The sequence below is a fragment of the Muntiacus reevesi genome, chromosome 18 (assembly GCF_963930625.1).
Source record: "Muntiacus reevesi chromosome 18, mMunRee1.1, whole genome shotgun sequence".
NCBI classification, from domain to species: domain Eukaryota; kingdom Metazoa; phylum Chordata; class Mammalia; order Artiodactyla; family Cervidae; genus Muntiacus; species Muntiacus reevesi.
The window spans coordinates 52,133,969-52,254,166 of NC_089266.1; the positions used below are offsets into that span (position 1 = coordinate 52,133,969).

Below are 120,198 nucleotides of genomic sequence, written 5' to 3' on the forward strand. Positions count from 1 at the left end.
CTAGAACACCAATTACAAACCACAGGCTTCCTCCTCTAGGGAGTTGATCCAGAATTGTCTTTCTGGAAGGGAAGCACTCGAATCCCTCCGAACTTTCCAAGTCTATCCATGATTCAGAGACCTTGCCTTCTCCCTTTGGGATTGTCCGTGTTCCTGGTAGTGAATTGTTGCTGGTGTATTTGCTTCTTTGCTCTTTCAAGATCTCATCATTTTTATATGCGGTTTGGGGAGAAAAAGGACTTTTGTTAGAAAGGAGATTTCAGAAATGGTTTTGGATCCTAAGTGTTTTTAGAGTTCTTGGGGACAGTAGCTCTAACCTTGGAGTAAGTTTCTGCCTTTGACCTGCATGGATTATTTTTTCAGGCTGCGGAATTTCTCGGCTCCTACCTGCAGTGTGGGGCACTTGGTTTGGTTGCAGAGTAAGAAGGTGGAAGAATGAACTATACTTGGTTAAGCAGTTGAAACCTTTTCTTGAGCAGGATCTATAAAAGCATAATTGAATTTGTTTCACCCCCGTGGATTCCAGTGGGCCCGACAGCACAACAGGTTTGCAGATTTCTTTTGAAATTCTTTTTTTTTTCCTCCCTTTGCCTCAGCGAAAGAAAAGAATCTATATAACAGGTTCATATTCAATTGTTTGGCTTTTCAGCACTTATTCTGAAGACTTAATAAGATTTTTTAACTTGACCTCTGAACACAGTGGGCTTTGTGATTGAAGTGCTTTTATATTTACTTAAGGGTGCACATTTTGAAATCTTAGAATAAGATTTTGTTTGTACAAAGACCCAAATTCTCAAGTGTGCCTAGAAATAGCACAAACCTACTCTACTCAGGATTATTTTTACTTTTTCAGGGCATTCTACTTAGAGTCTGTAGGCTAATCATCTCCTTACTCCCCCTATCTTTTATTCCCCACCCCCTCAAGGAATTTGAAAACGTGTTAGGAATAGTCCTTTGTTTTACTATGAACCCAGAAAATTACAGATTATAAGATCTGGATAATAAAGTAGTTTCTAAAAGCATCTCATGGGAAATCACAGTGCTTGGCATTCTCAAGTAGGGGAATAAAAGGTGGAATCCCTAAGAAAGAAAGGAAAATAAAGATAGAAATATGAATTTCTACTGGAAAAGATAATTGGAAAGCCAGCCTTTTCAAATATTCTTCTAATTATGAAAGTTAGAAAAGATTGTGATGCTCAGATTTATCCTGTGAATATGTGAAGACATAAATTAGCACCTAACTTAACGGCAAATCTAGGTAGAAAATTTTAAACTCATAGTATATTTAAGTTCATGAAAAGTGTTATAGGTTCACTGGGCCTGGAACTTTGACTACACTGAAATACGGTTTAATGCTGAAACTTTTATGAATACGTGTAGCATCTTTGGCCATCTCTCAAGGTGTGGTCTGAAATATTGTTCCCTCTCCTTCCCCTTAAAAAAAAAACTCTGTGATTTTTAGTCTTTTTCCATTGACAAGTTTTGTAACTTCCAAGGGCCACCTCTTCATTTTCCGAGCTGGAGTTTTCCACTCTCACCTTTGATGCATGGCCTTAGTCGTTTACTTTGCCTTGTTTTGTTCATTAACATTGGGTTTAGTGGCTCGAGAACTTGTTGCATATGCAAGACCAGCACCAGGTGATCTGACATAATAAAAATTCAGGATGTGACATTCAACCTCAAGCAACATTGAAAATTCCAAAGAGAAGTGCGATATCTTTACTAATCATAGTGAAGATGGGAGAAAATGACATACTTGAAGCAGAAGTAGGCTGACAATAACCTTCTTCCCTGCTTGAGCAGGAATACCACCTGTCCTTGGGAATATACTTTAGAGAAAGGAAGGGCCAAAACTACGACTCGGCTTTCTGAAACTGAAGCAGAAATTTCTTTTCCTCCGTTTGTCTGGATTTGAGAACCTGCGCTTGGTCTTAGCTAGTGGAAGCAGTATGCATGGCCGAAGCGCATCGCTGCAGCTGGTAGCATGAGTGGCGGCCACCAGCCACAGCTGGCTGCCCTCTGGCCCTGGCTCCTGATGGCTACCCTGCAGGCAGGCTTTGGACGCGCGGGACTGGTACTGGCAGCAGCGGTGGAGTCCGAAAGATCAGCTGAGCAGAAGGCTATTATCAGAGTGATCCCCTTGAAAATGGACCCCACAGGAAAACTGAATCTCACTTTGGAAGGCGTGTTTGCTGGTGTTGCTGAAATAACTCCAGCAGAAGGAAAATTAATGCAGGTAAGGGTGACTTTTATTATTTTTCACTTTCCATCTGTTTGAAATATACCTTCCTTCTTTTGTCTTCCAAATCGAATTCCACAGAAGGGTTCTGTGGCTTTCTATTTGTTTCATCTTGTTAAACATGTTGCTTATTGACATTCTAAAGCAAATTCTGAGTTTATACTCGAGAAGAAACATAAATGCTGTATTTTATAAGATCATCTGCTTATTTTTAACTCTGGTATTACACTGCATTACATAATAAGACCTTTCTTTGCAAGTGATATATTCTGGACACTTTTTTTTTAATAGATGAAATATATGGGCTTGTATTTAATTAACTCAAAGAGTGTACTTATATCCTGTTTTAGATTTGAGGTGACCACGAAGGAGGTTGATTTTGATGGTCAGCAGCACCCTGAGGTTCTAGAATGCCTGTGGAGCATATTTGATCACTGTGTCACTTTTAAAATCCAGTCAAGCTTGAATGCTATGGTTGGCCTTATACCGTGTGTGGCACCCTATTGCTAAGCCCAAAATGGAGAGGATTGGATTACAAAATGGACACAAGGTGTAAACCTGCCTCCTGATCACTTTGGACTTGTCTACACTTAATTTTATTATTTTCAAAAATTTTAAATTTAACATCTGTTTTTTAATTGACCCACAGAGTTTTTCAGATACAGTTTCTTAGGCTTTGCGGTTGTGAATTTTGCCTATAACTCATTCATAGCCTACTCTTACATGTGCTTAATTTATGAACTGACTGAGGCCATAGCATTTCATGGATGAATTGCTTATACCCCCCACCCCCACCCTGCAAAGGTAGAGCCTGGGGGGCTCTGCCTTTTTAATGTGGCGTTCTAGTATCTTATTCTATAAAATTATATTACTTGTTGATTAAAATTGATTTTATCAAAGGACATTTCTTGCTGTAGCTCTCAGTCACAGGTGAAAAGGTTGTTAAATATGATTCATCTTAGCATCCAAGCTCAGATTTTTATTGCATGATATGAACAGAACCGAAATATTGTATTAATTTAAATTTTGGTCCACTCAAAGGAAAAAGATGAGAAGATTTAACAAATTACAGAACTCTCTTTGCCCAACATGGAGTTTTATGTATATCACTTAGTGACTCTTCATGATCACTTCTTAGGCAATATTTTGAAGCTGGGATAAGTGAAATGGAAGAAGAATTGGGTGAAAAGGAGGGCTCTGTTGTTTAGAAAAATAGACAGGCAAAAAGAATATATGTGGAAAAAATAGTGTAAGAGTTTTTGGAAAAGAGTGTTTAATTTGAACTTTTAGGACAGACTTAGGAATATCTAAAAGTTGAAACCATAAATCATTTTGAATACAGTTAGAAAGGAAACTTCCTTCCGGACTTTGCCTGGTCAATACCTTGAAGCATGAGGTATGTACCCCATTTTAATTTCTTGCCCTGAGTGATTTCAGTATGGAATCGTATTCTGGTAGCTCTGAGGCCTTGGAAGCTGGACTAAAGCTTTGTGCCTTATTAATGTCCTGTGGCAGCATGTTCAATGGGTTAATTATATGCTGCGCTAAATAGTGTCCTCTTTTATTTTAAATTTTTTGTCTTCTATTATAATACATCTCTACGTAAAGTTTCTGTGTATTCTTAAAGGAAAAGGTATGTAAGAGATGTTAGCTGGCATTCTCTCTGAGATTTATTACTTTGTCAATCTTTATCATATCTTCTCCTATTTTAACCTTTTTCTCATGCTGGTAGGTGTTGCTTAATCCTTTTTTCCCACCTATTAACTTTGAGTCTATCACTGTCCTTTACGTATTGATTCTTCACTTTGTGAAGAGGGAATTTCATTGTTATTTAGCAAGACCTTTCCAGGCTTTCCAGTGGCTAGTTTGCGTCATTGGCAATTTTCAGTCTTTGCTTCACCTTTTCTCTCCATGCAAGCCTCTTCTATGTCAGGGTCAGTAATAAATTTGTATACTAGCTTAGTATTAACCTCTGGAGATTTTCAGTATTGGTCCTGGTTTATTGTCTATTAATCAAGTTTTAATCCACAATAATTACTAAATTTTCTTAATAATCTCTTTTGAGAGACTTAAAAAACTTTTGAATGAGATGCAGCAGTTCTTTTTTATCCACTGTTTGATTAACTCTTTCAAAGAGGTCTAGCGTGTTAGGGACACATGGTGTACACTTCTAGAATCCATGCTGTTAGTTCCTTATCAGATTACGCTGCAACACAGGTTTACTCAACTGTGGTTAACCAGGCCTTCCACTCAGCTCAAGTTCTGTTTAAATGTCCTAGAGCTGTGCTTTGCTGCACTTTAGCTTTCTTGGTGGATATCTGTCCCCCTGGTGTCACAAATCCAAAGACAGTTTTCTCTGTTGGCATTGCAGAATTTTGGATAATTCTATGTGTCCTTCTACCTATGAATTATTCTAGCTGCCTGTTAAGCTTGATTATCTTCAAAGATACAGTTAAGTCTTTGTAAAATTGGGCATGCTATGCGTCAGGAAATGTGAAGTTATGAGGACAATGATTTTAAAAAATAATAATTACCAAGTTATTGTGGTTTCTGTAATTTCCAGAAGTTTCGTAAAATCTGACATGTCGTTACATTTTGTTCAGTTATTTCAGTGTATGTACTATTTCATAAGGACCAAATTAACTGGATTTTCATTTGTATTACAATTTGGATTTTCCTTAAACAAAGAGAAACATCCGTGATAGTGTGCCCCAAATATTATTATTCTCTTTAATAATAAAATAGACCATAGAACTTTCTCCTTAAATAATGTTGTTTGTCTCAGCTTCATCTGATGACTATATATACAAGACCAGGTCTTGGTGAATTTTTGCCCTGATTCTTATTCCTCAGTTTTCTCTTTACCAAGAGTTATATCCATTGTATAGTTATATGTTTAGAGTCTTAAATATAATATTCTCTTTAAAGTACTATAAGAAAGTCAAAATAAAAGAGGAAATGTTGCCTTGGCCATATTTCTTTCATTTCTCAAACCGTCTCTTCTCCATTTCAAAACTCCCCATCTTAGTCTTGACAAAATTATATTGTTTTCCTTCCTATTTGGCCCAAGAGCCGCTTCTCTGCACAACCGTATTATTTCAAATCCCTGTGCGGGTTTGTCATTGTCTTTAAAGTGTCTACTTCTTAGGTTTCCTCTACATTTGCCAAAATCCTGTCTCTCCCTCTTTTCTGATTTCCTGCTACTTTTTAAATCTGTTTCCCATTTAATGTTTATGTTTAGGATAACCTTCTACCACTCTTCTATCTCAGTATTTCCTTAACTAGCCATCCAAAATTCAGGTCCAAAAAATTTTTTTTTATAATTATGAGTATTGATGGATGTTAACTAAGCTTATTGTGGTGATCATTTCACAATATATATCTAAAACTAATACAGTGTTATCTATCAATTATATATCAGAAAGAAAAAACAGAATATGGGGGATACACACACACAAAAATTCATGTCAAGGAAACTAATTACTTGGCAGTGTGATAAAGACACTGGTAGCAATTACACTATTATTCTTATTGTTTTGACCATTCTTTCAAATATACTCTTTTTTTCCTCCTGGTTTATACAACTGTAGAGGGAAAATAAGTTGTAGCTTATGCACTGTCTCATTATCCAGCTTTCTGGTTTGTTAACCTCTTATCAACATTTGTTTATATTATTTCTTAGTGATATTGTTGCTGCCACTTCTAAAAATGATTACAGTCCTGTTTTCTTTCTCAGTTCTTGCTCTTTATTAATAAACGTTACTTAGAGGGACAACCCAAAATTCATTTTCCTTCTCTTCAAAGCAGAAGCCCAAGAGGATCTGAGTGTAGCGCAGGAGAGGTCACTGATTCTTTAAACATCACATTCTTCCTGCTCAGCTGGTTGTCCTGGATTTTCTTAGACTCCAGGTTAAAGTTATGATCAGGATTAGAATGTGTTGCCCTGGGGCTTCAGACCTGCTATGGAAGCTGTGGCAGGGCAGCGTTTGGCCAGCAGCAGGGAGCACCTCCTGGACAAATTCCCCCTCGCACGGTGTCTCTGCTTGCCCCTTCACTTACCTATTAGTCAGCTCATAGTTATCCTATCTTGGCCTTCTTACTTTATTTGTAGTCAGGGCCTGAAGTGAACGTTTTGGGGAGGAGGAGGAAAACTTCAAAGTTTAGTAAGTTTTGGCCAAAGCCAGAGAGACAGTGCTATATGGCAAACTTGCAGTTGACAAAGTGATTAAACTGTAACTAAAGGGACTTGACTTTTAGCTCCAACCCTACCACTCAGTAGTTGGTGACAAAATAGCCTTTCCCTTTCTTGGCTTTATTTATTTATTTTTCTTTCTAGGCTTTAGATTTGCATCTATATAACTGAACCTGGGTTGTGCACTTTACCTGTATCAGCTCCCTGAATCTTCATTATACCTTCAAGAGAGAAATACAGTCCTTTTTTAAAAGATTAGGGCAGATGTTTTTTAATTGTGTTTTTAACTGAAGTGGAGTTAATGTACAATATTATATAAGTTACAGGGCTTCCCTCATAGCTCAGTTGGTAAAGAGTCTACCTGCAATGCAGGAGACCCGGGTTCGAGTCCTGGGTCAGAAAGATCCCCTGGAGAAGGAAATGGCAACCCACCCCTGTATTCTGGCCTGGAGAATCCCATGAACAGAGGAGCCTGGCAGGCTACAGTCCATGGGGTCTCAAGAGTTGGACATGACTGAGCACACACAGGACAGCATATAAGTTACAAATATACAATATAGTGGTTCACAGTTACTGAAGGTATAACTCCATTTATAGTTATGATCAAATATTGGCTATGTTCCCTGCGTTGTACAATATATCCTTGTAGCTTCTTTTATACATTGTAGTTGCACCTCCTACTCGCCTGTATTGCCGCTCCTCCTCCCTTCCCCCACTGGGAGAGGCACTAGTTTGTTCTCTGTGAGTCTGCTTTTTTTGTTGTTGTGTTCACTAGTTGTTGTATTTTTTGATTCCACATCTAAGTGATATCATACAGTAGACATACAGTACTTTTATTTTCATATATTATAGGTAAAGAAACGGAGGCTCAAAGTGAGTCTCAGAGCTATTGGTCAAAGTCTAAAAGTAAGTGGCACAGCTGAAGCTTGAACCCCAGAGATCCTGCTTTGCTCACTCTAAAATTTTGTACATCTAAAATGCTGCAGATGAACACCAGGGTAGGCCTTATATAAATGATGAATTTATTTCCAGAATAGAAGAGTATGCAAATGATGAGTGTTGTTCTCTGCAATTAATCCAAACTATATATATTTCTTCTTTTTCTCTTCATTTGTGCTTCATTTACAAAGATATTGTAAATCAGAATGTGATTTACTTGGTATATCTGTTTTAGTGTAACAATTATCATTACCTGCCTCTTCATTTTATAACAGTAAGTTATTTAACATAGGAACATGAAATAATAAACTTTGAAGTAGCATGCATCTAACTGTCATTGCTCAAGTCAGAGCTTCTTGGAAGCAGAGATTTCAAAGATTTTGTAATTTTGCTTTGAGGCCAGTCTTTAAAAGAAGTATAACTATTTGAAGTACAGTCAACTCTCAGTTATTTATGTTAGTGGGGGTGCAGAAAATTCAGTTAATTGATAACTGACTTTGGCATGTAGTCAGAAGTGTACCATTGGATGTAAGTCCTCTGCACACACAAGCAGGCCTAGGTGCTTGCCCCCTGGCATCCCAGCTTGACTTGGCTTTGTTGTTAGAAGCATAGCACCCAGAAGAGAGAAGGAAGCTGCAGATTGTTTTAATGATAATTTTCCAGGTTAAGGAGATATCTCACTTATGTAAAAGTACCCATCAGACAGATTTGTATATATAATCATTCTGCACTTCATGTGGAAATCCAGCAGAATTGTTATACGTTCCAATTCATAAATCTCTCTGGTTGTAGGAGGTAATGAATGAGCTGTGTGTGCTCTTGGTTATTGCCCCTATCAGGTTATTTAGTGTCCTTTGAGCTGATTCCAGGGGTAGGCATTTCCTTGGTTTTTGTGGTAAACTGTGTGTGTGTGTTGTAATTTTCTTTATCTACAAATTAGTCATAGTTAACTTTTTTTTACAGTTTTAAAGATATCCCTGAGGCTCAAGGTTTTGTTTTTGTTTTCAATTAAAAAAAGCCTTTACATTTTATCCACTGAGAAGTATTTATTGGAACTTTATGTGCTCCCCCCTTCCCTTACTCCCTTCAAATTACTAAGTACAGTAGAGGAAAATATGTTATAAATGAGCAATGTACTATTATAAATGTTCTGTCAGGAACCAGAATTGATAGCAGGGTATTATTGTTAGAGAAGTGTGTGATGATGTTCCATCAAATTTCTGTAGTGCTTTTCTTCCAGGGAGCTTAAAATGATTCACAAATACTTGCAAACCAAATATGGGTGATACTCCCTTTTATAGAAAAGGAAACTTAACGAGAGAGAAAGCAAGTTAATTATCTTAGAACAAAGTCACACAGAAATAAATGGACCCTGTGATTTTGCAGGAGATAGATGAGTAGTCCACTTTTTTTTTTTTTTTAGTAGTCCACTTTTTAAGTTATCCAAGGATGTGCTTTTCTCAGGGAAATCCTCAAAAGCTAAAATATTGTCAATAGCTGAGATATGGGATATGATCCCAGTATCCTCTGTTGGGACCTATGTTGCTCAATTTGGTAATTCAGCTATTGGTGAAGCAGAGTGCCAAATACATGTCTCAAAAAGCCCTCTGAGCTGACTGTGACCTGCATTCATTGTTTTGTTGAGAATTGTTGGAGTGGGAGCCAGAGCCTTTACAATGAGCTGCTGAGGGCCTGCAGGACCTGGCCCGGCACCTGCAGCTCTCACCTCCTCAGCCCTCACTCTGCTCCAGTCGCTGTGACCTTGTCCTTCAGCTGAACCGGGCCTGCTCCCACCTCAGGGCCTTTCCGCTTCCACGTCCCGTGTTCATCCCAGGCACTTTCTTCTCTTAGTCCCTCCAATGTCAGCCCCAAGTGTCAAATCACCTTCTCATGAGGCCTCCCTGGGCCTCCCTGTTCTGAGGGCTCTTCCTGTTTCCCCAGGGCTGGTCTTCTCCGTCGGGCTTTGCTTTTCTTTATAAACTTGCCGCAGAAGCACACACTTTCATGCTGTCTCCCCTCAGGAGGCCATGAGCTCTGTGCAAGCGGGGATTTCATCTCTTCAGTTCAGAGCTGTGTTTTGGGGAATAGGGCTTTCGTGTACGTTAGTGCTTTTCACATAGCAGGTACTCAGTAAATATTTACTGCACGAATATAAGGAACATTATGGTGGTGCTGAGTGGCTGCGATTGGTCAGAGATCACTCTAGGATGAAACAGACTTATTTATCTCATCACATTTTTTAAGTACATTTTTTGAAGTCAATTATTTTGAGTGCTTTGGGCTTGATAGAGCATGCTGTATTCTGTTATTTCTCTGACTTACTACTGACAGCATAGTGTCTCCTTGATGGTCATTTTCAAACTGTAAATATGGCTATAAACAAGTTGTTTGGTATAATCAATATCCCTTACACAGCACACACTTAGTTTTAATAGCCCAATAGTTTAACTGTTAGTTAAACTAGTTAAAATAGTTTAACTAGCCCAATCCCTGCTTTTTAGGAAATTCTCATTTTCCAAGGAAAATGCATTGGGGTACTGCTGTTAAATCTGTGATTATAAGATGGTATGTGCATGTGTGCCGTGCCCAGTCATGTCTGATTCTTTGAAACCCCCCCTGGAGTGTAGCCCACCAGGATTCTCTGTCCATGGAATTTTCCAGGCAAGAAGAATACCGGAGTGGGCTGTCACTTCCTCCTCCAGGGCATCTTCCCGACCCAGGGATCAAACCCATGTCTTCTGCATTAGCAGGCAGATTCTTTACCACTGAAGCAGCTGGCAAACCTGATTACAAGATATTAGCATGTATCCAAAGGACCTTACCTTCTTAGTCCTTAGGGCTTGTGAATCTCAATTCTGATTCTGAGATACCCTAACACAGTGGTTTTTGATCTTCTTTTTTGGAGGGGAATCACTGGCCCCTTTGAGAATGTGATGAAAGTGATTGACCAAGTGTACTTAACATACAATTTTGTATTAAATCCCAGTGGAGAGAATCTCTGAGACACATGTAAGAATCTAAAGATTCTAGATTAAGAGCTGTTATCCTAGAATAATCCCAGTTATTTCAGAAATGAAACCAAATTCTCAAAACTAACTTATCTTGAGTTTACTTAATTTGAAAAATCTTTGTATACATTAGGAGAAGTCAGACAGACAACAATATTACGGTGCAATTATAAGAAGGTTGGCCTGACCCAAGATGACCTTAGATACAAAAATTGGTATCTGACCAAGACTGCTTGTGTGTGGTTAAGGAATTGTGCTCCCCAAATATTAAGTGAAACCGCATCAAGAAATGCCTGTGTGTGCGTGTGTGCTAAGCCCCTGGAGTCATGTCTGACTCCCTGCGACCCCATGGACGAAAGCCCGCCAGGCTCCCCCTGTCCCTGGGATCTTCCAGGCAAGAATAGTGGAGTGGGGTGCCATTGCCTTACAACCCTTCATCATGGTGGTTCCACTCAAAGACACATAAGAATAAAAGATGTTTTACTACTTTGTTTTGATATAAGCAGAACAATTGTGGCCCTGTGTGCCCGTTTGGTCCCTGAAGTCAGAGAAGAGAGGCTGTAAAACCAGCTAACTTTGGTGACTTTTCCACATCTGTTTGTCTTCTATCCTTTAAGCTCCATTGCTTTTCCTAAGGTAGGAGGCCTTGGGCACTTCAATTTCAGTTTGCTCTAACAGAAAACTTTGAATCTCTTTAAGAAACATTTATTATTTTTTGTATGTTTGTTTTTAAATAACTGGTAAGCTACTTTACATACTCTTCTTTTTATCTGGGTTCTAAACATTACAGTTCATTTTCTTTTGATATTTTTAAATATATTAGAGTTTGTATTTATTTTCAAATTCAGAAACACCAAAATAATCAAAGTGATTTAAATTAGGGTTTTTAAAATTGTAAACACAAAGTCTCACATTTTTCCTGGAGATCGGAAATTAGATTATTTAGATATTACGATCCTGAATCTGAAGCAGTGCTTTTTCTTCAGGATGGCAATATAACTATCTTCAAGACCCCTGTTTGTTTTTTAAAAATCTAGAGCACCTCTATTTGATGGAAATCAACCATATATTACTGTAATTTAAAATAGCATAGTTATCATTACCTATCAATTTTGTGTATGTTAATATATCAAAAGGGCACTATTGTGCTTAACTAACTATATGATAGTTGATAATTGACAAACACTGCTGCTGTTATTTCTGTGGAATAACTTGGATAAGACTGAAGACCCTATGTTTTATGCCTGCTAATCTTGCTGTTTCCTAAAAATTGATTATAGATTTCCATTCTTTTTTCTCTTGCTTTCTACAGTATTATGAATTATCCATTCTTAAAAAGAAATCCTTCACATGGTTCCAGTTTTGTGTTCTTTCGCTGTTATATCTTCTACTTAGAATCATATTGGCTAATCTAACTTGAAAAATCTTGTGGCCAAATTCTTTTTTAATTTTGTGAAGGACTTTATTGGCCTTTTACTGGAATTAGGTCCTATTCAGTTTTCCTTACCTAGGGTAAAATACAATTTTTGGGTGGGAGGGCAGAGGACTAGCCCCCATTTGTAAAATATAATCATTAGATTTCAAGTTAGGAAAAAACCTAATCCAATCATTTCATTTTACAGAGGAAGAAATAAACTCAGATTTGTGCTTTGCCAATCAAAGAACTGCCAATCTACTGCCATATCTTACTGGCCAGCATTTTTAACAAACCTTTTTTATGTATTTTAAACTTTTTTGGGTCATTGTGGGAAGATTAAAAAGCAGATGTTGGCAGAGATTTTCTCCCTGAACATTCCATTAAGAAGATATTATGGAGTGCCGTAGGGTCTCTTTCGTCTTTGATCCCTAGTCAACTAGAAGGCATACTTAAAAACAAGTGAGCAGACAGAAAAATACCTTGCTGCAACTTAGCATTACTTTACATGGTGCCTATGCATACAGTAAGCTATGCCACAGAATCACTGCACGAGGTGGCCTTTGGTCCTGGACTGTGTTCTCAGAGCAGCAGAGGCCCTTTATGAACTCTAGGCCAAGATCCTTATTGAGAGTGGGGACTGCTCTGGAGTCTGTCCATGTCTTATACTTGGGGTCTTCTGCTGTGGGGTCTTCACTTCCATACTCTGGGCCAGGTCCTGTGGGAATGATACAAAGGACAGCACCCTTGCCTAGACCAACTGAGGAGATACAGCTTTAATAGTGGAAAGCAGTATGTGATGAACGCCAAAGAAGGGCAGGCGCAAATGCATCCTAGTGACAATTTTCATTTTCTCAGCAGTCATTCAGGTGACTGTGGTGATGCTGTCTCGAGGTCCTCTGTGATTGAAGGAAAAATAAACAAAAAATGTAAAATTTTAACCCAGGCAACTTTAAGTAGTTTAAATCTAGAGGACAGTTACAGCCCAAACAGTCATACCTCCTAATTTTCACTTTTATCAGTTAAGTATAGGTTATAATATTGCCTGTATAAATGTTCCTGTATGTATAATATTCATCAGTAGCATTTTCTTTAGAGGTTCAAATAACTAAACACAATGGCTTTCTTTTAAAATTGCAAACTGGCTTTCTAAAATGAGAGGTTCCTGTTAAATTGTAGTAAAATTAAATAAAAAATGTTTAGCTTTAAACAGAATTCAACACATTGGGAGTTCTGTTTGAATTGATAATCTCAGTGGCTCATTTTAAATCTTCATAAACTGCATAAAAGAAAAAATAAATACTAGGACTATATAGAAGGTGAAAAATATTTTTTAAATTAATTTATTTAATTGGAGGAAAAATATTTGAATATCATCTATATTTAGAAAATTTAGAAAAAGCCTTCAATACCAAGGCTTTTATTATTATCATTGACTTTAGTCATTATTAATTGCTATTCTCATTCACTTGGGTTTATAATTTACCTGTATGCTATGACAAAAACACTAGGTTGTTACCTACTGTGAACTTAGTAAACTGTATTGTATATATCATATATTTTTATTGTTGTCAGAGATTATTTGAAATTTAGTTGTCTCCCTTTGGACGTAGGAAAAGTTCACAGGTGCTTTGTGACCATTTAAAAGGTAAAGGCAAGTCATTTAACCTTTCATCTGTTGGGTTAGCGTTGGTGGGATAAGTAAATAACCTTTAAGTTTCTTTCCAGCTCTAGACATTTAGAGGTTACACTGATTTCAGAAATAGACTTATTAAACAAAAGGACATGTAATTTGCTTATTTTTTTCCCCTTGAGATAAAATTTATTTGGTAGGTGGTCACAGATTTTTTTGGTCACAAGAAAATCTGACCAAATTCCTTAAAGTCACACAACAAATTAGTAGCCAAACTAAGCCCTAGACTCAGTTGCACTTTAGTCCTTTGGTCCTATACTGTGTTTGCATTCAGTTAACACACATAGAAAGGACTTTTTCTTTGGAGCTTCATATTTTAAAATAGGTGTAGTAGATTGAGGACCCTTATTCTAAATCCTTCATCAAGGCTCTCCCAGTGACCAAATCACACTGACATCAATGACGAGCTTATGTCTAAGTGAATCCAACCGAACCTTTGGAAAGGCTTGAAAAAGCCAGAGATAGCCCAGAACCATTGTAGTAAAAGGAAGATTATGAACATGCTCCTAAAATAATTTGTAAAGTTGAATTATTAGAAGTTAAACTGAATAGTTAGGCTAGAAATAAACTTTCAGGATAGCTGATGGGTGTTCCTGTGTGGAGCTGGGGGTTAGAGCGTTAGTATGTGAGCATATGGGGGCATTTGGGAGGAGTGGAAGTGGGGCCATCTGATTAGTAACTGTGCCTTGTTATTAAACCGTGACTTTCCGCATTGTGTGTCCCCAGAGTTGGAAAACTTCCGCTGGCAAAAATAAAGAGAAGGGCTGCCGTGCTGTTGCTGAGGGCCCTACAGTAGACACAAAAGCGCCTTCTCAGAGGCCTGCAGCGGAGGCGGCTTGTACAGGCAGGCCCGTTCCTCTCAAAGACTGGGAATCAGATTCTTTCCCCAGGGGGTTTCCAACTAGTTTGCACTTCAGAAAAATCTTTTCTTTCTCCTGCTGTTCACGCCCTGCAAAGAATTTTCTTCCAACCAAAGAAATTGTTTTCTAATCAAAGATTCTTGTCCTTAGTTGTTGGACATCAAAGAAAGTTTGGAGGAGACTGGGGGATTATGTGAGTGCCTAGAGTTTATTTTGAATGCAAACTTGCAACATTAGCAAGTCTCCCAAAGAATATACTCTTTTAAGGACTGGGATCGAGCCTAATATAGCTAAGGCTCTGTTTTTCCTTGGTTGGATATCAGGTACCCCAGTAAGATACGAATGAGCTGAGCAACTCTGTCAGGATTTAACTCCTGTATGTTTGGTTCTTGACGTTCTTCGCAAGGGGAAAGGTACCCTTATTCCACCTACCCTTTTAAAATCTGATATTAGGGAACATCAAAATCTATTGATAAGTTCGAAACAAAACCCCCCTGTTTTTTAACCTTCAGTACTTCAACTCTTAACTTCTCCCAGGACGGTTGATGATATCACCAGTGTTGGGAGCCGCATTCCCTGCATTCCCCCACAGCCTCCGAGGTGTTGATGATGTCATTTTCTCCCACAAAGGAAACCCTCAGCACCCCAGGGCCTGAACTCAGGTCTTGGCAGGTAAATGAAGGAGGAACTTAAACTGTTGGGTTGAGTCAGGCGTAAAAAGGCACGACCATATTAAGCACCAGCTTCATAGTCTCATCTCTGGGGCCTGACTAGGGAGAATTTATCATTTAGGGAAAATTAAGACTGCAACTTTAAGAAATTATTTTCTGGGTAAGAACAATGATTCACTTGATATTTTGGTTCTTGCGCTTAGGCACATTCACAGGGCATTGTTCTCAGATTATGGCTCCTTCTTAAATATCCTTCTCTTGAATCCACGAATTTTTTCCAGTTTTTCTGGAACCCATTTGCAGATTATCTAACTTTTCTTCTAACAACAACAAAAACAAGAATTAGGAAAAAATAAAGTGATGGATCAAGCAGATTTAGGCAGAATTATGCCCTGGGTAAAGTACATTCTTGTTATTTTACTCTTGGCTCTGTGAATATGAACAGAAAAGAGTATTGCTCTAGAAGATTTCCAATCTCTTTCTATCCCTTCATCGCAACCGCAAAGTAGTGGTTGGAAATAGAATTCCAGGAACACCAAAAATGCTCACAATTTCAGTAGTGGCAGCTACAGTGCCCCCACAGGGATCTCTGAGCATTCTTCCTTGGGGCCTTCTTGTGGCCTCCTGTGGTTAGGAGCCTACATCATCAATCACAAAGGCTTGCCCTGAAGACAGACCTGCTAAAAATGTCAGTTATCTGTCCTTGCCGTCAGAAATAATTCTTTATATTTTACTCTGTTCTGAACTAGCATGCTATAGTTTTGTTTTTTTTTTTTTTAAGAGAGAAATACAGCCTCTTTGATGGACTCATCAACTGACCATTTTCACAGAACTTTAAGTACACTAGTTTATAGTACTAGGAAACTGTCTGAATGGGTGGGGTAAGCAGGATTCACCAAAGGTTTTTATTCTACTCAGTAGTACTAACTTGCCTGTGTTACTCCTATGCAGATGTTAGATTGCAATTGAGGGGTTTTATTTCATTTACTTATTTTTGATTGTTTTAAGACTTTATTTTCTAAATGCTTACATATTTGGCTGCAGCACATGGGATCTTGAGTTGCAGTATGTGAATGACCAGGGATTGAACTCTGGCACCTGCCACATTGGGAGCATGGAGGCCCAGCCACTGGACCACTGGGGAGGTCCCAAGACTTTATTTATTTTATTAGGAGTTTGAGGTTCGGGCTTCTCTGCTGGCTCAGACAGTAAAGAATCCACCTGCAATGCAGGAGACCTGGGTTCAGTCACTGGGTTGGGAAGATCCCCTGGAGGAGGGCATGACAGCCCACTCCACGGTTCCAGAAGAGCCTGGTGGGCTACAGTTCATGGGGTTGCAAAGACTCAGACACGACTGAGCAACTAAGCATGGCGCAGCACGGCCCAGGAGTTTTAGGTTCACAGCAAAACTGAGAGGACGGCATAGCAATCAACCGTATGCCCCTCCTTCCCACGCTTGTGGAGCCGCCTCCATCATCAGCGTCCTCCAGGAGAGTGGTGCGTTCGTCACAGTTGGTGAACCCACACATCACTGTCACCTGCAGTCCATAGTTATATAGGGTTCACACTTGGTTTGAGGTTTTTTAAACACTAAGCATATATGGAGAAAATTCACTGAAATGTGTGTCCCTTTAGCTTATATACAGGAATAACTTGAACTATAAGGGAAGCACCCAACCTGCAGCAGACCTTTCATTTTCGTCATGTCATTTCTTCCTGAGTTGGTGTATGATTGAACCAAATTAATGCTATTATAGAAAATGCCGTTTTTCAGGCAGTGTCAGTCTTCAGAGTATGGAACAGGATTTGGCGCTTTGTTTCCATTTTTATTGTTTTGTTTTCTAAAGGGGTGTTTGAATTGGAGCCTGTCTGGCAGGATTCCATACTTCTACCAAACCACCTGTCCTGGCAGAGACAATGGAATCAAAAGTCAAGTTCTTTATGACTGCACCTGCCTTATAAGTGCTGCCAGAAGTTCTGATTTTCTCCTGTTGCCAACCTCTACCCAGAAACTACAGTAGCTGACACCCGAACAGAGGGTGCATACACCCCAGGTGGGGACTTAGATGTTGCAGTTCAGAAAGACTAGTGCTAGTTCTCCCATTGACTTCTAACGTAGTCTTTGCAGAGCATTCAGTGATCACTGTTTATCAAATGGAGATGTAACTCCCTGGTCCACTTGGTTTTCAGGATTTTTGTGAGGGTTGATTAATGATGATGAATCGTTTGGTAATTCATTATTTGGAAGTTTTCTTGTGCAGTTATACACCTAGTAAGCATGAAGGAAAGTATGATCTACCTGAAGGATGTCAGGAACGTGTCTCTGAAGTCAGAACACCAGGCAGCGTTTCCAGGAGTGAGGAGTCACCATTGTCCCTGCTGCTTTTTCCTTTTCCCAGAAATGTACATTACCCTGTGGGCCTCCAGCTGAATGCTCTCTGGTTAGGCAGTTGTTGTGGAAGCAATCGAACTCCCTTGATGAGGACTTTTCTCCTTTTGAATTATCAGAGCATTTCTTGGGTTCCCTTAGGGTAGAGTTACTTCATTATCTTCTAACTTTATGTATAACTGGAGACCTTCTGGCCTAAGTGCATAATTTCTATCACCAATCGGGTAATTGAAGATAATTATGCCCACCAAATGGTGCTGTTTGCACAGTATCCACATATGATGATATAATATGATAATAAGGCATAAAGTACATTCTAAAATGAGTGGCAGCATCCTGCAGTGAAAAGAGCTCTCAGTAATCCTGTGTTCAGTCTCAGCTCTGGTCCTTCTTAGCTTTGTGACCTTAAGGAAACTTGCTTAACCTCTTTGAGTCTGTGTCCTCATGAGTGAAATGGGGATAATAGTAATAAATAGCCTGCCTACTTGAAATGAAATAATATGTGAGAATTGTCTTTGAAAATTGCAAATATAAGGTACTGTTATTAATAGTAATTTGACGTGAACTGTTTCTTATTCACCTAATTACTGTAAGAAATATTAAGTTTGAGGGTTATTGATTTTGGCTTAGTTGACCTGTTTGAATTCAGCTGGCATTATCTCGAAATAACTAAGCAAGACGATTTGTGTTTTTTATGTAGCTAAGAAGACAAAGCTTTAGATTAAAAACTTTGTGGGCCAAAGAGCTGATTAAATTAACCATAATACAGTAACAGATAGCCATGGTGACCCAGAGAGTGACTAAGAGTGTGGAGGCTCTGGTAGGATCCTAAGTTCCATAACTGCCTTCCTTGTGCCGTGGTGAATCACGTGCCCTCCCTGGGCCTTTGCACACAGGTCAGCCCATGACCTTCCTTCCGTGCTCAGTGAGGTAATAATCACTGACACAACGTAAAACAGCTACTGTCTAAGTTTTTACTTCTCAGAGTCAGAGGATCCTGGAGCTGTATTACACATCACTTTCACATTTTCATATTTGAAGTTTTTAGAGTATTGTTTTAATGACTGCTGCCCTGGAACAGCTGCTCAGACTACTGACGGTTCAGCTGTCCAGCTTTGCAGCAATTTTCCAAGGGCTGGAAGAGAAGGAATTCAGGATTATCAGGGAACCAATTCACCCAGTTCTTTATACGTGCACTGTGCTGGTCCCAACATGTAGGTCTTTGAAGCTCAGCAGATGAGGTTCTATAGCCTGCTTGGAAATTACCCCACAAGTCCCTGCGACTCCCAGTCCCCCACCTGAGAAGTTTTAGATCAAAATGAGAGTGCGCAGTTTCAGACATAGCACCTATCAAGTGTTTGTGGTCTGGAAATTATTTTCAGGTAAAGATCATCATTGAGCCATCTCAGGGACTAATATTATGCAGTATGGAAAATCTGTATTCCACCCTGTAACCTTACCAATTTGAAACCTCCCCCACAAATAGGTAAATAATGGGATAAACGTAATTATGGGTTTTCTCATCTTTTCTACTTACCTGTCGCTGTTATGATTAAATACACGTAGCTTCTAACTCTTTTAGAAACAAACTCACTCACCATTATTATCCTCTCAACACTTGCATGGTATGATAATCCCTTTCAATCGCAGTGTGGCATAGTGGGAGTCCGGAGGCAAGTGTGTTTGGGGGATGATGGAAAGAGGCAAATGTTTTCTCTTCTATTGGTTTTGGGAAGCGTCCTTCTCCTCTGAAGGTACTTCTTGGGGAAAACTGTTTTCTTCCCAAGGCCTAGGAAAGATTAGTGAGAGATGTCTGCAAAGCGTTTGAAGCTCTTTGAAATAAAGTCATGGATAAACACTCAGTATCACTGTTATTATCATTAAAAAGGAGAGCCCAGCATGTGATGTTTTGGGTCAGTTCCAGCGGTCTTGTTTGATGTTCTTAGTTCCTTTTTTGACCTTTACCTCTTGATATCTTTATACATTTATTGAGGCTGTTGGACAAAGTCTTGAGATCCTAAGCAATATGGTGTGTTAAGAATGAATGAACTGCTAGCCTCCATTTTTTAAAATGTGTTTAAAATGAACAATAGAGATTTCTGTTTTGGATACCTGTTATTCCCAAGTTTGACAATCTTGGTAGCAAACTTAATACCTCATCCTTTGATTTTTTTTCTTATTTCCAATTCCATTCTTTACCTTGGAACCAGAGTTTTAAAGGAAATTTTTCATCAAATAGAATAAATACCAAATTAACTAGGTTTTTTTTTCTATTCTTTGCTTATGAATTAGAGATAAAAGAATGAAGCAGATGTAAAAGATCTAAAAAACAAATACTATGAAAACTAATAGAAATAATATAAATACTTTCTAGGGATCCTGTACATTCCAGTTTCCTGCACATCAGAATGTTAAATTATTTCATGCTAAAAATGACCATAATGATATCCTTCTAGTGTTAGAAGATATCAAAGATACTAAATAAAGGCTAAGTTATGCTCAGTATAATGTACTTAAATGGGAAAGTATACCATTACATTTCATTTCATTTATTTAGGGTGCACCATGGCTTAAAGATCTTAGTTCCCCAACCAGGGATTGAACCTGGGCCCTGCCAGGGAAGTCCCAGTATGTACACATTTTAGAAAAGGTTTCAGGATTTCTCTGGTGGCTCAAGTGGTAAAGAGTCCCCCTGCCAATGCAGGAGACAGGTTCAATCCCTGGTCTGCAAAGATACCCACGTGCCATGGAGCAAGGACGCCTGTGCAGCACACCTCCTGCGCTCACACTCAGAGCCAGGAAACTGCAACACTGAACCCACGCGCTCTAGAACCTGTGCCCCGAAGCAGGGGAAGCCCGCTCACCACCGCTGGAGAGGAGCCCCCGCTCTCGGCAGCTGGAGAGAAACCTGTGCGGCGACCCAGGCCAAGCACAGCCCCAGATAAATAAATTCTGTAAAAATTTAAATTAAAAAAAAAAACCAACATGAAGGGATTTCATTAGTGTGAATTGAATTTAGAAGAACTTCCTTCAGGTCTTTGGAGGGTTGAATAAATCACAAACTTTTATTTTGTGCCTTCTCTCTTGAAGGACTTGTGCTAGTCAGAATATCCTGTTCCCTGATTGACAGTTCTTTTTGAGAACTGAGTAGAATTATCAATTATTATCTCTTTCTTTTTTTTAAATGCTGCCAGTCCTTTTTTATTTTTTTGGGTTTGTGGGGTTTGCATGTTTTGTAAAAAAGTGGACACATTCTTCATAACTCTAGTTAATTAATTAATGAATTATTTTTTAAAATACTTATTCTACAGTCAAGTTTGCTTATACACGCATATATTTTTCCCCTTCTAGTTTTTCAGTTGAGTTGTTTTATTCTTTTTTAGTCCCCACCCTAATTTCAGCATCTCTGCATAGACAGGTTTTTTTTTTTTATTTCTAAGCTTAGATGACACCAAAAAAATGTAAAGATGGAAAAAGAATTGAGATTTCCATCAGAATTAAAGGAACGCAACAGAAATTGAAGATGAGGATGGTGTTTGTTAACCACTAATAGAAAATTATTTGAAATTAACATCATCTTTAGCTTTATGTAAAAACAACCACCCTGAATCTACTCTGCTAATATATGTGTTTGTATGATACATATACAAAGGACTGAAAATAACTGTGTATTTTCAGTCCTTTAGGGAAAACTCCTTCCTTTAAGCAAACCTAGGATCACTGTCTGAAAACAGGTGCCTTTGGAGACCCAGCAGTCAAATTAATCACCTGGCCTTTGAGAAATTTTGCCTATTGAGAGGATGGTCACATCTGAATGGATAAATTTAATACATGCCCCCCTCTCTGTTCTCTTTCCTGAAGTCCCTTCTTCCACTTATGATTTTAGTTAATATCACTTAGCAGCAAACAATCAGGTCTAATCCCCCCACAAATTGATGTCTTTCTCTCTGTTTCAGCCTTGTCTCAGATTCAGTGTGTGGGAGTGAAGTTTCTAAGTCCTGCTCCCTCACCTCACCCAGGTTGCACTGGCTGTCTCTCTCAAGAATTTTAACCTACATGATGGTGCTTCTGTTTCCTTTCTCTCCTTTGCATCTCATAGCCACTAAAAAAAAACTGTGCCCACTGTCAGATCAAATGTCTCTTCTGACTATGCAAAGTTATCACTTTTGTACCCTCCATATTACGTTGGTCTTACTCGGTTGGCATTCTGATGACCAGGTCTACTCCCTTCTATGTCATGTACTGCACAGGTTCACTGTATGTGTTCAGTGGATGTCATCAAATGCCCATCACTTTGTTGAACACACTGGTGTGCTGCTGCCTCAGTTCACCTGGAGACTGCTTTCTGCAGGTTGCATTAACAGGCGACTGCATGCCAGATTGCATGCTGACAGCCGTGCCTTCCCATCAGAAAAGGATCCTTTCTCCCTCCCTATCAAATGAAAGCTTAGATTTTAGAGAAAATTACAAAATACAGAAAATGAGAGAGAAGAACTGAAATCACAGCATCTGTGGTTTTCTCTATCCTTAATGGTAAGGCAGCTTCCTGGAGGATTTTATTGTAATAGGTTGAGGGAATGTTTATAGTCATCCCTTTGCAGTTGTTTAGAAAATAATTTCTAAGCAGAAGTTCCTGCATCATCTAGAAAACTTTTAGCTAGAGAAACCACATTTCTTTTCTTTCTCAAGCTGCAAAACCAGTCTAATTTTTTTTTTTTTTTTTTAGTTTAACACTTGATCTTTATGGTGAGAGACTTAAGTTACATGATCTTCCTTGCAAAAGGATGTTTCTCAGATTTTTGTGTTTTATGGCTTTCTGATTTCATTGCCGTGGTCGATTTGCTTATCAGGGAACTGTTACTATCTATAGGAGTTCAAGGGTACACGGCAATAAACTGTCCCTCGAAATAAGGAATAATTTCATAGCTATTGCTATGATAGTAGATTTGGATGCATCTTACCATGGGTTCAGTCCTCTGGAATAATTGAGTCATGTGTATATTTAAAGTTAGGGAACTTACCATAACATCCTGTTTAATATTTGCCAGTTTTACTAGGTACCAAGGCAAAGAGGTTGTAGTAGTATTCTCATGAAGAAGGAAATCAGTATTTCTTATCTATTTTCCATATATTGTCAATCTGTCCAAGCAAACCTACTATGTGGAAACCTGATAAGGAACACTGTTTTCCTCTTGATATACTTGCCTACTCAGCACCATGCCCCACTTTGGAGAACCCTGTGGCAGAGTTTCAGCTCTCTAGATAAGGCAGAATATCTGTAAAAGAGCTGAACCATAGAGCCTCCGTAGATTTTTCAAAACCCGAAAGGTGAGAGGATTTGGAAGATGCACGGGTGCCATTTCCTTAAAGAGCCCTGAAGTTCAAAGATGCAGCTGGCGTTGTAGAGCTAGTGTATCAGGAGCGGCCCAGGAACTGGAGAAGTAACTGTCGCACCACGGTCTTCCGTTGTCATCCTCGAAGGTATTCACCTAGGTGGCCCTTGCCCTTCCCTGTGAATCACTTCCTCAAGTGCTTCTATCCTTTTGCAGTCCTGCTTTGAACTTCTTGTGTACTGATCTCCCTTACAAAGTAAGTGCCCTAAACCAGGGACAGTAAATACTCTAGGCAGACTCTCAGCCACGCAGTGTGAGGAGGGTTGTCTAACTGTCAATTTCTGCATTTCAAAACTGCGAGAGAAAAGTTCTTTCTCACGTGATTTCTTCTGTTTCCCTAATAACTTTCTAATGATTTCGCTCCATTTGTATAATATCCAGTGCATTACTTTTTTTTCATTCTAACTGATGTCAAGTCATTGTTAACCATCAGTATAGGGAGAGACTGGAGACATGTTCTGTTTCCTCTTTGAGGCTGTTTTTCTCAAAGTGTTTGGGGCTAGATTCTTAGGGATTGTCTGGAATTTCTTCATAAAATTCACCATCAATGGAGAGGTTTTATTTTTGTAGTTTTACTTCTAAAACTTACTTCTGACTCATTTTCTCCCTACAGTTAAAGTGCAGCCAAGATTAAAATTTATATTTTAAAACTTAACATGAACTCTAATCTTTCCCTAGGAGAAAAGGGTATCCTCACTAGATAGGAGTCCAGAGAATGTTGGAAACATTACAACAATATCCAGTTGTGTGTCTGCTCAAGGCATGGTGTGAGTAAATGCTCATTTCTGTTGCAGAAAGTACAAAACATTATAATGAATCTCAAAAATCAGTCAGTTTCCTGACCTACACTGTAATCAAAATAGTAATGTCAAGTTCATCTCCACCTCAAAGTAGACAGTCTGAAGAATTGTCTTTGAACATGAAGGGCTATCTTCCACTACACAGGGTGGGTCACTCACGGTCCCGTAATAGCGGCATCACCAGCAAGTTAGGACAGGAGAAGAAAACAACCACGGCCAATGGAAGCAGCAAAGGAATTCAAGGAAGCACCATGTGATAATGATCTCATATATTATTATCATACATGCATGGACAGAAGAGCATAAATTGGTCCACTGCCCCCAGATTTTCTTGTGAGAGCATATTGTGATGTTATACAGTATCTGTTCCCTCAACATCAGACCATGTATGGAAATTAAAAAGCCATAAATCTAACCCCTCCTTAGATTTTGAAGATAGGTATTTCCTTTTGAGAGAGCTGTAGTAATAATAATTTTGGAGTAAATATGCAACTATCTTACATATTGGCTTCAGACTTAAAGGTCTTAGTTGCCATTTCCTCTGCTTTCAAATGTATTCAGAGGCCAATAGGTACTTAATAAAGAAATAGTCAAAGTTTCTACTATCATTCTTTGAAGTCTATAAGTTAACATGTAATCAAAGATAATTAGACTCAATGTTCCCTGGCTTGAGTGGTCTTTTACTATTTGCTGACCCCAGAAAGCTTTTTTGGCATTATTGGTGCTAGGTCTGTTTCCCCATCATAAGCTAGCTGGTTTCCCATTGTAAGTCATGATTAATACTCATATTGAAACTCATTTGTATTTGTGTAAAAAATATTTTGACAGTGTTCAAACAGATGCCAGTCTCTTGGGTGTCACCCTAATGAAGAGGGTCTCCCTTAGCTTCCGAAGTTTATTTACTATCATTTTTGAAGTCTCTCATCCTGTCTTAGTCTCAAGGTGATATTCTTTTTCAACGTATACATTGCTCTCAGAAAAAAGTAAAAAAAAAAATACAATATACTGTCCCGCCTTCTGTGTCTGCTACCCTGCAGTAATAAACCCAGCCTCGCAGCTCTGCCGTCCTCAAGGCTTCTGCGCATGTGGCAGTGCAGATTTCTGCTTCAGCTCAAGGTCTAGTTGACCCACCCCCAGCATCCTCTAGCTGTCAGCCGTGAGGACTCCTGCCTGCACCTGAACTGCTTGGAAAAGAATCAGGTTCTTCTGACCCCAGAGCTGACCTTGACCGTTCCCCAGCCCCACGCCTTCCTGAAGCTCGGGCCCCCTCGGTGCCTGCTTCATGCTTGGGACTCCGATTTTCTTACTCAGGCCCCGAGAGAGAGAGAGTACATTCTGAACACTCCTCCTTTTGTGTCGGCATCCCTGTGAGGTGATTTGGAAGGACTCCAGTCAGGCATGCAAGGGCTCTTTTGATACTATCTGATGGGTGGGTAACAAATTTGGGCACCTGGCCAAGATACACATTGCCTGTAATCGTTAACTCAGTCTGTAAACAGTTCAAACGGCACCGAGAGGCCGTCAGTTATTATATTAGAAGAAGCCTTTCATCTCTCCTGCTTAGAAGCCAGGCGTCCAGTGTTGGCCCTATGCTGGCCGCTGGAGCCCTGGAACTCTCTGCACAGCCCCCAAGGCCGAAGCCACCGTGGACGGATGCTGGAGGCTGCTCTAGTGACCGCCTTTCAAGCTTTCAGCACTAGAGCAGCAACTAAACCATTCATTTCCTTTTGTTCCACACCTGAATGATGCTGGAAGGACAAAAGAAAAAAGAGGCGAAAAAACCCCCCAGAAAACCCTTCACTAGGAATAAAATAGTGAGGAAGGAATTATATTACCTGGGATCGGAAATTTATTTTTCAGCTCAATTTTTATACCCACATTCATGTTTTGAAAGCTTTATAACTAACCATTGACCTTTTTATTACCCCTTTACTCCAAACTGATTTTTTTAAAAAATATATTTATTTATTTGGCTGCAGTGGGTCTTGGTAGAAGCTTGCAGGATCTCCCTGACCAGGGATTGAACCTGGGCCCCCTGTACTGGGAGTGTGGAGTCTTAGCCCCTGGACCACCAAGGAAGTCCCTCCAGGCAGATTTGCAGTTTGGTCCTCAGTGTACCTCATGCCTCCAATTAAGCTTTAAAGTTATTCAGTGTTACTAGATCCCAAGTGCAAGCCACAGTGCTGAGCCCAAAGGAGCATGAAAATTACAAGCTCAAGGTGCTTACCGATGGAGACGTTAAGATGATACCAGACATCTACTAGAGGTGAATACCACCATGAGTGTTTATCAGTGCTGAACATGGTATACACTGAGTTTCTACTGGTGTTCATAGCAGTGTGAATAAGGCTGATCAGGGAAACTCCTTTCCAGTTCTGTGAGAAAACTGTTTTCAGTACTAAAAGAAAATTGACCTGTTTTCCTTCATCTTCTCATCCACTGTCTTTTTGCCTTTTTCATTAAATTGCAGGTTTATGCTAGGCATACACTGAGTGGTCTAGGTGTTTAGTGAATGAAGTCACTAAGCCTCTTTTAGAATTATACTGATAAGTAGAATTTTACAGAGGTGGAAACACGGACTTGTCTTCCTATTGAGCATTCTGGTACTAGAAGACAGTGCAGAAAAACCGAAAACCAAACACAACTTACTCTAAAAATCTTAATTGCAGAGGCACCTTTATTGAAGATCATATTTGAAGTTTTCCAGATTCGTTTTAAGGTCACTATTGCTGAAGCAGTTTGTTCCATATGTGTGCCTCCTCTCCAACCTAGCAGTTTTCTCTCTAGATATGGATCAAGAATGCGTGTGCTAAGTTGCTTCAGTGCTGTCCGACTCTCTGTGACCCCGTGGCCTGTAGCCGGCCAGGCTCCTTTGTCCGTAGGATTCTCCAGGCAAGAATACTGGAGTGGGTTGCCATGTCCTCCAGGGGATCCTCCAGGGGATCTTCCTGACCCGGGGATGGAACCCGCGTCTCTTAAGTCTCCAGCATTGGCATGCAGGTTCTTTACCACTGGGGCCACCCAGGAAGCCCATGTTCCACAAAGCATAGGAGCAAAATTTAGATTAGGCCACAGATGTTAAGTAAACATGTGAAATAAAATCCTATGCTCCTCGTAATCACAGGTGAGCATCAAAGCCTTGGTTATGCCCCTTACACCAGAATCCCAACTATAAAGCAGCTGTATTCTTTTCCTCTACAAAGCAATGTCTTAACACTTGCCCCGCTTAACTTCAACTAAAGGAAAGTGACAGAGCCCAAGATATTCTTCCAGAGAAAAAGGGGTATTCAGGGATGGAGGGGCAGCCTGATATAATTAACTTAGTGGGATCTCTTGATTTGTTAGTTAGAAAGTTCTGATCTCATGCCTCTTTGTTTCATTTTCCATTTTGCTCAGCTTTCTGGGTCACCTTCTCATCCCCTTTTCATATTTTGGACGTGGGGTTTGCCTCTGTCCTACCACCCAAGTTTTTGATTCTGAATGCAGCTTTAGAAGAGCATGGATAAAAGAAAAGAGAAGGCACGCCTTGAGGATGTGCACGCTTGTACTCCATCCTGGGCTCGGCTTCTGATTTACCAGCCTGCCGAGGACGAATTCCAGTAAATCCTTTCTTTTACCTAGGTTGACAGTATTTTCAAAGAAGCTCAGTCTTAAAGAAATTAAATCCTTTAGAAGAAAAAAGGCACTAGAGCAAACAAAATCAAGTTTCTTTACCATTTGCTCAGCATTGTTATTTGTTCATGGTAAACAGTGGTTATTTGAAAGGGTGTCTTAAATCACATTTGTACAGTAGAATTGTAGAAATACAAAATTTATAAGGTACTTCTACGAGGAAGCTTTGAGGCACACTATCTGATACATTCAGTTCAATGCCTTGGTGAATTCTGAGATCATTTACAGGTTTAATATGATGGAGAATAATGGAAGCCCCTGCTCTTTCCACCTGACTAGAGCCTGTCTTTTGGGAAATATTAAATTCTGGCTCCCCAGCCTCCTTCCTTTCCTTGGACCTGTTAGGAAAGAAACTTCCTCAAGTTATTTTGGCCCCTTGAGGTCAGTGGTTTACAAAATTTAATACGTAGCAGAATCAGTTTTAGACAGCTTCCTGAAACTCAGATGGCTGGGCTCTATCCCTGAGTTTCTCGTATGCTATGTCGGAGGTGAGCCCTGAAAATTTGCACTTTTTGAACAAATTCCCAGCTGATATTGATGTTGCTAGGTCTCAGGGACCACATTTTGAGATCCAGTGTGCTGAGGTTACTGCCTACTTTATAACCATGATGACTTTAACAGAGATTGACCATCTTCACAGGGCCAGAGCATCCAACTTGTGTTGAAGTGACTGAGGCTTTCCTCTCTGAAAGTGAACGCTTAGTTGTGAGAGATTTGGGCCTACTTGCAAAGATTAAGAGTGGCCTGAAGGCTGGGTCACTTACCTGCAGGGACCAGGCAGATGGCTTACCAGCTCTCCTAAGCAGCAGGTTGCAGATACCAGGTGGGAGTTTGCTTTTGGAAAATCAGCTAGCTGGACTACAGAACTAATAATATGACATAAGGGGAATAAAACCAATGCTTTTTTTTAGGTCCATGGATTTCATAACACTTTTTAATTTTTTATAACTTTTAATTTTGTATTAGGGTATAGCTGATGAACAGTGTCATGATAGGTTCAGGTGAACCGTGGAGGGACTCAGCCATATGTATACATGTATCCATTCTCCCCCAAACTCCCCTCCCATCCAGGCTGCCGCACATTGAGCAGAGTTTCATGTCCTAATACAGTAAGTTAAAACCAGTGCTTTTGATTAGTTTCTTTGTCATCCTCAAGGAAAAGATTCCAAGGTTGCCTTGCCTTTTGGAACTCTCATTTTTCTTCTTTCCACTTCCCTAACTATAGGACCTCTCAGGTTTTACATTCGATCATTTTAGAAGCTAAGTGATTCAAGTTTTACTCTAGCATAGCAGCCTACACAGCATCTGCCCTTCTGGATTTTTTGTAGTGGGACCTGCTCAAGTGAACCAACAACCACAAGCTCTACTTTTAATAGGATTCATTTATGCGGTCATTTTAACCTTAAGTGTTTTCATGCATTAAATTTAATGTTTAATATGTTACATCAATACTACTATATCTGAAGGTACAAACAGTGTTTGGCAAGTTTGTATTAATAGCTCCGGGCCTGTCTTTTCACTCAGACTTCAATTTTTATTTCAAATTGCCTATAGGATTTGAATGTTCATTTCAAATTTGTCATTCCCAAGACCAAATTAAATTTTACCTACTCAAAATTAACTTCTTTCCCCAACATGCCTCTTTTGGTTGATGCAACATTTTGCCCCAGTTCTCTAGGCTTAGAAACTTTTAACTCCTTCACCTCTATAGTTCAATCTGTCAGCAAGTGCTTTCAACACTTCCGTCATAATTTCTGTGATTCATCCCTTTGCCTTTTAACCATTACCACCAGAGTTCAGGCTCTCATCATGCCAATAATAGGTTACTGGAATAGATCTCTTATTGGTTTTCCCACCACCAGTTAGAATTTCATTCCACTGTAGTGTTTACTCTGATACTAAATTGTTCTGCTTAGAGTATTCTTTTGATGACGAGCTCCCCTTGCTTCAGGATTTAGCATGATTCCTTTTTCACAGATGGCCAGCAGGGTCTAATTCTTACCTTGTCAGTCATGGCCTTTGCAAGTCAACCTTACCTCAGCTATCCAAACTGTCTCTGCAGATCTCTTTTTTTTTTAAGTCATCACATCATGTACCTTGAAGACCTGAGAAAAACTGGTCAAGAACCCTACTTTTCCTCTCACTTAGGCCTTGTTTTTCTCTGAAGGTCATAGGTGGGAAGTCTCCCAAATCCATTTGACAGGCGCCCATAGAAGTGTCTTTGTTGTTGTTGTCGTGGCTTTGTTTTTGGCCACGCAGCTTGCAGGATCTTAGTTCCCCAACCAGGGATTGAACCCATGCCCCCTGCAGTGAAAATACCCCGAGTCTTCACCACTGGACTGCCAGGGAGGTCTCTGACAGATGCCTGTGGACCAGATGCTGCTTGTTTTACTCACGCGATTATTTCTCTCCTGTTTAAATCCTGTCAACCTTAAGAGTTGGCTTAAGATCGGTCTCCTCCATAAAGCTCATAGGACTTTACTGGCTGTACTGAGCCATGTCTGCAACGCAGGAGACCTGAGTTCAATCCCTGGGTCGGGAAGATCCCCTGGAGAAGGAAATGGCAACCCACTCCCGTATTTTTGCCTGGAGGATCCCAAGGACAGAGGAGCCTGGTGGGCTACAGTCCACGGGGTCGCAGAGAGTCAGGCATGACTGGGCGACTGACACTCAGTTCCCTTACTGTGTGTCACTTGATAATAAATCATTTTGTCCCACCATTTAGTGTGTATGTGTTATCTCCCCGATGAAACTGTAACTCCTGGGAAGGACCTCACACAACTTTAAGAGGGAGATACTTGCCAACCAAGAGGCCACATGACAGCCCCGTTCTGAAGTATCCATGGGGAGAATCTCCACACATCCCCATTTAGCATCCTACTCAATAGTAACATCATGTGACTCTGTATCTTGACAAGGAACACTGGGGAGCTGTTTATCTTCCCTGTTATAAATGGTTTGGGGGGAAATTGTAGCAGTTGCTATTTTAGGGAGAAAGATGGCTCCAGAAACAGGCTTGATAAAGTCCAGGCTAAGGATAAATTTAGTGACAGACAGCAACTCTGCGAGTTAAGAATTTGGCTAGGAAGGGAGTTCAGCCTCAAGCGTCTCAGGTAGGTGTGGGCTTAGCAATGAGATATGCTGATACTTTCTGAGGTACGCCTACCTAAAGGCAAAAGCGTGGCCTGATGACTGGCTGCCTGATGACTCCTACACCATAAGAACTCATTTATAGGCATCCGCACAGAGGTACCCACCCGAACAAACACTAAGAAGAAGCTAAGGAAAGTGCCCAAGATCTCAGTATAGTCACTGAGTCAACAGCGATATCAGATAAGGTGCTTTTTTTATGGGGGAGGCATGGGGGGGGGAAGAGCCGTCGATGCACCTGTGGTTGGTGATTCAGAAACTTGGTGCCACATTATATGGCACCATGAAGCCACCTTATGTTCCCGCCACCCCATGGTGGCTGATGTTGTATAATTACCCATTTGTAACCAAGCCAAGAGGAAATGGACTGGATGAAAGCCAGAGTGAGGCATAGTTACCTCTTAGCTGAGCCACAGTCGGGACCTGTGGAGCTGAATGGCTTTTCAGGACTCCTTTCTGTACCTGTGAAGCGATTGTCGTTGTCACCCTAATAGGGGTTGATTCTTATGGGTGTTACGCATTTTTGTTTGCCTCTGAAGACAAATATATGTTGACATTTGGGACTTCCCTGGTAGCTCAGCTGGTGAAGAATCCGCCTGCAATGCAGGAGACCCTGGTTCAATACCTGGGTTGGGAAGATCCTCTGAAGAAGGGATAGGCTACCCACTCCAGTACTCATGGGCTTCCCTGGTGGCTCAGATGGTAAACACTCTGCCTACAATGGAGGAGTCCTGGGTTAGGAAGATCCCCTGGAGGAGGGCATGGCAACCCACTCCAGTACTCTTGCCTGGAGAATCCCATGGATAGAGGAGCCTGGTGGGCTACAGTCCATGGGGTCACAAAGAGTTGGACAGGACTGAGCGACTAAGTACACACATGTTCTCATTTAAATATATTCAAATGAGGGATTTCCCCGGTGATCCTGTGGTTAAGATTCTGTGCTTCCAATGCAGGAGGTGCAGATTCAATCCATGGTTGGGGAACTAAGATCCCAAGTGCTGCATGGCCAAAAAACTAAAAATAAATGCATTCAGATGAGCCCCCACGGCTCACACAAGTTGCCAAATTATGATATCTCAAGCAGGAACAGGGTCCAGACAATTCCTGTTGGCTGAACTAGGACTGAACTTAATCCTAGACTGACTCAGCTTCTCTGTTAAAGTTGTTTGAAATTCTGATATCCTGCCAGAGATTGTTTCTAAAGAGTTCTCAGTGTGAAGTATGAATCACAAATGAATGGAGTCTCGGGAGACCAAAAGCTCAAGCTTTCAGTTTAAATTCAACATACATTTATTGATTGCCTGTTAGGGCACTGTGTTATATATGGGGATATAAAGAAACCCCTGACCTCAATGTGGTAGATGAGAATCTAAATTTATGCTGAAGATGTAAAGTACCTCAATAAATACAAACAAGTCGATTGGGACATTTCAGAAAAAGAAGAGAGTCTTCATGAAAGAGGTGGCATGTAAACTTGTCCTTGAAGGATAAGTAGGATGTTTGAAAGTGACAGGATAGAAGTAAGAGGCATTCCACGAGGATATAAGAGTGAGTAACACGATTTGGTCTGGACAAGTGGTATATAGTATGTTTAGAAGGGAAGTGGAGATAAAGCTGAAAAGGGAGAGGCGAAGAGGAAAGAATTAGTACTTTTTGAGTCCTATTGTGTGCAGAAATGGTTGGTACTTTAATTACATTCATTTCATTTAATCTCTGCAATGCTCTTGGGTAGGTGGTGGTACCCACATTTTTTTTACCCACAAGGAAACCAAGACTCAAGAGATGAGGCCACCCTTCAAAGTCACACACATCTTGTATGTGACAGAGTTGAGATGTGAAACCAAGTTGTCTGATTCCAAAGCCAGCGCCAAGCCCTGATTCAATAGGCTGAGTTTGAGTTTAATTCAGAAGGCAGAGAGGAATCATTGTGGTATTTGAACAGGACAGTGACATGATCAGGGCTATCTTTAGGAGATTGTATAGTGATTTAGAATAGCGAGACATTGGAGACTAGTGAGAAGTCTATTGTAATTGTTCAGACCCCAGAGACATAGAGAAGGTAGGTTTCCAACTATGAGTTTGAGTGATTGGATATGGTGACTTTGAGGTGCTCAGGCTGGATCTCTAGGAAAATGATGGTGTCATTAACAAAGATGGGTTAGTTAAGAGGGCTTACTGGTTTAGGGTGGAGTAGAGGGTACCAGTAAGATGATTAAGAAATAATGTCAAACAGAAAGTGCATGAGAATTTGACTTTGGAAGCAAATTTGGGAATTATCATTGAAGATATTGGAATGATAAGAACTCTCTGTAATAGAAATCGGAGAATATATACTTATATTAAAATGAGCAGAAGAAGAGAACAAAAAGAGGCAACACGTGAGGGGCACTCGGAGAAGTAGCATTATGTCACGAGCAGCAAGTGAAGAGGGTGTCAAGAATGGGTATCCAACAAATGAGAAGGAATTTAGAGATATATGTCTTCCTCTAGCCTCAATCCCTTTCCTTAGGAAACAGCTGGCACCCCTGGGTTCAGATTCGTCCACCCCCGCCACCCCACATTCAATCAAGGGAATTGTCTGTTAAAGACGTGTTTGGTAGTCATATTTTTGATTGAAGCTAGTAAAAGCTCTCAGTTTTTGTGCTACCAAAATAAAATAAAAAAATTCAGGTCTTGCGCTAAATCACTGGAGGTTTAGTTCCCAAGAAAGTTCTTACACTTTTGGTGCTTCTGTTCTTTTACTCTGTGATTCTTCCTGTGGTCAATCCCGTCTCCTTTCATTAAACACGAAATTCATGCCTGAAATTCAGGATTCCTGGTTGCAAGCCCAACATGCATTGCGTTGTGTCTTCAACCTAATTTGTTAAAATGGGTGGTAGTAATAAATAAGAATAAAATAGCTAATGAAGGATTATAAAGCACTTTGCTAATATAAAATGCAACATCAAAGCTGAATAATAGTCTTAATTTAGGTTGAAGGGTTCGATTAGCAGAGTGAAACTAAAAAGGACAAAGGGTAGTGTTGCTTTGTACCTTGATAATCAGTGTACAAATCAGAAGTGCCTATTGATCCTTACTGCACTGTGAACTCTCAACCCAGGAATTTGGCTCACCTCCCTCACCCACTCAGTCTGATGATGGTACCTGCCCGCATCTCCTGACAAATGCAAACAGGAGCTCGTGTTCAGCAGAGCTAACTTGATAACTGAGAGGATTCTTCTTCCGTTTATCAGCACTTTGATTATCTTTTGGTATCTCTTACCATTTGCACTTAGCAGGAAAAATAAAGAGGTTTGGGCAATTATGAGGTAAGAAAGAACTTAGAGTTCACAAAGAGCAAGTCAGGGGATGTTGGAATATTTGAACACAGTCACATTTGGTGTGAGGCAGCCTCATGCCATGTCCTCAGGGCCAGTAGAGACTGGACAGCTGATCAGGCTCCCGGGAACGTGAAACAAAGGCAAGGGGGGTGATAGCAAATGGCCTCTCAACTAAAGTTTTTACGTTTTGGGCTTCAGATACATCAGTTTTTTAGGGGACTTCCCTGGTGGTCCAGTGGTTACGACTTCGCCTTCCAAAGCAGACGGTACAGGTTCAGTCCCTGGTCTGGGAGCTCAGATCCCACACGCCTTATGGCCAAAAAACTAAAAACATAGAACAGAAGCAGTATTGTAACAAATTCAATAAAGACTTTAAAAATGGTCCACATTAAAAAAAAAAAATCTTTAAAAAAATAGAGAAAAGAAATATAATTCATCCCTCATTCCACTAAAGGTAAGATAAAAGAAACCACTCAGAAAAAACATGGAATACTGTTGAAAGTAAATCAACCATGAATTTTCCGTGCAGATCACTGGTCCAGGTTCTTGTAAAATCTTAGTAGTAGAGACTGAAGTCACCAGAGATACTCAGCCAACACTGTGGGCCAAAGCCAATGCGAGGCAAAACTTTGAGTCATTTCTGTAGGGGTGATAAAGAATAAAATTGTTTTTAACAGTCTCTAAATGACTCCTGCCCTGAAAAAGCTTCTGATCAGATCTAGGGGACAGACCAAAGGACCCAAAGTGACGGGGGATCGCCTAAAAGCGACACAGTAAGAGCGAGTGAGTCTCCCTGTTCATTTCACGGTCTCCCAGCACATATGAGCTGTGCTCTGTGAGTTTATGTTCCCTGTGTATTGTTTCACAGATGGCCTTGGGATTCTTGGACATAAGTGGGTGTATACATGGCTATAGATCTACTGTCAGATTTAATCTTTTGAGAACAAGAACTAGTCCCTTTTCGGGGGTGAGGCAATGCATTAAGGACTATGCTCATTTCTGCACATTGATACTGAAGAAAATCAATAAATAAGAGTACCTGGGTATGGGTTATTAGGCAGAAAGTTCTTCCTAAAATAAGTGATTTTGTTCAGGGTTATAGAGATTTAAGCATCATATAAAAGGGAAAGAAGAGAACTCTCCCCTGCTTAGAGGTCAAAATATAATAAAACTGGCTTTAAAATGTAAACTTACAGGGAATATACAGAAGGTTTCTAAAGAGAAAGCAGAAATACGAAAATAATCATATCCTGATCAAATGACATGGCAACCACCAGACTTATTTATCTCAAATATGGTAATTAGAACAGATAATTCAACATGCATTTTTCTTAACATCTAGCATGTACAAGTCCTTCTTACTTGAAGGAGCTCAGGGTCGACTTTGCAGGAAGTGAAGTAGTTTTGTCGAACATCTCTTAAGAACCAGGGGTTCTCCTGGAGGAAATGGGAGAGAGGTTGGGTCACAGTGGAACACTGATACAGCTAATTGTAAGGGTTAGTAAGTGTCATTTAAGAATTTTGAATATATCACTTCAGGACACTCCACATGTGTTAGTCACTCAGTCACGTCCAACTCTTTGTGACCCCCTGGATGGCCCGCCAGGCTCCTCTGTCCATGGAACTCTCCAGGCAAGAATACTGGAGTGGGTAGCAAGGCCCTTCTCCAGGGGATCTTCCCAACACAGGCCTCCTGCGTTGCAGGCAGATTCTTTACTATCTGAGCCACCAGGAAAGCCCAGGAGACTCTACGGGAGAAAGTAACTGGGCGGACTGAAGGCTGGAGAGAGGATTAGAGAAGGGCCCAGTTTGGCCTGGGCTGAGAGGTCAAGGATAAAAAGGGTGGGGAGCTGTAGGACTTAGATCTCGGAGTCTCTGGCTCACAGGAGACTGGGAGGTGCCACTTGTTTTTTCTGTAGAGCCAAGGAGATAGGGGAAAGGTTCATGGGAAGAGAAAGTAAAAGGAATTTATTAGCGAACCAAACTACTTTCCCATATTATACACTTCCTGTAAAAGATTTCTTAAAGCAAAGACAGTGTTTTTCAGGTCTTTTCATGTCTAGAACTCTGCCACAAGAAGCCACTGAGATATCTTACTTTATAGTTCCTAGGAGCTCAAGAGATGCTATTAGGAATTACTCAAGTATTCATAGGATGGAAATACCAACTGGCACCAATGCCAAGATGCCCAGGCTCCATCCATAGAGACCCAGTGAAATGGTTGCCGAGCCCAGAATGGTAGTCTCTCCTAGGCTCTCATGATACCCTCTCTCACTTTTTCTTTTATCCCCTGCCTAGAAGGCTGCACTGTGGGTGGGAATAAAAATCGACTCTCCCATTGCATCCAGGCAGCTGCCAGCAGTCTGTTTGCCTTGTTCTTTGCTGGCAAATCATTAAACAGTCCCCCCAGAGCAGGCCTCTTCCCCAGGGCCACCCCGTGGACGGGGGTTCAGAGCTGTGGTCAAAGGACTGTCAGCAGTCAGGCTGGAGCCCTTGGGCTGTCTCCAACACAAGCCTCCCCTGGCTGCTGCCTCTTCTGAACAGAAGCCTCTTTGGCCCAATCTCAAACCCCAGTGGCTTTCGAGGAGAGACTCTGGGCATCTGTGTTGGCTGTGGCCTGAACCACTGTGTGCTCCTCAGCCTCCTGGTATAATTTCTCAAGGCAGCTGCCCCTGTATTTCCTCTGTTGTTTCTTTATTGAAGCACTGGCCCATGATCCATATTTTTTTCCACTTTGCAGTGTAAATGGAACAGTCTGTGACTGCCCAGGATCTGGGGATTGGGATCAGGCAAGCATACTCCCTAGCTTCACCTCATCCCCACTCACAGTGTGACTGTTAAAACCTGGGCAGAGGGACCTCCCTGGGGGCCCACTGCCTTCCTACGCAAGGGGTTGTTCAATCCCTGGTCTGAGAGCTAAGATTCCCACCTGCCTCTTGGCCAAAAAACCAAAAGAAAAGCAGTATTGTGACAGATTCAATAAAGACTTAAAAAAAAAACCCAAGAAAACAAACAACAACAACAACAACAAGGAAACAACCTGGGCACAGATTTGGTTGACCTGGCCCATGTGAATACAATTTGTTGTTGAGTCACTCAGTCGTGTCCGACCTCTTGCCACCCCATGGACTGCAGCACACTAGGCCTCCCTGCCCTTCACTATCTCCTGGGGTTTGCTCAAACGCGTATCTGTTGAGTCGATGATGCCATCCAACCATCTCATCCTCTGTGGCCCCCTTCTCCTCCTGCCCTCAATCTTTCCCAGCGTCAGGACCTTTTCCAGTGAGTCAGCTCTTCATATCAGGTAGCCAAAGTATTGGAACAATGTAGTATTGAATACAGTATCTGCCCTCAGAGGGCCTCCAAGCCAGTCGTGGAAGACAGCAGCGTGAAGCAGAGTTTGCAGGGCAGCTGGAAATCCCTACAACCTCTGAGCAGAAAAACACGTGAAGTGTGTGTGAAACAGCCAGATTTATGTGGCCGTTTCACACACACACTGAAATCACTGAACTTAGCAATGCTTGAGTAGCCCTGCTGATAGTCCTCATATACCGATGACATATTTAAATGAATAGTCTGACTTCCTCAAATTTCATTTCTTTGGTCTTTTTCTTTTTTTTTTTTCCCCACAGGGACTGTTTGGTTTTAGTCTTTGGCCTTTGCAGCATTAAAATCTGAATCTAAATAATTACTTAAAAACAAACACTGCCTGCTTCCAGCAGGTTTCTAAATTCCTACCATCTCTGGCATGCATTTGGCTAGAACAGAAAAGCAAAATAATAAAGCAGACTGTGTCAAGGCTGTTTGCAGCACATTGGGTTAAGTGGAGAGTTCAGTGAACTTTCATGTGTGGGAAGAGTGAAGGCCGGGCCTGGGAAGGGCCCTGTCCAAAGCCTTTTTAGACCCTTATCCTGGAAGTATGCGGAACAGGTATGAAACCCTTGTGATGCTGCCACCCGTGTCCAGGCCTCAGCCTTCCTGCAGGGAACCTCTTTGAATAAGACCTGGCTAAATGAGGGGTCTCGCTGCCTCCTATAGGATGGAGGTCAGTGTGGGCGGCAAAATCTCCCACGACAGTGGTCACTAGCTGAGCAACAAAATGCAGCTGACATGTCAGATCTCGTGGTAGGATTGTTAGCATTTGAGGCCAGGTGAATTCCTCACCTGCTGTGGGGAGAGACTCCAAACCACGTACTGGGGTGTCTTCTAAGGTCTTGACATTCGTGGGCCTCAGAGCCTTAGTATTCTATTTCCCAGCCTTCCTTCCAAAACACATTGATGTAACTAAAATGATATTTGATGGGCTCCTCCCTCTCCTTTGCTCCCAATATCATGCATAGCTTCTTGGTGCCCCTATAACTAGAGGTCCTTCTGGACTGAGTCAGGATAAACCCTGGTTCTCTATGGGAATGTAATGGACAAAAAATCTACCTCTTGAGGGGCTTCCCTGGTGGTCCAGAGGCTAAGACTCCACTGTCCAGTGCAGGGGGCATGGGTCTGATCCCTGATCAGGGAACTAAGTCCCGCATGTCATGGGGTGCAGCCAAAAGTTTAAAAAAAAAACAAACAAAACAAAACTCTATCTTTTGGTGGTTGTGATTTTTCTCCTTTTCTGATTTCCACCAAATAAGGTTTCTTCTCTGATATCAGTTTATTTCAAAATCAACCCAGATAGTCAGTTCTTTCTTCTTTCTCCACTCTTTCTTCTTCCTTCCTGCTTAATTTGTAAGATAGATTTTAGAAATTACAGCTTGGGGATTTCCCTGGTGGTCCAGTGGCTAAGACTGTGCACTCCCAATTTAGGGGACCTGGGTTCGATCAGGAAACTAGGTCCCACATGCCACAACTAAGACTTGGTGCAGTCAAAATAAATAAATAGATTTTTTTTAAAAAGAAATTGCAGTTTGTATCTATTTAATATGTGTAACTTTTTAAAATGTGTGCATGTGTCATTTTAAAATTTCAGAAAGAGTAAAACTTAATATTATACTTCCTCCTTATATGTATTTTATTAAAAGAAATTACAGATAGGTGGTGATGACCTTGGCTTTTCAGGTGATGCAGTGGTAAAGAATCTGCCTGCTCATGCGAGAGATGCAGGTTTGATCCCTGGGTTGGGGAGATCACGTGGAGAAGGGAATGGCTATCCACTCCTGTATTCTTGCCTGGAAAATTCCATGGACAGAGGAGCCTGGTGGACTACAGTACATGGGGTTGCCAAAGTGGGACACGACTGAGTGACTGAGCGTGAGCATGCATGACCCTGTGAACCACAAGGATGCCAGGCAGAGGGTGGGGTCGGGAAAGGCCCACCATAGGACCGTCGTAGGGTAAAGGAGTCCAGTCACATCGTGGAGTTGGACACGATCTGAGACAAGGAGGGGTAACTTTTTTACTTGAAGAAGGGAGACTAATGTGGGAGGAGACAGTGAGAGAGATAGCAGTCTGCCTGAATGTCCATTATCTGAGCTTGTGTGACCTCTAATTTCAGGACACACCTTTCTCATCCTAGACAAACATGGACGATTCATTGGGAAGGCATCTCTGAGCAGCGTCTGGGTCTGAATGCCTTGTTGTGGCTAGGAGAGATGAGATAAGCCCTAGAGGGGAAGAAGGAAGCTGAGACTGCTGGGCAGAGAGAGCCTGGGCCCAGAGGGAAAAGGAGCAGACAGCTCCTGTCTTGTTGTTAAGAATGATTCAAGTTGGAAAATTCTAGAAATGTAGATCCTGAAGCCTTCCGTCCAGGCCTTCTAGTACTCAGCTGATGTTTGGTATACCACCCAGAATACTTCCCAACACACAGACCTGGAGGCAGACTGGTATAATATTCAGGGAACTGGGGTTGCATTTAGGAGACTTAGCCTCCTGTGACCCCCTTATGTAACCATGGCCGTCTGTAGCGTGAGGCTCACATTCCTTGTCTGTGTAAAGCAAGTTTTAAAGGTACCTTACAGTCTGAACCAGGCTCAACTGTTAGCAACTCACATCTCTTTTATAAACTGTATGGCAACTGGATTCAAATTGAGTTTTATTCATTCTTTCGCCAAACACGAAGGGCCTCTTGTTCTTGCTGTGCTAAGTCGTGTCCGACTCTTGCATGGATTGCAGCACACCAGGCCTCCCTGTCCTTCACTATCTCCCAGAGTTTGCTCAAACTCAGGTCCATTGATTCGGTGCCCGCCAGAATCCTCTGTCCATGGAATTCTCCAGGTAAGACTATTGGAGTGGGTAGCCATCCTCTTCCCCAGCGGATCTTCCTGACCCAGGGATCAAGCCCGGGTCAGGAATGCTTTGCAGGTGAATTCTTTACCATCTGGGCCACCAGGGAAGCCCGCTAAGAGCTTCCAGATACAAAGTCCCAGACTGGACCCTCGGCGAGCTCAGCTCCTCACCTCAGACTGCCCCCCGCCTTCTGCTGGAAGCTGGCAGGTCCTTTCAGCTCTTCTCTTATCAGCCCTCTTACTCACCAGCACCCCTGCCCCCAGGAAGTGTTCTCTGGATCAAGCAAGAGATACTGGAGGCCTCTATCATCCATCCTGTCTCTGCTAATCCCTTTCCATCAAGGGTATGCTTCTGTTTCTCTCCTCCCACCAACATTATTTTCTTTCGTACCTTTAAAAAAGAAATCACACCATCAAGTCGGAATACATTTTCCTTGTAAACGCATTTTAACAAATAGATAAAAGGAAGCTCCTCTTGACAATCCTCCAGCCTCCTAACTTAACTGATTAGGAAACTCAGCCACCCCAAAGAGGCAGAGATGCAGTCTAAGGATGGATGGAAATGCAGTCTAGAAGTTTCCAAATCCTAAACAATTGCCATTAGGATCTACCCTGTAGAGGTGAGCATCGGCCTCTTTAAATAACGGGCAAGATGCCCACACTGGCCCTCAGAGACTACAGCAGCAGCAGCAACTCCAGGCCAGTCTGCTTTCCCCAACGCCCAGCTCCAGGGGCGTGACTTTACGATGCTCCTGGGTCCTGTCGCCGGAGATAAAAGTCAGGTAGTTCCAAGTTCAGATAATGGAGGTTGCACGGGAGAGGATGATTATAAAATCTGAAAAGAGGAAATGGGGAGAAGGTGCCTTTGATGCCTGGCCAATGTTCCCGATTATAAAGGCAAAATTGTAGCAGGCAGTAAAGTTACCCGTCCAAGGCCTGGGTGAAGGTCTGTGAGTGGACTCAGAGAATAAGAGATTATTGCGGCTGAGCTGGGCGGGGACGAGGGCGGCTGGGAAATAGGAGACAGCAGAGAATTGCTTGCAAGAGCACACACCCTGAGAGGAGGAGATGCCATGGATTAAATAAGACCCGCGTTAAGTTCGGGGCTCAGTTGAGCCCTGGAATGCCCTTTGTGAGGAGGTAATGAGATCACACGGGGAGGAGGCGGGCTGAGAACTGGAAGAGCTTGTTCAGTGGGGTTGGAGGGCTGAGCCCAGGAGGGAAGTGACCGTGGATAATGAGCTGTCCCAGACTGGGCTGAGGGGAGCGCTGGCATTCAGAGGTGCTGTGACGACTGCCGAGGGAGAAGCTGTCAGGGCGGGCTTTGTCCCTTCTGAGAATAAGAAGGCATTTTACTATTGTGGATGCAACGGTGTCAATAAAAATAACAACCATTTAATGAGCACTTATTGGGACAAGCCTGATAATCCAGGGGCTAAGACTTAGTCCTTGCAATACAGGGGAACTAAACCCCGCATGCCACAACTAAGAGTTCGTATACTTCAACTATAGATCCCACAGGCTGCAACTAATACGTGGTGCGGCCAAATAAATCAATACATACAAATAAATATTTTTCAAAATAGTAATGAGCACTTAGTATGGAAGGCTCCATGCTAGGCACTTAGGGCCATTGTCTCCAGACTTCATGATAATCAGGAGGCATTTTTTATTCCATTCTGAACATGAAGAATAGGAAGTTCAAGAAAGCTAAGTGACAACCTGTCCCAGGTCACACAGCTAAATGATGGAGTCAGAAAATGAACCTAAAGGCTGGGAAGGGAATGGAAAAATCAGAACAAATAAATTGAAGGAGGAGGGCAGAAACATACAGACCAGAGCATGAAATACAGCACACACCAGCAAAGACCTGCACCTTTCCATCGGTGTTCAAAATGTGTGTGCAGAGTTGAGTTCTCAGCCGGAGTGGCCTGGACCCCATGGAAGAAGTCCTTGTAATTTGCTCCTCTCCTCATAGCAGTGTCTGGAATTGGGCATTGGGTCTCCTGGCCTTTCAGCAAGATGCAAGTAGTCCTTAAGCTGGCTTGGTTTCTAGGAGCCCTCCCCAGCCACACCATCTCCAGGTCCTGCAAGCCCATTTCTCCTGGTTCTCTCCTGATATCACTGACAGGACGGGTGGCCGGTGTGGAAATCATGTTTACATCTGCGTTATTAGGAGACATTGCTTCCCAAGGAAGTGGATGCATTTAGATCTGCTTTCTTCTTAGGCGCCCTCTTCCCAGCTGAAAATTCCCTGGAGGAGGGGGTAAAAACAGTCCCTGTGTCACACCCCAGGGAGACCAACCCTGCCTTGCTAGGAATTGAATGACCTTTTCTTGGCTTTTTTTTTTAAACTGAGAATACGTACTTGAGAAACTCTCATTGTAAAAGGCTCCATACAGAAGCACAGTCAGCATGATTTTCATGCCACAGATAGGACTATGCAAGAAATACCATGGTACTTTATTTTTTTTAAATGGAATTCCTGACTTAAAGGTCCTATCCCACTTTGCAGGAGACCCAGGTTCGATCCCTGGGTCAGGAAGATTCCCTGGAGATGGGCATGTCAACTCTCTCCAGTATCCTTGCCTGGAAAATCCCATGGACAGAGGAGCCTGGGGGACTATGGTCCGTGTGGTCGCAGAGTCCATACGACTGAAGCGACTGAGCATCCTCCTCACAGAGCAGCCCAAACTGAGAAAACTAATACCTTTTACTTGTCCACACTGGTCGCCACCAATGTGACCACTCTCCGAGCACGAGTGCTCCCTTGGAGCCCAGCATCTTTGCCAGGGTCCAGCCTCCGGGGTCCCTCCTTCTGGGGCACAGGCTGTAGATTCCCACCACATGGCACTGTCCAGGCCCCTTCCCCATCCTCCAGATTCTGGGGACTCTGACTACCCGCTACCCCCACCCAGCTCCGCAGACAGACTCCTTTCTGCCCTCAGGACACTCCCATGTCCTCAGTGACTTCAGTCTTTCGCCAAAGTCAGGAGGAGAGACCTTTAGCAACTTTTGCTTTTGGTAAATGCCCCCCAAGGCAAGGAAAGAGAACGCAAGCCTCTCTTCTTGGAATGAGAGGAAGGAAAAGACAGGAACAGTATATAAATAGCTCTTGTTCTTTTTTATTCTTCCACAACAACACAAAATAAAACTCAAATTAATATCTTTTGTACACTGTCCTATGATTGGAGTACTCAGCAAAACACCAAAGTCTCTTCTCCATCTCCTCTCTAATTCCTCTCCCAAAGCCATGGTTTTCAGGATTTTGATAATTCGTGCTGTCTTCATAGGTAACTATCAGTTATGTGGTTGTAGGCATTCAGTATTTAATTTTAAAACCTATGTAGCAGGGACTTCCCTGCTGGTCCAGTGGCTAAGACTCTGAGCTCCCAACACAGGGGACCTGGGTTTGATCCCTGGTCAGGGAACTAGATCCCACATGCCATAATGAAAAGATCCCAAATGCCGAAACTAAGATCCGGCGCAGCCAAATAAATACTTTTTGAAAAGAAATAAATAAAACCTATGTAGCAGGCACTGGAGGGGCAGTGGAGGTCTATCACAGGCTGCGGGAGGGAGGGAGGGAAGTAAGTCGATAACTAATATACCCTGGGGTAAGTCTGTGTGTGTGCTAAGTCACTTCAGTCGTGTCTGACTCTTTGTGACCTCATGGACTATAGCCCACCCAGCTCCTCTGTCCATGGGGATTCTCCAGGCGAGAATACTGGAGTGGGTTGCCATTCCCTCCTGCAAGGGATCATCCCCACCCCGGGATAGAACCCGCGTCTCCTGCATCGGCAGGCCGGGGTAAGTCTAGGCCTGGGGAATTACAGTGCTCTAAGGGCCTATGGACAGAGGAGCCTGGCGGGCTACAGTCCGTAGGGTCACAAAGAGTCGGACACCACTGAAGTGACTTAGCACACACACAAAGTCCCTGAGGAGGGTCTCCAACCTACCCTGACAGAGCAGCAACACCAAAGGTTTTGAAGACATGAAACAGGTTCTTTCTGGAGCATGGGCTGCGAGCGGGGAGAGGTGTTGGAGGGGTGGTAAGCCATGAGGAGGCATGAAGGCTTGACCTGGAGTGGGCAGAGTCTTTTAAGCCGTGTTTAAAAGTGCAGCCTTTATTCTAAGAGCTATGAGGAGCCTTTTCAGCTCCTAGAGAGTAAGAGTGAGTGAAAGTGAAAGTCGCTCAGTCCTGTCTGACTTTTTGCGACCCCATTGACTATACAGTCCATGGAATTCTCTAGGCAAGAATACTGGAGTGGGTAGCCTTTCCCTTCTCCAGGGCATCTTCCCAACCCAGGGATCAAACCCAGGTCTCCTGCATTGCGGGCAGATTCTTTACCAGCTGAGCCACAAGGGAAGCCCAAGACTATCTGAGTGGGTAGCCTTTCCCTTCTCCAGGGCATCTTCCCAACCCAGGGATCAAACCCAGGTTTCCTGCATTGTGGGCAGATTCTTTACCAGCTGAGCCACAAGGGAAGCCCAAGAATACTGGAGTGGGTAGCCTTTCCCTTCTCCAGGGCATCTTCCCAACCCAGGGATCAAACCCAGGTCTCCTGCATTGTGGGCAGATTCTTTACCAGCTGAGCCACAAGGGAAGCCCAAGAGTATCTGAGTGGGTAGCCTTTCCCTTCTCCAGGGGATCTTCCTGACCCAGGAATCAAACCAGGGTTTTCTGCATTGTAGGTGGGTTCTTTACCAACTGAGGTGTCAGGGAAGCCCAGAGGGGAAGAGAGATGCCCACATTAGACCATTTTGGCTTCAGTATAGGGAACTGAGCCAGGTGGGTTGACCCCAGTTAAGTGGTTATTTCAGTAAATCGGATGGTGGCTTGTGTTAGAGTTAGTATGGGAATGGCAGAAAGAGGACAAAGAATAGAAATGTTTAGGAGATACAATTGCTAGAATTTGATGACTGGGGACTTCCTTGGTGGTCCAGAGGTTAAGAATCTGCCTTGCAACGCAGGGCACAGTTTCAATCCCTGGTCTGGGAACTAAGATCCCCATGCCTCGGAGCAGCTAAGCCCGCACACTCTGGAGCCCATATGCCCCAGTGAAGAGACTGAGTCCTGCAACTAAGTCCTGACACAGCCCAGTAAGGAAATATTAAGAAAAGAAATTGGTGATCAGTTGTTGGAGGTAGTGGTAGGAGATGAAGGAGCTCAGAGGAGACTAGGAAGGCGTCTAACTTGAGTAATAGGTGGATGGTGGTTCCGGTCCCTCAAAAACGGAACACTCAAGGGGCAGTTTTGAGGCATAAAATGATTAGTTTGATGCTGAGTTTGAGGTGTCTCATTTAAGGTTCTTCAGGCAGAAATGTCCAGGCCCCTCCTGAGGGTCTGGAACTCAAGAGAGGTCTGGGCTGCACTAATGTAATTAACCACCTCAGTGTGGAAACCAGAGTCGAGGGTTTGGCTGGGGTCACCCGGGGGTACCATGGAGCACTCTTCACTAAAAGAGAGCCTGGAATATTCCTGGAAGTCACCACCAGCGTTTCAGGGACTTGTGTTTGGGTCGTATGCTTTAGGAATGTATAATTAGGAAGCCAGGTTTTCTTGGTTATGAGTTAGGGGAAGGTAACATGTTTTCAAAGTCAAACGGATTGTTCTTTTTTTTTTTTTTTTTTTTAACTTCATCTTACTTCTTTCTATCCCTCTAATGATCTGCTCTCAGCTGTGTAATCCTGGGCATGTTCCTTAACTGTTCTGTGCCTCAGTTTCCTCATTTTTAAAATGGAGATGATTATAGGGTTGTTGAGAGGATGAAAAGAATACACAAAAGTGGTTAGGACACTGGTCCACTGTATTTACTCAATCCATGTGAACTCTTATCCTCATCCTCATCATTAGATTGACTATGGCGTTGACAATCTAGATTGACAATTGGAGTTACATGACTCCAGAAGGTGGAGTCAGACAGAGCCAGGTTCTGACCTTGTGTGACCTTGATTTCTCGGAGCCTCAAGCTTCTTCCTGTCAGTGGGGACGAGCACACCTACCTGGTAGTGAGATAACATCTGCAGGCTCTGGCATGCCAAAGGCAGTTACTAATGGTTAATTTCCTCCATGTCCTTCTTCTGTGGTTGTCAGTTCAGGACCAGGGAAGTCTGGTGACGCTGCAACCATATTTTCCCCTCCATCTCAGCACCCTCTGTTGAACACTATAGGCAAGTACATGTTGGTTCCCACCCCTGCAAGAAGACCTGGGGGCAGTGTGGTGGTTACATCTTCGCAAATCCTTCTCTAAAGACTGCTCCTCTCCAAAGTGACTTTCTCCTTCCCCCTTGACCCTCTGGTCAGGGAGAAGCATCTTGGAGTTATCTGGAGAAAGTCGGACTATACGTACTGCCTACATCATAGGTAAGATCCTACGTGCATGCTTGCTCAGTTGCTTCAGTCTTGTCCAACTCTTTGCGGCCCCATGGGCTGTAGCCTGTCAGGCTCCTGAGTCCATGGGTTTCTTCGGTTTGCGGTCCCTCCCAACCCTCAGCACAGACTGCTTCCTCTGCCAGGAAGCTGACCTCCCGTTTGTTGGGGGTCCACTGGGTGAACACACATCATTTAAGTCCCCAAAGGAGCACAAGTCGCTCTGACCTCCCCGTGGGATTGGAGGTCCCCCTCCCCAGGCCCTCCAGTGGGCCCCTGAAGGATCCTGCATCAGGACAGCACAATACAATGCGTTTGCACTCTTGTATGCTGAGCTTCTTTGAGGCAAAGAGCCTACCGTATTCTTTGTTGACTCCTCCACTCATTGAACAGTGCCTGGCCCCAGGAAGGCCTTCGGTGTTGGTAAAATGAAGAAATGAATGAGCAGATGGACAGACTTATAGAGCTTGTTGAGATGGGGCTACAAACTTCACTACAGCCCCCAACTTTATGCCCCACACCATTTCTGGGGGCTGAGGGATATAGAAACTTTCTCTCACACTAAATCTGGATCACCACTGGCCTGACAGTCCTTAATTTCTGGCAGCAAGAATGGAACTCACTCCTCTCTCAACACCTCCTGCTCAGAGATTTTTATTCACAGGGATACAATTCAAAGTGAGCTAGTGCATACTTATTGAGAACCTACTATGTTCAAGGGGCTGCAGTGACACAGGATGAGAAAATAGCCCAAAAGCGCTTTCAAAAAGTGATTGTGCTTTTAAATCCAGCATTGGCATGATCATGTTCATAAACATCTTCATAAATTCAAAATTGTCTCTGGTTCCTCTGACCAAATTCTCTCTGGTTCTTCCTGGAAGTCCTTTAGACTTCAACAGCAGGAGCCAGGGAATCATGGGCAACTCCCTAGCAGGAAGTCCCATTCTTGCCAGGATACGTTGGGTTTCTGCCACATGGGAATCCCTGGCCCATAGACTTATGTTTTGCTCTCACAGTACTCTGGGAAAATTAGGTTTGAGTGGGTATTAGAATCACCCTGAGGAGGGACTTCCCTGGCAGTCTAGGGAAGTTTGGTTAAGACTTCATGCTTCCAATGCACAGGTAGCAAGTTCAATCACTGGTTGAAGAACTAAGATCCAATGTGCATGCCATGTGTACTTGCTCAGTCACTTCAGTCATGTCTGACTCTGTATGACCCCATAGACGCCAGCCCACCAGGCTCCCCTGTTCCTGGGATTCTCCAGGCAAGAACACTGGAGTGGGTTGCCATTTCCTTCTCCAGCGCGTGAAAGTGAAACATGAAAGTGAAGTTGGTCAGTCGTGTCTGACTCTTTGCGACCCCATGGACTATAGCCCACCAGGCTCCTCAGTCCATGGGATTCTCCAGGCAAGAACACTGGAGTGGGTTGCCCTGCCCTCCTCCAGGGAATCTTCCTGACCCAGGGATTGAACCTGAGTCTCCTGTGTCTCCTGCATTGCAAGCGGCTGAGCCTTCAGAAAAGCCCTGCATGCTGTGAGGTGTGGTCAAAAAATGTCACCCTGAAGAAGAAGAGAGTGTGCAGAAGGGCAGTCTCATCTTGGCGCGGGGACCTGTAGTCTCTGTTAGGCCTGTTGGCCTGCCTCCCCTGAGTCACTGCTCTGCACCAGCCAGGCTGGAGGCCCCAGGTCTTGGCTGGACCTGCCATACTCTCAGAGCAGGTGGGCAGAGCAGGCTGCATCCTCCTATCCATCCTTCCAGGGCACAGGATGAGCTCCTAGGAATTGTGCTACTCGAGGCTTAACTCTTAGCCAAACCTTATCCCCAAACAGTTCTTCTCCCTATCAGCAGCCTGCTTGCTCCCAGGGTAGGCACAGGGGGATGCTGAGGGGAGCAAGATAGCACCCAGTGAGAAGACTCAGGCCACAGGGGCGATGGGCGTCTCCATGGCAACCGCTGCCAAGGGGACAGGAGACACCAGCGGCGCCCAGCACTGCCCTTGGAGAGCAAGCGGGGAAGGCGAGATTCTGAGTGCAGAGAGAGTGACTCTGCACTTGGGATCTTGGAGCAGAATTAGGAGGTGGGAGGGGCTAGGGCCAGGAGAGCCCTCCGCAGCTGACCGGTTTGGAAAAGCAGGGCTTGAGGGCGGCTGGAGCAGCTTTGCCACAGGCTCTTCACTTCGGTGCGTGTTTTGGACAGCCCTCACTCCTGTCTGCCCCCGCCTCCATGCATCCTTGGTCCTGGTGCCCCTGAAACGAAAACTGGGGGTTCCTAGCTTGCTATGAGACCGTCTGATAGGAAGCCCCCTCTATTGCGGCACCAGGAGGCCTGCCAGGCCCCCGTGAGAACAGTGAAGAAGCGCCCGGCGCACCCAGCTGCGCCTTATGCTCCCAGAGCCTCCTAACCCGTCTCTGTCCTTCTCCCCGCAGTCCCACCCCCTATACCTGTGCAACGCCAGCGACGACGACAATCTGGAGCCTGGGTTCATCAGCATTGTCAAGTTGGAGAGTCCCCGACGGGCCCCCCGCCCCTGCCTGTCGCTGGCCAGCAAGGTAGCGTCACCCTTGGCCCCCACACACTCGAAATGTCCCCCAACTCTGGGGTGTGAGAGGTTGTGTGCTCATCGTCTACTCGCTTCTCGAGAGTGATGTGCTCAGTTGAGGTTTTTATAGCCCATGACAAGTCTGAGAGACGTGGAAATGCAGGCCCCCGTCCTTTCCCCACCAACCATGGGCCAGCAGAACCTCCTGGTGGCCCCTAGGGCTTGGACCCCCTCCTTCCTGCTCCCCATCACGTGGACGTTCCGACACCCCGCCCTGTGCCCAGCATCAGCGCAAAGAAGGGGTCAGTCGGAGGGCTTTTCCATCTTTCAGGTGGACTCACTGAACACCATGCAGAAGGAGCAGAAACAGAGCCAGTGCCCCTTAAAATACTGTTCCTCTGAGATTGTGGAGTAGCGGCCCGCGCTTCCACGGGGCGCCCCTGGCTGGGGCTGGCAGCCGCTGCCACCTGTCCACTGGCACAGGCTCTCTGGCTGGGATGCTGCCCACTGGCCTGCCACCTCACAGACCCGCACACATCTGCGTTCACGACCCCTGCTTTCACATCAGTTACTGCTTTCTTTGTGCTGATATGAGGGTGGGACCCAGCACAGACACTTCTTGCATATTAATTCTCATTTACGTTCCACAACAATCAGGAAAACTAGACACTGTCATTCTCTATTTGACGTAGAAGACAAATCAGGCAGATTTCAGGGCGGGGTTCCTGCTCACGGGGTGGGGGTGAGAGAGGGGGGTGGCAGCCCCACCCCGTGGGCCTGCTCCTTGTGCTCAGGCCCAGGCTGTCCCGGGGGGTTCGTGGTCCTCCTGAGGGCTGTTTCCTGGGCCAGGAGTCTCAAGGGAAGAGCCTGGGTTCTTCGCTGATCCCCCAGGGGAATCAGTGGGCAGAGTGTGGTGCCCACGGACGGGTGAGGATATTCTCTGGTTATGGTGATGCCGAAGGGGCTCCCAGGGAGGGGGAGATGGGGGCCAGGGCCCACCGGAGCTGCTGGAGACTGTGGTGTGTCTGTAGGATGGTGTGGGGCCTTGCTGGCAGCAGCGTTTTGTTAGGCTGAAGCTGCCCTGCTTCTGGCTATTTCATTTCCATCGCTTGACAAACTATGGGCAAATGTCACTCACTGTTCATTTGGTAAATGACTGTCTGCTGTTAGGTAGGTAGTGTGAGCAGAGAGAGGTGGGGAGACAGACGGATGGGGAGGACGGGTTCTGAGAAGCCCTGCTGTCCCTCTGAAGCAGAGAGTGACTTCACACACATGTGGACACTCAGCAACCTGTCAGGATGTGCCCATGTAGGACAGAAGGCTTCCTGTTGCCCCTAGGGGACCAGGTTTCTGTAGGAGACGTGAGCCATGTGCAGAGACGCTGGGTCACGAGGAACATCGGTCAGTGCTCTCTGAGGTACTTAATTAACCTGGTTGGGCCTTTGTTTCCACTTCCATAAAATGGGACTTTGATTTCCTACCCTGGTGACCAAGGTGAGGTTGGAAATAGTGTCTGCCAAGTGCCAAGTAGTACCTGAGCTAAATCAAATGCCAAACCAACAGCTCAGGAGAAGCACCTTGACTTCCCAAAATTTTAGACATCCCACTGGCTTAACTAAACTCTTCAGTGTTTTTTTGTTTTTTGCTTTTGGTTGGAATTCTATCAGTTCCATGTGTTAATACAAGTTTTCTCATAGGAAAATGAATTGTGCCTAAGAAATGCAGTTAGCTTGGTTAAACATATTTAAAACTAGGGTCATGGGAGGAATAGGGGAAAGGGGGCTCTTTGGTGAGGAAACTTGAAAACCACTGACCTCCGTCAGCTCTGTGCTGGCGTATCAGTTAGTGTCGGGGTGCCGTCAGGATCCCCAGAACTGGGGCTCCAGAGCCAGGCAGCCCTGCGTCTGGAGCCCAGCGTCTCCGCTGCCCTCAGTGTGACTTGAACATTTCAGCTCTTGGAGCCTCCGCTTCCCCATCTGTAAAAGGGGAACAATGATGGGGCTGACGTCATGTAGTAGTTAGGAGGGGTGGAAGAGACAGCGCGAATGGAAGCTCTTGGTCTGTGCCTAGCACACAGCGATCACTCAACAAATGATTGCAGCGGCCACCGTGGCCCTGGTCATTGGCTTGTACTTTATCTTTACTTGTACATTATCTTGTACATTATCTTTACTTGTACATTATCTTGTACTTTCACAGGCAACAAGGCTGGTCTTTCTCTCTCCCCGTTCTCTCTCCATCTCTGAAACCCTCGCTGTAGTTTTTCTGGACTCTTTCCTTCTTGTCAGCACCACCACCTTCCTCCTCCTGCCCAGTCACCCAGATTGGTTTCTTTTTTATTACTATTTAATATTGTTTTGGCCATGCCTCACAGCATGTGAGATCTTCGTTCCCCAGCCAGGGATCGATTCAGAGCCCCCTGCCCTGGAAGGGTGGGGTCTTGACCACTGGACCACCAGGGAAGTCCCCGTCCCTGTTTCTCCATTAGCGGCTCCACAGCCATCCCTGTGATTCCCCAGGCCCTTCCCACCCTGTGCCTGGACTGGAAAGTGGCCTTTTGCCTAGTGGGAGGAGCTGGCTCTGGAGGCAAAAAGATGGATATAAGCCCTGCTTCTCTTACCATAGAGACCACCCCCTGGTAACCAGGCACTCAGAAGGCTGAAGTCCTGGGTGGGAATTCTGCTTCCACTGCTTATCACTGTGTGACCCTGGACAAGTTGTTCAGTCTCTCTGAGCCTCACTTTCCTCAATTCAGAAGTGGGGCTGATGACTGTCTTATAGAGTTGTTGTGAGGAGCAAATGAAATCACGCACGCAAAGCACATGATAATAGCTAATACGATAATAACTAACACTTACGGAACACTTACTCTGTGCCAGGCACTTATTATAAGGCTTAACATGGATTAAATTATATAGCCCTCAAAACAACCCTATGAAGTAGGTTCAATTATTACCCCTAGTTTATAGAAAGGAAAACTGTGGCACAGAGCAGTTAAAGGACTTGCCCAAAGTTTCACAGCTAATAAATAATAGCAGATTCAGTCTGGGCAGAGTGGGTTTCAATAAAGGTGTTATCCCTTCTCCTTCCTCCTACCCTCACTTTCAAGGTGAGGTGAAGCCCACCTCTTCTACCGAATCTGTCCTGGCTGACTCAGCCCAGCTAGGCCACTGAGAGCAGAAGCCCTTACCTTCAGGCATGCTGCCAGGGTCTCTGGCCATGCCTTACACACCAGGCTTCATGGAAGGGCCTTGTCAGGGGCGGGGTGGGGGCAGGGAAGCCAAGGGTCCTTCTTACCCCCAGTCCCACCCTCAACCTCAACTCACCTCTTTCTCTTTGGTGTTGAAGATTTGTCAGTGTGTGCGTGTGTGTGGCAGGGAGGGGGGCTGGGGGGAGATGGAGGAAAGGGCTTTCTGCAGCGAAAAAAGGTTTGGAAATGACTGGTCTGTTTCATTTATTTGTATTCTAGAATGTTGTTATCAGCATTATAATTTTACATATATGCCTTGTCTCCGCAACTAGATTATGAGTTGTTCTGGAGGGCTTGGCCTTCCCCAGCTTGGTGTCCTGGGCACGGGGGGTGCTCAGTCAGTCAGTGATGAGGGGGAGATCCACAGTGAAGTGTCTGGAGAGGGAGATCTAAGGCACGGGGCAGTGCAGAGCGTAGACGTGCCCGAGTCCTGGGACGCACTGGCCTCCCTGCTCTAGGCTGCGGGCAGCCTGCTTGCTGCTCTTAGAAGGCCGGCTGCCTCTGCAGCTCCCAGAGAGGCCTCTGGGATGTCTTTCTAAAGCTTATCTTTCTATCTTGAGGGCCTGCCCATCCCCTCTCTTCCAGGCTCTGGTCTCTGAAGAAGTGCTTCTCTTCCTCCCTCCCTCTTGCTTTGGTGCAGGAGCGCAGCCATCTGGCCCTAAATCTTGCTTTTTGATTCCTAGAACTCTGGACACAAGCACCCACTGCCTGAAAGTCCTGTTTGTTTCCCCTATTGGCCAACCCTCTCTCTTTGATCACTTTTACAACTTTGTAATTATGGGCTGTATTCGGCTGGGGTGTTTGAACGTCAGGGTAATTACTTTCCACTGTTCCTACCCCAACCCTTCAAAGAGAGAGAGGTGGAGAAGGCAGAACATCTCCAGAGGAGGAAGTCTGTGCCCTTCCCTCCTGCTCTTCCCGACTGGGCTGGGTTCAAGGTCTCACCCTAGGAATGAGAAACAGAAGGCTTTGATAGCACTGAGGATCCAGGAGTCTCAGTTCTGTGCCTACTGGGGTGACCCTCAACCCCACCTCTTGGCCAGTTTATGGACTAGGAGATTAGCAGGAGTCCTTCTCCTATTCCCCTGGGGTAGCTCCCATGCTCTGGTTTGGAGGCCTCTGAAGATTGGACAACTTTTTTTTTTTTGGTTGGCCACCTTCCCAGCATGTGGGATTTAGTCCCCTGACCAGGGATGGAGTCCATGCCCATTGCATTAAAAGAGCAGAGTCTTAACCGCTGCACCACAAGGGAAGTCCCTGGACCACGTTTTTTTTTTTCCCTGGGGTCACCTAGATGGCCTAGGGGGCCTCCTAGGGGAGACTTGCAGCGCATAAGCAGGCTAGAGGAGGATGAAAGCTGTGAGCTCTCCGCCTCTTCAGCAGTTCGCACAGGTACAGCCTGGCGAGCCTGGGCCTGGGCGCTGGTGGAGGGCCCGGCCCAGCTCCACGGGGAAGGAGGAAGGAAAGGGGGAAGCTGCCCTCCTGACCGAAAAAGCCCCGCTTGAGTGTCTCCACCAGTCTCCCAGGGCGCCCCTGCCTGTTCTGAGGGGCCCCTGCGGCTGCCCGGGGAGTGGGGAGCCGGGAGCCGGGAGCAGCAGCCGCTCCCCCGGCCGGCCCGGCGGGAGACCTGCCCGGAGACCTGCCCCGACAGGCTCTCCCGGGAAGGGAAGCCGAGATCAAAGCGCTGGGGGTGTGAGCGAGTGAGTAAGCCCGGCGCGGGCTTCTCTTCCTGCCTCCACCGCGTGCGGAGCGATTAACTCCTTCAGCGCCTGCAGGAAGGCCCCGGGTCCCAGCCCCCCGAGGCCCCAGCCCCGGGCCCCAGCCCCCCCGAGGCCCCGGCCCCAGGCCGGCGGGCGGTGCCCCCGCGCCAGGCGGGCGGCCTGGAGGACGTCTGCGCCCGAGGGAGGCCGCGGAGCGCTCTGTCTGCCGGTCCTCTGCCCGCGCGCCCCCACCGCACCCTCAGCTCTCAGCTCTCGCGTCTTCCCGCACCCCCAGAGCCCCTCAACTCCCGCTTCTGGTTCTCTCTCTGGCTCTGCCGCCTGCTCCGCCCTCTTGGCTCGACTCTGGGAGCTTGGCGAGCTCGCATGTGGCGTCCTTGTGGGAACAGACCCTTGGGTGCCTCCCCGGCCCAGGCTCTGTCGCCCCCCTCAGGGAGGGGTGAAGGGCAGAAGGCCAGGGCCTCCCTCCAGTAAGGCCCCGAACTGGAGTCGAGGAGGAGTTGGCCAACTGGACCTCGGCCGGGAGACAGATGGGCTGAGCCCGGGGTTGTCCTTGACGCCCCCTGGGGAGAGCAGCGCCCCGGGCTCCTGGATCGGCCTGCGGAGGCCGCGGAGGAGGCGAGGGGATGCCCTGCGCCCTCCTCTTGTCGGGCACCGCTGGACCCTGGAAAGCCCAGTTCTGTTCTGAAGCAGCTCTCCACCCTTCTGAACAGGCGACCGGTCATCCCCCAATGCCCGGGGTTGGGGGACCGCGGTCACTCCCTGCTCTCGGTTCTCACCCTTCTTAGCGAAGGCAGACTAGAAACACCTCCATGGCAGGGCCATCTTACTTGTCCCCTGGCCTGGAGCCTAGTCCACCCCCTGGCACCTACTGAACCCTGTTAAGGGTTTGCTCTGTTACAAAAGGAAGGACTGAATGTGGTCCTTGAAGGCAGTGGCCCTGGGCTCAGGGCGGGGCAGGAGGACCCTAACCCTACTGACCCCTTGCGTGTGTTAGAGGTGTGAGTGTGCAGAGGTGTGGGGTGTGCCTTAGGCAGGGGTGGATGTGTGAGGGGGTGAGCCCGGGGTGTGGACAGGCTGTGTCTGACCCCCCTGCCAGACCTCTGCTGTGTATCTCTGCAGGCCCGGATGGCAGGGGAGCGGGGAGCCAGCGCTGTCCTCTTTGACATCACGGAGGATCGTGCTGCTGCTGAGCAGGTACCCTGGATGAGGGGTGCTTGAGGAGGGGGTTGGAGGGAGGGAGAGAGAGGTGCTGCGGGAGCAGAAGTCAGGACACAGCCGCCCTCGTGGGCACTTCCTCTCCTGCAGCTGCAGCAGCCCTTGGGGCTGACGTGGCCCGTGGTGTTGATCTGGGGTCGCGATGCTGAAAAGCTGATGGAGTTTGTGTACAAGAACCGAAAGGCGCACGTGAGGATTGAGCTGAAGGAGCCCCCGACCTGGGTAAGCAGGCCCAGTCTCCAGCCCCGGCCTCGGCCCCTGCAGTCACCCCCACCTTTCCCTGTGTGACTCTCACCAAAAGCCCTCAGACTCCTGGAGCTCAACAGACCTTAGAAGCCCCCCAGGCCAACTCTATCCCCAGCTGTGCTCCTCTGGGCAGGTTTCCTCCCCAGTTCGGGCCTCATCTGCAGGATGAACAGATTGGGCCAGCTGAGTTCTGAAGTGGTTTTTCAGCATCTTGGTTTCATGGAACACAGTAGCAGAGCCAGAAGGAAACCCTGGGCCCTGGGCCCCCTGACGCCTGGCTGGTATTTCTCCACCCACTGGGAAGCTCCCACCTTGCAGAGGGGTCGCTGTCCCCTTTTCCCCAAGCACACAGACCTTGAGATCATACCTCTCACAACTGGCGTCTGGAGGACCCTCCCCAGTGAGTGTCTGTGGGCAGAAAGGGACCACCTAACCCCACCTGCAACCTCACCACCCCCTCTTGGAGACTCAGGGGGCCCCCCTGTTCTCCATGTGTCTCCTGTGTTTCTCCCGAGTTGGCCCAGCTCCTTCCACAGGTGTGACCCTTTCTCTCCCTGCTCACTCCCCCAGCCAGATTACGATGTATGGATCCTCCTGATGGTGGTGGGCACCATCTTTGTGGTCATCCTGGCCTCGGTGCTGCGTATCCGGTGCCGCCCCCGCCACACCAGGCCGGTGAGCAGGGTGGGCTTCCTGGTGGAGGTGGGCGAGCACATGTGTGGGGGAGGGTGGGGAGCAGGAAGGGAAAAGTAAGGAAAGAAGGTGCCTTATGCCTATGAAACAGTCACACCAACCCCCCTTCTGTCCCCTCCCCTGCTCCCTGCTTGCCAATGACTTCGTTAATTTCCAGCAGCCTCTCTGCACGGATGTCCTCATTTGTTCATTCATTCAACAAAACATTCAACAAATAGAGAGCTCCTGTTATGTGTCAGGCACATTCCAGGTGTTGGGGCTGGTGCAGTGAGCAAAAAGACAAAAGCTCTCTCCCCTCCGGGAGCTTTCGTTCTAGTGGAAATAGACAACAAAGTAAGTAAAATATAGAATACCTTAGATGGTGGTAAGTCCAGGGAGAAAAATAAAAAAGGCGAAGGAATGCAAAGGGAACAGGGTTAATTTTAAAAGTAAGGTCAAGGAAGGCCTCATTGAGAGGGTGACATTACAGGAAAGACCCTCAGTGGGTGAGGGGGTGATGCGTGCAGATGCCTGGAGAGAAAGTGATTGAGGTGAGAAAACAGGACACTGCAAGCCCTTGAGGCAGAAGTGTGCCTGGTATGTCTGAGGATCAGCACGAAGGCATGCGGTGGAATCCAGTGAGTAAGAGGGCAGAGCAGGCGGTGAGGACAGAGTTCATGGAGGCCCAGTGGTATTGGACTTCTAGGCTGTTGTCAGGATTTTTTTTTTCCCCTACTCTGGATGAAATGGGAACCATGGGATGGTTTTGAGCAGAACTAGAGCCATGATCTGACTTAATTTTTAATACGATCACTCATGCCACTGTGGTGAGACCAGATTATAGGGCGGCAAGGCTGGAGACAGAGCAACCAGCACAAAGGCTATTACCAGATTCCAGGTGACAGTAATTGTAGCTTGGCTCAGGGAGGAGTCAAAGTGATGAGGATTAGATTCTTCCCTGGTGGCTCAGAGGTTAAAGCTTCTACCTCCAATGTGGGAGACCCTGGGTTGGGAAGATCCCCTGGAGGGGGAAATGGTAACCCACTCCAGTATTCTTACCTGGAGAATCCCATGGATGGAGGAGCCTGGTTAAGCTACAGTTCACGGGTCACAAAGAGTCAGACACGACTGAGCTTTTCATACTTTGAAGGCAAAGTCAACAAGTTTTCTTTTTCTTTCTTTCTTTGAAATAAGATAATTAGTAGTACTACTTTCATAAACTAAAAGGGAAAATGCAAAACCTATAACCCGTTCAAGAATCGGAGACTTACTGTAGTTAATGAATCTATTTGATAAAAAGATTAACTCAGTGTATTTGGTGCCAGTATTAGGAAGACTCCATCCACCCTAATGGATCATAACATTGTACAACACAGCCTTCCCTTCTATGCTGCTGCTGCTGCTAAGTCACTTCAGTCATGTCCGACTCTGTGTGACCCCATAGATGGCAGCCCACCAGGCTCCGCCGTCCCTGGGATTCTCCAGGCAAGAACACTGGAGTGGGTTGCCATTTCCTTCTCCAACGCATGAAAGTGAAAAGTGGAAGTGAAGTTGCTCAGTCGTGTCCGACTCTTCATGACTCCATGGACTGCAGCCTACCAGGCTCCTCCGTCCATGGGATTTTCCAGGCAAGAGTACTGGAGTGGGTTGCCATTGCCTTCTCCACTTCCCTTCTATAGATTTCCATAAAATGGGTCTACCATACCCACAGTTACTCCCCTGGTGTTCAAAAACACAAGATGCCAAGTGCCCATCAGATGGTAGCATTCCAATTAATCCAGATCCCCGTTAGCATTCCTTAACAAGTGATCAAAGCCATCACAGCCTTACCACCAGCTATTACCCATGCCCAAAGCATCCTTACTCCATGGTATGAATGGATCTTCCTTCATAGGGGTTTTCTTCCACTCTAACAGTAAAGTTCTAAATGGGCAAAATATTATTAGGAGAAAAGGTTAACTCCCGGAACCATCACTTCTATAGAACCTCAGGACCAACAGGTCTTCTAATGGATTGATCTTGGAGGGTGAGAGAATAGTTAAGAATGACCCCGATGTTTTTGGCCTGAGGGGTTAAAAGAACAGAATTGCCGTTTACTGAGAGGAGGATGACTGGGGAAGGACAAGTGTGTGGTTGAGGTGATTTATGGGATTAGGAATGTGGAGCTTGTGAAGTTGGATGTGCTTGTTAGATATTCAGAATGCAATGTCAAGGTGGGGCAGTTGGGAGAAAAGTTCCTCTCCTGGGTCATCAAGGGAAGGAAAGTTAATAGTATGCATGGGGGAATGGGATGGGGATGCTTAGCAGGGCCGTGGAAGGACTCTGAGGGTATAAACTCCCCGGGTGGTCCAGTGGTTGTGTGACCTAACTGCATGACCGGGACCTGAGCACAGGGCAGGGTCCAGGGGTGCGGGGAGAGGAGCCCTGGCCCCATTCTGGCCCACTGTTCTCCCCAGGACCCCCTTCAGCAGCGAACAGCCTGGGCCATCAGCCAGCTGGCCACCAGGAGGTACCGGGCCGGCTGCCGGGGCGCCCGGAATGAGTGGCCAGACTCCGGGAGCAGCTGTAGCTCCGCCCCGGTGTGCGCCATCTGCCTGGAGGAGTTCTCCGAGGGCCAGGTGAGGCCAGGCTGTGGTTCGCCCCTGTGCCCAGGCTGGAGAGGGAGGTGGGTGAAGTTGGTGTGGGCGTGCAGTCTGCATCTGTGTCCTGTGTATCCTGCATGGACAACCCTGAGGTTTGGACATTTTCCTGGTTTTCCAGGGAAAGAGAACTTCTGTTTGTTGAATGTGTACCACATGCCAAGCTCTGCAGTGGGTGCTCTAGAGGCATCGTCTGTCACTCTCATGACAGTGAAGGGTGGGGGGTGGATTAGTTTTTTAGCCTCATTTTACACCAGAAAACTGTTCAGAAACTTGCCCGAGGTCATATGCAGTGGCAAAAGTCTAGATTCTCTTGATACCAAAGCCCATACTTGTTCTGTTGTGCTAGGAGGTCTTTGAAAGCAGGTGTTGGCAATAAAGGAGAGGCCAAGAACTTCTCTGGTGGCCCAGTGGTTAAGAAACTGCCTGCCAATGCAGGGGACATGGGTTCAATCCCTAGTCTGGGAAGATTCCACATGCCACAGGTTCAATTAAGCCCACTCCACAGCTTCTAAAGCTTGTCTGCCCTAAGGGCCCGTGCTCTGCAACAAGAGAAGCCACTGCTAGAAGCCCATGCACCACAAGGGAGTAGCCCCTGCTCACCACAACCAGAGAAAGCCCGAAAGCAGCAACAAAGACCGAGTGCAGCCAAAAATAAAGTTTTAAAAAGGGGAGGGCGAGGGAGTCAGGGATGCCCTGCTTCCTAGCCACGGGGTAGCTGTCATCAACTTTGGCTCTGACCCTCTGTTTTCTCCAGGAGCTCCGGGTCATTTCCTGCCTCCATGAGTTCCATCGTACCTGTGTGGACCCCTGGCTGCATCAGCATCGCACTTGTCCCCTCTGCATGTTCAACATCGTAGGTAGGAGGTGGGCCAAGGGCTCCCCTGCATGCAGGCAGATGGGTAGAGAAGGGGCTGCCTTCTGGGCAAGTGGTTTGCCGTGAAGTGGAGCAGAAGGTGGGCCTACCTCAGTCGTTCTCTAAGCTGTGCCCTTGGGACTTCCGTCGTGGTCCGGTAGTTAAAAATCTACCTTGTAATGCAGGGGATGTGCGTTTGATCCCTGGTCAGGGAACTAAGATCTCACACGCTTCAGGGCAACTAAGAAACATAAACCCAAATACTGCAATGAAGACCCAGTGCAGCCAAAACAACAACAGCAGTTAATAAAATTTTACAAAATAGAAGTTGTGCGCTGGTTGAGGGTACCTCCCCTGAGCCAGGAAGACAGCTTGACTGTGTATTTTCATGACAGCTTTGTTGATTCTAAATCTGCCCGACCAGGATATCATGACCATCTTCTAAAAGATGAGAGGGAAGTATCTGGCGGAAAGAGAGCCTTTTTCTAATTCACCCAAAGGTGCAGTGTGGGCTCGCGGTGGCCCTCGGCAAAAGTCCCCAAAGGACAGTTGATGGGAGGAGCCGTGCTCAGCGGAACCCCCCAGGGGACAGCTGATGGGAAGGGGCAAGGGCATCCCGGGGCGCAGGCAGGGAAGGAGCATCCTGGGTGCTCCAGACTCTGACGGAGCTTGTGGGCGACTGCAGGCTGAAGACGTGCAATAGAGCCCCACTCTTCTGAATGTACCCTCCTTCGGCCGGTGGAGTCAAACACCTATGCTCTTGGTTCTTTCTTCCAGAGGGAGATTCGCTTTCGCAGTCCCTGGGACCCTCTCGAGCTTACCAGGAACCGGGCCGGAGGCTCCACCTCATTCGCCAGCACCCCGGCCACGCGCACTACCACTTGCCCGCCGCCTACCTGTTGGGCCCTTCCCGGAGCGCGGTGGCTCGGCCCACCCGGCCCGGCCCCTTCCTCCCGTCCCAGGAGCCAGGCATGGGCGGGCGGCACCACCGCCAAGCCAGAAGCGCACACCCCCGGGCTCCGGGCGAGCCCCAGCGCCTGGCGGCGGCCCCGCACCCCTACGCGCCGGGCTGGGGGCTGAGCCACCTCCGCTGCACCTCCCAGCACCCGGCCCCCTGCCCCGCGCCCCCTCGCCGGACCAGGCCCCACGACAGCAGCGGGTCCGGAGAGAGCTACCGCACGGAACGCAGCGGCTACCTGGCGGACGGGCCAGCCAGCGACTCCAGTTCGGGGCCCTGTCATGGCTCTTCGAGCGACTCGGTGGTCAACTGCACGGACGTCAGCCTGCAGGGCATCCACGGCAGCAGCTCCACCTTCCGCAGCTCACTGAGCAGTGACTTCGACCCCCTGGTCTATTGCAGCCCCGACGGGGAGCCCGCGGGGAGGGCGACTCCGCCTCGCCTGGCCTCCCGGCCCCGTTCTCTGGACTCAGTGGTGCCCGCGGGGGAAACGCAGGTTTCCAGCCACGTCCACTACCACCGCCACCGGCACCACCACTACAGAAGGCGTTTCCAGTGGCACGGCAGGAAGGCTGACCCCGAAACTGGAGTCCCCCCGTCCAGGCCTGCCGCTCCTCGGACACAGCTCCCGCCAGAGCCGCCTTCACCCGATCTGCACGGGGCCAGGTGCAGCCCAACAGCGCTTTCAGGGCAGCCTCCCGCCCTGCCGCGGCCCCGGGCCCTCACCGAGCCAGCCCCCGGGCCCCCCACCGCCTCCAGCCCCAGCCCTGCAGCCAACAGCCTCTTCCACTTACAGAGATCCAGCCTCTCTGTCCGACACCCACAGAGGAGACGGCGAGGGGGACCCCCGGAGCCTACCCCAGCCTCTCGATCCCAGGACTTGACTACCCACCCAACTTGCCAGATTTTCCCCCATTATGGCCCAAGCTTGGCACACCCTTGGTCCCCAGAGGCCCACCCACTGATCTTCGGACATCCAGGCCTGGAGAGGAGGCTGCTACCAGAAGCCCCGGGCCCTACATACCCGAGTTCCCAGCCAGTGTGGTTGTGTCTGACTCCACGCCAGCCCCTCGGACCGCACCCGTCTGGGGAGGGGCCTTCCGCATGGAGTTCTGGCACCCCGGAGGGCAGGCCATGCCCTTACCCACACTGCCAGGTGCTACCAGCCCAGCCTGGTGAGTTCTCAGGGGACGTGGGGCTGGTGGGGAGAGGGGGCTAGAGCTGGATATGGCAGAACGGGTGGCGTCATCCAGGGGGCTGATGGAAGCTGAGAAGGGCCCCACGGGGTGACATTTCAAATACTGGACAACTGGCATAGGGTGGGATGCTGGCTTGAATGGTCTGGCTCTGCCAAGTGTTAATCCTTCCGTTGCCAGATTGTAGGGAGGTCTAGGTGAGGTCCGAGTGTGGTTGAGACACCAGAAAGCACTTGGGGTGGTTTGCGGCAGCAACGCAAACCCAAGTCTTTCTTTTGGCTTGTTGGTTTTAAATAATTTATCTGTTTTGGCTGCACTGGGACTCCGTTGCTGCACGTGGGCTTTCTCGACTTGTTGCTAGAAGGGGCTGCTCTTCGGTGCCCTGCGGGCTGCTCTGGTTGTGGAGCCCTGGCTTAGCTGCCCTGTGGCATGTGGGATCTTCCCAGACCAGGGATCGAACCCATGTTCTAAGCCACTAGTCCACCAGCATAGTCCAAACACAAGTGTTTCAATATTTTAAAAATTGATACAGCTATACCAGTGCATACAGCTCAGCGGTAGTTGTAAATACAAAGGAAGCCAAGAAGAGTATAGACAAATAGTTACTGAAAAACATAATTCCAGGCTATATGAGATCTTATAGGAGACATAACTAGAGATAACCATATTTTTGGGCTTCCCTGGTGGCTCAGATGGTAAAGAATCTGCCCGCATTGTGGGAGATCTGGATACGATCCCTGGGTTGGGGAGATCCCCTGGAGAAGGGAAGGGCAACCCATTCCAGTACTCTTGCCTGGAGAATTCCATAGACAGAGGAACCTGGTGGGATACAGTCCATGGGGTTGCAAAGAGTCAGACATGACTGAGTGACTAACACACACACACACACACACACACACACACACACATTTCTGGGCTATACGAGAAGAGTTATGTGAATGATGGGGGAGGGGAGTGGAGATCACAGGGGGTTCCCAGCAGCTCTGTGCTTTTTTCCTTTCCCTTGGGTTAAAGGAACTAAAGGAACCCGGGCTTCCCTTCTATTACCTTTGTTGATAAGACCAACATTGTTCTCTTGGGGACTTCATGCATCCCTGTTACTGATTTGCAGCCAATGGTGAGAATGTAGATCCTCAACTTTAACTTGGTGTTTATTTGCTCAAATCCTCCCCTTCCTCTTTTCGGTCCCCCAACTCCAGTTCTTTTCCATCTTTTCCTGTTATGTGGATGACAGTGCTCTTTGCCATTGCTAGGAGGATGTCTCCGCCCCTAAAGGGGCCCCGAAAGTCCTGAACTATAAGACTTTAGGGCCTAGGAATCCACAGGCAGGACCTGGGAGCTGCTGTCATCCATTCATTCATTTCATCCTTCCATTTTTCTTTCTGCATTGTACGCATGCTATGTGCTAGGTCCCAGACTCTCAGGACATGGAACTTGTCAACCAGGAGACCCAGGTCTGTGGAGAGATGGGCATGCAAACTGTTATCATAGAGAAAAGAATCGTTCCCATAGGGCCACGTGACGTAGACCCTGACCGTGTGTTTGATGGCTCCATGTGGATCCTGTCACATTTATACTTTCGCTGCCGCCACTGTCAGACCCACCACCTCCTCTCTCTCCCAAACTCATAACTAGTTTCAGTGCCTCCCTTTCCCCTGCCCTTCAAATCCAATCCACCCCAGGGTCTGTTAACTGTATCTCTGCCGGCTTTACCATATTCTCTTCAAGTACTGCTGGCCCCTGTCCCTGTTCTAGGTGCAGCCTAAAGATCGAGGTGGGAACCTCCTGGGTCCTTCCTTTCCTCTCACAGGGCCCTGGAGACCGGGCATGGAGCATCAGTGTCCCATCCTGTCGAGCCATGCAGTACAGGGACCTTGCTCACGTCCCCTCCCTGCTGTGGCCAGCATCCTCCTCCTCAAATAAACTGTCCAGAAATCTTCAAGTGTTGTTTTGTTCAGAGTAAAGAAAAATCCAACCTGGTTTGACCTTCGAGGCTGTAGTACCAGCTAGCCCCCATCTGCCTTCCCAACCTTATTTTCCACTCTTCGCCTTTCCTTCCCCTGCTCCAAGCTTTAGCCAAACTAGGTAAACACTTCTTGCAGCTTCTGCAGCTCAGAATATTCTGCTGTTCAGAATATTCCCATAGATGGAATTCTTCCCTATTCCTGCAGGACCAGCTCGTGTATCTCCACTTTCAGGAAGCCCTTCCTGACACTCCACTTAAGACATGGTTTCTCTCCTCCCTTGATTCGTCTCTTATGAGCCCAGTCTGACCCCTCTGGCATAATTGCAGCTTACTAAACGCACACCTCTCCTACAGGGTCGCCAGGGCCCTGCTTAGTCTTTTTGTCTTCTCTTTGGCACAAGGTTGCAGGCCAGATCCACTGGTGCTTAATAAATATTTATTGGGTGAATGAATAAATAGTAAGTGTTGGTAACACACTGGTTGCTATATATGTGTCTTACTCTGGATTTGTTTTTCTCTCCCCTGTGTCCCAACGGGAGTCCCTCTCAGCTTTCAATCTGATCACCCCTTCTGGACCCATTCCCTGCTCTTGCCTCTCTCTTACAGATAGAACAAGCAAGAGGCTGGCCTGACCCTGAGTGACCTCTCTCCTCCCCTCTCTAAACGCAGGCACAGAAGAGGAGCTGGAGGAGCTGTGTGAACAGGCCGTGTGAGATGTTCAGTCCTGGCTCCAACCAAGAGTGCTCGCCGGATGACTTGGGGCCCTCCCTGCCACAGAGTCCTGCTCCTCAGAAAAGAAAGGACTTCAGAAAACAACCCCCCCCCCCTTTTTTTTGCCATATTCCTGTAATCACTGGCAGAGGGTGGTGATGGTGGGTGGCAGGTGTCCTCTCCTGCTCCCAGCTCCAGCCCTTTTCTGCAGAACTATCTGTGTCCAGCCAGGCAACCAGCTACCACTGGTGTGGGTGGGCTCCCTTGCAGGCTGCGCTTTTCTGAGAGCAGGAAGCTAGGCACAGGTAGACAGGTGTGATAAAGGTGGTGCTCCTTCCCCAGCCTGAGGACTTCTCCTTCATCCCAGGCCTCATGTTCATACCAGCAAATGGGTTCAGCTGAATGAATGAACCCTGCTCACTTCCTTCCTGAAGACAGTCTTGCACACCAGCTTTGGCTTCCCCTCAGTAAGGCTGCTGTATCAATGGCAAACCCTGTTCTTATCGTTTTCCTTCTTTGCCAAAAGATGACGGTGTTTGCAGCCTCACCAGGCATGGCCTGCCCTGGTGCACAAGAGGAGTTTTCCCTCCTTGTCCGTACTTGTCAGCTCCTCTGTATTCAGTCCGAGGAGAGGCCAGGGTGTGCAGTCCCTGAGAACCTGGGGTGAAGCCTCTGATCTTCAGGCTCCCTGGTCATTCCAGCAGCTCCAGTCCCTCTGGGGGAGAGTGGTGGGGGAAGTGGGAAGGGACTCACTCTTCCTTGGAGATCACTTAGCTGGAAATCCCAAAGGAAGTGGAAGAAGAGGATTTCTGCTGGACTTTATTTAGGAAGAGGGAGGAAGGGATGAAGGTAGAAAAGGCTGAATTACAGCTGAACAAAGAATTTTTCTCTCGACACTTCCTCTCGGAGCAGGGATAGGGAGCAGGGGAGAACACAGGAGGAGCAGTTTGGGGCCCTTGGATTAGATGGCCCGGAGGCCCAGCTTCCCAGTATAAGCCATGCAGGTCAGATCCACACAGTGTGGAGTGGGGTCAGAGAAGGAAGTCTGGCCTGGGGCAGCTGGTCCCAAGTGGGCAAGAGCTGAGGGGCCTCCTCGGGGCGACATTCGCCCTAGAGCAGCTGGACCATCGCTGGCCCCCTCAGGCGTTATCCCATTTGGAATGTGAATGTGGGAACAGAGTGGGCGCAGCAACCCACCTGGGGATCCTCTTCCCTCAGAGTCAGTGGGGAACTAGCACCTAGGCACCCACGTGGGTATTTATATCTGAACAGGCAGAAAGACGCTTGAATCAGGCACTATAATGAGAAATGTATTTATTTGCTAATATATTTATCCATAAACTTGATCTGGTCTCATGGTTTTCTTCTGTCATGACTGTCGCTCAGGGTAACAACTTCATCTTCTACATGGGCAAAAATACTCTTGACATCAGAGGTTAGGCTCTGGTTTATGAAAGGATAGAGTAGTGTGGTGGGCTCGGCAATGAGAACTGTCTGGTAAGCCCCTAAAAGCACTGTTTAGTGAGATCAGGGAAAGAGAAAGTGTGACTGGATTCTCCTTGTGGTTCATTGTGTCATTTGTACTATTACTGTATGTTTACTTCACACTCTATAATGCTTCAGGGACTTTCTTTGAGACCCTGCAAAACACTGTTGCCTCACTTTTCCACCCGTGAAATGGGCCCACTTCACAGAGTTGTTGGAGAGCTCCCCTGAGACAAACAGGGTGAAGTGTGTTTCAAAGTATAGAGTATGCAGTGATAGCGTTGGTGGTATAGTGGTGAGCATAGCTGCCTTCCAAAGTATAGAGTATGCAGTGATAAAGAACATCCTAAACCCAGGCCCAGCACCCATCTGAACACAACATGGGACGGGCCCCAGGCGCAGACCGGCCTTGAAGAAGCTCCGTTTCAATTCAGGAGGCCTGGCTGGGAAGATACAACAGCAGGGCCTGAAACCATCTATATCCCACAGTTCCAGTCTAGATAGACACGTCCTCTGCCTACTCGTGGGACTACCGTGAAGCTCAAGGGAGCTGGCGCTACGTGGGTATGGAGAATTCCATAGAGCCTGCAGGGGCTTAACCTCTTCTCACAAAATGCGTTTTCCCTTCCTGCTTCTTCGGCAAAGGTTTGGTAGAGGTGGGGGCTGTCTGGTGCCAGTTTTGAACCAGACAACGAAGCATTTGTAAATCTTCCTATAGGGTGCAAAATAAAAAGGACACGATCTCCTACAGACCATCTGAAGTAGAGGAACTGGATCTAAACGCTAAAAGCTGCACAAAGCGTAAATTATCAGTTGGAACGAGGAAACTTACATAAAGAGTTTTAAGAAATAACTACGCTTTTTTTTTCCGGAAGTCGGCTCACAAACCAGCATTCCTGTGGACGCAAAGGGAAACCCAATCACACTCTAGGAAACCCAATCACTCGCTGGCAGGAAACCCGATCACTCGCAGGTAGGAAACCCAATCACGCTCTGGCCTGTAGGAAACCCAATCACGCTCTCGCTGGTAGGAAGGAGGGGGGCGGTCCGTGGACTTCTCAGCTCCGCTGAGATAATCCAGAGGGAGACAGTGGGTTCTCTGGCCCTCACTCTTAAGACAGGAAGACAAAAAACACCTCTGCTGTCATCCGGGACGCTCCAGGGGACCAGCGGTCCAGGACAGACCTTCCGGCCTGAGGGGTACTCCCGCGCAGGCGCCAACCGTGCCGCTCGGGCCCCGCCCACACGCTCGACGGCGGCGCAGTCTCTCCCCCGCGCCGACCCAGGTGCCTCTCGGCTGGCCCCGCCTCCTGGCGGGAGAAACCATATCAAAGGCGGGGGGCGGGGCGGGGCCGCCGCGCCGGAAGGGGAAGTCTGAGGCAGAGGAAGTGCAGGCTTTCTGGGTAATTTTTACTATTTATCCGTAGGGAGAGGCGATTGTGGCTCATTCCTTCGCTGCTCTTCGTTGCGAGAGGATGGCTTTGGAGACGGTGCCGAAGGATCTGCGGCATCTGCGGGCGTGTCTGCTGTGTTCGCTGGTCAAGGTGTCTGTCGGGGACTTGGTTGTACGGGCTCACGGGAGACCAAGCTGGGGGAAAGAGGGTGGAATAGATCTGGGGGAACAGTGAAAAAGAAAGTCGGATCCAGTACTCGGGGCGGTGGCAGAGTGTGGGAAGGAGCAGGAAGCCATCGTTTACTTCAGCAGGGACACTGCTAGGTTGTGAAGCCGTGGGCGGGGGGCTCTCACATGCCTTTGCAACTTCAGCTTTCAGCAGAGGCATAACTACAACAAGAAAAGGGGTGTGAGAGTGGAACTTAGGAAAGGAGCTGTAGGAATGGTGGGTGGGGGACATGATGAGACAGTCAACATAGGGAGCTTTATGCTTCACTAAGTAGAAGTGTGGAAAGGCTGTTTTTTCTTTTGGTTCACCTTTCTCCTTTTTTTTTCCCTCTCCCAAGACTATAGACCAGTTTGAATATGATGGCTGTGACAATTGTGATGCATACCTTCAGATGAAGGGTAACCGAGAGATGGTATATGACTGCACCAGCTCTTCTTTTGATGGGTGAGCCCTTTGGATTGCTACATTCATTCTTTATATTACCCCAACCCCACCAAGTAAATTTGGACAGACTCTTGAGACTCTAATATGAGTTGGTCTCAGTTATTTTGAGACACACTAGTGCTGTGCTGTCCAGTACGTTTTGAACATACTGGGTTAAGGGGACTATATTACGGAAGTTAATTTACTTTTTGTCGTTACTCCTTTAACATGGCTATAGAAAATTTAAAAATGAATTGTGTGGCTTTCATTATATTTTCACTGGACAGTTCTTCACTAGACTATTAGGGAATTTCTGGTAGGGATTGTATTTGTCTCGTGCACCATCACCTGGCATAGGGCCATAATACATGTATATTAAATGCAGGAGGATCATTTTTGAAAATGAAGGGTAAATTTTGGCTCCAAAGCTGATACCTTTAGATGTGTCTAAGAGGACCTATGAGAAAAGTTTTCACTTAGTGAGATTGTCAGTGGGGGCAGGAGAATGAGAGAAACCTAAGTTGGATGGGTCTCAGTTTTCTTTCCCCAAGGGAGGAACCAGGAGGCAGTATTGTTTGGCGGTTAAGTTGGTACTATTAAGTTTCTTTTGGTTTCTAGGCCAATGAACAGTTTATACATAAACTGGGCCCAAACCAGTGCTTGCTAAAACTACTTCAAGGTGGGCCCACTTCATTCTTCTTTGTTTTCCTTTAAGGGAGAGTGAAGGATTGGACAGAGAAGATGTTTCATGGAACCTTTACTTTGTACATGTGTACACATGCATGTACACGTTCAGATACTCCAGTTCTTTCCTTCGTTTGTTAGCACATCTTCTCATTTCTCCTTCTTCCAGCCCCTGGCAACCACCATTTAACTTTCCTGCGAGCTTGATTACTCTGGGTACTTCATATAAGTGGAATCATACAATATTTGTCCTTTTGTGATTTGCTTATTTCATACAGCATAATGTCTTCAAGGTTTATCCACATTGTAGCATGTGTCAGAATTTCCTTTTTAAGTGTAATGTTATTTTTTTCTATGTATATACCAAATCTGCATCTATCGACGGACACTTAGATTACTTCTACTTTTTGGCTGTTAGGAATAATGCTGCCACGAATATGGGTTTACAAATACCTCTTTGAGTCCCTGCTTTCTTTCACTTCTTTGGGAATATATATCCAGAAGTAGAGTTGCTGGATTAGTCTATGTTTAACATTTTGAGAAGCTGCCATACTGTTTTCTGTAGCAGCATGATTTTACATTCCCACCAGCAGAGTACAAGGGTTCCAGTTTCTCTACATCTTTGTCAGCACTTGTTGCTTTGTTTTTTGTTTTTGGTAATAGGTATCCTATTGGATGTGATGTGGTTATCCTATTGTGGCTTTGATTTGCATTTCCTTAATGATTAGTGAAATTGAGCATCTTTTCATATCTTTATTGGCCATTTGTATATCTTCTTTGGTAAAACGTCTCTTTAAGTTTTTTGCCCATTTTTGAATCAGGGTTTTGGTCTTTTGTTATTGAGTTGTAGGAGTTATTTATGTATTTTGGTGCATATTAGGATTTGAACAGTGAGTATATCCAAGGCTAACGAAGATTAGAGGAGGACTTGATGAAGTCAGCCAGAAGTGGAGGAGATAGCATATGAATCAGGCTCTTAATAAAGGAAAGAAGTGTAGGATTTTTGAGGAGGCCAAGATGAGAAAAAGGAAGAAAAAGCATTCTAAACAAAGGGATTGACTTGAGCAAAGGAATGGATTGGGTAGAGCAGGGTATGTTTGGAGAATGGTGGGGATTCTGATTAGATTAAATCATCAGATTGGATTAACAGGCACTGTGAGGCTAGAAGGATAGATTTTGAAGGACAGAAGGCCAGAGGAGAATACACATTTGGTCATGAGAGCAGCCTGTGTACATGCCTACCCCAGATTGGCCTGCCAGGCCAGAGTGGGCCTTATCCTACTTGCCACATCTAGAGGTGAGGTCAGTTCTGCTCAAAGCATATGACTGTGAATATAGGATTTGGATGGGGAGGTAGGCTTCCTAAGTAAGAATCCAAGATGGTTAGCAAGAGAAGGAGGAGTGGATACCGAAGAGGCAGTCAGCAGACATCAGTGCTCCGTGCAGGTCTGTCCCAGGAGGCAGTCAGTAAATATCTGATTGAATGGGGGGATGACAGAAATGACCTCTGTAGCTTCTGAAAGCACCTGAAGCTTACCTGTCATGCTCAGTAGCAGGCTTCTGGCCCTTTCTGTGGCCTGTGCTCTGGGTTTACAGCTACCCTGGGAGGAATGATTAGGATAGTAAGGAGAGCTAGTGTTTATTTAGCATCTACTCTGTGCTAGGGCTCTTTCAGGTATTAGCTCACCCTTTTAATTTCATCTTAAGTTCTGAGGGAGCTCTTCATATGCGAGTCAGGCTGGACAGCTCATTAGAGACAGAGCTTGATTAAATTTAACTTATTTCTACTAAGGGGAGCCACTGTTTAGACTCAACGTCCCCTTTGCCCTAGGCCCCAGCCTTCAGTGGTCGTGCTGGTTGTAATCAGCCATCTACCTCGAAAGATGTCCCACTCCCCGGGGCATCAGTCTTTGTGGGGGGCGGGTGATGACTGACCTGTGACTGGGGGCCGGGGACGTAAGCCCAAGGACTGTCAGTACTAGCTCTGAGTCAGTCCCTTGCCAGCACTAGAACTCTGCAGAGTTTTCCGTACTTCCTAGTAGAAACTCACTTCTTGGCTTTTCCTGAGGTTTCCTCTCCCAGAACTGTTGTGCTGGCTGGGAGCAGAGTAAAGGTGGGGGTGGGACGGGCTGGGGGGTTGACTGTGCCCTCAATCTCACTCTCTAGTGGAGGTGGCTCAGGCTGACTCTTGTTTCTTTTTCTTTCCTAGAATCATCGCGATGATGAGTCCAGAGGACAGCTGGGTCTCCAAGTGGCAGCGAGTCAGTAAGTGTCTCCCTTTGTCTTTATCCTGGCCTAGATGTATTGTCAGGGCTGGGGGTGGGGGGGGTGGGGAGCCTTCAATCAGCAAGTAAGTGGCCCCAGAGTGAGAAAGATGGGTCAGAGGAAAGCCACGAAAAGTATCCTATGCCCTGTCACTTAAAACTTGTAGCCAAAGGAAGCGATTGCTGTTCTCTCAGAGTTCCAGCATTTCTTTCATTTTTAGCTTAAGATTGTGTTTGGACTTTCGTCATAACTCACTCTTAACCACAGTCTCTTTTCTTCTCTTTCAGGTAACTTTAAGCCAGGCGTGTATGCAGTGTCCGTCACTGGTCGCCTGCCCCAAGGTAATAATAATTACGGTAACAGCCCATGTTCATTTATTGTGCCAGGCTCTATGGAAGTTTCTCATGTGAATTAATGCCAGTGCTTACGGCTCTGTGAGGGAACCAAAACTTCAGAGATGTTAAATAACTTGACCAAGGTCACTCAATTAGTAAGGAGCCAGACTTTCCACCCAGGCATCCTGGCTCCAGAACCCTTGCTTTTGACAGCTGTGGTGTGGTCTTCCGTTGTCTTCCCGTCCTTACTAAGTCATTGACAAGCACGTGCCTGGGTCCTCAAGGGGGTGACATCCCAGCCATGCGGTTCTCCTGATGAGCAGTCCAGAAATTCCAGTTTGCCTAGAGTGTACCACCCCCTCTCCTCCCCACATGGGAGCCAGGGGACACTTCTTGTCTTCTGGAGTCTTCTCCCTTCACGGAGCTGTTTCTCTTCCCACTGCAGGAATCGTACGGGAGCTGAAGAGTCGAGGCGTGGCCTACAAGTCCAGAGACACGGCCATAAAGACCTAGGAAGGCGCATGGCTGCCAGCATCTTGGCTCCTCGTCTCTGCCGCTGCTTGTTTTCTGTCGTGGAGCTAAATGGGCAGAACTTCAAACACATCCTGCTCCCCAATACTAGATTCGCCGACTGTCACCAGATCAGCCCAGTGTGTCCTTGGGCCATTTTTACCCTCTTTGGACGACTGTGGGGGTGGGTAGAGACTGAATTCAGTGGGGAGTAGGATGCTAGTTTTCCTACCGTCAGCCCAGGGCTGCACCCTTGCTCATAGGCAGGACTCTGGGTCAGATGCCAATAAACATGAAGCCCTAGGAATGTTCTTAAGCCCACACAGAAGCCTTCCCTCCCTCTTCCCCTTAAGTGGGCGCAGTAAGAACGCACTGCCCAGTCGGCATCTGCCCAGAGCAGCAGAGCCCTCTGCTCTTTGTGATCCATCTCTGGGCCTCCAGGGTTGTAGCCTTTCGAATGTGCTTCCTGGGGTCTCAGAAGGTCTGCTGTCCTGAGTCTAGGCAACCGTGTCAGCCTGGCAGTCCTGGTGTCTGGTGGTTGCAGCCTTCTGCCCTCTAGACCTGGCACAGCAGGTATCCCTTGAAATCCTGGGGGCAGATAATACCTGTGTGAGTATTACTGGCCCTTGACCGTGTTTAATACCTTTTTTCCCTTCTTTGTTCAGTTCTTCCTATACTCTAGGCCCACCAGTGGCATCCTTGACCTCCCCCTGCCCACCTTCCCTACGTTCCCCTAACTGGAGACCCTCAGGTTACTGTTGGGTCCTGCTCTGGTTAGTTCGGGCCTCCCCAGAAGGGGGCCTCTCTTTTTCTCTCTGGCCTAGTAGGGGTTCTTGAGTCATGTCATGTTACTGGCCAAGGTGAATTATTTGTTTTAGAATTAAATATTTATCATACAGTCTCATCTATTTAAATTTCTGTAATAAATCCTGTTAGTGTCCCCATTTTTGTTGTTATTGTTGTTATTTATTTGGCTTCTCCAGGTCTTAGTTGTGACATGTGGAATCTAGTTCCCTGACCAGGGTTTGAACCTAGGCCTGCTGCGTTGAGAGCATGAAGTCGTAGCCACAGGTCCACCAGGGAAGTCCCAGGGTCCTCATTTTTATTTCCCTGCGTTTCTTGATCCCCATCTGTTCAGAACGAAAGTGATTTCATTTACTTCAGGACTTTTGTGATTATGAAAATAAAGTGATGTAAAAGTTCTGTAACTTCAGTTTTATAAAAGGTAAAACATTCACTCTTTTTATTAGCCATTCTTAAATATACATACAACATGTGTGAAAGTCTCTCAGTTGTGTCGACTCTGCAACCCCATGGACTAGCCTGCCAGGAGCCTCTGTCCATGGAATTTTCCAGGTAAGAACACTGGAGTGGATAGCCATTCCCTTCTCCAGGGGATCTTCCCGACCCAGGGATCAAACCCAGGTCTCCTGCGTTGCAGGCGGAATCTTGACTATCTGAGCTGTGTACAGACAACCAAAAATAGTGGGGAAGTGCCGAGTGAGGACTGGCAGGCCCGCCGAGCTCTGACTCGGAGCCGAGGTGCCTGCGCTGGGGCTGTGTGTGTCTCGGCCACCTGGTGTTGCTAGTGAGTCAGTGTCTCAGGTTACCTGTGACCTGGAGTGTGTGGGAAGGCGGGGACGTGCTGCCTCTCCAGTGACCCTCTGCATACAGGCCCAGGGGAGGAAGCTGGGACCGTCCAGGCTGCTCACGTCACTGCCAAGTCCTCTTCAAACTGGAACCATTTTCTCTGATGCCATCGAGCTCAGGGAGTGTTCTGTTAACTCCAACCCCACCTGAGGTTTTCAAGGACTTCCCCAGCCCAGCAAGCTGACCGGGCTCCAGGGGTAGTGGTTTCTGTTGTTCAGTTTCAGTCTGAAAGGGGACCTTGGGAAGCAGCCCCACCAGGCTGGAGCTGACACGTCCTGCAGGGAAGAAGTGGGTTTTACCAAGAGTGCCCAGGCCGTGCAGCCAACGCCCAACTTTCACTGGCGTTCTCAGAAAGTCCCTTGGAAATCCCCCGGCCGCCGTCCTGCGTGTCTGACCCGGACGTGGCTGCTCTGTGAGAATGGAAACAGTTGTGGGGAGGGGGGGCGAGGAGCTGTGCACAAATAACCGCACTCACGCTGCCTCAGCCCCACACCAGAGGGGCCCTAACTGTCAGCTCCGCAGGAAGCCAGAGACACGGGCGCTGGTGGCTGTGGGGGAGGGCCGGCCCGTCACGGTGACCGGATTTCACAGACTCGGTGCTGGCAGCCTCTTCCTGGGAGCTGCCTCTGAACCCACCTTCTGGCTTTCTCTGGTCCTGGAACCCACCCGGTAGCCCAGAGAGGCGAGAAGGCGCTGGAGTCCCATCCCCTGTCAGGGAGCTGAAAAAGCTGGAATCCTGACCCAGGGATGGAACCCGGGTCTCCTGCACTGCAGGCGATTTGGGCTTCCCTGGGGGCTCAGACAGTAAAGAATCCGCCTGCAACACAGGAGACATGGGTTCGATCCCTGGGTCGGGAAGATCCCTTGGAGAAGGGAATGGCTTACCCACTCCAGTATTCTTGCCTGGAGAATTCCATGGACGGAGGAGCCTGGCGGGCTACAGTTCACGGGGGAGCAAAGAGTGGGTCTCCCCAAAATGGAGGGGTTGACTGACTGCATGCAGCTTCCAGCCCAAAGCAGGGATAGGTAGCTGATAGAACAAGGGTCAAAAGACTCTGGTCTTGGAGGGAGCAGTTTCCTTAACAATGATGGGATGGACTGGTGAGGGCCTAAATTCAAACTGTTTTCTTCAGGTTTGGGCACTGAGGCCTCACTCCTCTGGCTTGGTCATTACCTTCATATTCCCAGCCTGTCTGCGACCGGCAATTCTGTCTTCAAGTCCCTTCCATGACACCTGGCTTATGCGTGTGTGTGTGTGTGTGTGTGTGTATGTGTGTGTGTGTGTAAAAGAGTCAGGTAGAAAATGTTTAAGAACAGCTTAACATCTCACTCTGTCTGGCATTCTGGTTCATATTTAGAATTAGTAAAGTCTTTCATTTAAACAGCATTTTAGGGACTTCCCTGCTGGGGCAGTGCTTAAGAATCTACCTGCCAGTCCAGGGGACATGGGTTTGATCCCTGGTCCAAGAAAATTCCACTGGCCTCGGGGCAAGTAAGCACGTGTACCACAACTGCTGAGGCCGTCCATACACCCAGAGCTGGTGTAATGAGAAAAGCCACCACAGTGAAAAACCTGGGTGCCTCAATGTAGAGTAGCCCCCCACTCACCACTACTAGAGAAAGCTTGCACACAGCAACAAAGACCAAGAACAGCCAAAAAAAGAAATACCCACTCCTCCCAAAATACCCCCCAAAACAAAACAATGGCATTTTACAAGTTGATGAAAGGGCTTTCACATCCTCTGTTATTTGACCCCCGACAAAACCCCCTGTGTCGTGGTTAACATCCTGAGGGAACGATGAAGAGACTGAGGCTCTAAGAAGTAAAGTGACTGGGCCACGATTAAGCGGTGGAGCCTTAGCTCGAGAAATGCATTGCCTACACCCGGTTTAGGGCTGCGTTCTGACACGGTTCACCCCAAACACAGCAGCTTTGCTCCCTTCATGATTTTTCCACAGAAACAGCAAGTTACATGTCCCCACACATGGAGCCGCCACAACCACCCTACTCTCACTACCTACATCTCTAGTCTTCAAGTCTAAAATTGGCCAGAGAGGGGGAGGACGTGTGGGGAGAATGGCCCAGGGAGGATGGCTTGGGGGTTACAGAAGGATCCCCGAGTGGATCATTGGGAAACTGGTACAGGCCTCCAGTTCCCGCCTGGCTGCATCCTCTGTTCCATCCATCAGCTCTCAGGTATCTGCTGCCCTCTGTCAGACCCTCTCCAATCTCCCCTGCCTTTTTTCTGCTGGCCGCCACCCTCCATCTGCACCCTCCCACTGAACCATGGGCGATGTCGCTGCCTCCCAGCCCTGCTGCCTCCACCACCTACTAGCCTTGACCTTTCTAAGTCACTTGACTTCTCCAAAAGAAGTTTCCTCTTTATAAAATGCAGTTGACAAAACCCTGGTGTTAGGTGAAAAGACAATGGTTACTTGTGAAAGGCGGGGTTGGAGAAGGGCACAGGGGCCCCTGAGGTGCTGGTTACAGTCTGTGTTTTGATCTAGATGCTAGGTATACAGGTCGATTCACTTTCTGGAAATTTCCCGAGTTATGCACTCACCATTTGTTCACTTTCCTGTTTGTAAGTTATAATTGAAATACTTAAAGATGAATCGGCACTTCTTATTTTAGGATAGTTTTGAGAATCAAATGTAAGCATTCAGGTAAGAGCAATTTGAGAGCTGTAAACTACTAAGTCTATACATGGGACTTCCATGTAAAGTTGTCCTCCTCTAGATAAGTTCTAAGTAAGAATGTCATCACTCTAACCTTCTTGAGCAATAGATCTTCAAGTGTATCTATCATTCACAAATATATCAAAACTGCAACATTTTCCTTCAAGTACCATGGCTTTTTATCTTACTCTCTTTGTTCTTTCATTTTTTATGACCTACTTTGTGTTTTTTTTAAAATATGTACTTCCTTTCTATTTGGATCTGAGATTGTGAATGTCATTTAACCTCTACTTAGCTTTGATCATTTGTTATAAGACCTCCATTTTTGTATCATGTGGTGAAATGATTCTGGAATAATTAATTTTCTACCTCTTGGATTCATGTCAGCCTGTCAGATATAACTTTTGCTGCTCATGAATGGCTGGCCCCTTCAGGGTTTTTTTTTAATTATTTATTTATTGGCTGCTCTGGATCTTCATTGCTGTGTGCGGGCTTCCTCTAGGTGCGGCAAGCAGAGGCTCCTCTTGGCTGGGGGCAGAGGTTCCTCTTGGCTGGGGGCGCAGGCTTCTCATTGTGGTGGCTTTTCTCATGGAGCACAGGCTCCAGAGCGCGGGCTCAGTACTTGTGGTGCTTGGGCTTAGTTGCTCCAAGGCACGTAGGATCCTCCTGGACCAGGGATAGAACCCATGTCTCCTGCATTGGCAGGTGGGTTCTTAACCACCAGATCACTTGGGAAGTCCTCACTCTCGTTCAAACTAGGAGAACAGATAGCCACACTGATAAAAATCGCTGCTGCGTGAGCCAGTAAGACTTGGACTGAGGGCGAAAGCACACGGACCTTGGACTCAGAGGCCTTCACCACTGGGAGGTGGAGGTCCAGAGCGTTGGGGCAGGGGAGAGAGTGAAGGCAGGTCACGCAGAGAATACGCAGGCTGGGAGAGTCATGACAGGCCTCGCTGCGTGGGCATGGAGACCGAGCCCCGGAGTCAGGGGTCAGGCTGCCCTCAAGAGGGGTCACTACACCTTTGTATGTCCTCTACTGCCTGACTGAGCACCTTTCACCTATAGATACTGGTGTTTTTCTTTGCTTTGAGATTTCAGGAAGCAGGGACTGAGTGCAGAGAAAACGCTGCCCTGGGCTGCTGGCACCTCAATGCCAGAACCTCTGAGCATACGACAGAAACCATGTCCCCTCGAGACCTAGGCATTCCTAGTCTCAACACTGCCCACCGCGGAGAGGAGGGCAGGCCTTACAGGGGCGTGGACACAGGACTTGAAGCCCGGGCTTTCCTTAGGGGGGTCGTCCCACAGCAGAGGGAGGCCTGTTAGAAGTCAGGGAGCCAGAAGGCCGCTTGGAGACCTTGTGCGGCTTCCTGACTGCTTCCACTCCTTCCTCTGCACTGAGTCCTGTGCTCCAGAGAGAACTGGGTGCGGGGGAGATAAGGAACAGCTTTGGACACCAGGGTGGGGAGACCCCAGCTTCCTAAGCAAAATGGAGTCCTCATCCCTTCTTCCCCAAACCCAGTCACTGCCGCCTTTTCGACCCCTCCCCCGAGCCCGGAAAATACCTGAAAGGAAGTGGGTGCTCTGGGCCACTAGGCGGAAGAGGGGGTTTAACTGTCACCTGGTCCCCGGGGGCTTGAGTGGCAGAAGGCAGAGAGGAAAATGCAAATCTGTGCTTGGGAGAGAGAAGAATTCCACGGGGAGGAGGACGCTGGCCGCCGGGGCCCAGCCTTCCTCCTGGGCTTGATGGTCCTCCTGCAGGGACTGAGGCCAGGGAGTGATCACGGGCCCGGGGAGAAGCCAGCAGCTGCCCCCGCCCACCCTGGGCAGGCAGCCGCGCGGTGGCACTGGCACTTTCTCTGGGCATCTGAGTAGACTCACTTCCTCAGCCCTGCACCCGGGGGAGCAGGGGAGGGGGGTGGGGTCTGGAGCCCCTAGAGCCAGGCCAGCGGTGAGGAGCTGGAGGGGGTCCAGGTGGGTGCTGACACGCCTGCTGACGGAACCTGGGAGAACCTACTGCATCTGCAGCAGGGGGGACTCAGACTGGAAAGACCACCCGCCCCCACCCTGCCCGCCCCGGCCTCCGCACCTCTCCTTCCCCTACCAGAGGCCAGAACTGGGGACCACGTGGTGTCCCAGCCCAGGGTTCTTCACAGCCACTGGGAGGCGAAGAGGAGAAGGGAGAAGCGGCCCTCGGGCCAGAGCTTCCACAGTCATAATTTGTTCTGTCAGGATGACAATTACTCCGTTCAAAGACTTGGCCACCTGCATGATCGCCTTGGCTCGTCAGTACCATCCCGTGGGGCATTATCTCCCTTTCCCAGATGAGAAAACTGAGTTTCAGGGAGCATCGTTTGCCCAAGGTTCGCGGCCAGGCAAGGCTGTGGGGTGGGGTGGGGTTCAGCCCAGCTGTCCTCACGGCGACTCTTCGGTTCCTCCGTGGCAGATGGGGACCGGGACACAAAACTGGGGCAGGGGTGAGGGCTAGTTCTTCCTTTTGCCCCCTCGAGCCCCAGACTGCAGGTGCGGGTCTGCTGACTGCAGCACCAAGGTCTCTGGGGACCAGGCGTCCGCTTCACTCCCGGACTCACTGGCCCGTAGACCCTTCGTGAAGGGCCTGGCCCCCCCACCCCCACCCCCCGGCCCTGTCCCTGCTCCCTGTTTGGCCCCAGGACTCTCCCCAGCACCCCTTCCCCCCACAGCCGCAACCCCAGGACACAGCGGCCCGCGCCCCATTGGCCAGCCTGGGAGCATTTGCCCTTATTTGGCCAGGCTGCTCCAGGCAGCCTCCACCCCCAGCCCAGCCCCCGCAGGCCCGTCTCTCTCACTTCGTCTTTTTGAGGTTTGGCTCTGGGGCCCTGGCGGGCGTCGCTTCAAACGCACTTTCTGGTTGAGTCACTTTTTTAACGGCTCCAGGGCTGTGAGCTGTCGCGGCGGTGGCCGGCGGCTGCAGAAGCAGCTCCCGGCCTTGGTGGCCACCGCCCCCCACCCGACTGCTTTAACGGGTTCCGAGGGAAGAAGCCGGGGTGGCCCCTTGCTGTTGACCACTTGGGGACCCACTTAGACCCCTCTGTTCCCCCCACTCCCGAGCCTGGGGCCCGGGAAGTCTGCCCTGGGTTCCTCTCTCTGCTTTTTTTCCAACCCTCTTCTCCGGCTGGGCTGGTGAAGAGGGAGGCAGGCTGCCTCTCCCTGTCCTGTTGCGTGTCCACGCTGAAGTCCGCCTGGTCCCCTGGGGGACACTTGAACAGAGTTCCTTAGGGAAACAGAAATGGGTTGCCGGCTGCTGGCTGATTTTCAGGAAGGTGAAACTTAACCTCGCTAAGCTTCCGGTTCCTCATCTCTGAGATGAGGATACTATCATTTACATCACTGGGTCAGCATGATGATCAAATGAGGTTTTATAAAGTTCTTGGCTGCTGTCCTTCCCCCACCACCCCGCCAGCTCAGTGTGCACACCGTGGAGGTGAATGAAGACACAGCCCAGGGCGGTTCATGGAGCGGTCCCCACGAAGCTCTCGAAGCTCTCGGCTCTTTCCGCCCCCTCACCTTCTGTTTCTCCAGCTGCCCCTGGGCTGTGAGGAGGGTTGCAGAGGGCAGGATGCGGGAAGGAGGGAACAGACAGGTGGAGGGGACCCCCAGCCCCCTGCCCCTGTTCTCAGCCACGAGGAGGGGTGGATTCAGCCCCAGCTCCCTTCCCAGCCACGGCTGTCTCTGAGCTGTGGGAGGTCTGCCTGTGAACTCAGTGGGGAAATCCATGGGCAGGCCCTGGAACCCAGGCCTGCTGTTTCTTCCTCCAAGGGCCTTGGGGCCCCTTGCTCTTGGGGACTTCCTAGAGTACACACAGGTCCTTGGGTCAACCTCTTCTTCAATTTTATAGACAAAGGAACAAAGGCTGGGGGCTGGGGGCCAGATTCAGGGACGGGCCCATAGTTACACTGTGAATAGCCCCAGTGTGGGGACCAGACTCCTGGTCTCCCATCTGCTAGGTTTACCCTCTCTTCCATGGTCCTGATGTTGGGGGTAGGCAGTTAGCCTGATGAGATACCATAGTGGGTTCCAGGCAAGGATGAGCTGACCAGCCCCACTCTAGGGACACACACACACACACACACACACACACACACACAGAGTTTATTTGTAGCAGTTAGAACTGGAGCCTGTGCAGATCTGCAGTTAAACCAGGCACCTTCGTACCTATGTGTGCAGGGAGCCAGGAAGCTGTTTTCTCTCCTGTCCTTCCTGTGTCCCTAGGGGATCCCGGTGGAGGATGTGTCTGGTTCCATGGGCACTCGCACGGCAGTGGTCAGGGTGTCCTTCTTCCTCACACCCACACCCCCTTTCCTACTCAGCCCACCCTGCCTCTTCCTGGACGATGCGAACAAAACCCTGAACCCGGCCTTGTGTTGCTTTGTGACCTCAGGCCGCCTTTGGCCTATCTCTGGCCTTGCAGCTCCGTTTCCTCACTCAGGGCAGTTTACTGCCTGATCCTGACCTCGTCCAGGAGCAGAACTGGCCTCCCAGGGTTCACCGCAGCTGCCCCTCACAGAGCAGCACGGGAGGGCATGAGGTTAAACTTAGAGGGTGTCTGGGCCCTGCAGGCAAGGCCAAGGGCAGAGGGTGCCCACCCTCCTTGTCTGGAGACTGCTCTGCACTCCTGGCGCCCCTTCCCCTGTCCCCCCAGGCTCAGGGCTGAGACACCGGCCTTCTTAGGTGCTGCGGCGTCCTTGGGGACCTAGCCTGTCAGCTTCTCGGAGGGCTTCCTTCTTTCAACCCCTGCTTCCCTTGGCAGCCCCCGCCTCAGGGAGTGTGACATCCTAACATTTGGGGCTACCAACTCCAAACGCCCTTAGCCCCATTGTGCAGCACCGGGGGCTCAATCTCCCTCCTTTGTGGCCAGGCCCGTCCCCCAGCCTCGCCTGAGGGAGGGCGGGCCGCTCTCCCCTGACTTCCTGTTTGTGCAGCGGGCCCCATGGCTTCTGTCTTGTTGTCTCTGCACCAGGCAGGTTATCTGGGCTGCCATCTTTGCCTCCCTGCTGAGTGAGGGCCCTGGGACCATGCAGCTGGAGAGGAGGCTTGGTTTTCTGCTGTACTTTCCTGTGCAGACAAGACCCTCAGATTTCTCCCACCCTTGGGGTCCGTTCTCCCTTGCAGGTGTTACGCCTTCAAAAGGCCGTTTGCCCTCCGTTTCTCCTTGCCTGGTCAACTGCTCCCTTTTATCTCCTCCCCTTCCAAATCCTCTTCCGTGCTCACCTCCTCCAGGAAGCCTTCTCCTACGGGCCCCAGCCACTTTAGCATCTGTCCGTCCAGCCCCATGGGCCCCTCAGCCCTCTTCAGGGCTGACATGCTCTTGTTGCTGCCGTTTTGTAAGATGTCGGCATGTGTGAAGGCACGTGTGTGTGTCTCCCCCTCACCCCGCAGATTCAGCGCTTGCTCAAGCAAGAGTCCCGTGTCCCCATTAGACCTGAAGCTTTGCACCTGCTTTAGGTACAAGCTGCTTGCTCACCATGACACGTGGAGCTCCCACACCCTGCATGTGTCTGTATCCTATCTCTCAGACTGGGGAGCCCTGAAGACAGGACTATGTCCTTTTCTCCTCGGGTTCACCTTGACCTGCCTGCAGCCTCAGCCTGGCACACAAAACAGGCTGTCCCCAAGGTCAGCAAGGTCGGGTGGGGCTGGAGATTGTGAGCCTGGCGCCCTCCAGGAGGCCAGGCCGGGACCCAACAGCCTCAGGGCCCTGCCCTGGTGGAAAGGTTGTTCCCACTTTGTTTCTGATGTCAGCTGCCCTATCCCTACTCCTTCTTAGCTTGGTCCCGACTCCTTTTCCCCTCTTGCTGCCTCTGAGTGGGTTCCAGGAGCGTCAGAACTAGGAAGGACTGTGGAGGACACTTTCTAGCAGAGTCTAAGTGAGCCCAGGCTGCCCACTGAGTGCCTGGCTGAGCCCAGTCACCATGGGGTGGAATTGGAAGGATTGACTCAAACTCCTCTCTCCTTCACAAAGAGAGGCCCCCTGTCTCGGCCATCTCCTCACTCAGCCACAGGCCACCAGCAAGGCTGTTTTCTCTCATCCTGGGGAGCTCTGGAGGCAGGAGTGGGAAGCTACTCCCACCTCCGCCCAGTCACCCTCCCAAGCACAGGCCTCAGATTCCCAAGCGAGCCTCCCCGGGTTTTTCTAGGGAGGAGCAGGTTGTGTCCAGGAGTGTACAGGGTGCCTTCCTCAGACAGTAGGCCTGAGCTGGGGTGTCACTTGCAGGGCGTCTGTGTGGATCTGTCTCTGAGCTCGCTGTGCTCTCTAGACTAGGGACTGTGAGCCTTCTGGACTCTCCAGGCCCTGTGTGTATATGTGCATGCTTGTGTGTGTGTGTATTTGTATATGTATGTGTGTGTATGTGTATATGTGCATGCCTGCGTGTGTGTGTATTTGTATATGTATGTGTGTATGTGTATATGTGCATGCCTGCGTGTGTGTGTATTTGTATATGTATGTGTGTATGTGTATATGTGCATGCCTGCGTGTGTGTGTATTTGTATATGTATGTGTGTGTATATGTGCATGCCTGCGTGTGTATTTGTATATGTATGTGTGTGTATGTGTATGTGTGCATGCCTGTGTGTGTTTGTATATGTATGCGTGTATGTGTGTGCATGTGTGTGTACATGTGTGTATGAGTGTGCATGTGTGTACATGCGTGTGTGCATGCCTGCGCTGAGGCTCCTGTTGCTCAGCCATTCATTCTGGCCACACCTACGGGTTGTACAGCACGGAGCAGGGCCTCCAGCCCAGCACTCCTGCTCAACTCACCTGGGTGGTTCTTACTGTCTCCGTGTCCTTATCTCAGACCCTGACCCTCCCTTGTCTTTGACTTTGTCTCGTGTCCACATTCTCTTCCTTTGAGGCCCAGCAGGGCTGGGGGAGAAGTCCAGGGTATGAAGGTCCTGACCACCCCCGCACCAGTTCCGTGCGTCCTCAACCTCAGCCTCAGGATGGAACTAGGGAAAGGCCCAACCCGTCCAGAAATGGCCCAACCCTGGAAGCTCTGTGGTTGGAGAGGCTGAGCCTCCAGCTCTCTCCTTAAAAAAAATCAGTGGTCCTTGGCCTAGAGCATTGAGGACAAACAGGGAAAGCAGCCTCTGTTGTCACAGAGGGGGAGGCATCAGGGGTGCCCCCCACCTAGCTCGGGTCAGGAGAGAGGCCAGCCTGGGGTTGGGGACTGTTGAGGGACAAGCGTGTCTCTCAGAAGGAAGTTCAGGTCTGAGTCGCTGCAGGTCACACGCTGAGGGAGCCTGCGGCAGAGCTGGGCCCCGAAGCCAGGCCCCCTGGCCTCCAGCCTGTGACTCGTTTGCTGGGACGAAACACCTCTAAGGTGATGACTCTAGCGATACTTTAGACAGAAGTAGGGCGGCAAGATGCTCCTGGAGGAGGAACCCTGAAGGGTGGGAGTCCAGGAACCCAGGTTACTGCACGACTCTGATATTCTTATCCTCTTATCGCCCAGGGCAGCCACTTCCCCTCCACCCAGGGTCTGCTGCAGTGGTCTGTTAAAGGAGCATTGTCCCATTTCTGGCCAGCTCATCTTCCTCACCACTGTCCCTTCAGGCCTGCAGGTGAAGGACTGTGTTTGCCCTTCTCCGTCCTATTTATGGGCCTGGAGATGGGTAAGGATTTTCCAGGTTGCCAAGCCTGAAGGAAAAGATGCAAGACAGTTTTCTCCCCTGCTGCCTCCCCGGCAGGCCAGTCCTCTCTTGGGCCTTTGAATCTGAGAGTTCCCGCAGTCTGTGCATGCCTGGCCCAGAATGGGGGACCCAGAGAAGATGCCCATGGGAAGGAGTTCCCAGGTGATTCTCATCCACTCCTACCTGCTCCCTCACTTCCTTGGCCCTGGCTCAATCCACCCCTCTTGATGCCAGAGCCAAGCCCACTGAAAGGCTTGGAGCATCACTCACCCTAGCCCCCCAGCCAGTCCCACACCCTGTTTCCCGCTCCCCCCCCCCCCCCCCCCCCAGCCAGGGGCCCTGGGATGGGCAGCTTCCTGCCTTCCCCATGGGGAAAGCGGGGGTGGCATGCAGGTGGGCGGGCCCCGTGCCCACATCCGGTAGCAGCTTAGAACCTCTGCTCTCCGAGCCTCTCTCCCTCCAGCCCTCCAAGCCCAATGACACCCAGGCCCTGCCTGAGACCCCAGACCTCATCACCGCCCTGCCCTGCCCTCTTATCCTGACAGGCCCTGCAGGGCATGGGAACACCAAGTCTAGGGCCAACAGGCCCACCTGGCCCGAGTGTGACCCCCACAGTGTGCTGAGGGCCGGGCCTGGTCCTGCAGGCGGTGCAGGGGGAGGGGTGCCTTGTGGGGTGATGGGGGCAACTTGGAGGGTATCGTGGCGTGCTGCCCTAGACCCCCGTTGGACACTTGTTCCTCGGTGGCCTCTCTGGGCAGCATGTAGAGGAGCCACAGCCCAGTCTGAGCACCACAGCTGTCCCAAAGGGAAGGGAGTTTTCTGGGCTGGGGTCGGTGGGGGTGGAGCTCAGAGAAAAGGTTCTTCTCTTGTGCTAGAATTTAGGCCCTGAGAGGCAGCCCTTACGTCCTGGGGTCACTCCCATGGCAGCCCCCAGACTTCTGAACAACCCCCGCGGCTGGTGTCAGGGGGGGCAGGGCAGGCCTGGGGTCCCGGAAGCCACCTGCCAGGGTGTGTGCCATGGTCTCTTCAGCCCCCTCCCGCCAATACCCTGCCTTGTCTCTGGTTTCCTGTCAGTCTGTCCTCCCCAGGGAGGGGAGGGGCAGCTAATCGGCACCGCGGTGTGGGGGCGGGCTCCAAGACCGTTGGGCGCCCTGAGATCTGACCCACGTGGCCTCGGGGTTATAAGCCCTGCCCGCCCTGAAGGGAACCCCACTTGGGAGCCTGGTGCACAAGGCTTGCACCCTTCAGCCCTGCAGCATTAGGTAAGGATCTGAACCTTCACTTCAGCCCCAGCTGGGGCTCCCCGACTACAGGCCTCAAGGGGCGATGAGGGGCTTGGGCCGCAGACTTGGGTGGCAGGCCTTGGGTGGAGGCGCTGGGGAGGGGCTTGGGAGGCTCTGGTGCCAAGGCTTCCAAGCTGAGCGCTGGGCAAAGAGGAGCAAGACCCCTCAGGTCTACAGCTTCTGTGGTAGGCCAGCACCTCAAAATCCTTGACTTGTCTCTAGACAAGGGAGTGAAAATGGCTCCTGGCCCTCAGTGAAGAAAGAGGGGTCCAAGGCTTCAAGGGACAAGGGCGGGAGAATAGGGCGGGGATGGCAGAGGCTGGCGAGAGGCTGGAAAGGGGGACTTGGTGTCACTGAGAGGTGCTCAGGGTCTCCCTCCACCCAACATGGCCACCATCTCTGTCAAGGCGGCCTTGGGCTCCTGTGTGGGGAGCCACAGCGGTGGGTGGTGAGGGATTCCGGCCTTGGGCTGGAGAGGAGGCCGGGGGTCCAGGCCTCTGGTCTGCCTCTGGAGGGCATCACGTCAGGGGTCAGAAGCGGGGACTAGGGTGAGGCCTCCTGAGTGGCCACGGTCTCCACCTGAGTGCCCCCGAATGTGGGGGCGACGGGGCGGAGCCGGGTCCGGGTGGGGGGAAGGGAAGAGGGAACCAAAGAGGAAGTGGGGGAGGGAGGCCCGGTCTGGCGCCATGCTGAGTCACCGCCCACAGGGCCCGGGCGGGCAGGGGGCCGGGGTCTTGGGGCGCAGGGGGAGCGCCGGCGGGCCGTCGGGCGGAGCCTGGAGGAAGAGCCGGCGGCCTGAAGAGTACCGCCGACGGACAGACAGACAGTGCAGTCACCCATAAAGTAGAAAGCACTACTAACAGCACTGGAGGGTGTAGTGTTTCCTACTTTATGGATGAGTGTACTGTGGGCTTCGGAGACCACGCCGCCGCCGCCGCCGCCGCCGCCGAGCTCCCCAGCCATCAGGCCGCGTGGGGCAGGTGAGCCCCGCGGGCGCCCCCGCACGCCGCCCCTGCCTGCCGCAGCCCGCGCAGAGACGCGGCCCAGGCTCCTCGGCTGCCCCGAGGGCCGGCAGGTGGACTTCTGGACCCGATGCAGCCGGAGAGGCGCCCCCGGAGCGGCCCGGCCGTCGGTGGACGGCTGCCGGATGAGAAAGAGGCGGGAAAGTGGGGGAGGAGACGGCATGGAGGCGGGAGCGGTGCCCGGGACCCCGACAGTAATAAAGCCTGGACTCCTCTCTGTGGTCTGAGACTGTTGCTGGGTGCGGTGGGGCGAATGGGCTTAGCAGGCACGTGGGTGCGCAGAAAGGCCGGAGGGAAAGCCACTCTCTCCTGAGAGAAATGGGCTTGGCTCTGCCCAAGGGGCCAGGAGGGCGCTCTGGGCCCGGTCGGCTGGTGGCCTGCGGAGGGCCATCCGGGGCGGGGGGGGGGGGGGGGGGGACCTCCCTGCAAAGGAGGGGAGTGGGCAGGACGTCAGGGGCAGGGCTCTGAGGACCTCCTGCCCTTTGCCCGAGCTCCGGCCTTGCGCGGCCCTCCACCTGCTCTTCACACCCGCAGGCTGAAGGCGGCCTGCCTTTAAGCTGTAATCTCAGTCAGTCTAGGGGCTCCTGGTAGTCTAAGAACTGGGAACAAAGTCACTGTGTCTCACACACAAAAAGTGTCTTATCCGTGAGACAAGGGCACAGATGCTAACCTACAAAGCACACGCCAGCACACGAGTGCAGCCACACACAGGGCCCAGTACACAGAAGCTGTCAATACAAACTGTGTCCGGATTTCCCTGACGGTCCAGTGCTTAGGACTCTGCGCTTCCAGTATGAGGGGTGGGGGCCACGGTTTGATCCCCGGTTGGGAAACCAAGACCCTACAACTTGTATGGTGCAGTCAAAGGAAAAAAAATTTGAAATGGTACATTTACATGGCAGCATGTCATGCAGTGACACACAGGGATATACCCACACTCAGGACACAAATATATTCAATAGTATACACACATGCAATGATATAAATACATATAATGTGTGCCACAAAAGAGCATACAAATACACATATGGTGACATTCACATAGTAAACACATTGCTTCTGTGCACATACACATATACATATAGTGACACGTTCATACACAATGATCACACAAGAAAGACATGGTGATATATATAACTACATATATAACTACAAATATATATATAACTATGTATATAGTTATATATATAACTATATATAACTACATATAAATAAAACCATGTCACTGTATGTCATTACATATCCATGACTGTATGAGAGTGTGCTATATTGTGTGATGTCATCCATATACATTTATGATGACTTACATGTTGTAATTTATACACTCACACAATCATAGGCTCACACACACACCACAGCATGTGGATGATGTGACAAGTATATATGTAATGGCACATACACAGAAACATGCATACGTGTATACCCAATGAGGCCCATAGACACACAATAGCATACATGCATGCATACATATATGTGTGTGCATGTGTATGTAAAGTAACACAATGTCTACCCATATACACAGAGACAAATTTATGTCCTATGTATGTGTACTACACATATGCATGCACATAATGGCACGTGCATACACCCTGCATGTATGAATCTGTATACTGATTTAGGGAAGTGAGGATGACACGTCTTCTTCATGCTCCTCCACCACCAACAGTTCTATCAGTTCTGGCCTAGGTAGACCTCACTGTCAGGGGCTCTGTGGCTTAGCACTACTGGTGCTATCCCCTGGGGCTGCCACACGGGGGCCCCCTCCCTTAGGCGAGACTGACTTGAGCCTCAGGTTGGGAGGGACTGAGAATCCGGTCCAGAGGCCTCTCTGAGGTCCATCCTAACATCGGTGTCCCTGGGGACTCCATCTAGGTCTCTGCCACCACGTAGAGGCTGGTTTAACGGTGGAGGAGTTCCACATCCTTGTCCCCAAAATGCCATTTTACCATAACGAAAAGTCTTAGGATGAGACAGAAGGTGAGCTTCCTGACAGTTTGGGGCTAAGCCAGCCTCACAAGCCACGTGGCCTTCCCTGCTGGCCTGAGATGCCAGGTTGCCCCCAAAATGCATCAGCCAGGAGGAAGCGAAAGCAATTATCTCAGCCTATTTCCACCTCTGTCTCCTTGTTTCTCTCTTCTTGTTTTCATTATCTTGATTTCCCTGTCTTTCTCTTTGTTTCATCGTAAATTCCATCTTTCTCCGTGGCTGGATCTGTCGTGCCAACCCCGTCTCTGTCTCTACCCGGCTTGGACTGGGACAGCTATGGAGACAGCAGTCTGCAGCCCCCCTGACACAGTACCCCGGAAGACGTGGTGTGTGTGTGGGGGAAGGGTGGGCGCTCACACGCTGGGGGCACTGGGTCGACATCCTAAGGAACCTGTTCTTCCCTCTGTCCCAACCCTGCCTGCCGGTCCAACCCACCAGTCCAGCGCCATCCCCATGGAAACCAGCAGCCGACTTCCTATTGGTGGGCGGGAAGGGAGGGGGAGGGGGCGGGAAGGGCTGGCTCTCCCTCGCTCACCCCCCCACCCCGGGTTCTGAGGCTCGGCCCTCCTCGGTGCCCACCATCTCGGGGCTCTGGGACTACAGGGGACCCCTTCAGTCCCCAGAGCTGAGGTCAGCAGGGAGAGAGACTATGAGGCAAGCAGCCCACCGACCCAGGCCTCCTTAGGACCAGCCCAACCGCCCAGCAAGCTGGCCAGCAGCGGCGGAGAGAGGAGCGGGAGATAAAGGACTCCAGCGGACCTTTGGGGATCACCCCCAGCAGCTCCTGTGGACCCTAGCCGAGCTGAGGGACCGTGATGGATGGTCAGGTTCACAGAGGCTGAAACGGACACACAATGACAGCCAGGCACACACAGCAGTACATAGCCCTGAGACGCTCAGATACAACCAGTGACAGCATCACACACGGCCACAGCCCTGCAGTAGACACCCACACACGCAGAAACAGCTGGTGACTCTGATACAGGCACAGGCAGTGACACACAAAACCACAGCCCCCCAGCGCGCACACACACACACACACACACACACACACACACACACACACACACACGGCCGTGCTGACCGGCACAGGCTGACCTGGAGACACGCGCACACCCTCAGCTGGCGCGGCTGTCGGTGGCCTCGGCACACGCTCCCCACCCCCACGGGGACACCCGTGCTCCTCCACAGGCTCGTGCACACAGCCACGAGCAGACAGCTCACACGCACACCCCTCGCTGCAGCTCCTCCGGCAGCCCCAGCTCCCGCAGCCTCCTTTGTGGGGAGGAAGCACCCGGCTAACCTTGGATGGAATTGCAGTGAAGCCCAGCGCTCAGAGAGGAGAGGGTCTGGCCTGGCGTGACCCTCGCCGGCCCCTCCAGCGGGCTGGGTGATGTCCCCAGGCCCGGGTCCTGGGGGCCCTTGGCAGAACCATGGAGCAATTGACATCCCTCCCGCGGCTGGAGGACCCTGGAAACATGGAGCCGTGGGCACTGCCCGCCTGGCAGAGCTGGACTCCAGGCCGGGGGGGTGATGCTGGAGGCGCATCCCCAAGCATAGCTGGTACCCCCACAGATCTGCATGTTGGAGAACTGAGGCCTGAGGAGAGCTCCGAGCCTGAGGGAGCCCGAAGCCCGGGGCCTGTGGGGGGCATTGAGCCTGGAAGAACAGCAACTGGGCTGCCCAGCCCTGCGCAGGGAGCCTTGAGCTCCGGACCTGGCTGTCAGAGGCTGGAGGACCCAGAGGCAGAGGCTTTCTCTAAGGTAAGGGAGCTAGGACGGCCGGGGTCTAGGAGGCTGGGGCTCTCATCCTGCCTGCCGGCCTGGGCATGGTCTGGGACTTCACTGCCCCCTGTCTTCTCCGGGCCTATCTCTGTCTGGGGGTCCGTCTCTGTGACCGTCTGTCCTCCCTTCTTTGGGCAGAAATCTCAGTGGTTCCGTTTTTCACCATCTGTCTGTCCTTCTGACTAGCCCTGTCTGTCTGCCTTGAACCCTCCATTTCCCCCTCCCTCTGTGAGTCTCTCTCTGACAGTCTGTCTGTGTCTGTCTGTCTCTCTTCTCTGCACCTCTCTGTCCTTGGGGGCTGGGGGATACTGGAGGAGTGTGTGTGGGGGAGTGTGTGATGGAATCAGAGTCTGGAGGAAGCGACTCAGCGGAGGGGGGCTCAGTGCTGGGCCAAGCCAGAGAGGACAAGGCTTGGGGTGGGTATGAGTCGTCTCCTGTAGACGATGGAGGGACCTGGACTTTGGGGGACTCAGGATCTGGGGGAGCCTGGACGAGTGAGGGTGGGAGCTCAGGCTGGCCTTTCCCAAAAGGGGATGCTGGGCAGAGGTGGGAAGAATTGGGGACTGGCAGAGAGGGTCCCAGGGTTGGGAGAGGCTAGTGTATGGAACAACCCCTCCTGTGCCCCACTCTGAAGGCCTGGTACATGGGGGAGAACCTTCTTGTCTCCATGTCTCCTTGGACTGTGGAGGGGGAACGTGTCCATATGGAGGGCTCTGATTTTCATAGGCAGGGTAATTCCTGAGGGGCTGTGCCCCATCCTTTCCCATGCCAGGGCAAGCTGAAAATGGGCTTCGGGGACAGGCCCAATCTGGAGCTGCTGAGGGCCGTGGGGGAGCTGCAGCAGCGCTGTGCCATCCTTAAGGAGGAGAACCAGATGCTGGTGAGGCTTGGAAAGCAAGTCCTGGGTCCTGGGGGGGAGGCAGACTCAGACACCCCGGCTCTCTGCTTCGACATCCTTCTCATCCCATGAACATCCCTCCAAGTGGGAGCTACATGGAGCGGACATGACCCCAAGACCCAGAGAGGGTGAACCCCTATCTAGAGTTGCCAAGGACCCCCCCTGTGAGCCCAAGAGTCTAGCCCAAGGCCCAGGCTGTTACGATTGGGTCTGGGGCGGGGGCTGGCCTTCTCCCCACATGCCCCAATTCTGGCTGACCCCTTGTCAGAGGAAGAGCAGCTTCCCCGAGACGGAGGAGAAGGTGCGGAGGCTGAAGCGGAAGAATGCCGAGCTGGCGGTCATTGCCAAGCGCCTGGAGGAGAGGGCCCGAAAGCTGCAGGAGACTAACCTGAGGGTGGTGAGGATGGGAGGCCACTGGATGGAGGCTGGGCGGCCAGGGCAGAGGGGTGCCAGGGCAGTGAGGCTTGGGCATCATGGACCCTTAGTACCCAGGGACGCAGGAACCCAGCAGCTGAGGTGCAGAAAGGGCCAATGCCAGCCAGGCTAGGGGGCTGGGGGCTTCTGGAGCCACGGAGGGAGAGAAGGGCTTGGTGGGGGTGTGGGGGGTGTCCCGGGCAGGGAGAGCAGAATTCTGGATTGCCAGTGCTGGCGCTGGAGGCCACCTCCCGCTGCGCTCATCTCTGGGTGCAGAGCTAGCAGGGACAAGACCCATCACAGTGGCAGCCCTCAATTAGCAGCATACTTTGGGCCTAAGCTAGGAGGTGGAGTTAACTCTGTCACTCCCGCTTGAGGATTGCAGGGAAGGGGTCAAGCGAGGCTGAGGGTCGGCCCAGGGTAGACTCCCCCCTCCCCCCGACCCAGGATAGAAGCAGGTGAAGGCCACATTTCAAAGGTGTTCATCCTAACCCCTCCTTTGGGAGGAGCTGAGAAGTGGGAGAAGTGGCCCAGCCCTCAGATGACCATTGGCCTTGCCCCTCCCCCGGCCAGGTGAGTGCTCCCATGCCCAGTCCAGGGGCCAGCTTGGAGTTGTGCCGGAAGGCCCTGGCCCGCCAACGAGCCCGGGACCTCAGTGAGACGGCCAGCGCCCTGTTGGCCAAGGACAAGCAGATCGCTGCCTTGCAGCGGGAGTGCAGGGAGCTGCAGGCCAGGCTCACCCTGGCGGGCAAGGTGCGTGGAGGCCCCGGTCACCCCTGCCGGCTCAGCCCTACCTAGGGCCGCCGGCCTGGCGGTGTGGGATGCGGACTGAGATGTTAATGAGATGCAAATGAAGCGAGCAGGTGGAGGCTGCTGGGAGTAGGTTCCCCTGGCAACGGCCCAGGTGGGACCGGCGCCTGAACCGAAGGGGGTGGAGCCGTGAGTCCCAGACCTGGGAATTTCTGGGCTCCAGGTTTCGGGCTGCAAGTCAGTGGGCCTGGCTGTACCAACTCACGCATAACCTCACACTAGGGTGCAGAGATGTTCGCAAGGCATTGAGCACAGCGCCGGGCACACCGCGAGTGCCCAGTAAACGCGCTCCCGGGAATGTTTGCACACCGGCGAGCGGAAGCATGGGGCTGTGTAGGCATGCATTTGCGACCGGGCATAGATGCATGGGGAGGGTGCGCACCTGCCCGCGCCCGAGGGCCCCTGCAGTCCGGCGGAGGGCGCGCTTAGCTGGGGACGGCGTGGGGTGGGTCGGGGTTAGGCCCGACTCGGTTCCCGGTCCCCCGACTCCAGGAGGGCCCCCAGTGGCTCCACGTGCGGGACTTCGACCGGCTGCTGCGCGAGTCCCAGCGGGAGGTGCTGCGGCTGCAGAGGCAGATCGCCCTGCGCAACCAGCGGGAGCCGCCCTCGCCGCCCCGGCCCCCGGACCCCTCTGCCCCGGCCAGAGCAGGGGCGCCCGCCCCGGGGGCCCCGGGAGAGGTGAGCGCCGGCGCCAGGGCAGGTGTGTAGGTGTGCGGAGAACCGGGTGGGAGCGGCTCCGGGATCTCCCCCCTCCCCGTGCACCGCGCTCAGAGCCCCGACGAGGAGGTGGCGGCGCGGGCACTGCCCGGGCCAGGTCCTCGACCCGGCTTCCCAGGGCTCGTACCTGCGCCGCGCGCGCCCCCGGGGGCTCGGGCCCTCCTCTCCGCAGGCCTGAGGCCGGCGGCCCGCCCCGCCGCCCCTGCCGCGCCGGCAGTGGTACGGCCCGGCCGCAAATCCCCGGTTGCCCTGGCAGCCGCCCGGGGCCCAGCCCGCGCCGCTGCCTCCCGCCGCAGCCACAGCGCGGGGACGCCCCCTTCAGCGCCCGCCTGGTCCGTCAGACCCGGCCCGGCTCCCCGGGGGCGGTGCGGTGTCCTCCCCGGCTCCAGGTACGGGCGACCCTCACCGGGCGTCGGGCTTAGGCGGCCCCTGGCCCGAAAGCTGGGGACCCCACTTCGGACCTCCGTAACTTAGAGGTCTGGCTCTTCTCCATCCTCCGTCCGTCCTGGGGGGCACCTGGGTCCCCCTCCTTCCGGGAAGAGGGGAGGGAGAAGGGATTTGGCCCCTCTGCCTGGTCCAGGGAGGGAGCATCACTCAAGACCTGTCCTCCAGAGTTTGCACGGATGGATAACCGGACATGCCCGTAGGGTGGGCTCAGGGAAGCTGGGAGGAGGGTCTGACAGGTCTGTAGGCGCTAGGCCAAGCCTCTTTGGATCCATAACCCCTAGGTCTGGGGACATCACCTCCCTGGGGGCCCAGGCAGCCTCCTAGTTCTCTGCCAGTCACTGAAGGACACCCAGGACAGTTATTGAGTGCAGAGCAGGGCTGCAAGCTAAAAAGGGAAAGCTTTGGCCTGGATAGAGGACCCATCTCCCCGGGCAATCATGGGTCTCTGGATCTCAAAGCACTCAGGATCAACTGGAGATGGGGGAGCGGGGGCAGACAGCACCCCTTCCCCTTCCTGAGCAGGGATCTCATTGCTGACTGTGAGGTGGGGTGGGAACCCCCCTCGGACAGGCTGGGCTGGGGGCAGGCTGCCCTGAGGCCTTGCACCCTCAGGTGCCAGCCCACTGCCCCTGGCCATTTCCAGGCCATACCCCAGGAGGATGTGGAAAACCCGGCTGTGGTCCTAGGGGAGCCCGAGAAACAGCAGAGGGTGCAGCAACTGGTAAGACCCGGGTTAAGGAGCTGGAGGAGACCCTTTACGGGTGGATCTGCCTTCCCGTGTGAGGAGCTCCTTTCTGATCCTGCAGGAATCGGAGCTCAGCAAGAAGCGGAAGAAATGCGAGAGCCTGGAGCAGGAAGCCCGGAAAAAGCAGAGGCGATGCGAGGAGCTGGTGAGCACTGTGCGGTCTCAGAAGGCCTGCTCCTCGGGTCTCTCAGGCCCATCAGGTGGAGGGCTCCCCCAGAGTGCCAATTCCTTCTCTCCTGGCCCGAAAGCATGCTTTCCCTTCTGTTCGGTGGGGCTTCCCGTTGCTGGCTGAGGCAGGTCCCAAGAGGGGACCGGCAGGGTTTCGTGTGCGTGTTGGGGGAGAGGAGGAGGTGGGCGCTGGGACCCTCCCTGGACCTCCCCTCTGGTCTTGCAGGAACTGCAGCTCAGGGCAGCCCAGAATGAGAATGCCCGCCTTGTGGAGGAGAACTCTCGGCTCAGTGGGAGAGCCACGGAGAAGGAGCAGGTAGCGGCTCTGCCCAGGTCCTGCCAGGGTCCCGACCCTGGGCAAGGCGCTGCCTCTGCCAACTCCCCAGTTGGGGAGAGCATCCTCAGGCCCCTGGGGGCGGGGGTGCTGGGGGACAAGGCTCACACTCTCAACTCTCTGTGCTCCCCCGTGTCCAGGTGGAGTGGGAGAATGCAGAGCTGAGGGGCCAGCTCCTGGGGGTGACGCAGGAGAGGGACTCGGCCCTTCTCAAAAGCCAAGGCCTGCAGAGCAAGCTGGAGAGCCTGGAGCAGGTGCTGAAGGTGAGGGCACTGGGCAGGTGGCGGGAGCGTGGCACGGGGCAAAAAAGGGGTGGTAAAGCATGTGCCCTGAGTGGGGCGCGGGGGTGTAGGGCTGAGTCCTGGTGCCCGCGGCCCTTTCCTTCTCTAGCCGCAGTTTCCTTTTTAACAGAGTGTCTGGAACACATGGTGTCTGAGGCGCCCTCATCTTAGATCTTCCGTAGAGACAGTAGAGCAGGGCTCGGGCCTTGACGCAGGCTCTTGCGTTTCAGCACATGCGGGAGGTGGCCCAGCGGCGGCAGCAGCTGGAGGTGGAACACGAGCAGGCTCGGCTCAGCCTGCAGGAGAAGCGGGAGGAGGTCCGGAGGCTGCAGCAGGTGGGGGCGGCGTCTGGAGGGGCGGAAGGGCGGGGGGCTGCCAGACCCCAGCTGTAACTTCCGGACCCTCATCCAATATGGGCTGAACCCCTGGTGGCTCAGACGGTCAGGAATCTGCCTGCAATGCAGAAGACCCAGGTTCCATCCCTGGGTGGGGAAGATCCCCTGGAGGAGGGCATGGAAACCCTCTCCAGTATCCTTGCCTGGAGAATCCCATGGACAAAGGAGCCTGGGGGGCTACAGTTGGTGGAATCACAAAGAGTTGGACACAACTGAGCAACTAACACTATCTAACTAACACACTGTGTGCCAGGCCCTGGAGGGACTGTGAGGGGCAAAGGCCAGGTCCCTGATCGAGCCGTACATAAACAGATCCATGCGTGAGCTGATCGCAGGCATTGACAGGAACAGTGGGGGAAGTCACCGGGGTGATGTGACACAGGGTGGTGGGGATGGGGTGAGGGGTCTCTTAAGCGAGCTTGGCAAGGAAGGCCTCTCATACCTCGAGGGTCAGGAGGAGCCAGCTGATGAGCACTCTGGGGAGGGGGAATAGTCATCCTGATGCCCTGTGGGCGGGAGAAGCTTGAGGGGCACAGACCAGTGTGGCTAGCACGTGGTAGGATGGATGGAACGGCAGGAGTAGGCAAGAGCCAGATCGCATCAGACCTTCAAGTCAGGGAAGAAGTCTGGGTATTCTGCTTCCTGAGTTGTTTGAAGCCATTGAAAGATCCTGAGCAGGGGAGTGGCATGGTCTGATTCGTCATTTAGAGGGTCGCTTCGGCAGCACTGTGGATGGTGGACAGGGGCGTGGGCACAGAAGCAAGGCATTGAGGTGGAGGGGGGCCGCAGGGGTCCAGGTGGGAGATGATGTCTGCCTGGGTGAGAGTATAAACCACGGCAGGAAACAAGTGGGCAGATTCGAAGTACATTGTGGACAGAGAATCGACAGGACTCACTGTGGGATTCTGATTGAGTGCCCTGTGCCTTCACCCAAGTGCTGACTACATGGATGGTTGGGCTTTTCACCCCCCAGGACTGAGGGATGACGGGCAGCAGGTTTGAGAGGTCAGGCATCCTGAGTTCTGAGTTCCGTTTCGGCCAAGTTTGGGTTGTGTGTTAACCACCCTAGTGGAGAGGCCCACAGACAGCTGGACTTGTGAGCCTTGGGTCCTAGGGAAGTCGGTCTTGGAGACAGGTTTCGGAGTATTCAGTGCATCTGGTCCTGTGACTAGATGGGAGTCTAGGGAGAGAGTGACCACGGGCCCAGCACTGTGCCCTGTGGGACCCTGACACTCAGAAGGGGCAAAAGACGAGCAGGCAGAGATCAAGAGAGACAGGAAGAGGAAAAAACCCCGAGGGGGAGGGTCTGGGCAGCAGGAAGCAGTCCCAGGCCCCTCTTCTCCGCCCCTTCGCCTTTGGACTCAAGGTGCGGTTCAGAGTGGGAACCGGAGGGAGCCCACCCACAGCCCCTTCCCAGCCCCCTTCCCTCTCCTCTCTCCTTCATCCTGCCTACCTTCCTCCCTCGATCCCACCCCAGTCCTCACCCCTCTCCTCCAGCATTTGCCTCCTCCCACCTGTAGGCCCAGGCGGAAGCCCAGAGAGAGCATGAAGGCGCTGTGCAGCTGCTGGAGGTAAGGTCCCGGAGGTGGCTACCTGTGCTTCTAGCCGGGGGGAAGGCTGGGGCAGTTCAGAGAGTGCTGCAGGGGGCTGCCTGGATGTGGGTGGGGGTGTGCGCTTGCAGGAAGGGTCCCTAGATGCTCTGGGGGCTGGGGCAATCCCCTTCACCTTTGGCCCTGAAATATCCTTCCACCTAGCACTTGCTTAGTCGGTCTAGGGAGCTGACTGAGCCCTGTCTATTTGGGCCCCTCCCTCCCTCTCTGGGTAATGCCCCCCACCCCCCGCCCCTGTAAGAGTTCTAACTCTGCTCTGGGCTTTCCTTTCCTGCCACAGTCTACCCTGGATTCCATGCAGGTACAGCCTCCTGATCCCCCATCTCCCTGGGGAGTGGGGGCGGGGGGCTCTCCCCAACACCCTTCCAGGCTGGCTGAGCTGAATCTCCTCCCTCAGGCCCAAGCGGTTCCAGCCCTGCTGTCCAATGACAGGGGTGTGACTGGTCACAGGCTGAGACTCCGTAGATGGGCTGGGATTTTCACAGGGCATGTGCCCGCCCCCCAGCCCCAGCCCCAGACCTGCCACTGTGCCTGGCACACACAGGCCCTGCCCATCTCTGAAGCCCGGCCCCTGAGACCAGGGGGGGTTCAAGCCAGCCAGTCTGACCCACAACCCCCTTGATGGGGACTCTCCTGATCCTTGAGAAAAACTCCTGGGTGTTGGCTCACTCCTGACCCCGAGCTCCTGGGGTCTCTGCGGACGGCTCTGAGGGCAGGAATGTGGGTCACTGGCTGTGGAAGGGTGACGAGCCACGGAGTGGAGAGAACCCCTGAAGTGATACCGTGGTGGTGATGGGGTGGGGTGACCCCTTTTGGGGTCAACACGCAGCAAGTGCTGGGGCATGAGGCTGAGCTGGGGGCGGGGTTGGGAGTGACGCTGTCCGGCAGTGCCCAGGTCTCGACCCTCAGCCGCCTGATGTGGGGGCAGCCGGGCGGCCAGGCTGAGGGTTCGTGCCCTGCCCCGGGGCCTGGGCGGGTATGATCTGAAGCGGGGCTGCGTGGAGATGGCACGGGCCCGGCCCAGGCACCTCCGTGGCCTGGTGGCTTATCCTGCGTCTTGGCCCAGGTCCGGGTCCGGGAGCTGGAGGAGCAGTGCCGCAGCCAGACTGAGCGCTTCAGCCTGCTGGCGCGGGAGCTCCAGGCCTTCCGCCTGCACCCTGGCCCCTTGGACCTGCTCACCTCCGCCCTGGGCTGCGGTGCCCCGGGGGACCGCCCGCCACCCCCCTGCTGCTGCTCCACTCCGCAGCCCTGCCGTGGATCCGGCCCCAAAGGTGAGGTAGACCCCCAGCGCCGTCAGCCTGGTGCTTTTGTCCTGAGCGGAGTTCAGGGTCAGAGAAGGCTAGCAGCTCACCCGAAGTCACACAGCAAGTTAGAGCCGGTTCTGGCTTGAGTCAGGCTCCAGTGGGTGGGGGGTGGGCGGGGAACAGCTGAGCCCCCTGGAGAATCTCAGGTAGCTGCTCCTCTCGCTCCTTTGCGGTCCTGGCTGGGAGGTCAGCACCAGGAGTCAGTGGTAGGCAGTGTGGGCTAGCGAAGAGCCAGCTGGGCATTGGTCAGATCGGGTGGTCCCGGCTCTGCTCACTCAGAGAGTGATGCTGCTCAAGCTCTGTGGGCCGTATGTCCTAGGCTCTGAGACAGGGGTGTCCACTGCACCTCATCGAGTTGCTCTGAGGATGCTGTAAAATAATACGTGTAAGTCTCCTCCATCTCTGCTTAGTATGCTCCCCCAGGATTTCCCTTCTTGTAAGGGAACTTGGCCACAGAGGGCCTGATCTCTAGCTCCAAGAGGATGCGTGGTCACTGGTCGCTCCTCGGGACTCTGACCCCCAAGGCCACATGTCATCTTTCCTGTAGACCTCGACCTCCCACCAGCGTCCCCGGGGCGCTGCACCCCAAAGTCTTCCGAGCCTGCCGCTGCCACCCTTGCCGGGGTCTCCCGGAGGACGCCGGCCAAGAGGGCAGAGTCTCTGTCCAACTCCTCTCGCTCTGAGTCCATCCACAACAGCCCCAAATCCTGCCCGACCCCCGAGGTCAGTGCTGGGGAGGGGCCTGGGCTCCAGCTCTGCCTTGGGCAGGTGGAGTGAGGGGATGGCCCAGGAGCTGGGGGGCTGCTGGCCCGCGTGGGGGGTCTAGCCAGACCCCAGAGGAGAGGGGCCCGTGGATTCCTCCTGGCGGGTGGGGAGCTCCTATGCAGCCTGTCCTGCCTGCCGTCCCTCCTCAGGGGCCGCCCAGCCTGCCCCTCTGGGGCCCAGCAAGGCCAGAGAGTCTTGGGCTGCAGGGAGGGAGGCCCTTTGGGGCCAGGACCCACATAATGAGGCTGGTGGTGAGAAGCTGGTGGTGCTGTGAGAAGGGGCAACGGTTCTGGGATTGAGGTCCCAGCTGTGTCTCCGGCAGGTCGGTGACCCTCTTTGGGCTTGGGTTCCGCTGTCTTCTGAGTTTTGAACTAACAAGCCTGCCCGGTGAGGTTGTGGGGAAGATGATGTGAAAACAATACAAGGACGGTGCCTCCCGCCGTGTGGGGCACACAGTAGATGCTTAACATATGGCAGCTGGTATCTGCCAAGTTCTTTGGTATCACTCACAACTGCAGCCCTCCCTCTCTCTCTCCCGCCCAAACCCGAGAAAGTGCGGGGTTGGGGGGGGGCGGGAGGGGGGCGTCCGGAGCAGCGCTGCAGCCTCGGGTGTGGGAAGCGGTGAGCCCAGCCGCGGCCTCTACCGTCCCCTTGTGGGCAGGAGTGGAGGTGCTGGCTTTGGGTGCCCCCGCTTACCCTGGCAGTACCTCTGTCCTAGGGACTTCTCAGCCCCTTCTCCCCCTTTCCTTCCAGCTAGAGTGCTTTATTGCAGTTTTATAACCTTAAGGACACAGACTGTCATAGGGCGCCCCCTTGCCCCCTGCCGCCAGAGTGTCTGCCCCCTCTACGCTGGGGATGGTGGTCTTATTTACAGAGCTGGTGCAGCAGAGGCCAGGGCTCAGGGAGGGGTCACCGTTAACCCCTCTCCATTGACGCAGGGCGTCTGGGCTCCACCAGGCCCCTCTGTACTCCACCGGGCCCCGAGGGCTGACGTTCTGGTTTAGAACGCATCGGCGGAGCTCACTGCCGCTGACTTCGTCCAGCATCTGCCCCGTTTCTCGTCTCAGGACAGTGGGGCCTCCCCTGCTGGGTTTGCGGTCGGCCCCTGGGTCCTGGAGAGAACTGGCCCTTTTCTGTTGGCCCCCCAGGTGGACACGGCCAGTGAGGTGGAGGAACTGGAGGCGGATAGCGTCTCGCTGCTCCCGGCAGTGGCAGAGGGTGGCCGGGGCGGAGCCAGGGTCCAGGTCTTCCTAGCTCGCTACAGGTGGGCCCTGACCCCTGCGCCCTGGCCCTCCAGCATTTGGGGTGTGTGGGGGGCACGAGACGGTGGGGGCGTGGTGGGGGTCACGGCGGGACAGGTCATCTTCGCCTCGTTGGGCTGGGGTGGGTGCAGTGGGCGCTCCCTGTGATTAACGGTGGACAACAAAGTGTCCCCAAGGCCGAGCGATGGGCGGGGAGGAGACAGGATGTCGGTCACCGTCCCCCTCCTCCTCCGGGCCTCCTTGCAGCTACAACCCCTTCGAGGGCCCCAACGAGAACCCAGAGGCAGAGCTGCCGCTGACCGCTGGCGAGTACATCTACATCTACGGCAGCATGGACGAGGATGGCTTCTTTGAAGGTAGGTGGGAGCGGGGACCGTCCCACCCATTCGTTTGCTTTGAAGCTTCTCTTCCCAAAGCCCTCCACCCATGCGCACCCTCTAAGCCCGCCGTCACTTCTCAGACTCGACTGAAAGGCAAGGAGAGACCCGGCGGCCCGTGGGGAAAGGGAGAGAAAGGGGTCCGGGAGCAGCTGGTCTGACTCCATGCCTGCCCTGATGCAGGACAGACAGGGCCCAGCATAGTCCGGAGGGCGGACTGAGCGTCACAGGGAATTTCGGCTAAATTCGCTTTTCTGCTGGCAGGCGGGGCATGGCAGCGCCCAACACTAGTGACCTCGAGGTTGGGCATGTGGTGCATAGATCTGATGCTGAGTGTGGGGAGGAGGGATCAGGGGTCCAGGGCCCAGGAGAGGGTGTCAGCAAGTGGTCAGCAGTTGCCAGGGCCCAGGCAGGGCTGCGCTCCAGGGCGGTTCTGCAGTGCCCAGGGCGCTTCTGTGGTGCCTGTGGGGCGATCAGCTCACTGAAGCAGACACCATGTTACTGACTGGGCAATACGGCAGGGCCTGGTAGACTCCTCGGGGTGCCCTGGCTGGGTGCCAGGCTGCATCCTTTCACAGCATGGAGGACAATGTGGTGTGGAGCCCACAGCACAGGGCAGGGTGAGAGCTGCAGCGGTGTGTGGGGATCAGCAAAGTGCTCGGGTCTGTGCCTGTATCACCCAGAGCTTGGGGTTTGTGGTGCCTGCTCAGCCTGTCCTCCTGGGGCTCTGTGCCTGTTATCTGAGCAGGTGCTGGGAATGATGGAAAACAACTAAACTCTCTCAAGGGATGGACGATGGAGAGAAGGATTAAATCGCTCCCAGAAAAATGGCCTTTTTAATGAGAAAAAAAAAATTGAAACACCAACTCTGTTCAATCCCATGGACGGAGGGGCATGGCAGGCTACAGTTCATGGGGTCGTAAGAGTCAAACATGACTTAACGACTAAACCACCACCGTCACCACCAGCAAGAACATAAATATTAACTAACCACCAGTTACTAGAATCTGAACTGTGCAATCTAGGGTAGCTGGAAAGGCATGTAGACACGTGGGAGTCAGACTCCCTATTCCTCATCTTACTTTGGTGGCTTCATCTGTGTCTGATCCCACAGCTGGGCTGCTCTCAGTGGCGGGGCTTCCAGACCGTGAGCCCGACTGTGGCCCCGGCTCCCGCACCAGCCTTGCAGGGCTGCGGACCTGCTTAGTGTGATGGTTCCTCCCATTAGCATCACACCCCACAGTGTTGCCTGTATGAATTTCTTAGCGCTGCCGTAAAAGATTTCCACCAACTGGGTGGTGGCTTAAAGCAACAGAAATGTGTTCCTTCACAGTTCTGGAGGTCAGAAGCCTGAAAGCAAGGTTCTGGCAGGGTCACCGTGCCTCTGGAGGCCCTGGCGGAGATTCCGCTCCTTGTCCCGTGCAGTTTCTGGGGGCCCAGTTCCCTGTTTGCGGCCGCATCACTCCGGTCCCTGCATCTGCAGTCACATCACCTCCTCCTTTTCTCTCAGCGCCTCTCCTTGTGTGTCCTCTTAAAAGGACACTTGTCATTGGGTTTAGGGCCCACCCAGATAATCCAGGACGATCTTTATCTCAAGCTCTTTAATTGCATCTGCAAAGACATTTTTGCCGTATTTATAGGGTTCAGGGTTTAGGATGTGGACATATTTTGGGAAGGCCACTTTTCAACCCACTACTTATGCGCTGTTACCTAATTTTTTGAAAGTCTCTTTTGTTTCTCTTTATTTTCTTACTTTATTCCCCAACTCCTAGCCTAAGTAGAGAGAGATGATATTGGGGAAGCTTCCATGTCCTCCTGCCGCTCAGGACCGCCTACACCCACCCCCTGCCCTAAACCTGGCCCTGTTCCCATTTTCTCCCAAGAAGGCCCAGCAGCCACCAGCTCCTCTGTGCCCTGGGACTCTTTTTCCTTTTCCCAAATTAGCTGTGATGTGACAGGCCATTTGTCCAGGTTTTTTGATCCTTGACATCCCACAAACAAACAATACGAAATATTTTATAATGTTCTGTTGCCAAGTGTTCAGGGGAGCTGGTCCAAGGTAACAGAACTTTGCTGCAATCGCTGTCAGAACTGACTGACAGGAACCTCCCTGTGGTCCAGTGGTTAAGAATCTGCCTTGCAGTGCAGCGGATGTGGGTTCGATCCCTGGGCAGGGAACTAAAACCCCACATGCTTCGGATCAACTAAGCCTGCACGCTATAAGTAGGGAGTCTGTGTGACACAAATATCCTGCATGCTGTAACTGATGTGGACAAATAAATAAATATTAGCCAAAGAACTGACTGCCAGTCATCTCCTAGACCCAGGCCTGCTGTGGATCTCAGTGCCTTCTAGAACCCACAGGGGGCTCTTTCCTCTGGCACATGTGTCTTTTGTCTCTAAAGATTCCCGCCTTTCTTCTAGCCAGACAGGACCTCCCTCTCCCTTTGAGGGTGTCTGCTTTCCACACAGGAAGGTTGAGGTGTGCCCTTGCCCTCACTCCTCAGACCCATATAATATGACAGTTTTCAAACAGACAGAAAAGTTAAATCGTAAAATGAACACCTGTGTACTCACCACCTGGATTCAACAATTATTAATATTTTGTCATAATTGGCTTTTTCCCATGTGGGTTAAAAATAGGATTGAAAAGCATGGTGTTGACAGATGATATTTTATTTCTTTTTAAGTGAGTGGATTAATTTTGGCTGCACTGGGTCCCCGTTGCAGTGCATGGGCTTTCCCTAGTTGAGGCGAGAGGGCTTGTCTTGTTGCAGAGTACGGGCGCTAGGCATCTGGGCTTCAGTAGCTGTGGCGCGTGGGCTTGGTTGTTCTGAGGCGTGTGGAATCTTTCTGGCCCAGGGATCGAACCCATGTTCCCTGCATTGGCAGGCAGATTCTTAACCACTGTACCACCAGAGGAGTCCGACACACGATATCTTACCTAGACATACTTCCATGTGCATCTGGACATCCTTCATCCCTGCAGCATCACCTGGGAGCTTGTTCAAAGTGCAGAATCTCAGCACTGTTCAGACCCAACTGAGTTATAATCTGTATTTTAAGAAATCTCCAGGTGATTCATCTGCACATTAACATTTAAAAAGCCCTCCCCATAGAACTACAGTATGGTTATCACACCACTGAAAATTAACAATAATTTCCCAGTGCACATTGTGATTGCTCTTTTAAAAGTGCTAACAGGTGAATCATATGCCTCAGATCACTCACCAAGCTTTGCTACAATGCATTGATCGGGCTGTGTTTTTCTCCGCCTCCTCTCTTGTCTTCCCCTCCCCAGGGGAGCTCATGGACGGCCGGAGGGGCCTGGTCCCTTCCAATTTTGTTGAGCGCGTGTCCGACGACGACCTGCTGGCCTCCCTTCCTCCGGAGCTGGCTGACTTGTCCCACAGCTCAGGCCCCGAGCTCAGTTTTCTGAGCGGCGGCGGAGGCGGCAGCAGTAGTGGGGGCCAGAGCAGTGGGGGACACAGCCAGCCCCGACCGGAGGACGAGGCAGCCGGGGAGGCACCCAGCCCGAGTCCCCCGCCCGAGGGCCTGGGGGAGCTCCCTGCCGTGCCTTACCCCCGCCGTCTGGCCATCCTGAAGCAGCTGGCCCACAGCGTGGTGCTGGCCTGGGAGCCGCCTCCTGAGCGCGTGGAGCTGCGCGGCTACCACATCTGTGTGAACGGGGAGCTGCGGCAGGCCCTAGGGTCCGGGGCACCACCCACGGCTGTGCTGGAGAACTTGGACCTGCAGACCGGGCCCCTCCGGGTCTCTGTGCAGGCCCTGACCAGCCGGGGCGGCTCCGACCCGCTGCGCTGCTGCTTGCTGCTGGGGGCCCGGGCCCGTGTGGCTCCTAGCCAGCTGCGGGTCCATCGGCTGACCGCCACATCTGCCGAGATCGCCTGGGTGCCCAGCAACAGCAGCTTGGCCCACGCTGTCTACCTCAACGGGGAGGAATGCCCCCCAGCCCGCCCCAGCACCTACTGGGCCACCTTCTGCCACCTGCGGCCTGGTACCCTCTATCAGGCCCGAGTGGAGGCTCAGCTCCCGCCTCGAGGGTCCTGGGAACCAGGCGGGGAGAGGCCAGAGCCGCGGGCTGCCACCCTGCAGTTCACCACACTGCCAGCAGGTAGGCGGGCTCGGGCGCCTGGTGTGTGTAACCCCTGGGGAGGTCAGGCCCGGGAGGGTGGCCCCAGGGGAGACTAGCTGCTACTTGCATCTTTAGGGAAGTGGCAGAGTGGGCTGTTCTCTCTGGTGTGTGTACTCCAATCCTGGGTCTTGTGCCCCCTCCCCTAGGCCCACCTGATGCCCCCCTGGATGTGCAGGTCGAGCCAGGGCCCTCGCCTGGGATCCTGATCATCAGCTGGCTCCCGGTGACGATCGATGCGGCCGGCACCTCCAACGGCGTCCGAGTCACAGGCTACGCCATTTATGCTGATGGGCAGAAGGTACAGCCCGGGGCTGCCCTCTCCCGTACCCTGGGAGTGGCGCATGGGTCTCTGCCCTCTCCTGTATCCTGGGAGTGGGGCATGGGTCTCTCCCCTCTCTGTGCTGAGAGGCCTCGTCTCCGCGGCCTGGCATGGAGCTGCCCGCTCCGGGCATCTGGACCCTAGGTAGCAGGCTGCTTAAGAGCATGGGCTTTGGGAGCCCACGGACTAGGACTCTAGCCCTGGGGCCCCGTGGCCAGGAGGCTCAGCACCAGCGGCCGTGGTACCGTGGGTGTCTGTGTGTGTCACTGCAGCCCCCCTTTCCCGCGCTGTGCCCCCCGCCCGCAGATCATGGAGGTGGCTTCGCCCACGGCGGGCAGCGTGCTGGTGGAGCTGTCGCAGCTGCAGCTGCTGCAGGCGTGCAGCTCGGTGGCCGTGCGCACCATGTCGCCCCACGGCGAGTCGGCGGACTCCCTCCCCGCTCCCGTCGCCCCCGCCCTGGCTGAGGCCTCTGGGCCGGCCAGGATCACCTGCGCCTCCCCACGACCGGGCCAGGAGGCCAGGCCGCCCCTTGCTGCAGCCTCCCCGGGGCTGGGGGACCCCAGCTGTCCTCTCCGGTGCCCTGACCCCCGTGGAGCTCAAGAGCCCCCGGGCGCCCCCCCAGCCAGCCCTCCCAGAGAGACGGCAGGAGGATCCTCAGAGGAGCCCCCAGTGCCTGTTTCGCAGGTACCCGGCCGGGAGGAGGGCGGCCGGCGGAGGCTGGGAGGAGGGTCCGGGCTCGGGCTGGGGGGCCCTTCCTCAGTGTCTGCTGTTCCAGGAGCAGGCTGGGGCGGCTGTGCTGGGGGCCCCTGGGGACGGGAAGGCCAGCGAGCCCGCCTTGGGAGACTGCGTTCCTGGCCCTGCCACCTCCTGTGTGGCCAAGGAGGACGCTGAGCAGACCGCGGGAGAGGCCCGCCTGGCACCCGGCGCCACCCAGGGAGCGCTGGCCCAGAGGCTGCCTGGTGCCCAGGCCTGCCGTGGAGGAGACGCAGGGGCTGGGCTGAGGCCCCGGGCTGAGGTACGGGGCTGGGGGCGTCCCAGGCCACCGCGAGGAGTCGGGGGCCCCCTCCCTGCCTCTGCCAGCCCAGAGCTGGTTGCCCACTCTGCCCGTTCTCCGCCCCGCTCTCGCTCTGCCCTGCACTGTGTGTCTGGCTGTTTGTGCTTGCCGCTTTGTCTTCCAGGTTTCTTTCCCCGCCCCGCACGGTGCCTATGCCCCGATTTGGGGGCATGCCCCTCTCTCCTGCCGGGGGACCGCCCCATTCATCCTGGCTAGGGCTGACTCTGTCGGAAGGTCCCCACGTGCCCTCGCTCACCTCCCCGCTGTCCTCCCACGTCTGGCCTCTTGCAGGAGGACGTGGCCGAGCCGGGGGTCCGTTCGGGGAACTCCCTTGTGGACCAGGGCCGTACCTCAGACCTGTCAGACATCCAAGAGGAGGAAGAGGAGGAGGAAGAGGAGCTGGGTGTCAGGACCTGCTCCTTCCTGAAGCAGGTGGCTGGCCACAGCATCGGGGGGCAGGGGGCCAAGGTATTGGGGTGAGGAGGGGCTGGGGGGCCCTTTAGGTTCCTGCGGCCTCTGCCCCCCGAGTCAGCAGCTGCTCTGGTGTGCTGGCAGCATTCTTGGTGTGTGGCCTGGGCCCTCTGCGGGGTGGCTGCTAGGAAGTAGCTCAGGCCCGGCTTCGACCCTCCTGAAAAGGAAGGGGGGATGGAGGCGCCCCGTTCTCTAACTTCTCCCACTCAAGCCCGCGCGATGCAGCGCCCTCTGAGAGCCTCGTGTTGCTGGGAGCTTCCGAGGAGGGACTGGGAGGCCCCTCGCCGTCTCAGGCCTGGCCTGCTCCCCGACACTCAGCCCCTCTGTGCATCCTGTTCTTGGGCGGGCTCCTCAGTGCTCCCGGGGGCCCTGCCCTGGACACGCTGTGTGGCTCTGGGCCAGACTCTCTCTCTCTGGTCTTCCTTCTTGGAGGGAGGCAACAGGGGGTTGCGGGGGCGGGCCTTGGGTTACCTGAAACCCCTGCCCTCCTTTGAGGGCAAAGGTCACAGCTCTGTCCTTTTCCCACGGACCTCTCTTCCCTGCTGCCCCGCCTGCCCCCCGCCCCCAGCCCCAGCCCCAGCCCGACCCCTTGTGTGAGACCGACAGCGACGAGGAGATCTTGGAACAGATCCTGGAGCCGCCCCTCCAGCACTTCCGCAGCAAGAAGCTGTTTAGCATCCCCGAGGAGGAGGAGGAGGAGGAGGAGGAGGAAGAAGAGGAGGAGGACGGAGAGGAGGATGGGGAGGCCTCGCAGGAGGAGAAGGGGCCAGGGGCAGGCTGTGCATCCAGAGACCCCGGCCCGCCTGCACCCCTGCCTCCGGGGCTGGGCTGCGACGGCGCGCGGCCCCGCGGACCTGGCCTCTGCGCTTCATCCTGCAGCCCCTGCAGGGTTGGGGACCGCCCGGAGGACCCGCTGGGACTGGTCGGTGGCGGCAGCTGGAGGAAAGGAAGTGGCTCCCCCGAAAAGCCCCCTGGCCGCAGGCGGTCCCCGGATCCCCGGGAGCACTGCAGCCGGCTTCTCAGCAACGGCGGCGGCGGGTCCCAGGCGCCCGGCCGAGCACCGGGCCCTGCGCGCGAGAGGGGCGGCCCCTCTGCGGCCGAGGGCGCCAGGGCTGCGCCGGACGCCGGCGGGAGGGCGCGGCCCGCCCCTTCCAGGAAGTGCCCCCGGGGCCGGGCCCCGGAACCGGGCCTGGCCAGCTGCCTCTCCCCCAAGTGCTTGGAAATCAGCATCGAATATGACTCTGAGGACGAGCAAGAGATGGGCGGCGGGGACATGAGCATCACCAGCTCCGGCTGCCTCGGAGACGGGGAGGCCTGGGGTGCAGCCCCCGTGGGAAGGCCCCGGGCACCTCCGAAGGCCGGTTCAGGCCCCCACCCCTACCCATGCTCCGCGGCCTGGGAGAAGGGGGAGCCGGAGCGGAGAGGCCGCAGTGCGACCGGCAGAGCCAAGGAGCCGCCCCCCCGGGTCCGTGCCCTCTCCCGCCGGGCAGCCCCCTGCCTGCTGCTGCCCGGTGGTCCTGCTTGCTGCCCACCGGCCGCTCCCATTCCACGCTGCCGCCTCCATCAGCAGAGGTGGGGTGGGGCCTCGGGGCTCCCTCGCCTGCCTTCTCCCACCCACATTCCACTGCTTTGCTGCTTCTGCCGATCCATCGGAACTGGGATGCGCTGATGTTCTGTGGCCATAAGTCGCCCATTGCTGCCAGCAGGCCCCCTGCCTTTGGGGCAGGTGGCCCTTTCCTCCGCTTAGCTAGTGACAGCTTCAGGACCCAGCCTGCGATGTCCAGCATCGCCCAGCCCCGACACGGAGAAGAGGCCCTCCTCTCACACGCGCCTCGGCCAGCTCTCAGATCTAAACCTTAGTCCCTCTACTGCACTCATCTGCTCAGGTGGCCGGGGCCGGGGCCTCCCCTCCTGCCCTTCCTCCCCCCTGGGGGTGTCCGATGGCTCCAGTGAGCTTGGGCCAGGGCTCCAGGAGAGGAATGTGTGTCCCTGCTCTGCTGTGCCGCTTCCGCCGATGGGGCAGAGCTGGGGGGAGCGCTCGTGGGGTCCTGCCGCTACTGAGGCGCCCAGCAGAGGGGTGGTGCATCACTCCTGCTGTCTGTTGCACTGTTTTTGCAGGCAGCAGAGTCTGGGGAGCCCAGAGGGCTGGACAGCCCCGGGCAGAGCGGCTCCCAGCGGAGAGGGGGCCGGGCCCCCAGGCCAGGCTCCATGGAGCTGGGTGAGCCTCTGCGGAGGGGTGGGCCAGGCTGAGGGGCTTCTCCTGCCTCCTTGGCCAGAGTTGATTGCAGTTTCTCCCCCGCAGCCCCCGCGAGGAGCCCTCCAGAAGAAGCCCTGGCCCTCCGGGACCTCCCTGTCAGGGTCTTTGTGGCTCTGTTTGACTACGACCCTGTGTCAATGTCACCCAACCCTGATGCTGGGGAAGAGGAGCTCCCGTTCCGGGAGGGCCAGATCCTGAAGGTGACCGACTCACAGTCTGGTCCTGCTTCCTCCCTCCTTTCCTGCCGTGTCCATGAGGGATCATAGCCTCACCCGGGGTGGGGGGGGACACAGCTTCTAGAGCCAGGTGATGTGGAGTGGGGTCACGACTGCCACGTCGAGTCGTGAAACCGGGAGTAGACTCTTTCCTTCGGGCCTCATGGGTAAAGTGGGGATCGTGTGAGTGTCTGCCTCACAGGCTTGTTTGGGGATTAGAGGATTCAGTACCCACAGAGCACTGAAACGGCCTGGCACGTGGCTCAGCGTGATACTGCTGCTGTTAGTGTGACGACATCTACTGAGCCTCCAAGGATTTCCTGAAGGCTTTGGGCTAAAACTCTGAGGTCAGGGAGATCCAGTCTGGGGTGGACTGGGGGAATGGACGTGCAGACAGTGAATGATGATTGTTCGGATAGGGCTCTTTTCTGTCATCCCTCTGATTCTTCTTGGCTATTTCCCCCTATTTCCGATTCCATAAAAGGTAGAGCATTCTTCTGCAGTCCTGAGTTGGGGGCGCTGTGGGCTCGGGGAGCAAGGAGCAGGTGGAAGTGGCCTGCTGACAACGGCTTGTCTGTTCTGCCTCCAGGTGTTTGGGGACAAAGACGCAGATGGCTTCTACCGGGGTGAGGGTGGGGGCCGGTGGGGCTACATCCCCTGCAACATGGTGGCTGAAGTGGCCGTGGACAGCCCTGCGGGGACACAGCAGCTGCTCCAGCGGGGCTACTTGTCCCCAGAGGTTCTTGCTGAGGGCTCAGGTATGACCTGCTCCTGCCCCTCGCCCCTCGCCCACCGTCCCCCACCCCAGTTCCAACTCAACACCTCCCAACCCCAAGTAATTTGGACATCGGGAGTGGCCAGGGTACCTGGTTGATCCAGAGAGTGGCAGAGTCACTGGGACCCTCAGAGACTCGGGCCCTCGTGGCCGCAGTAGTGAGCTTGCCACGCAGAATGGGGGCTGCTGCAGGGGGACCGGCCATGTGTTTTGGATCCTGGAGGTCGGGAATGGGAGGGGAAGAGTGGCCTTAGAGAGTTGAGTGTGAACCGCAGCACAGACCCGAGAGAAGACCAGAGTCACCGTCCGTCTTGCTCCCTACCTCGGTTTCCCTCTAATGTCTGCTTGCTGTCTGGAGCAGGGAACAGCCCCTTCGTCTACTCTGCAGCCCGTACCGCCGGGCCTCCCCCCAAGCCCCGCCGCTCCAAGAAAGGTGGGTGTGATCCTCTTCTTCTCCAGGGCCCCTGAGGATGAGGAGGGAGGTGGCCAGGGGCACTGCCTGGCTCTCTGGGGAAGCACAGGTCTGTTTTGAGCAGGTGGAGGGAACCGGCCCCATCTTCACCCACAGCCATGCGTCCCATGGGGAGCTTCACTCTAATGGGGATGGGCAGTGGTTTGCTAGAACCTTTGTTCTAGAAAGCGTCCTTGTCTCTTATGTCTCCTGCATTGGCAAGCGGGCTCTTAACTCCTAGCGCCGCCCGGGAAGCCCTGTTCCAGAAGGAACCTGATTATAGATTCTGTGCCACCTGGAGCCAGTGACCGACCCTGTCTGGCCCTTAGTTCACTGTGAAGCCCACAGGGCGGGTCTGCTCTCAGGCTGATGGTCATTCTCCTGCATCTCTCCCTGTGTGAGGCTGAGCATCCTGCCTGCCCCGCCTTCCCCTGCCCCACGAGGGGAGGGCCGGAGGAGCAGGGCTCACAAGCCTCTTCTCTCCGCAGCCGAATGGGAAGGGCCTGCCCAGCCCCGTGGAGGTGAGGGGCTTCCCTGCGCCTCCAGCCTCCCCTGGAGCCACAGCTGCTGGGGAGGCGGCGACTCCCACTGGGGTTGGCAGGTCTCCAGCGCCGAGGACAGGAGGCGGGTGGGAGTGCCTAGAAAGAGTCTCGAGTCGCCTTCTCCTCCCCATCCAGGGCCCCCCCAGCTGGCCTCCTCTGCTGGCCTGAAAGCTCCCCATTCCATGGTGGCCGCGTTTGACTACAACCCCCGGGAGAGCTCTCCCAACATGGACGTGGAGGTGAGCCCCTTCCAGAGCCCAGCCAAGGCGGGGTGGAGACCGTGCCTGCCCCGGCCTGATGCCTACATTGTGGTCTCTCTGTAGGCAGAGCTTCCCTTCCGGGCAGGGGACGTCATCACTGTGTTCGGGGCCATGGACGATGACGGTTTCTACTATGTGAGGATGTGGGGGTGGGGGTGTGCCCAAGGGGGATCTCCTGGAACCATGGGGGTGGGGAACCAGGTTCCTGATGGAAGCCCAGAGGGACGGGCCAGTCGCCTCCCTCGATGGTGACATGGACCCCAGGCCATCCCCCGCCCCGGGGCTTCAGCGTCCGGGGGGTGCTGTTAAGGCCCCTCCTGGTCTGTCTCACCCGCATCTCCTCCCCAGGGGGAGCTGAATGGACAGCGGGGCCTGGTTCCATCCAACTTCCTGGAGGGCCCTGGGCCTGAGGCAGGCGGCTCAGACAGGGAGCCTGGGGCAGCCCCGTCCGAGGGCCAGGTCAGTGAGGACCTGGGCTCCGGGCTTAGCAGTCGGGTCTCTATGCGGTGGCGTGGGAGGGGTGCAGCTGCGTGCAGCGGTTTAGGTGCCCATGGTGCCCAGGCGGGGGTTGTGAGCCATGGCCAGAGGGAACCCAGCCAGGGTGGCTCCCCCCAACCCCCAGCATGTGCCCCTCTGCGTGGTGGGGCGAGGCCGAGACTTTGATCCCGGTCTCATCTGACGCAGCCGTCCACACCCCCCAGCCAGTGCAGGGGAGGGCCCCCTGCAAAAGGACCCTCGAGTCTCCCACACCTCTCGCCATCACAGCCCCCATCACAGGGACCCTCCCTGCTCCCCTGCTGCAGCTCCCCAGCTCCCAGGCACTTTTTAAAGCCAGAGGCCCAGCAAAGACCCAAGTCCTGGGTGGGTGGAGTACACTTACAGGCTCCCAGGGCAAGAAGAGGGTGAGGGGGCCGGGCCCCGACCAGAAAGCCCTGGGCCTCCACCTGCGCTAGTTCCAGAGTCAGGGGCTGTGCAAGCAGGACCTAGGGACCCGGGTGACCTGGAGACTGGGTGGAGGACTTGTGGTCTGCCGGTAACCCATCTCCTCTCTTTGTTCCCTGTTCTTCAGAGAACGAGGAGGAGAAGAGTCCAGTGCTAGATGGAGATAGATATATGTAGAGAGAGCGACATGTAAGTGGGGACTGACCCCCTGGGTCCAGGTCACCCCGTTCCTCATCTCACCCTAATCAGATATTGCTCCTAGTCTCAGGCACTGGAGCCCCACTGGCTTGTCCACCTTCTTCCAAGGAACAGGGGAGGGAGCTTTGGCCGCGAGCCCACTTTGGAACTCGGATCAGCCCCTCCCCTTTCCTTATTCAAGGCTCTGCCAGCTGCCTTAGAAGTACATGTCATCCTAGTATGTACTGTCCCATGTTAACTGACCCTTCATGTTCCATAGCACATGCGGCTCATAGAATGTTGTGTGACATCCATATTGTGGCTCATTGGTGTATTATGATACTATATGACTATGGTATTATAATACTGTGATTATTATTGGTGACAGAAGAGTGATACTAATGCCACCAGTAATAATAGTCTCCCTCTCTCCACCCTTGTTCTCTGTATCATGACCTCTTAGGGGTACCAGAGGCATGATTTTATGTCCAACTTTCCATTTTCTTGATGGGGGGTGGGTATTAAAGGGGAAGCTTAAACAGTCGGAGTCCATGTATAACCTCAAATCATTCATTTCTGGGGCCTCTCCCGTGTGTCTCCTGGGACCTCTGGGCGGGAGTGGTAAGGGCCTCCGATCTCCTCCCCACCCCGGCCAGCCATCAGCCCTGACTAGTTGGAAAGAGACTCTTTGACCTCTGGGTGCTGCCCTCCTCCAGGAGATCTTCCCGACCCCAGGGATCGAATCCACGTCTCATATCTCCTGCGTTGGCAGGCGGGTTCTTTAGCCCTTGCATCACCTGGGAAGCCCCCTCTGGGTGCCAGCAGACCTCTTTGTGGGCAGCCCTGCCAGATCACCAGGGCCTTAGGTGGAGGCAGGCCCCAGGCCAGGCTGGACACCCGGCACCTGGTTCTGTGATTGGTTCTGCCAGTAGACCACCAGGCCCTGGTGGAAGCAGGGGTCTGAGGAAGGAGTAGGGGGCGGGGGTGGAGAACTGGCAGGACCTGAGGGCTGTACCAGGCCCAGGAGGTCACAGAGGGGACGTGGGGATTCAGCGGGTGGGGGGAGGCTTCCTTGTGGCTCTCTTGTTTGTCCGGTCCCTGTTTTTAGGCCACTGACAGCACAGTCTGGGTGGGGGTGTGGCAGAGGGAGCCACTCATGGTGGCTCAGAGAACAAGGAGATTCTGCAGAGGGGATGTGCTAAGGGCAGAGCCGGGCTGGCGGGGCGGGTGGGGAGCAGCTCTCTCTGGAGAGAGCTCGTGGTGAGTGTGAGTGCCTCTGGCCCTGCCTCCCTGCAGCCCTCTCTGGGGCCATCCAAGGAAGAGTCTCCATCTTCCCCCCATGGAGTGGGCACTTCTCCCCTCCCTGAAGGCCCTCACTCACCACGTGGGCCTGCTCCTTGTCTGTGTGGTGGTGCAGGAGCCACCTTCCCTGGAGTGTCTGGCTCCTTCCAGCATCCCTGTCCTTGCTCTCCTGTTGGCTGGGAGGGGATGATGGGGTGGGGGGAGGTGTTGGAGCACCCATCCCAAGGGTCAAGTCCAAGGGCTCTTGAGCTCCATCAGCCCAGCATCCTCCAGAGAGACCCAGAGGAGGGGAGGGGCTCGCCTCCCTCCAAGAACAAAAGCAGAACTGAGCCTCCTCGTCTGTGCCTTCTAACTCCCAGCTCCGTGCCCCCATCATCATGCCCTTCTGGTGCTCTATGGGGCGGTGGCCGGACCGTGGATTCTGGTTCACACCCATGCTTCTGTGATGACCTGGGGGCTGTGGGCTCCTGAGGCCATGCGGTAGAGGAGGCAGGGTGAGGTGGGGGTCAGGCCTTGACCTTGCTCCTTTTTTCTCACTTTCTAGGACTGGGTCAGCTCAACCCAGGGGTCCCCAGCACCCCCAGGCTGGCCCTGTGCTCCTGGCCCTCGCTGCTTCCCCGAGGTTGAACTGGGGTTGCCACAGGGCCCAAGCAGGAAGGTGTGGGTTCTCCTCTCCAAGGGGAAGCAGCTCCTCAGGAAACTGGGCTCAGGGAAGAAGGAGTGATGCTGTGGTCCCCAAGGCCCCAGCTGTGTGGGGAAGGTCCTGGACTCTGGTTCTCCCAAGTGAGCGCCGTGGCGCTGGGACAGGACTCAGACTCAGTGAAGGTCAGAGCTAGAGGAGCGGCTGGTCCTTCGGATGGGCATCGTCTTCTTACAGGCAGGCACCCTGAGCCCCTGCACGGGGACAAGTCCAGGGGCTGAGCACCTGGTCACAGAGCCGGCTGGGGACACAGACTTGTCCCTCCTGGTTCACCCATCTGCTCCTGGTGTCCACCGCGCTGTGCTAGTCACCTCTTGGCCTCCACACGCCTAACTCGGGGAGATGCTATTTCCTCTGATGGCGCTGGCCATCCTCTTCATGTCTTCCCTCCCTGAAGGAAAGTTTGCACTGGATTCTGCCGAGCCCCCCATCCCAGGGGCGGTCTGTGTATATAGATGTACATACTCAGTGCCTCAGCCCAGCTTCCTCCCTCTCGCTTCCACCACACAGGCCCGGGAAGGAGAAAGGCCAAGCCAAAGCGGGCCTGACCCCACCCCATAGCGCCCCTCCGCAACCCCCTGCCAGCCACCTCCTGGCCGAGACCCAGGACCTGGGGCCGGTGGGCAGAAAGCAGGAGTTGAGTTTGCCTTATTTTGCTCATCGGATTCAACTTCTCTTTTGCATCGTTTTCCTCTGGCCCCTGTTAGAGTCTGGGGGCTGGGGGAGAGGACAGATTTATGCAACTATTTTCATACATTCCCTGTTCAGAGTGGGGTGGGGGTTTGTCCCCCCTCCTCTTAGCACCCCTCTCCTCACACTCCGGCTGGGTGAGTGTCTCTGCATGTTTCCATTGCTGTGGTGGGAGGTTGTTTGAACTCCCACCCCCACCTTGGTCTCCAGGGGTGTGGAATGGTGGGGGCATTTGTTTAAAAAGACATTTTATTATAATAAAGTCTATTTTCACAAAACCCATGCTGGGGTCTACCTGGGATGAAGGACTCCTGAGGGGTGGGCCATGGTCGACTTTGGACTCCACTTTAGAATCCAAAAGTTAACATCTGAGGGTGACCAGGGGTAAAACTAATGAACACCAAGAAGATCAAGCAGCTCTGGAATTGTTTTCTCAGGAAGGTTTGGGGGCTTCCTGACTTCCTGATCACCGGGTCAGGTGTTGAGAGCTGGGTCAGGATCCTGGAGGAAGAAAGAGACCTGGGAAGAGGGTGCAGAGACAGGAGGAGAGAAAGCACCAGTTTCAAGGTGGTGGACTGAACTGATTGCATACCACAATCTTGGTTCTCCTGGACCAAATTCATAGGAATAAGAGAGGTAATAAAACCCAGCCAAACACCCAAATAAACAACATACATAGCTCCATTTGAAGAAGGGAGACTGCCACTAGATGAGAAACAGCAGGATTTCAGAAAAGACAAAAAGCAGATGGGAGGACTTCCCTGGTGGTCCAGTGGCTAAGACTCCAAGCTCCCAATGTAGGGGGCCTGGGTTTGATCCCTGGTCAAAGAACAAGATCCCGCATGCCACAACCAAGACTGGGCACAGATAAATCAGTCACCCAGTCTTACAAGAAGAAAAGAAAACAGATGAGAAATCACATTCAGAAATCTCAAAGCAGAGCTCGGGAGGCTTCTGCACAGCTCTGCGCCTAGAGGAGGCACCAACAGCCGAACGGCCACAGGGGCCGTGACAGCATGATTAGCTGGGATTCCACGTGGGGAGCCTCCAGGCTGATGGCTGCACATTCTCCTCTCCATGGGCTAAGGGGCAAAGGTGAGGATGGCTGCCTTTAGATGAAAACAGTGGGAGTGGCAGCTTGGACCAGAGACCAGATGGTAAATGGCTGGCAGAACCCTGGCAGAAACCAGAAGCATCATTGCCCAGGGAAGGCGCCACCAACGTGAGCACAGTGTTCCCACTTCCCTCTCTTACTGAAACCCTCCAAGTCAGTAACAGTACCCACCCAGATGCTTTACAGGGACTCTCAACTACTAAGGCAAGAACACGAGACAACACAGAGATCAATTTGGGAAGAACTGACATTTGAATCATGTGAACCTATGAACAAAGCCTATCTCTCTGTTTACATATGTCTTTAATGTCTCTTGGCCATGTTTTGTAGTTTTCAGTACAGATTGTGTACATCTTTGTCAGATTTATCCATAATTATTTGATATTTTTGATCCAATTATAAATGGCACTATTACTTTAAATTCCAATTTCTGATGCTTTGTTGTTAGAAAACAGAAACACAGGTGGTTTTTGTGTTTTGGGCTTGCATGCTGCAACCTTATTAAACCCACTTATTAGTTCTAGCAATTGTTTTATAGATTCCTTAGAATCCTCTACACATGTGACCATACTTGTATATGCACAAAGACAGTTTCCTTTCTCCCTTTCACATTTTGATGCATTTAATTTCTTTTGCTTGCCTCACTGCACTGATAGTACAACGCTTAATAGAAATACAGGAAGAGGACACACTTGCTTTGTTTCTGGTCTTAGGAGAAAGCCTTCAGTCTTTCACCATTATGATGTTAGCGATAGGGTTTTTTGGTAGAGGCCCTTTGTCTGGTTTGAGGAAGTTCTCTTCTATCCCTCATTTGCAGAGAAGTGTTTTTTGTTTTGTTTTATTTTAAAGAGAATCTGCATTAAATCACAACTGTAATGAAGTATCAGCCCACACCCATCAGAATGGCCATCATCAAAAAATCTACAAATGACCAATGCTGGAGAGGGAATGGAGAAAAAAAACCCTTCTACATCATTGGTGTGAATGTAAATTGGTGCAGTCACTAAGGAGAACAGTATGGAGTAGGTTCCCTAAAAAACAGAAAATAGGACTACCATGGTGGTCCAGTGGTTAAGAATCCGCCTGTCAGTGCAGGGGACATGGATTCGATCCTTGGCCCTGGAAGATTCCACATGACATGGAGCAACTAAGCCTATGCATCACAACTACTGAAGCCTGCAAGCTCCAGAGCTCGTGCCCCAGGACAAGGAAAGCCTCCGCAATGAGAAACCCACACACCACAACAAAGAGTAGGCCCACTTTCCGTAAACAGAGAAAGACCAAGTGCAACAGTGCGTCCATAGAAATAAACAAACAAATCAATTTAAAAAACTAAAATAGAGTTACCGTATAATTCTGCAATCCCACTCCTGGGGCACAGATCCAAAGAAAACCATAATTCAAAAAGATACATGCACCCCAATGTTCATTTCAGCACTATTTACAATAGCCAAGACATAGAAGCATCCTAAATGCCTATCGACAGAGAAAAGTATAAAGAAAATGCACACACACACACACACACACACACACACACAGAGGAATATTACTCAGCCCTAAAAAAGAATGAAAGAATGCCATTTGCAGCAACATGGATGGGCCTAGAGATTATCACATTAAGTGAAGTAAGCCAACCAGGCCTACTTATATCACTTACATTTGGAAGTTAAAAAATGATACAAATGAACTTACCTGCAAAATAGAAACAGGCTCAAACACAGAAAAAAAGGTATGGTCACCAAAGGGGAAGTGGGTGGTGGTGGTTTAGTCACTAAGTCGTGTCTGACTCTTGCAACCCCATGGACTTTAGCCTATGAGGCTCCTCTGTCCATGGGTTTCTCCAGGGAAGAATGCTAGAGTGGGTTGCCATTTTCTTCTTCAGGGGATCTTCCCGACCCAGGGATCGAACCTGGGTCTCCTGCATTGCAGGCAGATTCTTTACGAACTGAGAGACGAGGGAAGCCCAACGGGAGGCATAAAATAGGAGTTTGGGATTAACATATACACACTATTACATATGAAATAGATAACGAATAATGACCTACTGTATAGCAAAGGAAACTACACCCAATATTTTGTAATAACCTATAAGGGAAGAGAATCTGAAAACAAGATATATAACTGAATCACTGTGTTGTACACCAGAAACTAACACAGCATTGTAAATCTGCTATACTTCAAAAATTAATTAATTAAAAATGGAGAGAATCAGTCTTAATTAATTTATTTTTATTGTTTAATATATATATTCTTTCTCAAGCTCTTTTCCATAATGACTTATTAGAAGATGTTGAATACAGTTCCCTGTACTACACGGTAAGAACTTGTTGTTTATCTATTTTATATATAGTAGCTTGCATTTGCTAATCCCAAACTCCTAATTTTTCCCTCCTCATATTCTCCCCTCTGGTAACCATGAATTTGTTTTCTATGTGTGTGAGTCTGTTTCTGTTTTGCAAATAAATTCATTTGTATCATATTTTACATTCCACATGCAAGTGATATCATATACTTGTCTGTCTCTGTCTGATTTACTTCAAGCTTAGCATAATAATCTCTTGGTCTACCCAGGTTGCTGCCAGTGACAGTATTTCATTGCTTTTTCATGGCTGAGTAATATTCCTTTCTGTATACATATCATATCTTTATCCATTCACTTGTCTATGGACATTTAGGGTTTTTTTTGTCTTGACTATTGTAAAAAGTGCTGCTATGAACATTGGGGTGCACATATCTTTTTAAAATTTTATTTGTTCCAATTTTTTATTATTCTACTTTTCTTTTTTTATTATTTATTTAATTTTGCTTGTGCTGGATATTTGTTGCTGCACATGGGGTTTCTCTAGTTGTGGTGATCAAGGGGTTACTCTTCATTTTAGTGCACAGGCTTCTCATTGCCGTGGCGTGTCCTGTTGGGGAGCCAGGCTCTAGAGAGTGTGGGCTTCAGTGACTGTGGTGCATGGACTTAGTTGATCTATACCTGTGGAATCTTCCTGGGCCAGGGGTTGAACCCCACTGGCAGGCAGATTCTTAACCCCTGGACCACCAGGGAAGTCCTGCATGTATCTTTTTGAATCATAGTTTTCTCTGGATGTATGCCTAGGTATTACTAGATCATATGGCAACTCTATTTTTAGGTTTCTTTTGGCCAGGCCATGCAGCTTGCTAGACTCGTAGACCAGGGACTGAACCAGGCCAGACAGTGAAAACACCGAGTCCTAACCGCTGGATGGCCAGGGAATTTCCTATTTATTTTAGTTTCTTAAGGAACCTCTATACTGTTTTCTATCATGGTGGCACCAATTTACATCCACCCTCCCCTCCACTCCCCAGCAGTGTGTAGGACAGGTCTCTTTTCTCACATCTGCAGAGAAGTTTTGTTTTTAAAGGATCACTAATGGATGTTGGATTTTGTCAGGCGCTCTTTTGGCATCTAATGAGAGATCGCACCATTTTTCTTAGTTGTGGCAAATCTCACTGATTGATTTTGAAGTGTTAAATCAACTTTACTTTTCCTGGGATAAATTCTACGTGGTCATGAGCTGGGAGGAGGATGAAAACCTACTCTCTAGGCTGAGCCTCTTATGCTGAATTGAGGAGTGTGTACTGGGTAAAGAGAAGTGGTGATGGCGGGAGACTCACGCCCAAGAGAGATTCTGGTGTTAACATCTGGGCTGATCCATTCTCTGTTTCCTACCTGCCCTCAGCCATGGGTCCTTACCCATTAGGGAGTCTCTGTTTCTCCATTAAGGTAAGAACCTCCCCTTGGGTCATAGAACTCTGGTCCTCAGGGCAGAGGAAAGGACCTCTTGTTTCTGAATGTAACCAGGATCCATCACCACTGTGTAACGCCCTCTCTCACACAAATCTGTTGGCCGCGAGGGGCTTTTTCTTGCCTGCAGAGAGGAGGACATAACTAGAAAGTTCTCCTTAGTCCCACCCCCTGCTGGACACGCCTGGTCCTGGCCTCATCTGCTCTCTGCCTTCCCCACCAGGTTCCAGGATCCTTCTGTCTCCCTGGGGGTTTCCCACAGCTCTTGTTCTTTTCTTGCTCTACAACAACTTCACTTCCATGACATCTCCATGGTCAAGTTTGGCTGATGGATCCTGTAACCCATGGTAATTCTGCTTTGCCTGAAATCAGGGTTAGCAGAATTTCAGGAGCTGGAAGTCTACTTGTGACAGAGAACTTAACTGCAATATTAGATGCATAAAGATAAAAGAGCAATATCTTCCAAGTATTGGTGTGCTGCAGTCCATGGGATGGCAAAGAGTCAGGCACAGCATAGTGACTGAGCAGCAACAAATCTTCCAAATATTGAAGAGAAAGAAACTTGGACTTGAATTCTATACTTAGACAAATTATCAGTCACGCTACTGGAGCCTCCCACACGGGAAGTCTTTATTCCTAAATGCCATGTGTGCCAAGGCCATCATTTCAATCTTTGATAACATTTGACTTCATTTTAAGAAATCAAAGTAAAAGTAATCCAAAACTACAGATTATGTACAACAAATCAAAGTTTGCTACTTTGGGGGT

At 50.9% G+C, this 120,198-nt stretch overlaps 3 protein-coding genes across 3 annotated transcripts; all 3 read left to right on the forward strand.

Annotated features, from left to right (window-relative positions):
• The first annotated feature begins 1,391 nt into the window (after positions 1-1,391).
• On the forward strand, positions 1,392-65,631 carry RNF43 (ring finger protein 43). Its single transcript, XM_065909648.1, has 9 exons — positions 1,392-2,236; positions 48,762-48,884; positions 54,965-55,039; positions 55,151-55,282; positions 55,877-55,981; positions 58,435-58,596; positions 59,375-59,477; positions 60,251-61,606; positions 64,263-65,631. The coding sequence occupies exons 1-9, from the start codon at positions 1,985-1,987 to the stop codon at positions 64,304-64,306; spliced, it is 2,352 nt and encodes a 783-aa protein (XP_065765720.1). The 5' UTR covers positions 1,392-1,984; the 3' UTR covers positions 64,307-65,631.
• Positions 65,632-66,957: 1,326 nt separating this feature from the next.
• On the forward strand, positions 66,958-72,572 carry SUPT4H1 (SPT4 homolog, DSIF elongation factor subunit). The gene is made up of 6 exons (XM_065909170.1): positions 66,958-67,075; positions 67,217-67,333; positions 67,749-67,855; positions 70,728-70,783; positions 71,071-71,124; positions 71,564-72,572. Exons 2-6 carry the CDS (start codon positions 67,265-67,267, stop codon positions 71,629-71,631), a joined length of 354 nt encoding a protein of 117 aa, XP_065765242.1. The 5' UTR covers positions 66,958-67,075; positions 67,217-67,264; the 3' UTR covers positions 71,632-72,572.
• Positions 72,573-90,508: 17,936 nt separating this feature from the next.
• On the forward strand, positions 90,509-111,785 carry TSPOAP1 (TSPO associated protein 1). The gene is made up of 27 exons (XM_065909869.1): positions 90,509-90,589; positions 90,876-91,004; positions 91,595-91,774; positions 93,639-93,716; positions 93,802-93,885; positions 94,135-94,224; positions 94,383-94,505; positions 94,754-94,858; positions 96,439-96,489; positions 97,595-97,799; positions 98,380-98,555; positions 99,746-99,861; positions 100,106-100,215; positions 103,538-104,368; positions 104,536-104,687; positions 105,015-105,392; positions 105,484-105,723; positions 106,054-106,194; positions 106,802-107,698; positions 108,352-108,451; positions 108,536-108,690; positions 109,295-109,463; positions 109,842-109,913; positions 110,609-110,712; positions 110,797-110,868; positions 111,082-111,192; positions 111,418-111,785. Exons 1-27 carry the CDS (start codon positions 90,584-90,586, stop codon positions 111,637-111,639), a joined length of 5,097 nt encoding a protein of 1,698 aa, XP_065765941.1. The 5' UTR covers positions 90,509-90,583; the 3' UTR covers positions 111,640-111,785.
• Positions 111,786-120,198: the final 8,413 nt, after the last annotated feature.

What these genes read in the sequence shown, in the direction of transcription:
- SUPT4H1 (XM_065909170.1), top strand. Translation starts at nt 67,265, where the DNA reads ATGGCTTTGGAGACGGTGCCGAAGGATCTGCGGCATCTGCGGGCGTGT. An exon ending in TGCTGTGTTCGCTGGTCAAG is followed by an intron (nt 67,334 to 67,748) that starts GTGTCTGTCGGG and finishes CCCTCTCCCAAG; the next exon opens with ACTATAGACCAGTTTGAATA. An exon ending in CACTGGTCGCCTGCCCCAAG is followed by an intron (nt 71,125 to 71,563) that starts GTAATAATAATT and finishes TTCCCACTGCAG; the next exon opens with GAATCGTACGGGAGCTGAAG.
- TSPOAP1 (XM_065909869.1), top strand. An exon ending in GGCTCACCCTGGCGGGCAAG is followed by an intron (nt 91,775 to 93,638) that starts GTGCGTGGAGGC and finishes GGCCATTTCCAG; the next exon opens with GCCATACCCCAGGAGGATGT. An exon ending in CCTGCTCCTTCCTGAAGCAG is followed by an intron (nt 106,195 to 106,801) that starts GTGGCTGGCCAC and finishes CCCCGCCCCCAG; the next exon opens with CCCCAGCCCCAGCCCGACCC.
- RNF43 (XM_065909648.1), top strand. Translation starts at nt 1,985, where the DNA reads ATGAGTGGCGGCCACCAGCCACAGCTGGCTGCCCTCTGGCCCTGGCTC. An exon ending in CAGAAGGAAAATTAATGCAG is followed by an intron (nt 2,237 to 48,761) that starts GTAAGGGTGACT and finishes TTCTCCCCGCAG; the next exon opens with TCCCACCCCCTATACCTGTG. An exon ending in CTGCATGTTCAACATCGTAG is followed by an intron (nt 59,478 to 60,250) that starts GTAGGAGGTGGG and finishes TCTTTCTTCCAG; the next exon opens with AGGGAGATTCGCTTTCGCAG.